Genomic DNA, 122,524 nt, shown 5'->3' on the forward strand with positions numbered 1-122,524 from the left:
TGTCATCCACTAACCTCGAGCAGACCACGAGTAAGCGTTATGTTTGCTCGAGGTTAGTGGATGACAATTGTATGTAAATCTTTAATTGTCCAACCTGAAACTTTTTCATAAGATGTTTCATGAGTTTTATAATTTAAAATATTTAAAAAATATTGAACATTTTTTTGATATTTTACCCATAATTACAAGAAATTTTTTACCGTGTAAATTTTTCCAGAAACTAAATTATTTTTCCCTCAACTTTGCCTCGCACGCCATTTTGATTGAAAGTGATGTTTCCGAGTTAAGATGTGTTGCAATATATCGACTGCACTTTTTTTTTGCTCAAAGTGAATTTTAACTATGCAATGTTTCATGGAAATAGAAGAAGGTCGAGTCTGAAATCCATTTGTTTTGCTGTTTGGTCTGCAACTGCTCTTTCTTTTTTCGATAATCACTTGAGGTTCACGGAACTTCTTTAATGTTCTTGAAATCGCTGTGGATCTTCCCTGACATTATCGTAATCGTGCTGAAGTTCTTGGAGCTGCCTCAAAAACATTAAACTTCACTGAAGTTATCTGAACTTCTGTTAATTAACTGAAACTTTTCCTGAAGTTTCAGGACTTCTCTGAAATTTCCAAAACTGCTCAAAGGTTCTCGATGTTTTTGTTTATGGAACTGCCTTGCATCTTTAAACTTCCCCGAATGATTTAATCTTAAATTCTTGAAAAATTCCTGTTGGAACTACTCTAGGCTCTAGCTCTGAGCTTCTCTGAAGTTCTCTAGACTTCCTTTAAGTTCTTAGATCTTTTCTAATGGTCTTTCTGGACTTCTGAATTGCTCAGAATTTAAATTGCGTTCAGTTGACAGCATCCAGAGTATGCTTCTGTAGAAGATTATTAAAGAAGCTTATTTTGAAAGCTTTTTTAGATGATCCTTTTGGAAGCTTCTCTTGGAAGCTTCTTTTGGAAGCTTCTTTTGGAAGCTTCTTTTAGATACTTCTTTTGGAGACTCCTTTTGGAAGTTTCTTGTGGAAGCTTCTTATGGAAGAAACTTTTGGAAGCTTCTTTGGAAGAAACTTTTTGAAGACCTATTGTGGAAGCTTCTTTTGCCGACTTCCTTGGTAAGCTTCTTTTTATGCTTCTTTTGGAGCCTCTTTTTTGCAGCTTTTTTCGAAGCTTCTTTCGGAAGCTTGTTTGAGAAACTGAGAAGTTTCTTTTGAAAGCTAAATCTAGACGAAGATTTTTAAACGATCTTCTAAAAGAGCTTGAAAAATAGATTCTTAAAGAAGCATCCAAAGCAACCTTTTTAAAAATATGAAAGTTGGAACCTTCTTTTGGAAGCATCGTTTTGGAGATTATTTTGGAAGCTTCTTTTGGAAGCTTTCTTTGGGGAATTCTTTTGGAAGCTTCTTTTTTTCAGACTTTTTTTTAAGCTTCTTTTGGAAGCATATTTTGGAAGCATCTTTAGGAAGTTTCTTTTGGAAGCTACTTTAGAAAACTTCTTTTGGAAGCTACTCTTAGAAGTTTTTATTAGAAACTTCTTTAAGACACTTCTTGTGGAAGCTTATGTTGGAAGCTTTTTTTCTAAGCTTATTTTAGAAAAATTTTTAGAAGCTTCTTTTATTTTTTTTAGCTTCTTTTTCTTTTGGAAGCTTTTATAAGAAGTTTCTTTTGGAAGCTTCTTTAGGAAGATTCTGTAGAACGTATCTTTTGAAAGCATCTTTTTAATACTTATTTTGGAAGCTTCTTATTAAAGCTTCACGAATAGTTCTAAAAGACTCTTGAGAACTTGATACGAATGATGTTTAAGAAGATTATTAAAGCATCTTTTAGAGAATTCTTTTTGAAGTTTATTTTGGAAGCTTTTTTCGGAGATTTCTTTTGAAAGCTTCTTTTATAAGTTTTTCTAGCATCTTTTGGAAATTTCTTTTGGAAGCTAGTTTTGGAGACTTCTTTTGGAAGCTACTCTTAGAAGCTTTTAATGAAAACTTCTTTTAGAGACATATGTTTGAAGCTTATTTTTGAAGCTTCTTTTGAATGCTTCTTTTGGAAGCTTCTTTTAAAAGTTTCTCTTGGAAGTTAATTCAAGACGAAGATTTATAAAATAGCTTGAAAAATAGATTCTAAAAGAAGTTTTCAAAAGATTAATCCAGAGTAAATTTATTTTGGAGGCTTTTTTGGCACCTTTTCTTGGAAGCTTCTTCTGAAAGCTTTTTATGGGTTCTTCTTTTGGAAGCTTCTTGTGCAAGATTCTTTTGAAGACTTCTTTTGAAACCTTTTTTTTTTTTGGGGGATTTCTTTTGGAAGCTTCCTTCGGAGACTTCTTTTGGAAGCTTCTTTTGGAAACATCTTTTTGAAGCTTCTTTTGGAAGCTCCATTTGTAAGCTTTTTTTGAAAGCATCTTTAGGAAGCATCTTTTGGAAGTTTCTTTTGGAAACTACGCTTAGAAGCTTTTATTGAAAATTACTTTTGGAGACTTCTTGTGGAAATTTATGTTGGAAGTTTATTTTAGATACTGTTTTCGGAAGCTTCTTTTATAGACTTCTTTTGGAAGCTTTTATAAGATGTTTTTTATGGAAGATTCTGTAGAATGTATCTTTTAAAAGCATATTGTTGATACTTATTTTGGAAGCATCTTTTGAAAGCTTCTTTTGGAGACTTATTTGGAGAGCTTCTTTTGGAGACTTCTTTTGGATGCTCCTTTTAAAACCTACCTTTGAAAGCTTTTTTGGAATCCTCTTTCGGAAGCTTCTTTGGTAATCCTTTTTTAAGCTTCTTTGGGAAGCTTATTTTGGAAAAAAAAAGTAAAAAGTTTCTTTTGGAAGCTAATTCTTCATGAATATTTCTAAAAGAAGCTTGAGAACTTGATAAAAAAAAATTATAAAATAAATATTCAAAGTAAGATGTTTAAGAAGGTTATTAAAGAAGCTGCTTTTGGAAGCCTCTTTTGGAATATTCTATTGAAAGCATCTTTTGAAGAATTCTTTTGAAAGTTTCTTTTGAAGCTTCTTTTGAAGAGTACTGTTGGCAGTTTCAGTTTTAAGCTTCTTTTGGAAGTTTCTTTTGTTTTTTTATTTTTCGAAGATTTCTTTTGAAAGCATCTCTTAGAATTTCCTATTGGAAACTTGTTTTGGAGATTTATTTTGGAAGCCTCTTTTGGAAGCTTCTTTTAGAAGTTTCTTTCAGATGCTGATTCTAGACGAAGATTTCTAAAATAAGCTTGAGAGCTTAATAAGACGATTCTTCTTCTTTCCTTTATTTAACGTCGGTCTCTGTTCCGCAATCTAGTGCCAATCACCGACGGACATCGATTGCCATCCATTGACGGCAATCGAATGTGCAGGAAGGCAGCTTCCACACCTGCGTAGGATATCGCACCCATTCAACATGGGTCGGGACCAACGGCTTTACTTCCCCTCCGAAGGAAGACGTCACCAGAGATTTTTATGCGTTAGAAAAATCCCACCGACCTCGGCTGGGAAAGACGATTCTAAAAGAGGTTTGTAACAGAAGTATTTAAAGCAAGCTTTTGAAGAAGATTATTATAGAAGCCACTCTTGGATTCTTCTTTTGGAAGCTTCTTTTAAAAGTTTCTTTTGGAAGCTAATTCAAGACGAAGATTTCTAAAAGAGCTTGAAAAGAAGATTCTTAAAGAAGGTTCAAAAAGATTAATCCAGAATAAGTTTCTTTTGGAAGCATTTTTTGGCACCTTTTGGTGGAAGCTTCTTTTGAAAGCTTTTTATGGATTCTTCTTTTGGAAGCTTCTCTTGGAGATTTCTTTTGGAAGTTTATTTTGGATACTTCTTTTGGAAGCTTTTTTTTTGGAAGCATCTTAAGGAAGCATCTTTTGAAAGCTTTTTTTTGGAAACTACTCTTAGAAGCTTTTATTGGAAATTTCTTTTGAAGACTTCTTGTGGAAGCTTATGTTGGGAGCTTCATTTGGAAGTTTATTTTAGATACATTTTTTTAAGCTTCTTTTATAGACTTCTATTGGAAGCTTTTATAAGATGCTTCTTTTGGAAGATTCTGTAGAACGCATCTTTTGAAAGCATATATTTGATACTTATTTTGGAAGCATCTTTTGAAAGCTTATTTTGGAGACTCCTTTTAAAACTTACCTTTCGAGGCATTTTTGGAAGCATTTTTCGGAAGCTTCTTTGGTAATCCTTTTTTAACCTTTTTTGGGAAGCTTATTTTGGAGAAAAAAGTAACAAGTTTCTTTTGAAAAAAAAGATAAAAAATTTCCTTAGGAAGCGACTATTTCTAAAAGAGCTTGAGAGCTTGCTTAGAAAATTATAAAATAAGTACTCAAAGCCAGATGTTTAAGAATATTATTATAAAAACTTCTCTTCTTCTTTTTTGGAACCTTCTTTTGGAATATTCTCTTGGAAGCATTTTTTGGAGAATTCTTTTGGAAGCTTTTGTTGGAGACTACTTTTGGCAGTTTCAGTTTTAAGCTTCTGTTAGAAGTTTCTTTTGGAAGCATTTTTCGGAGATTTCTTTTGAAAGCTTCTCTTAGAATCTTCTATTGGAAACTTCTTTTGGAAACATATTTTGGAAGCCTATTTTGGAAACTCCTTTTAGAAGTTTCTTTCGGAAGCTAATTCTAGACGAAGATTTCTAAAAGAAGCTTGAGAGCTTAATAAGAAGATTCTAAAAGAGATTTCTAAAAGATGTATTTAACGCAAGACTGAGACTTCTTTTGGAACCATCTTTTGGAAGCTTCTTTTGGAAGCATCTTTTGGAAGCATCTTTTGGAAATTTCTTTTGGAAGCTAGCTTTGGAGACTTCTTTTGGAAGCTACTCTTAGAAGCTTTTAATGGAAACTTCTTTTAGAGACATCTTTTTGAAGCTTCTTTTGAATGCTTATTTAAGTTAATTCAAGACGAAGATTTATAAAAGAGCTTGAAAAGAAGATTCTAAAAGAAGGTTCCAAAAGAAGTCTCAGTCTTGCGTTAAATACATTTGTGAGTGAGTGAATTTATTTTGGAGGCTTCTTTTGGCACCTTTTCTTGGAAGCTTCTTTTGAAAGCTATTTATGGATTCTTCTTTTGGAAGCTTCTTGTGCAAGCTTCTTTTCGAGACTTCTTTTGGAAGCTTTTTTATTTATTTATTTTGTGAGCTTCCTTCGGAGACTTCTTTTGGAAGTTTTTTTTGGAAACTTCTCTTAAAAGCTTTTATTAGAAATTTCTTTTGGAGACTTCTTGTGGAAGCTAATTTTAGATACTTTTTTTGGAAGCTTATTTTATAGACTTCTTTTGGTAGCTTTTATAAGATGCTTCTTTTGGAAGATTCTATAGAACGCATCTTTTGAAAGCATATATTTGATACTTATTTTTAAAGCATCTTTTGAAAGCTTATTTTGGAGACTCCTTTTAAAACTTACCTTTGGAAGCTTTTTTGGAAGCCTCTTTCGGAAGTTTCTTTGGTAATCCTTTTTTTAAACTTCTTTGGAAGCTTATTTTGGAGAAAAAAGTATCAAATTTCTTTTGGAAAAAAAGTAAAAAGTTTCTTTTGGGAGCTAATTCTTCACGAATATTTCTAAAAGAAACTTGAGAACTTGGTAAGAAAATTATAAAATAAGTATTCAAAGTAAGATGTTTAAGAAGATTATTATAGAAGCTTCTTTTGGAATATTCTTTTGGAAGCTTCTTTTGAAGAATTCTTTTGGGAGCTTCTGTTGGAGACTACTTTTGGCAGCTTCAGTTTTAAGTTTCTATTGGAAGTTTCTTTTGGAAGCATTTTTCGGAGATTTCTTTTGAAAGCTTCTCTTAGAATCTTCTATTGGAAACTTCTTTTGGAGACTTATTTGGGAAGCTTCTTTTAGAAGTTGCTTTAAGAAGCTAATTCTAGACGAAGATTTCTAAAAGAAGCTTGCGAGCTTAATAAGAAGATTCTAAAAGAGGTTTCTAAGAGAAGTATTCAAAGCAAGCTTTTTAAAAAGATTATCATAGAAGCTTCTCTTGGAAGCTTCTTTTGGAAGCTTCTTTTTGAAGCTTCTTTTGGAAGCTTCTTTTTGAAGCTTCTTTTGAAAGCTTCTTTTGGAAGCTAATTCAAGACGAAGATTTCTTAAAGAGCTTGATAAGAAGCTTCAAAAAGAAGATTCTAAAAGATTACTCCAGAGCAAGTATCTTTAGGAAGTTTCTTTTGGAAGCTAATTTTGGAACTTTCTTTTGTAAGCTTTTTATGGATTCTTCTTTTGGAAGCTTCTTTTGACGATTTCTTTTGGAAGTTTTTTTTTTTTTTTGAGAGTTATTTTGGAATCTTCTTTTGTAGGCATCTTTTGAAAGCTTTTGTGGAAGCTTATTCTAGTCGAAGATTTCTATAAAAAATCTTCTCAAAGAGCTTGATATTTATTGTAGATTTATCTTGGAAGCTTTTTTTAAGGTTTCATTTAGAAACTGCTTTTTGAAGCTTCTTGTGTAAGTATTTTGTATTTTGGAAGTCTGAACTTCGCAAAAGCTCCCGATATTTTCCTGAAGTTCATGGAATTGCATTTTTGGGAACTAACGATTTTCGGCTTTGATGGGCTAAATAGCAGCAAAAACGGGTCGCTTCTACATCCGCAGGTTTCGGCCATATATTTAACAATTCTCAAGGATTAGAGGCACCTTGAGAAAGATTAAATATGTAACCGAAACCGTCGCATGCAGAAGCGGCACCATTTTTGCTGTTATTTTTGACTGCCATAGCCGAAAAACGTTTCATTTAAATTCAAATGCAGTTCCCAAACAATCATCTTACGACTATCAATCTTCAAACTTCCCTGAATGTTTCAACCTAAAACTCTTGAAGCATCCCTGAAGTTATTGAAACTACTCAAACCCTTTCTGAGCCTCTCTGAAGTTCTTTTGATTTTCCAGAAGCTCTTATTTTTTTATGTTTTCACAATTTTCTTCTAGTTCCCAAGACTTATTTTTAATTTTCTTGACTTCTCTGCGGCAGTGTTGGAAAAGTTCGCGATATTTCACGAAGTTCTCCAAGGCAAAAGTTCGCGAGTCATAGTGATTTTTTGCGAACTTTATCATCACTGCTCTGCAGTTCTCTGGATATCCCTGAATTCCTAAGATTTTTTTAAAAGTTTGCATATCTTCTTCTGAAGCTTTCAGTCTGTAAGCACTTTCATGAAGTTTCTGAAATTTGTCTGACAATCTCGGAAGGTCCCTGAAGTTCCGTCAGGTTTTTCGTGAGTCTTTTCTGAAATTCGATGGAATTGAATTACATTCCTCGGAAGATCTTTAAAGTTCCGGAAATTTCCTTGAATTTATTGTAACTCTTGATGTTTCTGAAATTGTATTGGAGTTTTTCGATGTTTTTACCTCCCTCCCCTGTATTATAGACATACTGTCACAAATTTTAGAACCACCTCCCTCCTCAAGAATGGACGACATATTTGTATCACCCCTAAACTTCCCTGAAGTTTGCTCGAGTTTTTCAAAAAATTCTTAAAAGATCCCACTATTTCCACAACAACAATTCCCAGTTCTTTAAATTTACTTGCAGTTCTCAGAACTTCCCTTATGTTTCCACAAGTAACCTGATATTTCATAATTCCTGAAGATATTCAAACTTCCCTGTAGTTTTGGTAACTACTACAATTTTCCTGAGGTTAATGGTTTTGCCCTGACGGTATTTTTCTAGAGTTTCCGGGACTTCCATGAAATTTATTAGATTTTCTTTATATGTTCTTAAAGGTAATGGAACTGCCATGTATTTTTGGGAACTTATCCTTATCGATCTCTAAGCCTCCCTGAATGTTTTAACCTAAAGTCCTCGAAATATCATCGAGGTCATAAGGACTTCCCAACCTCTCTGAATCTCTGAAATTCTCTAGACTTCCCTGATGCTCTTATTTTTTTAAATTGTCCTCCTAATTCTCTGAAGTTCTTTGGAAATCACTGAATTGCTCAGATTTATAAAAGATCGGGAATATTTTCTGAAGCTTTCTGTCTTAAGCAACTTCCAAGAAGTTTCCAAAATTTTTCTGACAAGCTCGGAAGTTTCCTGATGTTCCCAATTTTATTTCAATCCTTGGAAGAAAATTTTCCTGACGTTAAAAGGACTGTCCTAAAGTTTTCTTTTCTTCCCTGAATTTCTCGAAACTCTTGGAACTGTACTTTTTTAAACTTCCCTGAAGTTCTTATTTTTTTATATTCCCACAATTTTCCTCTAGTTCTCTGGACTTCTTTTATATTTTCTTAACTTCTATGAAAGTCTCTGGATATCCCTGAATTTATGAGATTTTTAAAATAAGATTGTGTATATTTTCTGAAGCTTTCAGTCTGTAACCACTTCCATGAAGTTCTTTAAAGTTTTCTCATTTTCCTGAATTTTATGGAAATCTTGAAGTTGTCGAAAGTTTACTGACGTTCACTGAGCTTCTCTGAAGTTCTCTGTATTTCTCTAAAATTTTAGGAACTTCTTGAAAATTCCCGCTATTTTCTTTAAAATAATTGAACTGCCCTAAATATTTTTGTTAATTACTTGAAGTTCTCGAAACCACCCTTAAGTTCCCGCAATTTTCCAAATATTCATGACACTTCCCCGAAGTTCTCAAACTACCCAAAGTACACGTAACCTCCCTAAAGATTTTTAAACTTCTCTGAAGTTATTGAACCTCGTATGAAGTTTCTACCATTTTCCTGAAATTAATGCTGCTGCTCTGAAGCTTAATGAACTACACTGAAGTTCTTGAAATTATTCAGAAATCTATAGAAATGCCCTGATGCTTTCAGAACTGACACTTAAATATCTTTAAACTTCTCCGACGTTTTGAAGTTTTCGGAACATTCCTGAACCTCTTGGAAGGCTCTTAAAAGTTTTCTGAACTATATGGAGCTACCATAAAGTTTTCATTACTGTCCTGAATTTCTTAGAACTTAGAGCTACCCAGAAATTCACACAATTCTCATGAAGTTCATCACCTGAAAATTTTCATGGAACGGTCCTAAAGTTATCAGAACTTTCCTGAAGCGGTCTGACCTTTTTTGAAAATCTTTAAAACTACCTTGAAGTTCCTAAAGTGATCTCAAAGCTATTGGAACTGTCATGAAGTTCTCCTATCTTTATCAATTTCAAGATTTTTTTTTAAGTTTATGGAACTGCCCTGACGTTCTGAAATCGTACCCTTAAAGATCTTTTAAGTTCCCCAAAGTTCTGGACTTGCTGTAGTCATTGAAACTTTTCTGAATATTTTGAATGTTCCATAAAGTTCTTGGTACAGCATATATAAATATTTCTGCGCCTATAATTAAATAAGCAAACCACTTACAGACAACAGACAATTGAAAAATGTGATATTCCACCGAAAAACCGATCCACCACTCTCAATGTTAATAACAAAAATCCGTTTTATTCAATGAATCGCATATCCTCAAATTACATACACAATCTAATTACCTTTTCTACCGAATCCAACCCGTCACATTTAGTGCACGGCGTTGATCTCCTTCTCGTTCTTGTGGAAGATCATAGCATCGTAGTAGTACATGTTCGGGGTGAACCAGGTCTTCTCGTCGATCGGCCGGTCGAACGGATATCCGAACGGCAGCGAGTCAACGTAGCGAGCTCCGGATCCGACGCCACAGTTCAACGTGTAGTCGTATCCCTCGAATTGGGGTGTGCTCGGGGCGTGGTATGGCGAAACGATGAAGAACAGCTGGAATGGCATGCCTCCCTTCTTGCCCTTGGGCAGCATCAGACGGGCCGGGAATCCACAGTGCGCTTCGGTCATGTCCAGAGGGAACTTCTTCACTCCGTTGTAGGCATCCATAACCCACTTGTACAGCTCGTAGTACGGGGTACGGTCCTGGACGAACATCGAGAACTGGGTGGAATCGCGGGTGATGACGTTCTTGCCAACGACGAAGTCGTACGGGAAGGTATCCAGCAGGTAGAAGTTCTCACGATTCTCATCGACGCCGTAGACGTGTCCGAACTGGTCGTACTTTGGTGCCAGGTAGACGCGGACGACACCCTTGGTAGCCTTCTCGGACAGGAGGTTCAGCTTGAAGGTGAACGGCATATGGTTCAGACGCCACTGGCGGGCCTTGATGATGAAGTCTTCTCCCTGGTAGTGAGCAATTTTGCCGAATTTCTTGATGTCAGATCCCTTCATGGTGGCTTCGTCGAAGACCTCAACATCGACGGCGTTGGTAATGTCGGCATCGGAGCGATCGAAATAGGTGACCAGTTTGTCGACTTCAACGGATTCAACCTTGACTCCGGGGAAGTTCAGCTCGTCGTAGGTGTAGTGTGGCAGCTGGCCCTTGAATTCCCAGTACCAGTGGATGATGCGCTTGTACAGCTGGTAGAACATCGGATCGCGGAGCGAGGTTTCGTAGTGTTCCAGGACGCTTGGGATAACCTTGTGGTCATCGAAGTGCTCGACGGAAGCTCCCAACAGGATGCGGGCGATTTCTCCGACGTACTTGTAGTAACGAGTGTTGACACTATCCGGATTGCCCTGGATGACGTTTCCGAGGTATTCGATGGATTCGGGCTTGGTCAGATCGACATGGCTTCCGTCTGGGAGAATCAGATATCCCTGATCGATGACCTCGCGGATGCGGTGCTCGTAGTCAACCAGATCATCGATGTCGTAGTAGTTCTCCGGGGTGTACACGAAGTGGTTGTTGTCACGGGATGGGAAAGAAACTCCGTTGTAGTAGTGCATGTTCGGGTAGTATCCAGTGGGGAGGGGTTTGTACCAGGAGAACTCTGGGATGGTTCCGATATCGTTGGACAGACGTTCCATGTAGTAGCGAGCGAGCAGCTGTTGGTGCTTGAACAGGAACAGCTCACCACGGCGATCCTTGTACAGGCCAAATTCCTTACCGCCCATCCAGAATGGATAGTCAGCGTGGAAGTAGTAGTAGTAGGTGTTCAGGCCAATGTCTTCGGTGAAGTAGGACACCTTCTGGTCGACGTTGGTGTGCACATACCAGCCAGTGTAGTTGGTTGGGATGACGGCGGTGTAGACATCATCGACCTTCTTCATACCGTAGAATCCTTGCATCTTGAATTGGGCGGCCTTCTGGACGACTTCAGTGTTGAAGAAGTAGTACGGGTAGATTTCGTAAGGGGATGGCAGCTCAAGACCGGCCAGATCCTTGCGATGCAGCAGGGCAACGGTGACGGCATACACGAACATGCCTTCGTTCACGTGGAAGCGAGCCCAGACGACCGACTTGTAGAAGGTTTCCCAGTCCTTGGCGTAGTAGAACACGTGGAACAGAGCAATGGCCTGCTCGCGGTGGGTGTAGTGGAAGATGCTGAAGATCTCATCGAACGGCAGCATTCCGTGCTTGTAGAACTTCACAAACTCTTGGATGGCCTCAAGGTTGGTGTAGTGGTCATAGTTATCCTCGATCTTGTACTCCTTCGACACTTCCCACAGCTCGGTGTGAACTTCGTGCTGGTGGACATGCTGGAACACCTCCAGCAGTTGCTTCTGCTTCACCAGGAAATCCTTGTCTGCGTACTTGATTTTGTCTTCCGGGACTACGACGTAACCTGCAGCCAGAGCTACAAGGCCCGCCAACGCTACCAGTGTGATCGCCTTCATGTCGAAACAACGTCTGATACCTTTCCCCTGGCCAGCAGACTGCTTTTATAATCCTCACCAGGATTGCCCGGTTTGACCTCTATCGGCAAGCAGACTCGCAGATGCACTCGAAAATGATAATCGCGTTGCCGGGCGGTAACGGTTGACCTGCTGCACGGATGCAAACAAATTGCAATTCGGTTGCCCACCGACGAGAGCAAGCGCAAGAGAGTCGAAGATAATTATTTAACATTGGAAAACATAATTTATTTATAAATCGCCATTATCAGCTCCCGTGGGAATATTATCTTGCTGAATTGCCATCCGAAATCGGTGCACTTCGCCTCGGACTGTATCATATCAGTTTGCGCTGCTGCTGCTGGCTGGGGTGAATCCGTGCAAAAGCAATTGATTGCCATTTTTCCCCGCATAATTTCAGACCGACAGACCTCATTGATTGAAGTTCTCGACGAGCACACGATTCTGAAAGATAATCCCGGCTTTGATCGATAACTGATGCATAATTCAGCCCTGGAAGCATATTCACACTTTTCTCCCGCAAAACTCTTGGACTTGGAAAGGTGCGAAAGGCCACCGGTACTTCTGGGAACTCGTCGTCGTCCCATTATGAACCACATAACATACACGTATGCTGCTGCGGAACATATTTTATTATGCATTAAGGAATAAGCCGATATTTTATTGCCGGCTGTCAATGGGAATTTGTGTGCATGTTTAAGGCCATCGGCGGAAGGTCCTCAGCATGAATGTTCACTTTCTCGGGCATCCCACCGGTAATGTTTCCTCAGACTATAGATACATGCATACGGATTCAGAGGACACCACAATTGTATGTTTGCGTAATGGAGTTTTGAGCTCTCCGGTAGCCCGGGCAACAACGGCAGATGGTTTGTGTTCTTCCACTCCTAATGGGAATAGAGATAGTTGGAAAGAGAGACAGAGAGACACACAAGGTTCAGAAGCTGGCTGGCGAACGGTTCTCGGTATATCGATGAGTTGATAAGAGACAATCGTTCCCATTGACTGCAATTTGCTCGGATGGTGCCGTTCTGGGCTGGGGCGTTCAATGATACCAGGTTGATAGACGACGATGGTGGTGTTGGGAGCTGTTGTAGTCCTGTTTTGCTTGCAGTCAATGTGCATTATAGTCGGCTGAATATTCCGATCTGGTGGAGTGTGCTAGGGAGGATCAAATTGCGAAAAATGTGCTCCTGATTCCTAGCAGCTAAATTGAATAATTTAATTAAACAAGCACTGTCTTCCAAATAGCAAACCAATTCGTGGCGATGTATGGGTGCAAATTACTCCTATCCTCTCTTATCTATTGTTGGGCAAATTGTGTTGAAGACAAGCTGATTCAATATTTGAATATTTTTCGCCTAAAAAATTAGATTGGGTTAGTGATCGTATTCTCGGTCTATTTTGGGCCTAAAACTCAGTTTAAACCTACTTCTGCCTGATTTTTCTGATGGAATGGAGTATAGTGAATTGCATAATAGGGTAGAGCGCTGCTTTGTCGTAATCGTCCATTTTCCTTCTATCGTTTCTGCGCGATCAGTAAAATCAATGATTTCACCGTGCACTAATCAGTAATACGTTTGTACCGATGCGTTAGTTCACAAGCAACAACACAAAGCCTATTAGAGCGTATTGTGTGAATATTTACACTCATTGTTCTCAAAACAATGCGTTTGGATAGAATTGAAACTCGTAGGACGAGTTTGGAATCTAGAAGCAGTGTTAGATTTTTAACAATATCTCAACAATGTGTGGCTCTTTATCAAATTCAACGGTACTTATGGAAAAAGGAATAAATTTAGAAATCATCTTTGATAGAAAAATTTCCTTTTTTGTTAAAAGACGTTCAAGAAAGAAAGGTAAAGTGTGGGTTGCATTAAGTAGGAGAGGAATAAGATCAAAAGCCCTATGATTAGTAAATGAAAATTAGTGACATGTTGCTTCAATCCAGAGTTTTAGCGTTTGGCCCAAAATAGGAGCATAGGTCGATAATAGGTTCTGTTTCAGGCGGCTGGTTCGGACTCACGCCGACAGTTCGCTCACCTGAAGACGGAACGGAATCTTCTTCACACGCTTGGTCTTGAACTCTTGGACACAGTTTCTTATCAAACTGTGTAGAGGAATCAAACACACAGTCAAATTAACGGGGTAACAAATTTTTTATTGATCTTCAATTAACAATGGTTGTTAGGGGCATGAAAATTTTCTCCGATCTCGCTTCATGGCTTACTGATCTCCAACATCCTCCGGGCTAGCGACGGATCTGGCCTTTAGTAGAATAATCTTCGTAATCGGTCTGAGGTAGGTTGATCTTGAAGTGCGTATCTTCACAGTCCTAATTTTGCCGTCGGGTCCCTTGTAAGCCTTTTCGATAATACCTTTGGGCCAAAATCCACGATGCAGGTTCTCATCGATGATCATCACCAAATCACCTACTGCATACTCGTAATAGTTTCGATTGTCTTTCCATTTGTGTCGTTGGTTCAATTCTGGGCGATAAGCTGACACCCATTTACGCCAGAAACGATCAGCGTAAATTTGTGCATGTTTGTAGGCAGCCCTCGTCATCAAACTGCTCTCATCAAAATCGTGATCGTACTGCATATGGTTGTTCCGTCCAAGCAATAACATATTAGGCGTTAACGGCTCAGGATCATGAGGATCATCCGACACATGTGTTAAAGGGCGATTGTTGACGACGTTCATTACTTCACACAATGCTGTTCTCAGATCCAAATCGGTAGGGTGTCTCTCCTTCAGCATAGCGCGCAGTCCTGTCTTCACTGAACGCACTAAACGCTCCCAGCATCCTCCAAAGTGTGGCGCACCTGGAGGTATAAACGACCATTCCACGCCTCTTACACTCAGTGTTTCGTCTATCTGCTACTGGTTAAGGTCCTTTATCATCTTCTTCAGTTCTTGATTGGCTCCTGTGAAACTCGTCCCGTTGTCAGTCAGGATTTTCTGAGGAACACCACGAATTGCCATAAAACATCGAATGGCCATTATACAGCTGCTCGTATCCAGTGACGAAACCACTTCCAGGTGTACCGCTCGACTTGACATGCACGTGAAGAGTTCAACCCATCGCTTCTCGACACGTCGTCCAACCTTCACCATCAATGGCCCAAAATAGTCGATTCCTGTAGAAGTAAAAGGAAAAACAAAGGGGGTCGTCCGCTCTGGTGGTAGATTACCCATCTGTGCCACGCTTGGTTTGGCACGTAGCTCTCTGCATCTCACACATGCTTGTGCAAATTTCTTTACTTGGGAACGAATCTTCAAAATGCGGTACCGTTGTTTCAAGTTGTTGATAACTGTTTCTAATCCTTGATGAGCGTTAGCATTGTGGAACGTCTGGATCAGCAGGTTGGTGAAAGGATGGTTGTCCGGTAGTATTACGGGATTGTTCACATCGAACGGTTTACTTTCGTCTTGAATGCGACCTTTCATCCTTATAATTCCGTTAACCAGAACGGGTGAGTAAGCTAACAATCGACTTGACTTTTTCACAATGCCAGTCGTCCTTAAGCTGTTGATTTCATCATGGAACGCTTCTTTCTGTACTATTTTATACCACAGGTTTCTTGCTTCATCCATATCGTGCACGTTCATCGAAAATTTCTTCGGTTAGTTCCTTTTTGGAATGCCAAGAATTTTTCTCATCTTCAGATAATAGGCTGTTGATCTTATCAAACGGTTGTAATCCGAAAATCTGCTTTTGTCAGGCATATCCATAACATCTTCTTCACAAACATGATGACAGACCAATTCTTCTTCAGCTTCGATTTCCACATGATAGTTCACGGATTCGTTTGATGACATCGTGACACATTCTTGGTTTGGCCATTCATTTTGATTGTGCTTCAAAAACACTGGACCACTCAGCCATTCAGCGATGTTTGCGAACTTAGAGGACTTTGTAGCGAGGTCAGCAACGTTCAAATGCGATGGTATCCAATTCCACACTCTAGTGTTGTGTCCATTTTCTTTGATTTTTCCTACTCGGGATCCCACGTAAGCGTTCAGTTTTTCCTTCGTTCATAGCCAAGCCAGACAAATTTTGGAGTCAGTCCAGAAGAAAGTTGATAACACTTCTACTTCTAGTTCTTCTTGTACCACCTTCATCATCTGACTAGACAGAACGCATCCTTGCAACTCTAGCCTGGGAACAGTTTGCGATTTGAGAGGTGCCACTCGTGACTTGGCCACAACTAAAGCAACATGTTTTTTGTCCAAATATCGGTGCACCATGTATATCACGCTAGCAAAGGCTTTGTCACTTGCGTCCGAAAAGGCATGGAGTTCAACACTGTGAAATGACGGAACATCAGGAAAATAATACCTTGGCACTCGAACCTCCGTCAGCTTCGAAGTTTCTTCAAGCCATTCAGTCCATTTCGCAATCAGACCATCAGGTATTTTATCATCCCAATCAACTTGCAGGCGCCACAAATCTTGGAACAATATCTTCAAATGGATTGTGATTGGACTAAGTACATTTAATGGATCAAAGATACCCATCATGAATTGTAGTAACTGCCGCTTGGTAGGAATATCAACTGCGGAACGGAAAGCTATATCAAGCTTCGGAAAGTCCAAGGGGAAAACGAGTTCATCGGTACCAAGATGCCATTGGACACGAACATCCGCACTCGGTTCAGCTCTCATTGATGGATCAAGAGATTCCAGCACTGCATTGGAGACAAATTTTACCACATTCAAAGTGTTTTTTTTTATGTTACTTCATACGCGAAGTTAACGATTTTCAGAGTTGGTTGGAAATGCTAACATGAAGCTTTAGTGTGATGATTTATTAGCTAGAGAATGATCTTTAGAAGAGGGAAGGTGGATAGTTCCGTTAGAGTACGGCAGTATGAAAATTGAATAGAAGTTGAAAATGAGCGAAGGGCCATTAAAGCGACAGTTTTCAAGATAGAGGCACATTTTTGCCTAGCCCGTACTATGTACGCGGGGACTTGAAGTATGTCTCCAAGTCCACAGGCAAAAATGTGCGTCCCTCTTGTTGCTCATAAGAAGAACTGCATTATAACACACCATCGACTGGAAATGCTCTCGCAGCGTGGGGCTTTAGGTAGTGATGAAAACGTCGCTAGAACTATTCCACAGCCGCAGTCAGTTTATGAGCAACAAGAGGGACGCACATTTTTGCCTGTGGACTTGGAGACATACTTCAAGTCCCCGCGTACATAGTACGGGCTAACACGAACGTTCACATCATTCGCTGCCAGACTGTTGAGCAGTTCAGTCGATTTGAATTCTCTCTAGTTTCGTTCGTTCGTTCGCAAGTCGAATTAGCTCCGCGTTGTATAGTGACGCTCTCGCTGACCCAGCCATGGGTAAGAAATCGCGCGGTAACGCGAGTGCCGGCTTACCGGGAAAACAGACTCTCCCAGGAGACGGCGCGACCACCGAGCCAGCTCAGAAGAAGCAGAAGAAAACCCCATTGCCCGTCCCGACAGGCGTTGCGGACCCGCAGCCGGGGCCTCCCGGAACTAAACGACCCAGACCTGAAGACATCAGCGCCACCGCATCGGCAGCAAAAAAGCTGCTGAGCAACAATCCGTTCTCCGCCCTGCAGAACGGAGCCCAGCCGCAGTCGGACCCTGAGACGGGGCCGAAAAAAGTTAAGTTGCCACCCTTCTATGTGAAGGGCTTCCCTCCCGGGCTATGGGAGCAGCTGGATTTCTACATTAAGCAGGGCCTTCGCTGCACCATTCAACGGTGCACGGAAGGCTACAAACTGATGGTCTCGGCCGAAAATCACTACAACGCAGTCCAGGCCCTCTTGGACAGGATGAAGCTGGAGTACTTCTCCCACGACGTCGAGGCCACCAAGCCGCTGAAAGTGGTGCTGCGCGGGCTCCACGACATGGACACCACCACCTTAATGGACGAGATTAAGGCGAACGGCCTCAAGCCGGTCGAAATCCACAAGATGACCCGCAGCAAGGCCATCAAGTATCGTGACCAGCTCTACTTGGTCCATCTGCAGAAGAACTCCACAACCGTGAAGGATCTCCATACGACACGCACACTGTTCCACATCGTAGTGAAGTGGGAGCGGTATAAGCCAACCCACCGTGGCGTCACTCAGTGCTCGAACTGCCTATTGTTCGGGCACGGCACCAGGAACTGCCGCATGGCCAGCCGCTGCATCAAATGCGGCAAAAACCACAAGATCGACGACTGCGACAGCATCGAGGAAGCCGCTCCCACATGCGCCAACTGCGGTGCTGCCCACAAGGCCACGAGTAAGGCCTGTCCGAAGCGGGCCGAATACGCCGAGATCCGGAAGAAGGCCTCGTCCAACAACCAGCCCGGTCGCAAGAAGGTCCCGGAAAACAACGCGCAGAACTTTCCTCCGTTATCACCGGTCCAACCACGGCCAATTCCAGTGTTGGCGCCGCTCCCGCTCAACCAACAGTTGGCTGCTGCCCAGTCGGCTGCCGCTGCAGTACCCAGTCAAGCCTCCGGCCCATCGACGGATCCCCCTGCTCCGGGATTGGCCGGTACAACCGGTGAAGCTACAGACGATTCTCCGCTGTCAACGGATGAGATCGTCACACTGTTGGCCCAGGCCATCATCATCAAGCGCACCTGCGCAACAAGAACACAACAGCTCCAAGCTATCATCTCCTTCGTCGCTAATTATGGACCGTGAACCCATAAAGATCGCCAACTGGAACGCTCGCTCCGTAGGGGCGAAAAACATTGAGCTGGCAGACTTCCTCCGCAAGCACGACATCGACGTGGGCCTTCTCACCGAGACCCACCTCAAGACCGGTGACAGCTTCTGGCTGCCCGACCACAGCATTGTCCGGCTTGATCGCACCAGCTCCAGGGGGGGCGGTGTCGCGGTCATCATCAAGAAAGGCATCAAGTACTGCACCCTACCCCACTACCGCACTTCCATCATCGAGGCCGTCGGCGTTGAGGTGGAAACATCGACCGGAAACGTCCGGTTCATCGTTGTCTACTGCCCCCGGCAATGTACCGTTAGCAATGGTACAGCACAGCAGTTCAAGAACGACCTTGCCATCATAACCCGCACCAATGCCCGCTTCGTAATCGGAGGGGACCTGAACGCCCGGCACGAGGCCTGGCGGAACTACCAGCAGAACCAAAACGGCCGCCTGCTATTCGACCATTCCCAGCATGGTCTCTATTCCGTCTGGTTTCCGGACGAACCAACCTTCACATCACCGGCGGGCAACCCATCGACGCTGGACCTGTTCTTGGCAAACACCAGATTAGCCAAGCCGGTTGCCGTCAACGACCTGAGTTCGGACCACCAACCGGTGCTGACCGAGCTGGGCTACAACGTGGCCCCTGCACCGTGCCAGCGGAAGGACTACCATCGAGTCAACTGGGTCCAGTTTCGACGCGTGGTCGACCGCCACATCGACGACAACCCACCACTCGACACAGTGGAGGACATCGACCGGGCTCTGGAGGGTCTCCATCAAGCCATATCCGTGGCTGACGAAGAGTGCGTTCGACGAGTTCCTGTGAGGGGTAAGTTTCAAGCAATTGATTCCCACACCAAACTCTTGATTCGGCTCAGAAATGTTCGTAGACGCCAGTTTCAGCGGACTGGGGATCTGCAGCGTAAATACGAAATGGTCGATCTGAATCGGCAGATCGCTTCCAGAATGGTCTCAATCCGGAACGAGAGTTTCGGGCGGCTCGTTCAGAACCTGGACGACCGTTCCAGACCATTCTGGAAGGTTGCCAAGGTGCTGAAGTCTCACCCCAAGCCCATTCCACCACTTAGAGTCAATGACGAACGGCTTATCACCAACGAAGAGAAGGCCAATGCAATTGGGGAGCACATTGCCCAATCGCATTTGCTTGGCTCTACAATCCCAAGTCCACTCGAGAACCAGGTTGTGCAGTGCGTCCAGACGTTAGATACCTCCCCTTGTGCCGTCCCTCCAGAAGAACGGATTACAGAGGAACAAATTTGCTCAGCGCTGAAATATAGTAAAAACATGAAGGCTCCCGGGTTTGACGGAATATTCAACCTAGCGTTGAAAAATCTCAGCCCGAGGGTCCACTCGCTGCTGGCTGCCATCCTCAACAGATGCTTGGAGCTGCACTACTTTCCAAGCATCTGGAAGATGGCAAAAATCATCCCGATCCGCAAACCTGGGAAAGACCCTTCACTACCGTCAAGCTACAGACCGATTAGCCTGCTCTCAGCGCTGAGCAAGCTGTTCGAAAAATTGATCCTCAGCCGACTAAACAAGTTTGTGGAGGAACATGACATTCTTCTTCCGGAACAGTTCGGGTTCCGCAAGGGGCATTCCACCAATCATCAGCTAGTGCGGGTGATGAATAACATCCGAAGTAACAAAGCTGTATCCAAGTCCACAGCCATGGCCTTGTTAGACGTCGAAAAGGCGTTTGACAATGTCTGGCACGACGGACTTATATACAAGCTTTGTAACTCCAACTTTCCACCATACCTTGTGAAAATCACCCGTAACTATCTCCAGCAAAGGTCGTTCAGGGTGTCGTTGAATAGTTCCCTTTCGGGACAATTTCCGATCCCAGCAGGTGTTCCGCAAGGGAGTCTGCTGGGACCACTGCTTTACAGCATCTACACGTCGGACATCCCTCCTCTAGGAGACGGTTGCGTGTTCTTTCTATTTGCAGATGACACCGCGATAGCCGTCAAGGGTAGGATGCCTCGTGAAATTACGAACAAGCTCCAACGATGCCTTGACACCTTTACTGATTATGCCACCACGTGGAAAATCAAAATCAACGCCTCGAAAACCCAAGCGATCATGTTCCTTCACAGACAATCACCAAAACTTAAACCGTCTCCCTCCTGTACCGTAATAATGGATGGTACAAGGGTCGAGTGGTCCACTGATGTTACTTATCTCGGGATGTTGTTCGATGAGAAGCTTCTGTTCCGCTCGCACATAGAGAAAACCCTAGTTAAGTGCTCCGCCTTGGTTAGGTGTTTGTATCCGCTCATTTGCCGCAGATCCCGCCTCTCAAGGCAAAACAAACTGGCTGTTTACAAACAGATCATAGCCCCCGCGATCTTCTATGCCGCCCCGGTGTGGGAATCGTGCGCTCAGACCCACAGGAACAAAATCCAGGTTGCACAGAATAGAGTGTTGAGGATGATCCTAGATCGTCCATTCGACACAAGAATAGCAGACCTCCATCAAGAGGCAGAAATTCCCAAAGTAGATTCCAAAATTGATGATATGACAACTAAATTTATTCAAAAATGCAATCTTTCTGAACATGCTTTAATAAGCAATTTGTACATAGTAGGTTAAGTGTATATAGTAGAGTAGGTTAGTTTTAAGCTGTAAATAGTAGTATTAAGTAGTTTCTCTTCAAATTCTAAAAACAAAACAAACCAATCCCACCAAGGTGGTCGACCGTGTACTAAGTCTAGGACTAATCCTGTAAAACAAATTTTAAATTTTGCCCATACCTAAAGATGAAGAAAGCAATTAAATCACTTAGTAAAAATTTATATGGTAATCGTCCAAGTTAAACTAAAATAAAGATCATTTAAACTAAAAACTAACTAACTAGTACGGGCTAGGCAAAAATGTGCCTCTATCTTGAAAACTGTCGCTTTAATGGCCCTTCGCTCATTTTCAACTTCTATTCAATTTTCATACTGCCGTACTCTAACGGAACTATCCACCTTCCCTCTTCTAAAGATCATTCTCTAGCTAATAAATCATCACACTAAAGCTTCATGTTAGCATTTCCAACCAACTCTGAAATTTTACCAGTTTGAATCCGCCTTGTTTGTGTGCCTCGATAACATTCTTTGCTAGTTCAATTGCTTCTTTTTCGGTGTCAGTTGAATCAAAATAGTCATCAACATAGTGCTGTCTGACTATTGCACGTTCTACTCCAGGAAAACGCTCTTCTAGTTCCTTCGCGTTGAAATTCTTTATAAACTGTGCAATCGAAGGAGATGACACAGCACCGAAAATCATAGCCACCATCACGTATACTGCGGGAGCTGCAGTACGGTCCATGCCACGCCAGAAGAAACGCTGAGAGTTTTGATCCAGCCATCGAATAAGCACTTGGTGAAACATTTCTTTGATGTCTGCCATGAAAGCGACCTTTTTCTGCCTACCTCTCATCAGTACTCCAGTCAAAGATGGAACGAAAGCTGGTCCTTTCAGCAACAAATCATTCAAGGAGAAACCATGAGTCTTGGCTTTGGCGTCCATTACCAATCGAAATTTGTTAGCACTCACAATGCTAAAATGCGGTAGATACCAAGTATTGGGTGTTTCAGCTAGCTCTTCAGGTTTCAGCTTCCTTGCATAGCCCTTTGCAACGTAATCATCGATCTTCTGACAATACTGCTAGGCAAACTTCGGGTCAGCGTCCATCTTCTTTTCCATAATAGCCAGACGACGAAGTGCTTGAGGCTTGCTGTCTGGGAACGTGAAGTTGTTGTATTTATACACTTGACCAACCTCAAACCGATCTCCACAACGTTTCAGTGTCCGGTTCATGATATCCAAAGCTCTCTCGTCTTCTTCAGACATCTTTGGACCCTGCTGTTTGATGCCAAAATCTTCAACCTTGTAAATCTCCTTTATCAGCTTTGTCAGTTCCAGGTCCTGATCGTTGCTGCAGAGGAAAACGTGAAATTGATCAGCAATATTCACTGTTGCAGGTTCGATTTCACCATGGATTGTCCAACCAAGATGACAGCGCGTCAATTGCAAACCTCTTGTTGAATACTGCACAGTTTTCAAAGGGGCTATTAGACCAGCGTTGTTGGAACCGATCAGTATTTTCGGAGCAGCATTCTGTATGGCGATCAGTTTGTCTTCATCCAGAAGTGGATACAATCTTTTAATCCTTTCAATATCGATGCTTACTCGTGGTAGGTTGATGTTGCTGATAGTCCGTACGTTGTCCATTTCATACCACTTAGCTTGTTCGTTTGGTCCAGCAATATGGAGAGACAGTAGCATTGACTCATCATCCTTATGCGAAATTCCATTCGTCCAGCGGTACGTTACAGGAGATATTGGACCGCGTAGTTCCATTTGTTCAGCAAGTTCCGCATCGATCATGGACAGAGAAGATCCTTCGTCGAACAGAGCAAATACGTCCTGGACTGCACCGTTGCTACGAATCCTAACTTTTCCGACACGAAGAAGAGTGTTCACGCTTCTACCGTTTACATGGCAAAGATCTTCGGTAGTTTTCTTCTCGAACTTGCGAACTGGTTTCTTGTATTCCTTATCCGAATGTACCAATTCATGGTGATTCTTGTCACACACCGAACAGGTTCTATCAGATCGGCAGTCACGACGGGAATGGTTTTGCTTCCAACCAGGGTTGCCAGGTCATTTTCAGAAAAATCTGGACCAGTTAAAATATAAAATCTGGAAAAATCTGGAATGCTCCAAAATATCCTGTTTTTAACATAATGCTAATGAAATCAAAGTGATGTGCCAATCTCCCGTGAAAATTGGTCAGTATGATCATCTGGAGTGAGCATGAGCATGAGCATGGTCAGTATGATCATCTGGAGTTTATTTAAAGTACTAAGTCCTGTACTCGAAAATAATGCAACAGACAAAAGTGTTCGCCAAAATTTATTTGAGTCGGAATTTCTTGAAACTTTCAAGGAATGAACTAATACATATGGATTATGTTTCGGCATAATTACTTTATTCAATTTCCTTTCCATCGCTGAAAGCCCGCACCTTTCCCTTAAGACCCCTCATTACATTTTGTGCAATAGTGGAGCCGACCTTTTTGGTCACTTTCATCCATTCTTTCTTCAACTCCAGCTCGTTCTTAAACACCTTGGACGATTTTCGGACTTTGGCCTTCATTATGGCCCAAAATCTTTCCACCGGACGAATCTCTGGTGAATTTGGGGGGTTGCCGGTTTTTGGTACAAAAACAACGTTATTGTCTCTGTACCAATCCAACGTCGATCGCGCGTAATGGCATGATGCCAGCTCCAGCCAAAATAATGTCTCGCCTCCGTGAGACCACAAGAAGGGCAACAGACGCTTCTGGAGGCACTCGGTGCGGTAAATTTCGCTGTTGATGATACTCATTGTGATGTACGGTTTACTCAGTTTACCGCATTGGAATATGGCCTGTCAGAGCTATTATTTTTTGGCGAATTTGTCCACTTTCTTCTTCCTTATGTCTTCCGGAACATCAAACCGTGATTTGACAATGTAGAACTCCAGCCCCGGTATCTGCTTTGCGTCTGCCTTGATGTAGATTTCGATCACACACATCGGTTTCGTTAACCATTCTCGATACAGCTTCCTTGCGCGAGATTTGGCCGCCGTGTTTTGTTGATCATGCCGGTTCGGTGCCTTCTGGACCTTGAATACACGAAGCCCAGCTCGTTTCATGGTTTGCTGAACGAACCAGGCGGAACACTTTGCCTTCAGAGCCGCGTCGCGAATCGAAAGGTTCGGATTAGGCTTGAAATAATCCAACACCTTCCGAGCCTTCACAGGGTCAGCTGTCTTCGATTTTCTTCCACTTCCAGCCCACCGCTCGGTCGTCTGGGACTCCTTAAACGATTTTACCACCCGAGACACAGTTGTATGGGTGATTCCCAGTTGTCTTCCGATCCATCTCATGGCCGCAGTCGGATTTTCCATGTTGGCGCGCAAAATTCTCCGGCGATTTTCTTCTTGTTTCGATGACATCTCAATAACCACTAAACCGATTGTTGTGAAATTTTGCACATGTAAACAATTCACTCCAAACTAGTTAAACCCAGATTTTCATCAATTTTTACCCACGGATAAAAAAGTTACACACGGATAAAAATGGTGCATTTTTCTCGAGTACAAGCCTTAGAATGATTATGATAATTAGTTGAAATAAATTATATGAAGCAAATAACTTGTTACCATTGCTAAATCATCCAAAAGTTGAAAAGTATTGACCCAGTGTGCCCAAAAAGTTTAAATATTCATTACGCAGCAGTTCAAAACTTGAATTAAATATGGGTAAAATACTGTAAAAATATTTTTAGAATTCTTTTTTTTTAAGATATAGCTTTTTTGAAAAGAATTAGAAGCAAATAATTTGATGGGATGAATTTTTTAAGACTTATAGTCGATGTAGTCCTTACTATTTGATGCAGTACCAGAATATAAAGATTTTATTAGTTCTAAATATTTCAAATATTACCCTGAGATTGATCAGATTTACAATTGATGTAGACCAGTAGGCAATTTTATTTTGAAGCAAAATTCACCTGGCTGAAGTGAGAATCAAAGCCAAGCATCGTGGTACTCACACAAAGTTTACCTAAACTACGGGTAATTGCACTATTTGCGCATGACCATTACGAATAATTTTATGCAAAAGAATAATTTTATTATATTACTAAAATGAAAGTCTGATAGCGTCATTTTTGAAAACTAAGGATTTTGAAATGATTATAAATTCCGGAATTTCTATTTTCCTTGGTCCCAGATCATGACAATTTTTGTTAATCTGAATTTACTTGGAACTCTTAACAGGATATCTTCGCCCTATTTTTTTAGTTCAATTTGAATGATCCTAAAATTTTTGTTAGTCTGAATTTACTTGGAACTCTTCACAGGATATCTTCGCCCTTTTTTCAAGTAACATTCATAGCAGAATTCATAGCATTACCTCTTTTAATCTCTTATACTCCCTGTGTCCAGTTTTCTCTATGAAATTCTTAAAATAGTCTTAATAATTTCCTTGATGCACTCTTCAGAATGACCGTCACACTCTTCTCAGACCCATCCGATAATTCCCTTTGAACTGCTTTCGTCAGAATTATTTTGATATCAGTATTCAGTATTTCCTAAGTACTCAAGTACTTTGCCAAAATGGCCTTGAAAATTTCCCAGAAATTGCGCATAATTCCGTTAAAATGTCTTAAAATTTTATTAAAATTAATCTTCATAGAAACATTGGACAGAATTCCATTGAAATTATTCTTACGATTCGTATCAGCATGCTCCTTAAGTTTCATCATAAGAATTTTCTATGATTTCTCTTCCGGATTGTATTTCCTATATTCACAAAATCTCCACGCAATTTTCATCAGAGTTGACAAGCCAATTGACACCGTCTTCAACCAGAGGTTGCACAGACTGAGTATTTAACACTAAACAACGGACAACACACCACACCCAGTAGATCAGTAGGGAAATGTTCAGGTTGTAAAATTTTGCACCGGCTGGAGCGGGAATCGAACCCTTACTTTGTGGCACTCACAATACACCTGAACGACGGGTGACACCGCACGAACACGAAGGCCAAAAAGATGGATGGAACTCTACTCAGAATCAGCTTGAAGTTCTCCTTTGATTACACAAGGAATTCGGCTCACACTTCACTGTGAACTATTTTCAGAATTACCTTAAAATTCCAATAATGTCCAACGTTGATGGCCTTTAATAATTAAAGTAGTTAATTTGGATTTTTATTTTTATTTTATTAGAGGGCAAATCAATTGCAGGGATATTTTTAAAGCAACACGTTTTAAAAATCTGGGAAAATCTGGAACATATATTAAAAATCTGGAAACATACGTGGTCTGTCTGTGTATCTGGCAAGAAGACTAAACATCTGGAAAATCCAGATAAATCTGGAACACTGGCAACGCTGCTTCCAACACACATAACATACGTTGCAGGATCTCGCAGCAGATCGACGTTGCTCTACGGAAAGTTTAGCAAACTGCTCACACTTTGCCAGGCTGAAATGATCGTTCGAGTTGCATAAAGGACAATTTCCTTTCTGGTTTGTTTCACGAGTGTTGACGTTCAGAACCAGTGTTCGGAAAAACTGAAAAACTCAAATCTCATGCATGAGTTTATGCGCTTATGAGTGAGTATAGCCTTCCAAAATTTAACGTCGCAAAAATCACCGATGAGTTTTCAGGTTCAAAAATTCATTTCTGTATATGTTGGCGCTTATAATTGTTATTACTATTGTTTGTGCATCAGGGGTTGGAAAACTAACACAACATGCATAAACATGCTATCAATTGACTTTTGAGAGGATTTTATGAGCATAAAGCTGGAATGATTTTTCGGCGTTGTGAGTGTGAGTGCGTGAATATGCATGAGAATCTCAAGCGTGAATTTTGTTTGCCGCATTGGCACGCGAGTTTACTCTCGCAAGGAGGCTCAATGAAAGAGATTTGAGAATGATTTTCCGAACACTGTTCAGAACAGGTGGCTTTGATCTTGTAACCGGCACGAATTGCTGATCCTTGCGATCCTTTTTTCCAAAGAAATGAGGATTGATACTTGCCAATTGGTTTTCCATTTCATCCTCCAACCAACGCGAAAATGCTCGAAATCGGCCATCTTGTCCTCTTTTAGCAACAAAGCCTTGTGCCGCACACACATTTGCTTGCTAAAAACAGGTAGCTTGTCGGCCAAATGGGAGATTAGTTCAGGGTTCATCAGATACATTTCGGCCTTGACATTTTTCAGCGCTACCGCAGTTCCGATAACAGTGTTGAAGAATGAACAGAAAGATTCAATATTACCGTCCTTGACAGAATCCAGGTTTCTGAGCAGTTCCATTCTGTTAGCCACCACCCACTCTGTGCGTCCAAAATTCGATTTCAGCATCTTCATTATCAGGCCAACGTTTTCTGGAGCAGACAGCAGAGACTCCACAGTTCTACGAGCATTACCTTACAATGCGATGTTCAATCTCCTGAGATTCTGTCTGTCCGTCAGCTTGCACTCACTGGTGGACGTCTTGAACTCGTTTTCAAAAATTGGCCAGTCCATAATGTTTCCAGAAAACGGCGGTAAATCTCTTACATGTCGACTTTGAAGAGCCTTGAATGCTTGACTGAGAACTTCGTTCATACCGTTATCTGCTACTTCAGGCTGCATATTTTCAGTACGGTGCTCGGAATCTTGCACTGGATACTCGTTTGCATTTACCCAGTCCTGTACACGTTGCACAGAATTACAACTTGAGGCTCCCGAACGGGAACGCAGCTCATTGATTTGAATTGCTCGTTCGCGTTTTTTCTTGATGAATTCTGCCTTTTTCTGTTCTCTATTGAGCTCCAACTCTTTCTGGATGTTGAGAACCTCCAAACGCTGTTCAGCCAGAATTTTATCTTGCTCTTAAGAGGCACGCAGTTCCTCTTCTTCAAGTTCCAATGCTCTAATTTGACTTAGCGCTTTGCTAGCTGCTGACATCCTGCTTCTATGCGATCGTTCGCTAGCGCCACTAACCGAAACGCAACTTCTTAATGATTATGGGGCCGAATTAACATTACCGGCTTCGTTTTGCTCGTTCCTAACAGAATCAGTGACACGACGAGACTCCTCAGATAACACATTTTGTCTGACCGGAGTACGTTGCATTGTGTCTTTTCGTTCTAGGTTTGGAATTTGGTAATAGTAGTTTTCGAGGTTTTTTGGGACTGTACCTGCGTTACAACGTTTAGGCCGATGCAGGCGTTCTTCCATATAAACTGGAAGTTGGTTTTCCAAGGACCAATGTTTCAGGCGGCTGGTTCGGACTCACGCCGACAGTTCGCTCACCTGAAGACGGAACGGAATCTTCTTCACACGCTTGGTCTTGAACTCTTGGACACAGTTTCTTATCAAACTGTGTAGAGGAATCAAACACACAGTCAAATTAACGGGGTAACAAATTTTTTATTGATCTTCAATTAACAGTGGTTGTTAGGGGAATGAAAATTTTCTCCGATGTCGCTTCATGGCTTATTGATCTCCAACAGGTTCCGTTCCCCTGTTGCTCCAATCTCGTCATTTCATGATTGAATTAAATCTTTATTTTTTTGCGTTGACTACACTCAAATCTGTATTCAGGCAAATTTGTTTATCGTCCGTATTGTTGACCGTGTGATTTCAAATTGCATACTTCAAAAATCAGAAAAAAAAGTAGAAGGGTCTGTGCCTAGGGGCACGAACGGAAGCTTGACGCAGGACCGCTAGAGGACGGAATAAATGTAAAGAGCATTTAAGTTCTTTTAATTGATCAATTATCTATTATCTCAACTCTTTCCGTTTTTGAATTGTAGGCGTACCAAATTTGTAGTAATCTTTTTCAAAGAGCAAGTTGATAACGAGAATCAATCAAAATCACTTGCACCCCTGCTTCCAAGTTTGTGTGGTCGTTGGCAGCTTTGCGTTTCTGAATATGGACAGATAAATTCTATTCCTACTCTTTACTGATGTAAGCTTGATGGCCCCAACGGCGCCGGTGGTGTAGTGGTAAGCGTGATTACTTCTCACCCCAGCAGGCCTGGGTTCAATCCCAGTCGGCGCCGCCGGGATGTTCTGAGGCATAACATCTCTGATCACGCCTTCCTTCGGATGGGAAGTAAAGCCGTTGGTCCCCAGTTCATGAGTTGATGGGTCGATAGGTAGGGTCCAGGTGTGGGAACTGCCTTCCTGGCACGTCAGTAGCATTGGTGCTCAGCACGGAAAACAAGATCGACAGAAAAAAACAAACCAAAGAAGCTTGATGGCCCTGAAAAGGGCCGTTTTATTGAAGAGGACATCCATGGCCACTTACGCTTGGCGTGTTTAAGTGTAGGTGACAGCATCACGGACCTCATTTTCCAGGAACACCTTCAGCACACCTCGTAGATCAGACCGGAGATACGTCAGACACCGCCACGGCGAGCCAGGCGACGGATGGTGGTTATCTGGAAGAATTTGCGATGACGATTGGCACCTCCTTTGCCACGACCAGTCAATTGTTGCTTGATGGGTTATAGAAAAGTTGACTAACCACCTTCCTACTGCTGCTATTACTGACCACGACGTCCGAAGTGAAAATGAGCTGATACCAGCCATTAAAAATTATGTTTATTTCTGTTGATTATGGTAGTGCATTGATTTATCATTTTAATTGATTAGCCTACTTGGCTCTTCATCTTTGTTTAATTTGATATTCTAATTTAATATTTGCGTTTTTCAACTAGTTTACAGAATATCCTTTTGAGGATGTGTTTTATTTGAATTGAAAAAAGTGATAACCTACCTAGCTACGAGTATAACTTAACCTAACGTGCTAGATCACGTATAATCTGATGATTTGATCTCAGACAGGTGTCTCTGAACCTTTCCAGGATGAATACTCTCCGTTCTTCTAATGTCTGAATTCCAGCCAGGAGGTGGATCTCAGAATTTCTAGTCCGCGGGGGACTGTTTAGGACCATCCTAACGATCTTGTTCTGGATCCTTTGGAGTTTAAGGTGATGGCATTTTGCGCAACTCTCCCAGATTGGTATACCGTACTCGATTACAGGAAGGATGATTTGTTTGTAGACAGCAAGCTTATTTTTCAGGGACAGGGTTGACTTCCTGTTGATAAGTGGATACAACGATCTTATCAAGATGTTGCACTTGATTTTTTTTTTTGTCAACGTGCTCCCTGAAAAGAAGCTTGCTGCCTAGTGTTAGCCCGAGGTACACGACCTCTTTGGACCATTCCACCACTGTGCCGTTCAGGCAGATCTTGTTATTCTCCGACGGAACAAGTCTAGGAGATTTAGAGTGTGGAAAGATAATGACCCGGGTCTTTGCCGCGTTGATACGGATCTTCAGACAGGTCGTCCAGGCCTCTCTGAAGTTTGGCAGTCAGAGCTCCGATGACCCACCCTTGTAGACGATGGATGTGTCATCTGCAAACAGAGACAACGATCCACCATCAGGGAGAGCCGGCATATTGGAGGTGAACAGGTTGAATAGGAGGGGGCCAAGGATGCTTCCTTGTGGAACCCCGGAACCGATGTTGAAAGCATCCGATGTGATGCCATTCAGAGAGACTCGGAACGTCCTGTCTGATAGATAGTTGTTTATTATCTTCACTAGAAAGATTGGAAGACCGTACTGCTGCAATTTGAACACCAGGCCATCATGCCAGACATTGTCGAACGCTTTTTCAACGTCCAACAACGCCATGGCAGATGTTTTCGAAACAGACTTGTTCCGTCTGAGAATGTTTGTCACTCGAGTCAGCTGGTGGACGGTCGAACGACCTTTCCGAAAACCAAACTGTTCCTCGAGTAACAAGTTGTTTTCATCGACAGATGTTAGAAGCCGGTGGTACAGTGCTCTTTCGAACAGTTTTGATAACCCTGAGAGAAGGCTGATTGGTCGATAACTTGAAGGAGAGGACGGATCCTTTCCAGGTTTCCGGATGGGTACGACTTTAGCTGACTTCCAACACGAGGGAAAGTAGCCAAGTCAGTGCCAGATGGTTGTAGAATCTGGAACTCAAGTGTTTGAGTTCCAGATTCAGGATGTTGTCGAAACCTGGGGCCTTAATGTTTTTAGATGATTTGATATAGGCCAACAGTTCGTCAGCCGTAATCTCGGATTCCTCTGGAAAAATGTTAGGAATCTGAAGAAGATTGGTTGCATTTTCAGCAACCTCAGATTCATGAGGGCTGACGATGTTTTTTCCGAGATTACGGGAGCTGACGAAGTGTTTACCTATCGCGGCAGCCTTCTCTTCAGGAGTTATCAGATGAACCACTGGGTCACCGGGACGATCCAGTGGGGTCAGTGGGGAAATGGGCCTAGGCTTGTTTTTAAGAATTTCTTCGGATCTTTCTAGCAAAATCGTTATTTCTGAGATCCACCATCCTGGCCTGAATGATCTTCGTTAATCGATTACAATTGGTCTTCAAGTTAGGCAGGCCAGTACGCTGGTACTGCCTACGAATGGTGCTACGGAGTCTAATGAGATCTTTGGTAGGGCTGTCAAGGTTCAGAGTGTTACTCACCTGTCTGGATACTGGCCCGGGAAATCGCCTCCTCGATAGTTTGTAGACACCGGTCAACATCTTCCGACGTCCCCGGTTGGACATCGTAGTCGATGGTTGTGTCGACGCAGTGTTGATATTGCGCCCAGTTGACTCGATAGTAGTTGCGCTGGGAAGCTTCGAATCGGTTTACCGAGAATCCAAGTTCGGCCACCACCGGGTAGTGGTCCGAGCTCAGCTCCTGGAATGCCACAGGTTGCGAGACGTTGTGTCCCAAGTTGCTTACGAATACGTCGATGGTCGCATGGACCCCAGACCGACTCAACCGGGTGGGAGAGTCCGGGGCCAAGATGGTATAGTGACCCTCTTGCAGGTCTTCATTGAGGATGATGCCGTTTCTATTGCTCCGACCGTTGCCCCAAGCTTGGTGTTTTGCATTCAGATCGCCAGCGATGATGAAGTTCCCGCTCCTCCGGATGAGTTTGATGATGTCTTTGCGGAGGGCCACTGACGATCCGTTCCTGATGTTGGTTTGCTTGGGGCAGTAGGCCGCGATGATGGTGATTGGGCCAAGTGATGTGCTCACCTCCACTCCGATGGCTTCAATTGTTTTCAGCTGGAAGTTTGGTAGCAGTCGGCAACTGATGATCCGTCTTGCAGCGATGGCCACTCCTCTACCTCCAGAGCAGGTGCGATCAAGTCTGACGAGCCGGAAGTCGGGAAGGAATACGTTCAGTTCGGGCTTCAGATGCGTCTCGGTGATGATAGCAATGTCGACCTCCTTGGTGTTGAGGAAATCGAGTAGCTCTCTATGCTTGTTCGTCAGTGAGCAAGCGTTCCCATTTGCAATTTTTATAGCTTCACGGTCCATACTTGGTGACGAGTGACAAGGCAGCATGAAGCTGTTCAGATCGAGTCTTGCAGGTGCGCATGATGATGATTACTAGATCCTCTGATGTTAACGGAGATTCGTCAACTGAGTCACCTGAGGCAACACGGGCATACGATAGTCCAGGTGCCGAGGCAGAAGCTTGATTTGGCAGAGCTGCAGCAGCAGTGAGGCGATGCTGAGCTGAGGGGGCGGCTCGTTGACTGTTGTTGAGAGGTAGCGGTGGAAGATTTGGGACCAGACGACGAGGATGGATTGCCGGGTATTGTTCGTCCGTGATGGCTGGTGGTGCACGTTTATTTCGATGCCGGCCTGGCTGGTTGCTAGTAGCCACCTTCTTCCTCATGGTGATGAATTCCGTTCGCTTGGGACAGTCCCGAGTAGTGGCACGGTGAGTTCCGCCGCAATTCACGCACTTCGGGTCGGTGTCATCAGATTGAGCACAGGTCGCCGTCGAGTGGGCCATAGCTCATTTGTCGCAGCGTGGTTTCATATGACAGTTCTTCGTGCCATGGCCGAAGGAGAGGCAACTTGTGCATTGGGTCACATCACGGTGTTGCGGCTTGTAGTATTTCCAGTCGATAATGACCTGAAACAGGTCACGTATGTTGCTCTTGAGCGCAACAAGGGTGGTGGAGCCCTTCGTGAGGTGGATCAGAAACAGTTGGTCACGATAATTGGTATTGGGCATAGGCCGTCGATTCATTGGGTTGACTGCCTCTGGTTTCAATCCGAGCCTCACCAGCTCATATTTTACTGTAGCCGCTTCGTACGACGGCAGACCTCGTAGAACAACGTTCAATGGTTTCATCGAAGGCAAATCATGAGTGTAAAACTCCACTGTGCTGTTCTTCAGCAGGTCACCGACCGACTTGTACTGCTTTAGGCTGGAGCACATGATCTTTGTTCCAACGCTACAGATTTTGAATCGCGGGAACAATTTGCGTTTTGCCAGCTCATCCCTAAGCTGGGTGACGTCCTTCATCGGAGTAAACAGCGGGGGAATCCGCTCCTTTTTCGTAATTTCAGCGGCGTCACCACCGCCATTTTCTACTCCGAGCACCAAGAATTGGTTGCTCTGTAGCAGCCGATTTGCTGCGTCATCCGAAGCAGCGCTGGGATCCGTTTGGGCCTTCTTGCTAGGGCCCTCCGATGCAGGAGCAGTAGTACGCTTGCGTACCATGCTTTTTTTATTGGCAAGTGCAATTAGATAGCAGCGCTGCTTTATATCTTTTTAGGTTAAAGCAGAATGATGTGCAACCAAGTGGTAGAAAAGCTACAAAGACTCCTCCCATTATGAGTAGTTTGCTATCAAGTAGCGACACTGGCTCTTTTCTTTTTGCGTACACGGCGAATGAGAACGACCCAAATTTGAGATTAGTTCACCCATAATCGCCAAAAGTGTAGGAACTCAACGATGAGTATATTTGTCTCATGGTTTCCTGTGGAACACCTCAAAAATCTGCAAGAAAATGAGGAAATTGACGAAAATTTTATTCAGTCGCTGAGTACCAAAAGACTGAGTGAATCCAATTTTTACTTTTCTCAAATTCGGGAATTTTTTCCTGGAAAACATGTGGCACATTTACTCATCGCTGCGTTCCTGCACTTTATTTCTTATTTCTGAGATAACTAAACTCAAATTTGGGTCGTTCTCATTCGCCGTGATAGATATCGGCGCCGGTGGTTAGCGTGATTACCTCTCACCCCAGCAGGCCTGGGTCCAATCTCAGTCGGCGCCACCGGCATGTTCTAAGGCATAACATCTCTGGGAGCTCAGTACGGAAAACAAATCTCCCGTCACTTTTCAATAGGTCCTATCTACATTGATCGATTCTCTTCATCGACACTCTCTTTCGTAAATAACTCGGCTTCACAAATGTTTCCTGCCGTCTTCGTCGAATTAGATGCTAGATTGTTGCTTCTTCCATCGAAAATATCCGGCCGTGGTGATTCAAAGTTGATCAAGGTTGATCAAAATAATGTGTATCCCTGCTTCCAGTTTTATTACATGAGCATTTTGAGTGGTCGTTGGTTCTGAATACGGACAAACAGACAGATGAATTCTATTCCTACTCTTTACTGTAATAAGCTTGGTGGCCCTGAAAAGAGCCGTTTTGTTGCCAAAGTTGGTGATGATTTAACCCCCGAAACCAAACAGAGTGCGTCTCTGTCACTTCAAAACGTAGTTGACATCCATGGCCGCTTACGCTTGTCATGTTTAGTGTAGGTGACAGCATCACGGATCTCATTTTTTCAGGAACACCTTCAGCACACCTCGTAAATCAGACCGGAGATACGTCAGACACCACCACGGCGCGCCAGATGACGGATGGTGGTTATCTTGAAGAATTTGCGTTTGGTTCTGAGTATGGCGATGAGTGTGCAAAATATTACGCAATTCCATCCTCCCTATTCGCACGCGTCCGAGGATCGGAGGCGAATGCCACTTTGACTTGTTTTGTCTACTTACTACTCTCTGACGACTGTGCTGGGGAAGCAGCATATCACAGAACAGAAGGGGAACTTAGTACATTTTTTTTTATCAAGATCAGGCACCTAGCAACTTTCTCGCGGTCTCCGAATATAGCACACGTTTCAATCATTTTCAAATTTGAGTGTGTCAGATGACGATAAACTCGTCTAAAAAAGTACGTAAACTCGTCTAACCGTTGCTGTCAAATTGGTACAGGTATACTCTAGTATTTTGAAAGAACCGTTTAGCGGTGAGTTTTTTTTTAATTTTATTAAACCAATTTGTGCCGAAGAATCTCTTGCTTGGAAGATGATACAAGCATCGTAGAAAAAACGTTGTATTTTGAACGTAAACGTATAGATTCACCAACATAATGCAAAAATTCCAGATTTTGAGCACCCTGCCCCCTATGTTATAATAAGTAACACTTTACAGGACCCCTCTAAAATTACGTTAAGGTATCGCCCTCCCCCTCCCTTTTTAAAGATTGAAAAAACCCACTAACTAATGGAGAATAATTTGCACATATTTTATCAATAATTTATTTGCACATTACCGGGTTTCAACTGTATCGTATGTATGTTTTCTGCGCCATCGATCGGCGAATTTTATTTGTGTGTTTATAAACACTGATTTGGGTGTATGGTGGTAATAAAATCACTAAAAAATATATGAAAACTTACTCTCGATAAGGAAACATTGATAAAATCCACAGAATCAAATTGATCAGAGCAAACAAAACAAGCTCCCTCCTTCTCATCAATGGTTTTGTTTGGGTCGCAAAATTTTAACCAATACGGCTTGTTTGCACTGACCTTGAAATAAATATACATGTGAGTACAATCTATTTAAATACATTCGATATAATTACCTTTTTCCGGCATCGTAAAACGTGTATCAGATGAATTGTTGCCACTTAACACCGCACAAACTTTTTTTCCCAACACGGTTTTGTTTCTGTTTACTACTGAGTTAGACCAGTTCAGCCAGCTGAGCGCATTCAAGGGCACAATGGGTGTAATCAATTATATACGGTTATAATTTCAAAACTTTCAATATTTGTTTTAAAAAAATTAGGAATACATTGAAGTGTTGTAAATATGGATAAGTCTCCTAATAAAGCATTGTCAAAATAAATTTAAAAAATCTTTAAAACGCTCATTTTGACGAAAATTTAAAAGTAGGAAACATAGCAGCTGAATGAATTGATTTCACCACTGTGCGACGCGTCAACACCACCTTTGAGAACGAATAAAAGGTCCGGTGTTGCAAAATTGCTGTCTTTTCGTTCCTTCTCTTTTCAATAAAACTTCAAACTTGACGTCATTCTCGCTATAACATAAACGGTAAAAGAAAAAAGGAGATGACAAATTCATGCTGCCGAGCTGTGTTTGTGCTTGTTTTGCTTGATGTTTTAGACGAGTAAGCAGGAATGCCAGATTTGATTTCATGCAGCTTCAAGGCATTTTAGTCGCTTATTTAAAAGTTTCGAAAATTCAAAATTATTATAGGATTCCGTAAATTTGAAATACCGCGCTGAATTTGCATTTTTCTCAAACGCGTTTTACACGTGGTGTTTCGCTGTGAGATTTTTATTCTAGTAACCACTTCGAAACTTTAAGTGCACACATATCAGCTTCTAGGACACGTAAACTAATAAACAAAATTTCAATAATTATTTTTATGTGTCCCACACATGATTTTTTGCAATGTGATAAACAAATGATATTTATGTGTTGGACACATGCTTCTTCCCAACAAACATTGGAAGCAGGATAACAGCTTCTTCAGGTAAAAATATGCTTCTTCAGCTAAAAAATACCTTCTTCAGCTTTTAATTAGCACAAATTGTTTGTTGGGTTATTTGTACATCTAACATTCATGTGTAACCACACATACTATTCATTTGACTCATAAATTTCATGTGTACTTCTGAGTGGATTCTGTTTATGTGTGGACACATGAAAATCATGTGGAATTCTACATGGAAATTCACCAATAAAAATGTGTCGAATTTTATGAGCGTAACACAATGAAACTGTTAAACACTGAAAAAATGTCAGTTTTGCCTCGACCCCTTCCGTTTTGAATGTAACATTACCCACATGTTTGCTTCAACCAATGGTTGAGTTTTTCATCTAAAATAAATATTATTTTTTCTCAATAGTAGCTTTTGAAAATGGCGTGTTAAAAAATAAATTATATTTTAGCAAAAAATCATAACATGAAAGGGATTGATTAGATCAATATAATTTCTGAGAATAAGTAATAGGTAATTAATGGCGGTAAGCTTAAACTCGGAATATCTTTCAATTCCGTCCCTACTTGAATGATCTTCAAAATGTTTGCTTAGCGTCGTGTTGATTAAATCTGATGTCAACATCAATGCAACCGGACATTCTTGATCAGGATTAAATCCGACGATAATACCGATTGGATCTTACCACTATAAGTATTTTCACTTTCGCTGCCTTTAGATAGAAACGTGCAAGTCTGACAGCCACCATATCTGAGAATTAATTGTATGTTATTTAATATAAAATCATGGAAAACACGACGCCGCGACTTACGTTTGAAAATGGTCAAAAATGTTGAAAGTTCACAATTATTATTATTTAATTTCGCATTAACTTGAGAACGGCCGGACTAAGGAAAAAATGTAAATTCAAATGTATCAAAAATTATGCCCGAGATCCAAATAAATTATTATTTTTATTATTATCAACAGCAAAAAAGGGGGGTTGTTAAGCATCTTGACAATAAAAAAAAAACTGTTTTTTCTCGAACAAATTTGATCTCGTCACACTAATTTTCATGGTTTGAGCTTTGTGTCGTTAAAAATCGAAAATAACGTTTTCTTCCGTACAGCAATTTAACAATACATTTTAGTGTACTCGAAATTAAACAGTAAAAACACAGACAAACAGACATAACTCATTGAATATTTCTCCCTGCAAAACATCGTCGCTAAAACATTACCGCCATCTGTTGAGTACACTGTGGTGGACACTACACTGAACAGATGGCGGTAGTGTGTAAACGTCAAACACAAGGGAATTGACTATGCGCGCCACAGGTAGCGGTACTACCAACTACGATACTTTTAAATTGTCCGTTAAATGCTTGTTCGATGAAAAACTTGCGAGTGTTATGTCTGTTTGTCTGTGGTAAAAATCTTTGTAATTTCGATGTTTTATTATATTTTTCTTTGGTACCACGTGGGAAACAATAACGAATTTCGGCGGAGCTCACATCAATGTGATGAATATAGTGGGTGAGTATGACTGCATTAGTTTGCTCTTTCTAGCATTTCGCACTGCGATGCAAGTGTGAAAGAGTAAGCTGTTCTGTACTGTCATACCTCCGTCAGTTTTACCACTGTCAGTTTTCGCAAAAATGGCAAGTTCATGTGAGCTTTAGTGCATCTATATGTGGTTGATAGGGATAGAGTCCCCCTGGTACTTACATTTCAGAAAGGAAATTCATATGAGAGTAGTTTCAAGCAGAAGATCAATTTTTAGCGACTTTCGCAACACTACTTTTTTTCAATTAGACGAGATGACTTGTCTAAAGCTATCAGATATTATTTAAATTTTCCGTGTAAAAAGCTTGCCCGCTACCGCCAGGTGTCGCCAATGTTTGTGCAAGTTGGTGGAGCCAGTTTTCTGGATCTAGATCCACCTATGTGAGCATATGCATGTAGGTAATTGGTGGATTTGTTAGTTAATTCGACGCTTTTGGACAATGCTGGAAATTTACCAGTTTTTCAATAGTTTTTTATTGAAAATCAACATTCGGAAGCATTTTTATCGATTTGTAGCCATATTTCTGATCGATTGGTGATAAAATTGTTGAAATTGGACCAGGGGCAGCTGAGTTATTAACGTTCAAAATCTTTCTTAATTTGTTACATGTTCCATTTTCGGTTTTCACAAAGTGTACCCCCATATAGAAATCAAAGACGTAGTCCTACTTCAATAAAGCTTCTCGTAAGTGATTTTGAGTGATTTTGAGTTAGATTATTGGTTGTATATGACGTTTCGATTGACTCGCTCACAGATTGCACTGCTTTCGATCTCCGGTAAGGGGTGGCGCATAAGTCGTTTGCAGGTTTGATAAGAAACTGACTATTTCCAGTATTTCGGGGCTGAGCAATGTAACGATTGGTCGTTCGTTCGTTGAGAAAAGTAACGCGTTACAAATTAAGGCTGGTAAGTTACTGTAGTAGCTGGAGCACCTAGGTTAAAATCAAATGTAATTCTTTTTGAATTTAGAACAAATAAGGAGTTTAAAAAAATAGTTAATACTCATGTCTCATCCGTCAGAGGAAAATGGAGCATCAATTAACCTTTCTAGTTTAGATGCTTACAACGACCAACCAATCATATAATAACCAAAATCAGAACGTACGGTACGAGATGTCCTCTTTTAATCTATTTATGTGAGAAGCATCGAGTTTAAACTTTCGATTTAAATAGGCCCGGTGTTTTGTGCACAGTAGGCCTGCCCGTTCTGGTATATGTGATGGATCTTCGATGAGAATAGACATGGTGTTAGATTAGATTAGAGGTATACTCGGTTTCTTGAAATAATTGAAATCGGACTGACAATCCTCTCCCGAATGCCCGTTAATACTTTGCCGGCAGCGAAAGAAATTCTCAAAGTACTGGTTCACCGGATTTGGTCATTAGTGCTCATGCTCACATTGCTTGCTCGTCGGTGGGTTTGAATCATCAACTCGGTCATAAGTTGTGTGTTGCGGTATGAGGGGCTCGGCTGCCTTACACAACCATTTTTGCCTACTGAGCGGAAAACCATGCGGCATCATTTTGAAGAATTTTTATAGCCAAATTATTTTAGTATTATGTAAAACTTGTAGTCGTTGTCGTCGGTGCCGGGTTTGAATGGTAACAACAAAAAATCGAACATAAGTGGTGTGATGTGATATGATGGGCTCGGTGGCATTAGAGCGATCGTTTTTGCTTACTGAGCAGAACATCATGGGTTTTAGTTTCAGGCCCCTTCACAATCAAGATTCGTCAGCAACTTTATCTGTTAATATGATACCTGCTATAAATCTTTTTTCGTGAAAGCGCAGAGGATTTCTCGGCTTCCATCAAAGCCAGTATCACGTCAACACATTCCTATCCATTACCTAATTGACCTGCGTTTGGACGTGACCGGCTCTGGTATGGCCTATTATAAAGTTTGAGATCACCCATTTTTACAGGTTTTCAGGAACGTCATCTATAGGTTCTCTGTGTAATTACAGCTGATCTGGCAATAACGCAGAAGCAACTTTCTTCTATCAGCAAAGCGATGATGATGCGGCACACCTCGGTGTACGAGAAAAGCAAAAAGAACTTCGATTGAATTTTAACTTTCCCTAAGTTATCAGTATTTCAGAAGCTAACATATTAAAAATGTTACATAGAAATTCCAAAAACCAGTGAAAATTCAGGCCGCTACCAAATAGGTTTAATATCGGCTGCACTCCAAAGAGAAAGTTTGACATTGGCATTATGAACCTGCCGGATAGGAATGATCCCGCTCAGCAACGATTACTGATTATGTGTCCACCTTGGACTGATCTTCAATGGAAAAATTCTACTAGGTACTAGCTTATCTGCAACTGTAAACACCTCCGAAAACAAGTGACACATCATCATCGACTAGCTGCCATAATCAATAAAGTTCTAGGTTCGCCGCTCATTGCATGATACCTGCAATAAATCCTCCTCAAATAAACATAAACAAATTTTTAGCTGATAACTCTCCAGCTCCCACATTCAATCTCAGTCATTCCTGTCCGTTCAGCTCATCGCCCGCAACAACCAGCTGATAGCACGTTTATGATGAAACATTAAGCATTATCTCTCGTCACTCAGAACATCGAAATGAGCCGTTCCTTGTCGTCTCTGCTTTTCTTTTCTTCCACAATCTGAGACAAGATGACTACCGTCCGGGTATAAAATTTAGTTTTTTTTTTTTACTGGGAGGAAATCTAAACAGTACATATAAGGCTTCATTTCCCATTAGCTTCAATGACATAATGACAAAGTTCGTTTAATTTCTACGAACCAATCACTTGCCCACCGCCAAATTAGCATCCCCGACGAGGGCAATGACTGTCTCCTGTTCCACTTGTTTCTTACATATTTTTTTTTGCATCCATTCACCACCACCGTCGTCGTCCGTTTGTCTATTGAAGTGCTTCTCTCATCGTCTTAGTCATGCCGTGCTGCCATTTGCGTAAACACTGGCAGATTTCACGCCCAGCAGCCAAACCCATTGAACCGAGAAGTTTTCCCTCCCCTGAATGGTTCTGCCATGGATTCAGGTCCAAGGGAGCGAGCAATTTCCTTCCAACGACGAGCGATTCGACCCACAATCGGTCGCTTGAATAACACAAAAGCACCAAATTCTGCCAGACGAGCGACGACGACGACGCTGCGCTGGTTTATTGAAATAAATGAAATATATTATTTGCCCCGAAGCAGAACGGTAAATTTCATTTTGAATCGGATATTAATCATCCTGGGAAAGTGTCACACTTACCCTGGGCCGGGGGGAAAATTGAAAATTGTGGCATTGTTGTGGGCGGGGGGGGGGTGCGAAGTGTTTCATTTCATCCATCCGCATCAGGAGGCACACAGAGCAAGTGTTGCAAAAACCAAATGCAATTTCATATTCGCCATAATTCAACCTTTTGCCGCACTCGGGAAAATGCCTGCCTGATATCGGCAGCAGCAATGGGGAACCTAAAAACCGGAAAAGCTTCGTTCGGTTGCTGTTGACAGTTCAGTCATTGTCGTCGTCGGCTGGAAGAGCCGGCTATGAAGAATGGCACCAACTGCGTGTGCAGCTTCGGTTAGGAAGACGACGGCGTCTTTTCCAATTGAACCATCTCGGATGGAATCATTGAATCCATCCACTCCCCCTGCATCCCACGTTTCGAACTGAATGGACATATATCAATTTCACCTGACGGTGGCAGAAGGCTGAGCGGTTTGCTGAAAGAGCCTTCCTAAGCCCGGAGGCTGTGAGCAGGTGGATGCAGTTCTCCTCTGGTGGTGGCAGAGTCGGGACGGGACTGACGCCTTGTGGTAAACATTCATCGTCTTATCGTCGTGTGATGAAAAGGAAATACGATCTTTTAGCTCGCTATTGCAGAGATTGCCAACTCCAGCAGAGTGTCATCAAGCCCAACCAGACGTAGAAATATCAATGCATTGATAGAATCTGAAATTGCCGCACATTGAGTCAAAATTCAGACAAATTCTACTGATACTAGGCTTGCTTTAAGTAGTTTTAAATCAGCAGATGCAGAGTATAAGCAGGGCACAGATGAGGGATTTCCGGCAATGAGGATCGCGTAATCCATCAGCAATTTTAAATATGTACCCGAGCTGCTTGTTTAATGTTCCTAACACAGCTTCGCAATGCTGCTGGAAATTGAGTTTGCGGTTCAATATCACACCAAGATCCATTTATGACTGTAGTATTAAATTTAGGAGAAAGCAAATCCTTCGGTGCTATTTTCAACAATCATCATATCCCCTCGTTCATCGACACCAATCGAGACCCAAAAAAGGAGAAAGAGGAGAACTACTATGGCGATGTACCTTCTTCCGGCCCTCCTTGGTATACATATAAGAAACTTCATTGACATGTGGCAACATTGGAAAGTCCATCATGCAGAAGAATACGTAGAAAGTGGAAATCGTATTGAACTAAAGTTGATGTTTTTGAATTGGTTTGAAGTGAAATAAAGTGAACTTTTTTACACCGTTGCTACTCTCTGTGCTACTCGACAAATGGTCCTATGAACCGGATACGTCCATACTCCGTATTCCCGGTAGTCCTGTGCTAGTGAGACGCCATCATTCAACCACCATTGAATTACGCCAGAAAGTTCAAGAAGGTTTTACGAAGTCCGCCGTATACTTACGGCCCAGAATTAACACATATCAACAGATTTGAACTATTCAAGGCATTTGCATTGCCTCGAGCAGGTAATTAGCATTTCAACCAACATAACTAACTGCCTGTGTGTGCTCCGCTTGTCGAATCGTCCACAGATCCACTTCTATCATCGCAATATGTCCAGCGATCGCCGTGTAAAAACGCTCAAGATGCGGCTGAAGAGCTTGATGGCATCACTCAACCTCATCAAAACCTTCGTCAATGACTTCGATGAGGGTACGCAAGCTGACGAGATTCCCGTTCGACTAGAGAGTCCAACCAAACTTTGGTCGGACTATAAAACCGTGCAGAGCGAGCTGGAGACACTCGATGAGAGCACCATCGACGCATACCTGAAAGACCGTATGAGCCTCGAATCGTCCTACTATTGAGTCAAAGGTTTTTTGTTAGCCCACAATAAATCCCCGTTAAACCAAACCATCCCGAACAGCAGCACAACTGCCTCCGTCGACATCGCAGGTGCGATTGGTGGAAGACTCGATAATTGGCTCGTCTTCCATGATGTGTACGCCTCGCTGGTCCACTCTTCGGCTGCTCTGTCTAATATTCAGAAATATTATTATATGCGGTCCTATGCCTATCAAATACGGCCCCTCAGCTTATTCAGTCGATTCCGATAAGTGCCAATAACTGCCCGGTGGCATGGAATTTACTCCTGAAGCATTTCCAGAGCACGGCATGACTGAAGCAGTCATACGTGGACGCACTATTTGACTTCTCTGCACTAAAACGTGAGTCAGCTACGGAACTACACATCTTAGTTGAGAAATTCAGACATTGGGGGAACAGACACAATACTGGGACATACTGCTCATCCGAATGCTTAGCATCCGCTTAGATTCAACAACAAGGAAGCCGTCGAATTTAACGACTTGACGGAATTTGTCCAGCGACGTGTATCAGTTCTGTAATCTCTTCACTTACACTCCGCCGTGTAATCAGATGAAGAAGACATCTCAGCGTTCCGTGTCAAGCCACGGTGCCAATCAGATCAGTCCTAGAAAGTGCCTCGTTTGTTCTGATCATCATCCCCTATACTCGTGTGGGAGTTTTGCGAAGATGTCGACCGAAGACAAGGACGAGGAAGTACGTCGTCATCAGCTTTGCCGAAATTGCCTGAGAAAAGGTCACCATTCTAAGGATTGCTCATCGTCTTCAAACTGCCGCAAGTGTCGTGGTCGTCACCACACGCTACTTTGTCACGAATCATCCTCTCCATCAACTTCGAAGTCTGTCAGCCAACAACAATCAAAACTGATAGAAGCGTCTCAGGTAAGTGATTCTCCCACTACTTCTGCGTCTGCAAAAATAGTCGAATCGGTCAGCTACTCCTCTTCTGGCGACCAACAGCGAACAGATCTTCTGGCTACAGCGGTCATAAGACGACAACGGCGTCGAACACATGGGACGTGCTCTGCACAACGCATGAAGGCTCAGCGAAGAAAGATCTACCTTCCAACCAGTGGCATCGGCCAATCATCTACACAAGCCAAACAGAAGTTCACTTCCATCGTTCGTTCACGAGTTGGTGAATATAACACCAGCGTAGAATTTCTTGTTCTTGCCAGCGTCACCATAGACCTACCATCGACGTCCGTCGACACTTCGACGTGGGACTTTCCACCTGGCACCAACCCGATCGGCATCATAATCGGAGCCGAGATATTTTTCGAGCTGTTCCGAGTTCCGGGCCGAATTCCTCTCGATGACCATCTTCCGGTGCTGGTAAACCCAGTATTTGGCTGGATAGTGTCAGGAAAATCCACCGTTAGCACATCCAATCCTCATCACCACCGTCACAGACGTTCATCACCTCATGGAAAGGTTTTGGAAAATCAAGGAGGACAGTTCACCTTCCACCTACTCCGTTGAAGAGCAAGCCTGCGAGCAGCATTTTTGTCAAACCGTGTCGCGTACCACGGAGGGCCGATATGTAGTTCGTTTACCTTTCGAGGAAGTCGTTCTTGAGCAACTTACCGATAACCGTCGGACTGCTGTCCGTAGGCTTCATCTGCTACAAAGTCGTCTAATCCGGGGTCCTGATCTACCCCAGCAGTACAAGGCGTTTAAAGACGAGTACCTCGACCTTGATCATATGGAGCGGATACACGACTATGAAGAGCCAAACGTCAAACGCTTTTATCTGCCTCATAGTGCTTTGCGAAGACAGCACAATCACGAAACTACGGGTCGTCTTCGACGCCTCGTGTAAGACTCCTACAGGGCCATCATTAAACGATGCACTAATGGTTGGGCCAACCGTTCAAGAAGACATACGGTCAACCACAATGCGTTCCCGGAAGCACCACGTCATGATAGTCGCAGACACGTCAATCCAGCTCATCGTATGGAAGCCATCTCCAGACCAGCCGATGGAAACACTTACAGGTTAAAGACCGTCACGTATGGCACTGCTAGTGCACCATTTCTCGGAACACGGGTATTAATTCAGTTGGCCAATGACGAAGGCTCTAATTTCCCTTTAGCAGCTCCAGTTCTGAAGAAAGACTTCTACGTGGACGATCTCTTTCCGGAGGCAAAACCGTAGTGGAAGTAATCGAGCTGCGAAACCAGCTAGAAGGAATCCTAAAGGGTGTCCACGATGAAATTGCCACACTATGAAATTGCTCTAACTTTTTAACCGTTGGGTAGAATTTAATGAAAATTTGAGTGGATTTAGTTCATAGTGCATTATTTACATCCTGCAAGTTTTAAAGTCCTGTGATCAAAACTCGCGGAAATGGAGTCGAAAGAACAGCTCGTGCGTGATAAAATCTTGCGCATTCATCACGAGAACAAGGATCTCTCGCATCGTTCCATCGCTAAAACGTTGGGAATCGCGAATTCCACGGTGTCGCGAGTGATTAAGCGGTTCGAGGAACGGTTGACCACCGATCGGAAGCCCAGAAGTGAAGAAAAAAGTATTCCGTACAACACCAAAAATCACAACCGCGTAGTTGGGGCCTTCAACCGAAATCCGAACGCCTCCGTTAGGGATGTGGCTAAGAAGCTGCACCTAAGCCGAAGTTTTGTACAGAAGGCCAAAACTAAGGCTGGGCTTCGAACGTTCAAGGTACAAAAGGCCCCTAATCGCGACGAGAAGCAGAACAAGTCCGCCAAAACCCGTGCCAGGAAGTTGTACCTCAACATGCTGACGAAAGTTGAATGCTGCATCATGGACGACGAAACATATGTGAAGGCCGACTTCAAACAGATCCCCGGCAACCTGTTTTTCACGGCCAAGGATTAGTTCAGCGTTCCGGAGCATGTCCGCACTCAGAAGATGTCCAAATTTGCGAAGAAATTCCTGGTTTGGCAAGCCATCTGCACGTGCGGGAAGCGGAGTGCACCTTTCGTGACCCAGGACACGATGAACGGACAGGTGTACATAAAAGAGTGCCTCCAGAAGCGGCTGCTTCCTCTCCTGAAGGCCCACAACGTCCCAACAATCTTCTGGCCGGATTTGGCCTCATGCCACTACTCCAAGGACGTGCTGAAGTGGTATGCGGACAATAAGGTTAATTTCGTGCCGAAAATGTTCAACCCTCCCAACACTCCGGAGCTCCGCCCCATCGAGAAGTACTTGGCGATTATGAAGCAGCACCTTCTTAAACGACCTAAGGTAGTGAAGACAGTCGAGGAACTGAAGAAAGTATGGGTTTACATGCAAAAAACGGTTGATTCACAAGTTGTGCAGAATCTTATGGCCGGGGTTAAGGCCAAGGTGCGGGCATTTGCGTATGGACTGTAAATAAAATACGAGTAAAATGGTAAAATGAAGTTTCATAGTTATTTCTCAATCCCTGAAAATTTGATGGCAATCGGATGAAAACTCGAATTTTGCGAATCAATTTTGTGTGTGGCAATTTCATCGTGGACACCCTAGCAAATGGTGGTTTCCAGCTACGTAAGTGGGCCTCAAATGATGAAATGATGTTTTTGACGGAATTCCACCTGAAAACCGTGCCGTGCAGACATCAGTAGACCGTGACCAGGTAATCAAAACACTCGGCCTCTACTGGGAGATATTAATGGGATTTGTTGGCAGTGATACCGAATTAAAAACGCGGAGATTAAAGGAAACACTATTTACTTTAATAAAACAAACTCGACCACACTTTACATGTTAATGGTCAAAACTCAAGTATAAAGAAAACCACGCTCGCACAGTCATCGCTCGCACAGTTTGACAGCTAGATCGCTGGGTGGGTTCCATCCGGCTGGCCGAAACAACAGGGATAGGATATTGCTAATCCTAACACCCCCGCTCAATATCCGGAATCCGCCAACCTAATGTAGGCTCGATGCTTCCGGAACAAACTTACCGGCAAGCCCTTTGTCATTATATCAGCCATTTGCTCACGAGTCGGGATGTAACGAACAGGACTACGCCCCCATTGAATCTGCTCACGTACGAATCGATGCTTAACATCGACATGCTTTAGGCGGCCAGTATCCCGCTCATCCTCAACCACACTTATCGTCGAAATGTTGTCCTCAAAATACGCAACTGGACTCTCCGATTCCCTTGAAAAGTCCTTCAGTAAGCGAACCAGCCAAACTCCGTGACACGCAGCTGTGCAAAGTGCCACCAGCTCAGCTTCCGTTGACGACAAGAAGATCGTCGACTGTTTTCTCGTCAGCCAGCTCACAGTACTGCCGCACACACGAAAGACGTATCCTGTTAGTGATCGCCTGTCCACAGGATCGTTCGCTCAATCTGCGTCGGCAAACGCTTCTATCAACGATGTACCATCCTTCGTCTAAAACACCAGCCCCAGGTCTAGCGTTCCCTTTATGTAGCGTAGCACTCTCTTAGCGTGAACCCAGTGCTGTTCCGTTGGACAACTTTTAAATTGGCTTAGGTAGCTGACCGCCGATGAGCTCCCAATACGGTTTGTCGGTACGTTCCGCTTCTTCTCCTTTCCACAAACGCAAACAGCACACGGATTTGCTGTCGGACATACCAAATCGACGAAGCAAACTCTCGAGAATTTCCTCTGGCTGATCCGAAGAATCCTTTCATCCACGTCCCGATCAATACTCATGCCGAGAAAGCTTCGCACCTCTCCGACGTCCGTCATCTGGAACTCGTTCGTCAGGGAATGCTTCACTGTCTCCACAGCCCTTAGGTTGCGACCGACTACAAGTAGGTCGTCGACGTACAGCACCAGAATCACCGGATCTTCTCCGGTATCCTTCACGTAGTGACACGAATCGCTGGAACACCTGCTGAAACCGATCCTCTCAACGAACGAATGGAATCTCGCATTTCAGGCTCTCGAGGCCTGCTTTAGGCCATACAGAGATCGGTTGAGTCGGCACACCAAATCCTTCCCTTCTTCAAATCCCTCAGGTTGGGTCATGTATACTACTTCCTCCAATCGACCGTTCAGAAAAGCAGTCTTCACGTCCATCTGATTTACTACCATTTTCTGCTCGTTCGCCACCGCAAGCACAACTCGTACAGTGTCCAGTCGCGCAACTGGGGAATACGTCTTGGTGTAGTCGAATCCTTCTTTCTGACTGAACCCGCGAGCTACGAGTCTTGCCTTGTAGCGATCTCGTCGGCTTAGTTCTGCTTCACCTTGAAGATCCACTTGCACGTTATCGGGACACGACCTGTGGGAAGCTTGACGAACGTCCACGTATCGTTCCGCTTAAGAGAATTGATCTCCTCACGAACGGTTACCTCCCACTTCTCCCAATCTGGCCTCTTTTTCATTTCGGCCAACGAAGTCGGCAAATTTTCCACGAAGCTAGTGGCATTCAACGCATATCCTGTGTAGTTCATGTCGCACTCCTGATGCCACTGCTCACTGCCCGATCCATTCGGCTCTTCGTCGGAAACGTCCTCATCTTCAGCGTCACTCTCGTCTTCGTACCCATTCCGAATTGCACGAACTGGAAACACATCGCTGCCAAGCCTCGCTTTCGATTCCACTTCCGCATCCGTTCTTCTTTTATTCTCGGCAAACACAACATCTTGCACTACGACGATCTCCTTGCGCTTGAGATCCCATACTCGGTAGCCACTGTGTGAATATCCCAGAAACACTCCCTTCCAGGATTTCGCATCAAGCTTCTTCCTGCGTTCCTTGGGAATATGGACATACACATCCACACCGAAAGCTCGTAGATTCTGGACATTCGGTCTGCGGCCCTCCCAAACCTCATACGGAGTCTTCCATGTGGAAATCGCACTAGCGGGGCTTCGATTTGCCAAGAACGCCGCGGTCTGAATCGCAGGACCCGAGAACTGCTTGCTGGCACCGCTATCCTCCTGCATGGAACGAGCTTTCTCCACGATCGTCCTGTTCATGCACTCGCTGACGCCGTTCTGCTCAGGGGTATAGGGGACATCCCACTCGATTTGGATCCCTTTTTGCTTGCAAAACCCTTGAAACTCGTGACTCTTATATTCCCCGCCATTGTCACACCGAAACCGAGATATACGCTTCCCGAACTTTGCGCAAACTAAAGCTTCATACTCTTTGAATACTTCCAACACTTCGCCCTTCGAGTTTATTAGGCACACGACCGAAAAACGACTCAAGTCGTCAATGAAAGTGATGAAATATCTTTCACCGCCGATGCCCACCGGTGTCACTGAGCATGAGCATGATTGACCGCCCACGGTAGCTACTCTGTTATTGCCAGACCAGCTGCAATTACACAGAGAAGCAATAGACGATGCTTGGGACTAGCAATCATCCTCAATGTGTAAAAACTGGTGATCTCAAACTAGGCAATACCAGCGCCGGCCGCGCCCGAACACAGGTCAAGAAAGGAAGGGGTAGGAATGTGTTGACGTGACACTCGCTTTGATGGAAGCCGAGAACACCTCTGCACTTTCACGAGGAATCACTGGGATATTGGGTTCGTTTTGGTAAACGATAAGCTGAATTGATGTCCTAACAATAATATAACGCGAAGGAGATTGGGATTGAACCCACGGCCTTCTGCTCAGTAAGCAAAAACGTTTGACACTAGGCAGACGAGCTTATTTTTAATCATCGAGTTGCTGTTATGTTATGCTGTTGTAGTCATGTTAACAAATAAAACGATTGACGAATCTTGAATGTGAATGGGCTTGAGATTAGACTCATGATGTTCTGCTCAGTAAGCAAAACCGGTTGCTCTAAGGCCACCGAGCCCCTTATATCACATTAAGGTTCAATTTACTTTGATGCTTTTTGGAAAATTTCAAAAGCAGTTTTTTCCGACGCATTATTTCAGATTGCAAAAAGCTCGCACTATTCGATTCCTTTTGATATTTTACAACAAATGACGCGAGCTTTTTGCAATCTAAAATAATGCGTCGAAAAAAACTGCTTTTGAATTTTTAAAAAATGCATCAAAGTAAATTGAAACTCAAGTTTTCATAACTATTCAAACCCGGTACCGACGACAACCAAACGTTTTACAAAATACACGATAAACAAGCGATCTTACCATACATTTTTAATATGAAAGGACCTGGGACCGCGTTTTTCTGCTCAGTTAGCAAGCCACTGCAACCGACGATCTTTGAAATCTTAAAACTAAAAGCGACGAAAGAGTACTTAGGCCTTCATTAAGATCCACTTTCAAGCGACGTTCTATGTTTCGATTTTCTCTTTACGCATGGTTCAGGCAATCATAACAAGCTATGACCGAATGAAATTCAAATGAAATTACGTTCTCGAATTTTACTTGGCATGTAATGAACAACAGAAATACGCGATAATTCATATTTTCAGCGGTTGATGGACTACGACGGCGATTACGACAGCGACTACGACGGCGCCTACGATAATGACAACAGCGAATTTGTAACTCACCTTTGCCCGGCAGATCCACTAGTTCTTCATGTCCGCTATCTGTCACTGTTTGCAAAATATCTAATAGCAATTATCTTTGTTAGATTTGCAAACAGCTCCCTATTGTTCGTCAGATGCTCCGACGACCCGTTTTCGGGAATCCATCACTCTCACAACTTACAAAGCTGACACCCTTTTTACCTTTTCCAAGGTGCGCACTTCTTCTTATTGTACTTTTCCGGACAGTCAGCAATCTTGTGCCCTTCACGATTGCACCCGAAACACTTCCACTTTACGTTCTTCTTCTTCTTCTTCTGGTGCTTTGCACCACTGAATTCACTGAATGCAGCCGCTTCCACCTTCTCACCGCTCGATCGAACATCTTCACCCTTTCGTTTAATTTCCTCGTCAAGCAAGCGACCCTTGACGAACTCCTAAGAAAGGTTTTCTTCCGGCATCGTTTCAGGGGCAGTCACAACCGTTGCAAAGCTAGTAACACACAATGTCGATGTCTTCCAATTTTGCTCCGGTCGACTTGTACTCGCGAACGATCCGTTCAAACGAGAGGAAATGATCTTGTAAACTACCACCATGGTGTCGCAATGTTAGTAGTTTCTTCTGTAAGTGTAGCCTGCTAGCGATGCTCTTCCGTTGGAACACCCGTTCCAGAGCCAACCAAACTTCCCGGGGAGTCTCTATATCTTGGATGTACTCCAAACATGTTGTCGCTTATCCGAAAAATAATCAGCGACTTGCATCGTCGATCCTTTTTTACATGCTTCTCCATCGCCTTGGTCTTCGTCTCCCGAACAGCAGCAGCATCTTCCTCTTTCACCACCAGTTCATCGACTGCGTTGCTGTACTGCGTTGTCTGCGTCTGCGTTGAATACGGTGACGAAAGGTTTCCGCTGCACAGTTAAAGTCGAAAAACTCGTAAAACTCGTTGAAACGCCCAGACTTGAACCGTATTGGGTCATGCAAGCTGTAGTTCGCAGCACGAGGTCCAAGATGCAGGAAGCTCCTCGACCGAAGAACTCGTTCGGGTGCGTAGATTTCGAATTCAGCCAAGATTCCTGGAGAGTCGATATCACCAATAAGTACTTTCCGCTGCAAACACGGCCTGACTAATCGTCCGCCTATGTTCTAGTGTTTCAAGACCCAGGAGTTGACAACGATCTTCGTACGGCGGAAGGTTCACAGAGTCATTCCAAGGAAGGTGACGAAAGGCATACCGAACAAATTTCCTTTGAACAGATTCAATCCTCGCTATCCAAACTGCTTGATACGGGCACCATACTACCGAGCTGAATTCCAAGATCGATCGCACTAGAGGGCGCTTTTAGACAGGCAGGATCGCGAAACTCGTCAGCGATCTTGAAAATGAACCCGAGTTGCCTGTTAGCTTTCGCAACGATGAACGAGTAATGAAGCTTGAATGTTAAGGCGCAGTCCAGCGTGATTCCTAGGTCACGAACATTGTCTACATAATACCTCTCACCCCAGCAGGCCTGGGTTCAATCCCAGTCGGCGCCGCCGGGATGTTCTGAGACATAACATCTCTGATCACGCCTTCCTTCGGATGGGAAGTAAAGCCGTTGGTCCCGGTTCATGAGCTGATGGTTTGATAGGTAGGGTCCAGGTGTAGGAGCTGCCTTCCTGGCACGTCGGTAGCATTGGTGCTCAGCACGGAAAACAAGATCGACGGAAAAAAACAAACCAAAGGAAAAAAAAAAAAACAATGTCCACACGTTGCAGAAGTTGTTGATTTATCGTATAGTTGAATGCCACTGGTTTCAGCTTGCGATGAAATGAGATACTATTACATTTTTGTACATTCAACGTGAGATAGTTTCTTGAGCACCACTCTTCGAAAGTATCGATTAGATGCTGAAGCCGCAAGCAATCGGCGAAGCTACGAACAATCACATAGATCTTCACATCATCCGCGTAGAACGATCGGCAACCAGTTGGGAGAATCAGACCGGCCTCATTCACAAAAATCGAGAATAGCAATGGTCCCAAGTTGCTACCTTGAGGAACACCGGAGCTGTTTGTAAAATAGTCTGATTGCTCTGATCCGATTCTAACACAAAATTCCCGATTGGTCAGATAGGACTTGAACCAACGAGTTAAACTCGAGGATACACCGAGTTTTTCAAGTTTAGCTAGCAGTATGGGGTGGTCAACCCTGTCGAATGCAGCCTTGACATCTGTATATACAATGTCCACCTGCGGTCCAGCTTCCATACTCCGAAGACATAAAGAAATGAACGGAGCTAGATTTGTTGAAACTGATCTCTTGGGATAAAAACCGTGTTGGTCAGAAGAAATGTAATTTCTGCAGGTAGAGAATAATGCGTCGTTGATGATGATTACGAAAACTTTAGAGCAGGCACTGAGTGATGTGATCCCTCGGTAATTTTCGACGTTTCTCTTGTCTCCTTTCTTGTAGATCGGGAACATGAATGACGATTTCCAACGCATAAGGAACTCCCCCTGCTGTAATGAAATATTGAACAGCTTCGAAAGCGCTGATCACGTCAGGGCCAGCAGCATTAGAAAATTTCAGCTACTTGATGGCGGATTCGACGAGGTCTACTGTAACCGAGGTAATCGAAAAATTGAAAGCATCACTGGGAGTGTCCCTCACCGCTTCAGCAACTTGGGACAACGAAGCCGTAGTGTCATTGAAAATGCTTTTGAAATGTTCTGCCAGAAGATTACATTTCTCAAGGGAATTGCTGGCGATTCTATCACCCAGGTGAATTTCGGCTGGTAGCCCCTCCTCGTTTCGTTTGGTATTCACGAATGATCAGAACTGCTTTGGATTAAGCCGTAAGTTAGCCTGCACACGCCTTGTGTAGCTCTAGTAAAGAATGCAGTTATATGTGTGATATTCGTTGCTCGCAGTTGAAAATAATCGTTTGGTGAATGGCCTACGAGTACGACAGTATTTACGGAGGGCCTTCGATCTCAGACGCTTCAATTTCCGTAGTCGAGCATTGGACCATACGGGTTTGGGAGAGGGTCTCCTCAATGGGACAGAATCAGTTATTGCCCGGCCGACGACCTCAGCGAAGTAGTTGACGGCTTCATCAATAGATGAACACGTGTCAAGGAACTGCCAATCTGCCTGGGCAAGCGAGTGACTCAGCGCGACGAAATCTGCTCTACGAAAGTCGAGCTCATGTACATCAACAGGGGGGTTATCGTAGCGAACAGGAACAGATACACACTTTAAAAAATTCATGTAAATTTAGGTGCTCTGAGACTGTCATATACGAGCGTCATTTTTGACATAAAATTGAGTCGTAATAAAGGGTGATACGGTCAAAATTTGGTCAATATCAACTTGACGTATTTCTTTCAATTTTGCATTTAAAAAACCTGAACACCCCTCATTTTGAAGGTGTGTGTGCGTGTGTAGAATGTTGCTCCTATTTTGATTTTGGAATTCACTCTTCAGTTGTCAAAATGCCGTCCAAGCAAGAAGAGCAGCGTATCAAAATTTTGCTCGCGCATCGCGAAAATCCGAGCTACTCGCACGCAAAGTTGGCAAAATCGCTAAAAGTTGCCAAATCAACCGTTACAAATGTAATTAAAGTGTTTGGGGAACGTTTGTCGACAGCCAGGAAGTCTGGATCGGGGGGAAATCGAAAACCGGAAGCCGCTGAGACGACAAAGAGAGTTGCCGGTAGTTTCAAGCGAAACCCTAACCTCTCTCTCCGAGATGCCGCAAATAAGTTGGGTGTATCGTCTACAACCGTGCATCGAGCCAAAAAACGAGCCGGACTATCGACTTACAAGAAGGTAGTGACTCCAAATCGCGATGATAAACAAAATACGACGGCCAAAGCGCGATCCCGGAGGCTGTACACGACGATGCTGACGAAGTTTGACTGCGTGGTAATGGACGACGAAACCTACGTCAAAGCCGACTACAAGCAGCTTCCGGGACAGGAGTTTTATACGGCAAAAGGAAGGGGAAAGGTAGCAGATGTTTTCAAGCACATGAAACTGTCAAAGTTCGCAAAGAAATATCTGGTTTGGCAAGCCATCTGTACCTGTGGCTTGAAAAGCAGCATTTTCATAGCTTCCGGGACTGTCAACCAAGAAATTTACGTGAAAGAGTGTTTGAATAAACGTCTGCTGCCTTTCCTGAAGAAACACGGTTGTTCCGTACTGTTTTGGCCGGATTTGGCATCTTGCCATTACGGTAAAAAGGCTATGGAGTGGTACGCCGCCAACAACGTGCAGGTGGTTCCCAAGGACAAGAACCCTCCCAACACGCCAGAGCTCCGCCCAATTGAGAAATACTGGGCTATTGTCAAGCGGAACCTAAAGAAGACCAAAAAAACTGCTAAGGGCGAGCAGCAGTTCAAGGCAAACTGGCTTTCTGCGGCGAAGAAGGTGGACAAGGTGGCTGTACAAAATCTGATGGCAGGGGTCAAGCGTAAGGCCCGGCAATTCGGATTTGGAAAAGCGGAAGCCTAACTGAATATTTTTCCTGAATTTTATAGTAATTGAACTTGAAAAAGAAATTTAATTTGATTTTTTAAATAAACGATTTCACCGATTTACACGCGTTTTCCCTTGACCAAATTTTGACCGTATCACCCTTTAGACGCAAAACTCAGTTCAATCAAACGTACTTTTCGTCGAGTACCGAACTTTTCAGTCTCGGAGCACTTAATTTTATATGACATGTTTGTTTACGTCTCATCCTTTATGTCAAAGATGGATTCCGTCACGTGTAAAATTAGGTATTTCTAAGTGTGTAGGTTGATGGAAACTTCCAACGCAGGATGATTGGTGTCGATGCCAATCAAAGGCTCTGGTGCTTCTAGAATAGAACATTCCAGTCCTGCAGCTTCGTTCGCCAGAACGAGATCAAGCAGCCGAGAGTTGCTATTCTGTATCGAGTTGATTTGCGTTAAGCCATGCAGGTTGAAACCATCAAAGAGAGCACAGCAAGATGCGGGCATGTTCGAGGGAAGAACATCAATGCTAGGAAGATCGTTTGCAGGAACGTTCCATGAGAGCCCAGACTGATTGTAGTCACCAAATACCAGAGCTAGGTCGTTTTGTTCTAGTCGAGGGAACATGGTACCAATCAAACTGATGTGGTAGATACATAGCGCCAATACTTATTGCTCTACGAGGCGTCGTTATCCCATAGCTACAAAATTGAATTGCCGTCGGACTCAGCAAACCTACTCACCAAACGGCTCGCCTTCTCGCTTATTGCACGTCTCTTTGACCCACTCGGCTTAGTGGGTCCAGTTGTTACGACCGCTAAAGTTTTCATGCAAAACCTTTGGCCCTTTAAAGATGAAAAGGGAGCACTTTGGAGTTGGGATCGTGAGCTACCAAATGAGTACCATACGCGATGGATCAATTATCAATCACTTCTGCCAAAAACCGTCCACGTCCACATTTTTGCTGACGCCTCACAACTCGCCTACGGTGCCTGTGCTTATGTCAGGTCCACTAATACCGCTGGGTTAGTTAAAGTAGCTCTACTCTCCGCCAAATCACGGGTTGCACCTCTCAAACAACTCAGCATTCCGCGACTTGAACTGTGTGGCGCTTTACTGGCAGCAGAATTATACGAGAAAGTAAAATCATCGCTACAACTCGACGCAGATTATAATTTTTGGCTCGACAGCACCGCCGTACTGTGCTGGCTCAAAGGTTCACCTTCTGAATGGAACACCTTCGTCGTAAACCATACTTCCAAGTTCCAAATTACCACCCAGAACTGTACGTGGAATCACATTGCCGGCCTGGAGAATCCAGCTCGTGGGATGACTGCACATGCGATACTCAATTTCGATCTCTGGTGCCATGGACCACAATGGTTACACCTTCATCAACGTCACTGGCCGGTAGGAGCTAGTGAATTTGATCAACCATCTGCGGCAGTTCACGCAGCACGTCGCGTATCAGTAGCAGCACCATCAACTCCAAGCGAACCATCTTTCGTCGACCTGCTTGTCGAAAAAATTTCCAACTTCCTGTCCCTTAGCCGGATAGTTGCTTACTGTCATCGCTTTATTCGAAACTGCCGAACTGCACCAAGCGAACGACCGAAAACCTCACTCCTCAACGTCGATGATTTAAATGAAGCTGAAAGTATTATCATCCGATTAGTTCAACAACAATCGTTCAGCGAAGAATGGAACAATCAACAGGTGTCATCGAAGTCCCACCTCAAATGGTTTCATCCCTTCGTATCTTTGGAGCAGGTGATTCGAATCGGTGGAAGGTTAGGAAACGCACTGCAACCTTATTCTCTTGATCCGTAACTACTACGAAATGCATCTTCATGCCACTACCCAATTACTTCTAAACCTACTACGGCAGCGCTACTGGGTCATCGGAGCCAAGCGAGTGATCCATAACTGTGTTGTTTGCTTTCGAGCACGTCCAAAATTGTTGGAGCAATTTATGGCAGACTTGCCAGCATCACCAAGCACTGCGAATCGACCCTTTTCCATCACAGAAGTGGACTACTGGGTACCCATCTTCCTCAAACCCACTCATCGACGACCTGCACCAAGTACCATACATTGTGAGTCGGAGTCGGAGTCGAAGTCGATCGATTTTCATCCGACTTCACAGCCCTGATAGGAAATACAAAAACTGAGATGAGTGAGGTCTAACACAATCGCCATGCTGAGCAGTTCCACCATAGAAGCTAGTTCAAAACTGGTGCCATTAGCTTATCGCATTTTTAACAGCTGGGTATAAAATCCATATCCTACCACAGGTACGTACCAAACATCCCCAGGTGATTTCGGTTACCTAGTGGAAGCACAGCCGAAACTGAATTTATGGTTTGCCATGTTAGTTATCAACGAGAGCTAACTTCAGGGCAACCCACCTGCCTCGTTCTTCTGCTTCTTCTCCATCTCCATGCAATATAGCTGTTCGGTGGGTTTTAGGACCATTTGTGAGGAAATACATTTCCTCGCCCACCGTGAGACCTCTCAAGTCTTAACCCGTGTTAAATGACAAAATCAATAACCGTTGAGAGCTTTACAAACTGGAGCACGTCATTAACTGCAATATAATGGGTTGGAATTTTACGACTCATTCCGTTTAGCCATTTGAGCTCTGCGGAGGAGTTTGGATCATAATTTTAAAAGCTGGCAATTTCCGACGCAAATTCCACTCCAAGGCATTAGGAAAATTCCTTAATCAAAACATTCTGATCCCTCATGGAAAACGATTCCCTTACTAACAGTTCTTCTTCTCCTTCTTTCGTTTCAGTGCTCAGCCTTAAGGATTTGAAAATCTTCGTTCCGGATGCAGTCATCATGGGAAATGCAGCCACATTGTCGTGCCAATTCGAGCTGGAAAAGGTAACTCACTCCGAACAAGCGGACGAATCCCAACGGCGAAACTTTATCCTTCTTCCTGATTCACTTTGTTTCAGGCAACACTATACTCCGTTCGGTGGTACTTTGAGGCCGAGGAATTCTACCGGTTCGTGCCGAAGGAATCACCTCCGGCAAGGACTTTTCCCGTTTCCGGCATCACAGTCGACGTGAGTATATCAATGCAAACTTTCTCTCGTATTTCCAACAGGGCGGCATTACTCAAACTGGCAAATTGAAATGATACACAATCAAGAGTTGGATCGTTTCCGTTCGTACAAAACTGGTTCCCGTTCCCTTCATCTCGCTCATTAGCCACTGGTCCTCCTGTCCCGCTCCTCGAGCAAGTAGCAGAAGAGCAATAACAATAAACATAATGGCACTCATATCTCATAAATATAATTTTAATTATCACCCCCCTTCCCGCCGCCCTTCGTCCGGCGGAACGATCTCAAGCAGGATTTGCTTCGAGGAGGCAATTACTGCTGGGATGAATCGTCGTTGGCCCCCCTCCCGGGAGCAATAATCAACCTTGCTGAAGAGAGAAAGCTTTACACACAATTACTTCCAACCATCCATCGCCACTCAAACGACGACGACGACGAGTGCACTTTTGCTCCTTTGCTCTATAAAATGGCCTTTTAATTCCAAAGTGGGACCACGAGAAGCAAGACTCCAACTATAAAAGAAGGACTCTTTGAAATTGCACTTACTTGCCGCGAAAAGGAACGCCGCTGCAGGGCTTATTAAATCGTGGAAATGGCCTCCGGAGACCACTCGACTTCAGGTGAAAGTTAATGATTTAGAAGTTGGTTTTGATTTTATTTTTGTATTCTTCATTGCCTACCTGGGGTGACTTTATGATTCATTCGCGACAGGTCCAGGACCGTCCGTAGTTGCTTGACATTTAGACTGCTTTATTTCAAAATAACTTAACGAGTTTAGGGATTAGTCAAGTTCTAACGAATAATCTGATCTATTTTCTGTCAAACACTAGATCGGTTAAAGACATTCTCGTTCCAGGCGATTTCAAGGATCAGTGTTGGCAAAATCATCAATCAAATGATATTTTTCCGCTCTCATACGCTCTCAATATCACGCATGATATTGGATCAAAATGTCATGCTTGATATTGATTTTACAAGCTCCTTTGATATTGCGAGACTATTCACAACGTGCAAAAATCAAGCTGAGAGTTGGTTCGACACAAAAATGATTCCGTTGCACCTCGTTTTCTTAGAAAGAGAATGTATAGTGTGCCTTCTCTTTTTACTCTTCACCGATGGCAGATACGAAGTAACTGCTGCCAGCCGTTATGGAAGTTTCGGTTACGTTCGGGTGTAAAGCAAAAATCATGAAACTCAATCTCACCACAGTTTGGTGAGATTTGCAGCTGGTGAGTATTGTTAGCTTGATATCCAGAGCTGCGACATTACAGCTTGCAATTATCAACCGCAGCTGTTTACTTGTTGAATTTTGTCTACATAAATCAAGCGTGATTTTGGGCATTGGTGAGATTTGATTTTTTGATATTTTCCCAACACTGTCAAGGATGATTTCCGACTTTCCCAAAGTAGATTTCAAACGTTCCCAAAGACAATTCCTGACGTTTTCGACGAAGATTCTGGACGTTTCCAAATTAATATTCCACCCGTTTTTGTCGGAGATTCCATCCTTTGCAGAAGATGACCCAAGACATTCCAGGCGTGAGGTTCCAAACGATCCCGAAGACAATTTCTGACGTTTTTGACATAGGTTCCGGAAGTTCCCAAAGATGACTGCCGAAGATGATTCCAGACGCTACAGACGGAGACTCCACACATTTCCAATAGAGATTCCATCCGTTGCTGAATATGATTCCAGGCCAAGTTCCAGACGCAAGATTCGAAATGTTCCCAAAGGAAGGTTCAAACGTCGCAGAAGCCGATTCCAGACGTTCTGGACGGATATTCTAAATGTTGTCGAAGATGATATCAGACGGAGATTCCAGCCGTTGCCAAGGATGTGTCCAAACATTCTTGACGCGAGATTTCCGACTTACTCCACGAATGTTCCAGGCGTTCTCAAAAATGATTCTAGATGTTCTCGGGGATGATTTCAGACACTCCAGTCGGAGAATATTGACATTCCTGACGTGGAATTCCACACGTTTTCAACAAAGATTACAACCATTGCCGAAGATGATTTTAAACATTCCAGATGAGAGATCCCAGATGTTCCCAACGAAGATTCCAAACGTTCCAGAAGACGATTCCTGAAGTTCTCGATGGAAGTTCCAGAGGTTCAAAGGATTCTTGATGTTCTTCGACGGAGATTCCTACTGTTGCCGAAGATGATTCTAGCGGTTCCAGATGTGAGATTCCAAACGATTCCAGACGGTCAAAATGGAGATTCCAGACGTTCCCGAAGATAATTCCAGACGCTGCAAATTCGGCGTCAGACGTTTCTAACAAAGATTCAAGCCTTTGCCTAAGATGAGTCCAGACGTTCTTAATGCGAGATTCCAGACTTTCTCGACGGAGGCTCCAGGCGTTTTCAAACATGATTCAAGACGACGCCGGAGGTGATTTCATATGCGCCAGTCACTCTTGATGTTCCTGTTGCGAAATTCCAGAAACATTTCTGGCGTGAGATTCCAGATATTTCCTGACGTACTTGACGAAGGTTGCAGAAGACAATTCCTGAAGTTCTTGATGGAGGATCTGGATGTCCTCGTAAAAGATTCCACACGTTTTCGACGGAAATTCCAGCCGTTACCAAAGATGAGCCCATACTTTCCTAACGCAAGATTCCAGACTTTCTCGACAGAGGCTCCAGGCGTTCTCAAAAATGATTCAGGACCTTGCCGAAGGTGATTCCAGATGCTCCAGTCGGAGACTCATGACATTCCTGACGTGAAATTCCACACGTTTTCAACAAAGATTACTACCCAAGCAACATTGCTAGTTTTATCGAGGTTTTAAAGCATTCACAAGTCTAAATCATTGTCTACAGAACCCTCATAAAACCAGAAATGTTACTTGGGTACCGTTGCCGAAGATGATTCTGGGTGGTTCCATAAGAGATTCCTTACGTTTTGGACGAAGATCCCTACCGTTACCGAAAATGATTCATACAGAGGTTTCAGGCATTTCAAAGTGATTCCAATTGATGCCGGAGATGATTCCAGACGTTCCACGCGTTTCCGACGCAAGTCTCAACCGAAAATGATTACAGATGTTCCTGACGCAAAATTCCAGTTATTGCTGAAGACGATTCCAAACGTTCTCGATGGTGGTTTAAGGCGTTCCCGAAGATGATTTCAGACACTCTAGCCAGAGACGTTTCCAACGAAGATTGCATATGTTTTCGATGGAGATTCCAGCCGTTACTGATGATGGTTTCAAGCGTTCCAGGCGCAAGAATCCAGACGTCCCAACGGAGGCTCATGAATCCAGATGTTTCCGAAGATACTTTTGGACTAGACAGAAAACCAATCTCTAAAAGTTTCAGCTCATTTGGCTGTACCACGATTTGATGCTTTTGGTTCAACTTCTAAGTTGTCATTTTTTCACACATTTTGACCAAAAACCCATGTAAACTTTGAACTAAAAGCGCTAGCTCGTGGTACAACCAAATATGCTAAAACTTGCAGCAAGAAGTTTTTTCACCTTCAGGCACAATTCTGAAGATGGCCCCCTTTGAAAAAGTTCAATCTCCGACATAAATTTAGGCCAGTCTATTCCAGACGTTCCTGACGCTGAATTCCACACGTTTTCGACGGAGGTCCCTGCCCTTGTCAAATATGATACCAAATTCTGCCCCAAGACTCCAGAAGTTTCCAAATTGATGGTGTATCCAGGCGTTTCCGAAGTTGCTGCTTCAGGCGTTCTTGACGTGAAATTCCACACTTTTTCGACGGAGATCCCTGCCGTGGCCAAAGATGATTTCAGACGTTCCTGACTCGAAATTTCAGACGATCCTCCGGAGCCTTGAATTGGTCCCAACCGTGATTCCGGATGGAGCTTCCATGCGTTCCCGAATGTGATTCCAGACGTTACAGACAAAGACTCTAGACGGAGATTCCAAGCATTTTAAACAGAGATTTCAGACGATCCAAAAGACGATTCCCGAGCTGTAAATTGAGATTCCAGCCATTGACGAATACGATTTCAGATTATCTCGAAGAAGTTAACAGCCGTTGAAATCTTCTTACTTTTATGTTGCAGTTTGCAGGAATTTCCGTTGAAATCGTCTGGATTTTTCGATGAAATCATCTGGAATGTCGAAATCGTCTGGAATCTCTGTCAAAACTCTGTCTAGAACGACATCCGTTGGAAATGTCAGGAAACTCTGTCGAAATCATCTGGAATTTCCGTTGCAACCATCTGGAATCTCTACAAAACTCTGTTTGTAACGACCTCTGTCGGAACTGCCAGGAAAATCCATTGAAATCGCTTCGAATTTCCGCTAATCTCGTCAGGCACCTCAATCGAAATGGTCTGCGATTTACGATGAAATTTTCAATCATGTTCGTCGGGATATTCTAGAATTTCCGTTGAAATTGTCTGCAATGTCCGCCGAAATCGATTGGAATCGCTGTCAAAATTCTGTCTGGAACGACCTCCGTTGGAAATGTCGGGAAACTCTGTCGAAATCATCTGTAATTTCCGATAATCTCGTTTTGAATATTCATCGAAATTCACGTTGCGTCGAAATCGTTTGGAATCTCCGTCGAAATCGTCTGGAATTTTCGTCAAAATCGTCTGGAATGACCTCCGTCGGAAGTGTCAGGAACATCGGTCGAAATTGTCCGGAGTTTCAGTTAATATTTTGTGAAATATCCGTCAAATTCGTCTGGAATGTACGCTGCAATTTTCAAGACTTTCCGTCGAAATAGTTTGGATTTTTCTTTTAAATTATCTGGAATGTCCGCCAAAGTAATTTTGATTCTCTAACAAAATTCTGATTGGAACGAATTCCGGTGAAAATGTCAGGAAACTCTGTCGAAATCGTGTAGAAATTCCGTTAATCCCGATTGCCCAAGTAACAATTTTGGGTTCATGAGGGTTCTGTAGACCATGATTTAAATTTGTGGCATGCTGTAAAACCACTATAAAACTTGAAATGTTACTTGGGTGGAATCTGCGTCAAAATCGTCTAGAATTTACGATGCAATTTTCAGTAATTTCCGTCGAAATAGTCTGGAATTTCCGTCGAAATCGTCTGCAATCTGTCAAAACTCTGCCTGGAGTGACCTCCATCGGAAGTGTCACGAAACTCCGAAGAAATCATCTGGAAATTCCATTAATCTTGTCAGGAATCTACATCGAAATTGTTAGAAATTTCCGTTTCAACTTTCAGTAATTGCCGGCGAAATCGTTTGAAATTTCTGTCCAAACTATGTCTGGAACTACTTCCGTTAGAAATGTCAGGAAACTGTGTCGAAATCGTCTGGAATTTTAAGGAATTTTTATCGAAATCGGCTGGAATTAGTGTTGTAATCGTTTGGAATGTCTGCCGAAATCGCCTGGAATCTCTGTCAAAACTCTGTCTGAATGACCTCCGTCGGAAGTGTCAGGAATCTTCGCCGAAACTACCTAGAATATCCGCCGAGATCGTCTGGAATTTCAGTTAATCTCGTCAGGAATTTTCGTCAAAATCATCTGAATGTACGTTAAAGTTTTCTGGAATTTCCGTTAATCTCATCTGGAATCAAATTTGTCTGGAATTTACATTGAAATTTTTAGGAATTTCCGTTGAAGTATTATGGAATTTCTATTTAAATCGTCTGAAATGTCCGTCAAAATCGTCTGGAATCTCTGTCAAAACTTTGTCTGGAACGACCTCCGCTGGAAATGTCAGGAAACTCTGTCGAATCATCTGAAATGTACGTTAATCTGGTCTGAAATCTCCGTCGAAATCGTCTGAAAATGTCTTTGTCCGAAGTTTCCATCAAAATAGTCTGGAATTTCAGATGAAATCATCTGGAATGTCCATCAAAATCATCTGGAATCATTGTCAAAATTTTGTATGGAACAACCTCCGTTGGAAGTTGCTGGAAACTACTTTGAAATTGTCTGCAAATTTCGTTTATCTAAGTGGAACCTCTGTTGAAATCGTCTGGAATTAACGTTGAAATTTTTAGGAATTTCCGTCGAAATAGTCTGGACTTTGCGTTGAAATCGTCTGGAATGCCCATTGAAATAAACTGGAATCTCTGTCAAAACTCTGGTCAGAACGAACTCCGTTGGAAGTGTCAAGAAACTCCATCAAAATCGTCTGGAATTTCCGTAATTCTCGTCTTGATTCATCGTCAAAATCGTCTGGAATTTACGATGCAATTTTCAGGAATTTCCGTTGAAATAGTTTGGAATCTCTGCCAAAACTCTGTCTGGATTGTCCTCCATTGGAAATGTCTGAAAACTTTGCCGAAATCATCAGAAATTTCCGATAATCTCACCTGGAATCTCCATCGAAATCGTCTGGAATCCCTGTCAAAACTCTGTCTGGAATGACGTCCGTTGGAAGAGTCAGCAATTCCCGTCAAAATCATCTGGAATCTTTGTTGAAATCGTCTGGAATTTTAGTTAATCTCGTCTGGAATCTCCATCAAAATCGCATGAAATGTACGATGCAATTTTCAGGAGTTTCCGTTGAAATCGATTGGAATCTCTGCCAAAACTCTGTCTGGAATGTCCTCCATTGGAAATGTCTGAAAACTCTGCTGAAATAGTCAGAAATTTCCGATAATCTCACCTGGAATCTCCATCGAAATCGTTTGGAATCCCTGTTAAAACTCTGTCTGGAATAACGTTTGTTGGAAGAGTCAGGAATTCTCGTCAAAATCGTCTGGAATCTTCGTTGAAGTCGTCTGAAATTTTAGTTGATCTCGTCTGGAATCTCCGTCAAAATCGCATGGAATTTACGATGCAATTTTCAGGAATTTCCGTCGAAATAGTTTGGAATCGCTGCCAAAACTCTGTCTGGAATTTCCTCCATTGGAAATGTCAGAAAACTCTGCCAAAATTGTCAGAAATTTCCGAAAATCTTACCTGGAATCTCCATTGAAATCGTCTGGAATCCCTGTCAAAACTCTGTCTGGAATGACGTTTGTTGGAAGAGTCCGCAATCCCCGTCAAAATCGTCTGGAATCTTCGTTGAAATCGTCTGGAATTTTAGTTAAACTCGTCTGGAATCTCCGTCAAAATTGCATAGAATTTATGATGCAATTTTCAGGAATTTGCGTTGAAATCGTTTGAAATCCTTGCCAAAACTCTGTCTGAAATGTCCTCGATTGAAAATGTCAGGAAACTCTGCCAAAATTGTCAGAAATTTCCAATAATCTCACCTGGAATCTCCGTCGAAATCGTCTGGAATCCTTGTCAAAACTCTGTCTGGAATGACGTCCTTTGGAAGAGTCAGGAATCTCCATCAAAATTCTCGTCTGCAATCTTCGTTGAAATCGTCTGGAATTTTAGTTAATATCGCCTGGAATCTCCATTAAAACCGCATGGAATGTACGATGCAATTTTCAGGAATTTCCGTCGAAACTGTCTGGAATTTCGATTGAAATAATCTGACATGTCCGTCGCAGTAATCTGGAATTTCTGTCAAAATTCTATGTAGAACGAATTCCGTCAGAAATGTCAGGAAACTCTGCCGAAATCGTCAGAAATTTCCGATAATCTCACCTGGAATCTCCATCGAAATCAGCTGGATTTAACTATGTCAAAACTCTGTCTGGAATGACCTCCACTGGGAATGTCAGAAAACTCTGTCGAAATCCGATAATCTCGTCTGGAATGGCGTCCGTTGAAAGAGTCAGGAGTCCCCATCAAAATCGTCTGGAATCTTTGTTGAAATCGTCTGGAATTTTTAGTTGATCTCCGTCAAAATCGCATGGTACGTTCGATGCAATTTTCAGGAATTTCCGTCGAAATTGTCTGAAATTTCCATTGAAATCATCTGAAATGTCCATCGAAGTAATCTGGAATTGCTGTCAAAATTCTGTTTAGAACGACCACCGTCAGAAATTTTACGAAACTTTGCCGACTGGAATCTCCATCGAAATCAGCTGTAATTCACGTTAAAATTTTTAGGAATTTGCGTTGAAATCGTCTGGAATCTATTTCAAAACTCTGCCTGGAACAACCTTTTTCGGAAGTGTCAGGAATCTCCACCGAAATCACTTGGAATCGTCTGAAATTTCGGTTAATCTCGTCTTCAATCTTCGTCGAAATCGTCTAGAATGTGCGTTGCATTTTCCAGGAATTTCCAGTTGAAATTATCTGAAATTTCCGAAGACGTAATCTGGATTCTCTGTCCAAATTTTGTTCAGAACGACCTCCGTCGGAAGTGTCAGGAAACTCCATCTGGAATTTTAATTAATCTTGTCAGGAATCTCCATCGTAATTGACTGCAATTTACGTTGCAATTTTCAGTCATTTCCGTCGAAATAGTGCAGAAATTCCATTGAAATCGTTTGCAATCTTCGTCAAAATCGTTTGAAACATCTGTCAAAACTCAGTCTGAAACGACCTCCTTTAGAAATGTTAGGAAACTTTGCCGAAATCATCTGGAGTTTCCGTTACAATTTTCAGGATCGAAATCGTCTGGAATTTCCGTTAACCTCGTCTGGAATCTCCGGCGCAATCTCTTGGATATTTTGTAGCAATTTTCTGGAATTTCCCGTTGAAACAGTCTGGAATTTCCATTGAAATTGTCTGGAATGTCCGTTGAAGTCGTCTGGAGCGTCTGTCAAATCTTTTTCTGGAACGACTTCCGTCGGTCGTGTCAGGAAACACCGTCGAAATCGTCTGGAATCTTCGTCGAAATAGTCTGGATTTTCCGTTGAAATCGTCTGAAATTTCCATCGAAATCGTTTGGAATTTCCGTTGAAGACGTCTGGAGCCTCTGTAAAAAACTATTTTTGGAGCGACCTCAGTCGGTCGTGGCAGGAAACACCGTCGAAATCGTCTGGAATCTCCGTCGAAATAGTCTGGATTTTCCGTTGAAATCGTCTGAAATCTCCCTCGAAATCGTCTGGAATTTCCGTTGAAGTCGTCTGGAGCCTCTGTCAAAACTATTTCTGGAGCGACCTCAGTCGGTCGTGGCAGGAAACACAGTCGGAATCGTCTGGAATCTACGTCGAAATGGTCTGAATTTTCCGATGAAATCGTCTGAAATTTCCATCGAAATCGTCTGGAATTTCCGTTGAAGTCATCTGGAGCCACTGTAAAAACTATTTCTGGAGCGACCTCAGTCGGTCGTGGCAGAAAACACCGTCGAAATCGTCTGGAATCTCTGTCGAAATAGTCTGGATTTTCCGTTGAAATTGTCTGAAATTTCCATCGAAATCGTCTGGAATTTCCATCAGTCGGTCGTGGCAGAAAACACCGTCGAAATCGTCTGGAATCTCCGTCGAAATAGTCTGGATTTTCCGTTGAAATTGTCTGAAATTTCCATCGAAATCGTCTGGAATTTCCATCATCTGGAGCCTCTGTAAAAACTATTTCTGGAGCGACCCCAGTCGGTTGCGGCAGGAAACACCGTCGGAATCGTCTGGAATCTCCGTCGAAATAGTCTGGATTTTCCGTTGAAATCGTCTGAAATTTCCATCGAAATCGTTTGGAATTTCCGTTGAAGTCGTCTGGAGCCTCTGTCAAAACTAATTTTCGAACGACATCAGTGAGTCATGTCAGGAAACACCGTCGAAATCGTCTGGAATCTCCGTCGAAATAGTCTGGATTTTCCGTTGAAATCGTCTGAAATTTCTGTCGAAATCGTCTGGAATTTCCGTTGAAGTCGTCTGGAGCCTCTGTCAAAATTATTTCTGGAACGACCTCCGTCAGTCGTGTCAGGAAACACCGTCAAAAAAGTCTGGAATCTCCGTCGAAATAGTCTGGATTTTTCGTTTAAATCGTCTGAAATTTCCATCGAAATCGCATGGAATTTCCGTTGAAGTCGTCTGGAGCCTCTGTAAAAACTATTTCTGGAACGACCTCCGTCGGTCGTTTCAGGAAACACCATCGAAATCGTCTGGAATCTCCGTCGAAATAGTCTGGATTTTCCGTTGAAATCGTCTGGAATTTCCGTTGAAGTCGTCTGGAGCATCTGTAAAAACTATTTCTGGAACGACCTCCGTCGGTCGTTTCAGGAAACACCGTCAAAATCGTCTGGAATATCCGTCAAAATAGTCTGGATTTTCCGTTGATATCGTCTGAAATTTCCACCGAAATTGCCTAGAATTTCCGTTGAAGTCGTCTGGTGCCTCTGTAAAACTATTTCTAGAACGACCTCCGTCGGTCGTGTCAGGAAACACCGTCGAAATCGTCTGAAATCTCCGTCGAAATAGTCTGGATTTTCCGTTGAAATCGTCTGAAATCTCCCTCGAAATAGTCTGGAATTTCCGTTGAAGTCATCTGGAGCATCTGTAAAAACTATTTCTGGAACGACCTCCGTCGGTCGTTTCAGGAAACACCGTCAAAATCGTCTGGAATATCCGTCAAAATAGTCTGGATTTTCCGTTGATATCGTCTGAAATTTCCACCGAAATTGCCTAGAATTTCCGTTGAAGTCGTCTGGTGCCTCTGTAAAACTATTTCTAGAACGACCTCCGTCGGTCGTGTCAGGAAACACCGTCGAAATCGTCTGAAATCTCCGTCGAAATAGTCTGGATTTTCCGTTGAAATCGTCTGAAATCTCCCTCGAAATAGTCTGGAATTTCCGTTGAAGTCATCTGGAGCATCTGTAAAAACTATTTCTGGAACGACCTCCGTCGGTCGTTTCAGGAAACACCGTCAAAATCGTCTGGAATATCCGTCAAAATAGTCTGGATTTTCCGTTGATATCGTCTGAAATTTCCACCGAAATTGCCTAGAATTTCCGTTGAAGTCGTCTGGTGCCTCTGTAAAACTATTTCTAGAACGACCTCCGTCGGTCGTGTCAGGAAACACCGTCGAAATCGTCTGAAATCTCCGTCGAAATAGTCTGGATTTTCCGTTGAAATCGTCTGAAATCTCCCTCGAAATAGTCTGGAATTTCCGTTGAAGTCATCTGGAGCCTCTGTCAAAACTATTTCTGGAGCGACCTCAGTCGGTTGTAGCAGAAAACATCGTCGGAATCATCTACAATTTTGTCGCAAACGTCATTTCGAACAGAAACTCCGTTTCCGTGCTATAATTTTTTGAGACACCATTTTGAAAATTTTACAAGATCCAAAATGGTCGAATTTTAGCAAAATTGTGAATCATTGTCCATAAGAAACAATTATGAAAAGATTCATACAAATCTGAGAAGGTTGGCTTTTGGCTTTATCCGATTCATCATTTGGTGTAGAACTGCTCTTTGGATCAGCTTCTTAGGAAGATCCAAACATTTGAATCAGAAACTTTGAACGCTTAGCACATATCTAAACATTTGAATCTATTACAAGTTTCAATAAAATACACTGGAGTCGCTTTTTACGCGGTTTTTTCTTACACGGTTTTTTTTTACGCGGTTTTTTTTACGCGGATTTCGGAATTTACGTGGTTTTTTTTACGCGGATTCCGGAATTTACGCGGTTTTTTTTACGCGGTTTTTTTTTACGCGGGACATATCACCCGCGTAAAAAGCGACTCCAGTGTACCAATTAAAATAAGTAACTCTAACTAGACTTGTACTAATTCAAACCAAATGATCCAAACACGGATCACTACAATGTATGCTGAAATACAACTTCTATTCCAGTTTCAATAATTTCCCCCCTTGAGGCCCGATGGAAGATTGCCGTCGTCCAACATCCGAAGCTGCGCTGATTGCAAGCAACAATTTCCCCAGCCGAATGTAGAACGTTCACAATTTCACCCCGGTTGTTACTTCCGTTTCTGGCACAATTTCCAGCGAAGCCACATCTTCGCAACTGGGAACATGTGTTTCCTCTGCAGTGTTGCTATTTTGCGCTGAAAAGCAGCGGTTGCAAATCTTGCCCCAAGGTCTCCGAGGGGGAAAGGATTACCGATTTCATGACATGTTGTTGACACAGAGCTGAGTTGCAGCGTTCAGAATTTCCTGCCGCCGAATTCAACCGGAACAAGCCCCCGAGGGACCAACCAAGTTGGCATGCAAATACAAGCAAGCAACCAACAGGGCAGGGTTGAATTGAATTTAAGCGTTCCACTGAAATTTATTCCACCAGATGGTTTGCTATTTTTGGAAATTGTAAAATGTCTGAAATTCAATCAATTTTCCGGGGAAATCTGGATTTCTACACTGGGAATCATTCCGCGGTGATGTGCACCGTTGCGGCCTGGTTTCCCAAAAACCTCAATCTGCCACATTATGGGTGATGAATGGGATTCCCTTCGGGCAATTCCTGCCTGGATGTCGTCGGTTGAAGCAGAACGAGCATTTGGGGGAAACTAAAACATCCGATGGTGCGATGCTAATGACAACCAGACCGAGCTGAGGCGCCCACAGCCACGCATTTAAATTCCGAACACATGTGTTCTAAAATAAATTTGAGGCATTCTCCATCCTCAAACGGCGGGTATTGTTTAACAGGAAAAGGTTTGAACTGGCCTGATTCTTGTGGTCTGTTTGATGGAATGTAGAACTAGGACCTGAAATTAGTTGAAAATTTTGTACCAGCCAAGTGGAAGCGGGACAGTTAGTCAGTCATCCGGTCGGTGTAGGGATAAAAAAAAGAGATTGGAAAAGTTTTGTGCCATCGCAGTTTTAACTGAGTCCCAATGGAGTTAATTACATCTGGTTGAACACGAGTTTCCTGCTTTTGGGACGGCGATGGTCTGCGGAGATAGTTTTTAAACTTTTGATATTGTGAGCTCCCTGCTGGGGAAATAAAAATTTGTTGAAATTTAAATCCGCCTCAGTGCCATCTTTAAATGGATGATGTGGTTTTGGTTGTCTGTAAATGGGAAAGAAATTTCGCCTGGAAGTGGAAGTTTTAGCGCCTGGGACAACTCATGAATGAAGCTGAATCCAGTTTTCCGGGAAATACCGAGGCAAAGAAAGACTTCTGAAATGTAAAATAGGAGGAACATTCTAATTTTATCCAATAGTTGAGTAAACGACTGATTCTAGTCTGGGAAGACACTGAAAAACATGCAAATGACGTAAGAAGATGTCAAAATCCAAAGTGTAATACATTTTTGCGCACTGATACCATAGAGGTAACTCTAAAACCAGAAGGTACCGAAGAAACTTTCTCAACTTTTTGGCTAACTTATCGATGCACCCCTCGAAACATAGGATAATCAACAAACCCTGTCAAACTTTCAAAGCGAAGCAAAACAAACCTAGTGTAGTACAAGAAATTCAACTAGAATGGGGTACGTTAATCGATTTGCTTGGGACCAATAGGCTAGTCAAGTAGTGAAGCAATTTAAAATCGTTAGTTTTCACCGGTTGCTGATACTGTAGGGGAACCGGATAATTGACTCCTTCGATGGGATGGTAATCCATAACATTTGGTGGGGAATTCTTGCTTAACAATCACTTTTAATTAAAATGCTCTATTTAACAAAAAAAAAACACGAACTACACAAACTACATTTATTGCTTTAAACTAAAAATGAACACTTAATCTAAACGATACAAAACTACAAACCATGTGTGACCCTTAATCGGTGCTAACGAACGGAGGAAAGTCAAGATGCAAACTATTTCTAAAATATCACATCCACAGGCCGACGATCGATGATTTTTGGGGCCTGCTTGCACCTGAGTACTGCGGAGTAAATCGATTCCATTTTGCAAGCCAATGGAAAACTGCTTGAAAATTTGTTCAAGTTTAAAATTGTTTTGTTCTTTCTGAGTTGATTCCCGCCAAAAGCTCTGAGCCAGGAGTGCTCGAGGCCCCATGACTCTATCAAAGTTTGTTTACAACCATGTTTCGCCAAAGTATGTTTTACTGCAATTGAAAACTCAGCTGAATCATAAAAACTATGCTGGTTTTTATACTTTCATCATTGAGCCTGTTGGTTTTTGTCTTTGAGCTTACAATTAAGAATGTGTTATGAAAAAGTATGAATCATTTTTATGAGATTGCAATGCTTGACGAGAGGTAAGAACAGTAACTGAGTTTGTTGCTTCTGAATGTTTGGCTCCCGTTTGACAGTTCTGACTGGCTCCCAAGTGACAAGCACATTGAGTGAGTCCGCAGTACCCAGGCCTGCACTATTTGTTTAGTCCTGTGACCAAACATCATTATGTTGATTTGGGGTTACTTTGATAATGCTCGATAAATGTAGAACAACTTGAGTGAAACCCCCTTCGTTCAGTACAAAAAACTTAGGATATGAAACTAAAACTAGCCCTTATGAAGATCTCTCGAAACGTTGGCGATGATAAAACTGTATTCAGCACTTTTACTTGAGACGAAACCAAATAACTAATTCACTAATAAACTTCACCGAAAGCATGCACTTTCTGAAATTTTCAGAGCAAAAGTTATTAGTACTGCCTCTAAGATCTCTGAACTTCAATACACTTCTCTAGACTTTACTGAACTTCGCAGAACATTTTAAAAGTTCCCTAAATTTACTTGAAGTTAATTGAATTGCTTTGAAGTTCTTTGACTTGGCCCTTCCCGTTCCCGTTATTTCCCTGAAGATTTTGAATCTTCCTCGAAGCTCATGGAATTTTCATTAATTTCTCTTAACTTTTTTGAATTTATTTCGACGTACGTGAAGAATATCCAAAAAGTTCTCGAACGATCCAGCATTTTTTTTTTATATTCATAGAAGTTCCCCGAGAGCTCGTAATTTTGCTGGAATTATTGGAACATTCTTGAAATTCTAGCAACATTATATAATTCCATAATAGTTTCTTAAAAATTCCTGCAATTATTGAACGAAACTGGTCATAACATCCGATTATTCATAACAATGATACTAAGAAAGGTCCTTTTCTTGAAGTTAATTGAACTGCCTTGAGCTTCTTTGGTCTTCTATGATGTTCTTGCTGTTGGTCTAATTCACCTTATGTTCTTGGTAGTGCTCTTAAATAAATGGAACTGTCCTAAAGATCTTTAAACTTTTTCAGAAAATCTTTGGACTTCTACAAAATTCTCAAAATATTTCAGAAATTTCTAAACTTTTCAGATGTTTTCTGGGCTTTACTGAAATTTCCAGAGTTTATTTTTTTGTTTCTGATGTTTGTTTTTTTTTCCAAAAGCTACCCTAAATTTTCGGCAACTAACATTTACAGATCTTTAAACCTCCCAAAAATGCTGGGCCTCCCGGAACCTATTAGCTCAGCCCAAAAGATCTCTAGGTTTCCCTGAAGACCTTTATGTAGTATATATGATAAGGTAATAATGAAATAAACATAAATTTACCGTTAATTAGTTTGATGTCAGCAAAATGCATTTGGCAGCACTAAAAGTCGATGTTCATGAAATAACAAAATGACAGATATTCGTAAGAGTGATCGAACATGATTTCGGAATGCTCCGAATACACGAATGCGGTTCGTGTTATGAAAATCCAAGTACAGCTATCCCCCGAAGAACGCGTTACCCACTGAGTTGCACCCACCGCTTTTTTTTCCAACCAGTTGGTCTGATTTTTGCATGTGAATAGTGCCAATGGAGAACTATAGTCACTCGCAGAAAATCAGAGCGCTTGGTTGAAAACCCACCGAGATAAAGCGGTGGGTAGAACTCAGTCGGAAACGCATTCTAGAACTCAGTCGTACGCGGGGAAAGCTGTACATCTACGAAACGACCAAAGCACAGGACGCGAAGTAAGGGAGATAGGACGTATGATTAAAATGACGCTATAGGATAGAAGAGTGCGGAATGATATGTATGAACGCATTGGAGTTGACGGCGACTCTGTAACTCTTTACTCCTGTGCGCACCACCGAGCACTATCGATACACCTTGCGACGTGCGGAACCTGCGAAATGCATGTGACCTTGATTCCAAATGTCAGTGAGGGACCGAGCCAGGCCAGTGACAAGGTCTATATCAACAGCAGCGTTTGACAGTAGACAGCATGTCTCGGGCTCAAATCGTTTATTTTGCTGTGCTGGGCCCGCTGTCACGGTATAACGGGTATAACATGTAGCCTACGCGCCTGCCACAGGGCTGGACCGAGCAGAAAGGAATCGAAGGTGAGTGAGTGTGTGAGAATGGATATAGTAGGAAAACCAAAAGATAAACAAACTGAGGAAAATAGTCATTGTCGCGCTTATGTTAAATTCTCATTTGGTGACGGTCAAAACGCGCCGCTCATAAGTGCGATGCTATCCCGCCCATAAGAATTATACACAGGTGTGTAACTTAGATAGTATTTTATGACAGCGGCTTGAGGAGCGAATCCTGGATAAATAGCCGCCGTGTGTTAAATCAATGGGCGCAGTCGTACGGCCATAAACAGAAAGCAGATGGTATAATCCCATTTTGAGAAATTATCCTGCCACACACAATATCAATAACTTTGTTGCAACGCGCTTTTGCCATACAAATTTATTGATAACTATTTTCCTCAGTTTGTTTATGTTTTGGATATCGTACTCCGTCCATTCTCACACACTCATTCACCCGAGGGGGACGACACATCTAAATTTCAATTCTAGGTGCTCAACAAATCTCACACTAGCTAATCAATCTTCGAAAAATCTTCTTTAATTTCTCGCATATATTTGCATCGTACTTCATCTTTTTGCAAGAAATTTTCAGAATCGTCATAAATCTTCTCACTATCTACTCAGCCAGCGCGCAGCTAACCACAGCAAAAAACAATTTTTCCTTCATCGTAGATAGAGTCGCCCCCCTCGCACTCACCTTCGATTCCTTTCTGCTCGGTCCCTCACTGACATTTGGATTCAAGGTTACATGCGTTTCGCAGGTTGCGCACGTCGCAAGGTGTATCGATAGTGCTCCGCGGTGCGCGCTACCCCCTCCCCGTAATTCTGGTGAGGGTTCCTCCACGGAACCAGATTTACGCTCCTGAACTTCCGGCACCGCCAACTTAGTTAAGGCAACCGGTGGAAACTAACGATTTGACTAGCCTATTGGTCCCAAGCAAATCGATTAACGTTTCCCATTCTAGTCGAAATTCTAGTACTACTCTATGTTTGTTTTGATTCGCTATGAAAGCTTGACAGATAAAATGAGGGGTTCATGGATTTTACTATGTTTCGAGGGGTAGTACCAGAGCTGAGCCAAAAATTTGAACACGTTTCTTCGGGACCTTTTGGTCTTAGAGTTACCTCTATGGTTAAGAGACATCTGAACTCTCCTTTCGCCGTCTTCACTAACGCCTGCCTGATCCTGCCGTCTGCTCCAGGGTAGACTTCAATTACCACGCCACGAGTCCAAGTCCAGCGTGTGGTTTCGTCCACGATGTAGACCAGGTCTCCACGACTGACTGGTTGCGCCTCCGAATGTCACTTCGATCGCTTGTTGATCGTGGGTAGATATTCCGTAAGCCATCTCTTCCACAGCTGGTCTGCCAAAGATTGTGACCGCAAAGCGGGAATTAGTTCTGCTTTACCGCGGTTCCCGAAACCCTTGACAAAGTGATTTGGTGTGAGGGCTTCGTTTGCATCCGATTCAAGACCACAGTACGTTAACGGGCGGCAATTGATCAGGTCTTCTGCCTCTGTCAATCGTCTTCCGTCGTTGAAAACCACCAATGCTGCTTTAACCGAACGGACCAGTCTCTCCCAAATTCCACCCATGTGTGGCGCTCGCTTCAGTGGAACCACCACCGCTTGTACAGACCACTTCACCAATTGTTGCACCCTTGCTGGTGTCGACACCGTTTCAATCGCCAAGCCTTCCCGTTTTCTGATGCAGTTGGACGTGAACCGGTACATGTACGCTACCGTTCTGACCGCATCTACCACAGACTCCGCTATCGAGACATCATGAATCAGATGACATGATCGGACTTCTTCTGGGGTATTCGGCTCCACGCTGTCTTGCTGCGACCATTCTTCTTCCGGCTGATACAGGAATCGCAGGCCTTGGAACCACGGACCATTCGAATCCAAACTGCTTCCCTTCTTCCACTTCGTTAGATCATCGGCAATATTGCTCTTCGTAGAGATCCACCGCCACTCGCTGTGTTTCGTGAGACTCAGAATTTCACCAATCCGAAAGGCTTAGAGCTGCTCCGACTCAAGCCACAAAATCACCATCCTTGAATCGGACCAGATGAACCTTTTCTTAACGTCCAACGAATGAGCCTCGATCACGGAATTCATTAGCCTGGATCCTACGACTGCTGCTTGCAGCTCAAGACGTGGAATCGACAGCATCTTCAACGGTGCGACCTTCGACCTCGCCATCACCAGGCCACAACGGCCCTTCGTCCGTCAAAGCGCAAAAATACGCAATACGCGTCTTGACTGGCATCGACAAGAACGTGGAGTTGGAGGGAGTTGTAGTCGACGGAACTGCATCTTCACGTTCTCAACCTCTGGAAGTCGACTGATCCACCGATTCCACTTATCGCAGCAATCGTCGTCGATCGGTTGATCCCAATCGCTGCCACTACGCCACAAATCCTGGATAAGCATTTTTCCGTGAATGGTGAACGTTGCCAGCATTCCAAGTGGATCAAACAAGCTCATGACGCAGCTCATGATTACTCGTTTAGTGAGTCTTCGTTCTCCTGACATGTACGGCATCAACCTGTCCCGTAGCTTCGCTATAAAAACTGAACTCGTCGTCATTCGGACACCAAGCTATGCCCAAGACTCACTCTAGGCTCGTTCTTTTATCTTCCGTGAACTGCACACATTTGGCAGCCTTTGGTTCCCCCATTCTCTGGAGAGCTTCGTTGGAGTTGGCCACCCAGTTCCGGATTTTGAAACCGGCTTTCGAGTGTACGTAACTCACATCCGGCGCTCGTTTAACTGCCTGCTCTACTGTGTCCGTGCTGTCGAAGTTATCGTCTGCATAGTGGTTCTCCACGATCGCCTTTGCCGCTTCCGGAAACTGCACTGCATACTCTCTCGCGTTGAGGTTCTTAACGAATTGGGCGGAGCATGGCGAGCTCGTCGCACCAAACATCGTCACGACGTATGTAGACCTCGTATTCCTCCGCTGAACTTCCTCGGAAGACGAATCGTGACCGCTTATAGGCTTTACGGACCATCATTTGAAGATACATCTCCCTGATGTCTCCTCCGAAGCCCACTTATCGCTCACGGAAATTCGATAATACGCTTGGGAGTGGAGTCAGCATGTCCGGACCATTCAAAAGCTTCGAGTTCAGCGACACCTCACACTAACGGGTCTTTCCCTAGCTTCTTCGAATGTATTACTACACTCAGTGGCAAATACCACACCTCATCCGGTTGGAACTCAGCTAGCTTACCCTGTGCTCTTGGCCCTTGCCCTCCCCGGAATCGCCCGAAAGCATCACACTAGTGGTGTGTCACAGAAGTGACACTCGCTACTGCACAGTGAGCAGCTGTGTAGGGCCTTCCTCTTATTGTTCGCTGTTAATTGTTCGCCTGACTTCTAGAGCAGACGTCAAAGCCAGCCAACTGTTCACGGCAGAACAGGACAGCTGCGTGTGCTGCGACTTGGTTAGAGTCGTCTACACTCTAAGAGCCCGGTGTCACTTCTGCCTTTTCACAACGATACACTTCGTGAGTGCAAGCTATGCCGTAGTTGCCTGGGCAACCATCGCGGTCCATGCAGGTCCGGGAAACCGTGTGGTAAGAACGACTGTCAGTACAAACATCATCGGCTTCTGCATAACGATGCGAATGATAAGCAAGAGGCGTCGTCATCCAGTTCAAACAACCGCACCAAAGGTCCTCCGCAAGGTTCCAATAGTTCACAAGAAGGCGAATCGTGCCACACGCATCGAGGTGGAAACAAAGCTGTGTTGTTCCAGTACATTCCAGTTATTTTGTACCACAATGGAACTGAGCTGCGTACATACGCATTCCTGGACAGTGGATCGTCCTTAACATTGATGGAGGAAAGTTTAGCGAATGAATTGGATCTGCACGGTGAGAAACATCCACTATGCCTGCGTTGGACTGCTGATACTTGCCGGTATGAAAAGGATGCCACGATTGTCTCTGTGAATATCTCCGGTACTCATAGCTGTAGCAGCCAGCACAGCCTGTCGGAAGTGTACACTGTTAAGGAACTGAAGCTTCCGTCGCAATCTCTGCCTGCACGCAAGCTGTCGGAAAAATACGCTCAACTAAAAGGGCTGCCGATAGAACCCTACAACAACGTTCGACCAAAGCTATTGATTGAAATGAGCAACGTTAGGGTGCTGCATCCCCTAGAAACCCGCGATTCCCACGATTCGGGCGAAAGTCTACACGAAGCTGTCAAGAACTACTTCGCACTCGACAGTTTGGGCATCAGTGCGCAACGGAATAAGCTACTTTCTAAGGAAGATGAACGAGCTCTGACGAAGTTGCAAGAAATTACAACCTTCCAGGACGGGCGATACGAGGTGGGCCTACTCTGGAAATATGACGACGTGCGTTTGCCCAACAACCGATCCATGGCGTTAAGACGCCATCGCTGTTTGACTAAGAGGATGGAACGTCAGCCCAAGTTATCAGCGACAGTGCGAGCGAAGATGGTGGACTACGAGCGAAAAGGGTATATTCGTAAGCTCACACCCGAAGAGAGCCGAAGTACCGGAGATCGAACATGGTACCTGCCGATCTTTCCGGTGTTCAATCCCGACAAACCAGGGAAAGTTCGGATTGTCTTCGATGCGGCTGCATCTTTCGGAGGTGTCTCCCTGAATTCCGTGTTGATGAAGGGCCCGGATCAGCTGAATAGTCTACCACGTGTGCTATACAAGTTTCGAGAGCGGTTAATAGGACTGGGAGGCGATGTAGCAGAAATGTTTCATCAGATGCGGATGAACTCTGAAGATGCAGATAGCCAGAGGATCGTGTGGTGTGCTAACGAAGACACAACGGAACCATGCGACTATGTGATGAAGGTTGTGACATTCGGTGCTACTTGTTCACCCAGCACGGCGCTCTACGTCCTGAATGAGAATGCAGCCCAGTTTGCAGGCGACTATCCAGCTGCCGTTGATGCTATCCACCATCGGCACTACGTTGACGATATGTTAACAAGCGTAGAAACCGAGGAGGAAGCGATCAAATTGGCCAACGAGGTTCGATACGTTCATCAGCAGGGGGGATCCTGCATGAGGAACTGGGTTTCAAACTCGCCAGCTGTGTTGGAAGCACTAGGTGAGAAGCCGAAGCCAGAGAAGTCCATGGAGATGAACGCTGAGATGAGCATGGAGAAGTCCTAGGAATGTGGTGGAGTACTACGTCCGATGTCTTTCGGTACAAACTCTGCACAAATCGCAATAAGGAGCTTCTCACCGGACGAAAGCATCCTACCAAACGGGATGTGCTCCGTACGTTAATGGCTATCTATAACCCCCTTGGGGTCATTGCACATTACCTCATGTATCTGAAAGTACTGCTGCAGGAGATCTGGAGAGCGAAAACAGGATGGGACGAAGAGATTGGGGAGAATCAGCTGGAGAAGTGGTTAACCTGGCTGCGTATATTGCCGGAATTGGAATCGGTGACGATACCACGCTGCTATTATCGCTGCGAAACGAGAATCGATCAGGCTACGGCCGAACTGCATACGTTTGTGGACGCTAGCGAAAGTGGCTACGCTGCCGTGTCCTACTTTCGTTTCGAGGTGGACGGACACGTAGATTGCGCTCTCATCGGAAGCTAGACAAGAGTAGCGCCCATCAAGTTTGTATCTATCCCTCGGCTAGAACTCCAAGCAGCCGTCATTGGTACGCGTTTGGCTCACAGCATCGCAGAAGGGCACTCCATCAAAATCCATCGCCGGTACTTCTGGACGGACGCGCGGGACGTTATGTGTTGGCTGCAGTCGGATCATCGGCACTATTCCCAATTCGTGGCCTTCCGTGTTGGTGAAATACTAGAAGCGACAAACATCACGGAGTGGAGGTGGTTGGTCACGAAGTACAACGTAGCCGACGACGGCACAAAATGGAAGTTCAAACCTGACCTCAAACCAACAAGCCGTTGGTTCACCGGACCGTCGTTCCTGTGGAGACCGAAGAATGAATGGCCAGAATCGTCACTGATCGGTGAAGAAACCTGCACGGAGATCCTACCGAGTGTGCTGCACCATTCTGAAGGAAAAATCCGTACCGTTTTGCTACCGGAAAACTTCTCGTCGTGGCAACGGCTGCAGCGCGTAACGGCCTATGTTCAACGTTTCTTCGCCAACCTCAGGCGGAAATCAAAGGGGCAACCAGCGATCGGTGGACCGCTTACACAGCAAGAGCTTTTGGCTGCGGAGACGTTCCAAATCAAGCGATCACAGGAAGAGGCCTACGTCGAAGAACTAGCGGTAATAGCTGCAAGCAATCGTCTCCATAAGAAGAACCGCTTATACAAACTGAACCCGTTCATCGACGATGTTGGTGTGATGGGGATTCAAAGCCGTCTGGGAGAATGCGACTTCGTGGATGATAGCAACAAGTACCCTATTGTGCTTCCTCGAGTTCATCCAGCAACGCATCTCATCGTCGCTAACGTACATCAACGGTATCATCATCAGTACCACGAAACATGCGTGAACCTGGTGCGCAAAAGATTCTACATCCCAAGGGTGCGCACAGTCTGCGATCAGGTGCTCCGTAACTGCCAGTTGTGCAAGATTCGCGGTGCAACACCTGCACCACCAGCAATGGGACCTCTTCCAAAATCACGAGGGGCAGTTTTCGTACGCCCGTTCTCGTATGTCGGTGTGGATTTCTTCGGACCGTTCCTAGTCCTCGTCGGTCGGTATCACGAGAAGCGCGGGGGTGTAATTGTCACATGTTTGACAATGCGGGCGATACACCTGGAACTCGCCGCCTCGTTGGACACTAGTTCTTGTATCATGGCCCTAAGGAACTGCTTCGCACGTCGCGGTACTCCCACAGAAATCAGAAGTGACCGCGGGACAAATTTCGTGGGTGCCGATAAAGAATTGAAAGCAGCGGTAGCAGAGCTGGACCAAGACAAGTTATTAACTGAATTCACCACTCCAACAACATCATGACGGTTCAACCCTCCCGCGTCACCACATATGGGTGGATGCTGGGAGCGTCTCATCCAGTCGGTGAAAAAGGTCTTGGCCAACGTTAAACCACAGCGGGTACCCACAGAAGAGGTGCTAAGAAGCTGTTTGATTCAGGTTGAGAATGTCGTCAATAGTCGACCGCTAACACACGTGCCCGTGGACGATTACGCCTCGCCGGCGGCTACCCCCAACCACTTCTTGGTGGGGTCACCGGACGGATCGAAACCGCTTGTTCCGTACAATGACTGTCCATTAGCACTTCAGCGATCGTGCCCACAATCACTCGTCGTACCAAGTGGTTTTACCCGGAGAAGCCAATTGCGATAGGCGACATAGTCGTAGTAGCGGATCCCAGCCTTCCAAGGAACTGTTGGCCCAAAGGACGTGTGGCGTCAGTGAAAGTGTCCAAGGATGGACAAGTTCGTTCTGCAGTAGTTCAGACAGCTTCAGGGCTTTACGAAAGGCCTGCCGTCAAGCTGGCAGTATTAGACGTAGGTGAAGATGGAAGTGGGTTGGACCAGGGTCCAGCCACTGGGGGGGACTGTTGCGCACGCCCCTTGCGTGACGCCGCACCTACCAGTGGGCCTCATTGAACGCAGACCTGTTGGGCGACTATCTTGCGACCAACGGTGTGAAGCTGACTGCGGTAAAGATTGGATCGGAGAAACGTCATTAATGCAGCCGACGATGACGATGGAAAATTGAAGGAGAAGTTTAATGAATAGGGTGGAAATCTATTGTGAGAAAGTGAATCTGCAAATTAATTTGTAAAATTATATTAGTTTCAAAGTTTTCCGTGAATATCCGTGAATTAGATAAACCATTTGAGATTGAGATTACTAATCAGGTACGAATTTATTTGATTAAAAGTGAATTTGATAATTAACGATATGCCAAAATCTAGGATATCTGGGATAGGTTCATGAGGTCGTCCAGGCACGATCATCGACGTTTTCAAGAACCTGAAACGGTAAAAATAATTAATTAATGTAGCGAAAAGATAGATTACAACCATATGTTCCATGCAGGCTCGTTACATTTGAAGATTAGCATCACATTTATGATCCGGGTACAAATTACGAGAAACCACGAAACGTAAGCTATCTGTTCTCTGTCAATTTCTAGTTGTATTAAGTTCCTAATGAACAACGAGGGACAATTTGGCTGAAACAGTCATAGTGACAAATGGTTGATGCTTGAAACATCACCCAGGCCACGACACTTTAGATCTACTTTTCCTGAGGTTCTTGGAACTACTTTACAGTTTTTACGATTTTCCTGAAGTTCCCTGGATTTCTTTGAAGTTTTGTTGATTTCCCTGAAGTTCTCAGAACCTCTTAAAAGTTTCCGCAGTTACCCTGAAGCAGAACTAACCACCTTGAAAATTTCGAAGCTTCCCTGAAGTGCCCGAAATTTTACCCAATTTCTCGGAACTTCCTTTGTTATCTGTTCATAAAACTTCCACGATATCCTTGGAATTTTTTTTTCTCCTCGGAATTTCTTTCAAGTTTTTACAACTCTTATGGACTGCCCTAAAGTTTTCGCTGCTCTTCTTTATTATAGAAACTTTCATGTGTTCGCCCTTAAATTAATGAAACTGTTCTAAAGATCTCTTAGCTTCACGAAGTTTTCTGCACTTCCATGAACTTCTCGGAATCTTTGTGAAATTTCCGAATATTTTGTTAAGGTCTCTTAACTGCCCTGAAAGCTTATTTAATGTTCTTGATATTTTCCTAGATTTAATAAAACTAGCCTAAGGTTTTCGAAATTTACCAATAGCTCTCGAAACTTCCCAGAAGTTTCCGAAATTTTCTTGATATTCATGCAACTGCCGTTAAGTAGTCAGAACCGTTCTGAAGTTCCCGTACCTTCACTTAAGCACATTAAACTAAACTGAAGTTTTTGGAAGGTTCTGTGAAGCTCCTGCCATTTGCCTTTGATCTTCAGCAAAGTTTTCGAAATTATTAAGAAATCTATAGAACTGCCACGAAGCTATTGCAACCAACGGTGCTTTGTAAACCGAGCAACTTTGTAGAGCTGTAGCAAATATGTCCACGGCTCAAACTGCCCAAATGATCTTCTTTTTTTTTCAAGAATTTTTATCTATTTCGCAATAATCCATACAAAACTTTTCTGAACAATTAAAGATGCCATTTTGGACTTCTTTTCCCAAATGGCACTGGACAAATGTCAAAAGTTTGAGCCGCTAAGTAGGACTTGCTCGGAATAAAACCTGCGTGCTGTTTCTAGCAATTCGGCTCTGACTCGCTAATATTTGTTCGGATGAACACTTGTGAAAGCAATCCGGGATCTGCTGAATGAACGTCCGCCCTAAAAAAAAAAACTAAAACGGACAGCCCTATGGGGCTGTACGCAATGGTGACGGAGGACTACGTGGTCTTGTATAATAAATCTTATTTGTTAACTGCAGCAGAAGCTTGTGTTTTGTGTAGGAATAGGAATTTGAGCGGGGTTCTCTCTGTTTATACTCTTAGGCATGACGCGCTTGACATAGATGGTCCACAGCGACTCACGAAGAGCTACTGATTTCGATCAATAGCGGTGCGGCTTCTTCTTCGTTCTATGGATGCTCATGTGGGCTGCAGCTCGCTGCTTGCAGGCAGCCTTTCGTTGTGTACTGGAGAACACCACCATAAACCACGCGGTGATTGAATAAACATCGTTTGGTGAGACCGGATTGGATTCATGTTGAAATCTGTATTCGGGAAATCGCTTTTCGCAGGCAATCGGTGATAATTTTAATTATCAAAGCAACAGTTGAACATTCGTGCGATTTTCAATAGTGACATTTTGAAAAAAAAAAAAATCATGAAGTTTTAATTTTAACAGACGCGTAGGAATATTTCTAATCGATTGTTGATAAAATCATTGAATTTGACCCAGGGGCAGCTGAGTTATTAACATTCAAAATCTTTCATAATTTTGTTACATGTTCCATTTTCGGTTTCCACAAAGTGTACCCCCATATAGAAATCAATGCAAGTGGTTTCAATATGTTTTTCATTGAACATACCTAACATGGAGCCACCAAAAACCGACAAACCATTCGCAACCCACCCAACGACCTTCCGAGTTGAAAAAGTCTGCGCCCCTTCCGGCACGATTAGCCCAACATCGGCTACATCCTTTTCTCCGCTCTTAATTGGGTCCTAATTTGCCACCCGCCAGCTTGCAGAAAAACCAAACTCCTCTACATCATAATCATTCCGGCTCTCTTTCTCTTTCTCGTTATCCAATTGGTTTAATTGCAGTTATAAAATTACTTCATTTGCGACGACTTCGAGGGGCGAACGCGATGAGATCTGACTCTTCGAAACTTTGGGGGCGTTATTCATAATGTCGTCTGGCGGGCGGGCGAGCATTAGGATTTAATCGGATCTTTTCCCCCGTTTGTATAATCCGTTAATCTCCCGGAGAATGGTCACTAATTTGATTACTCCTGTCGGATGTTGTTGGGACTAGAGTAGAAGCCAGTTAATTGACTTCCCCCCCCCCCCCCCCCCCGAAAACTATTCATTTCACGGGCAATACCGGTGAATCGAACCGGAAATGATTTACGCTGGAATCCTTTCGTAGAATCCGAAAAAAAATTCTAAAACAAAGCAAAAATGCACCTCCACTCGGTTACATATCGATTCCGAAGCCTACGGGCGATGCGCGCTGTAGTGGCCAGTGGCACCTAGTGATAAGTCATGGATACGGTTCGATTCTCTCCAACTGCAACGTGGTAACGATGGAAGGTGGAAGGCTTCATCTGTTATTACTTTTTCAGAAGAAAAGGACTGCTGAAAAAAAGCGATTCATCATACGATGGTCTTTTTTTTCTGTTTCGGCAGAATGGTCGCCTTTTCCAAAGCCGGGGGAACGTGTGTTATCGGACTGTTGGTACTGCACAGCACAGTAGTCGGTCCAAGGTGTGAACGAACCAAAGGAAATTTGCGCAATTCGGTAAGACTCGAATAATTCACAGTCGAGTCGGGCAGCCACAATAGCCTTTCTCTGAAAAGACAATAGTCGGGCACCAACCTCGCTGAGGTAGTGCAGAAGTCCTGGGGCCTGCGCCGTGTGTTTAGCTAACGGTATATCGAAGCCATGCATGAGGTGGCTTCACCGTGGAAACGATTGTGTCTTTTGTTTCAGTGCATTGCACGCATCACACACTCACACACGGAAGCTGCACATTTTAGTGCTAAAATATTACAAAGTGTTTTTTAATTAACATCCGCCATCGTTTCACGTGCGGGGACGAACAATGCGCATTTGTCTGCCCGAGGAAAGAATGCTTGCAAGGGGGGAATGAACTTTTGCCGCCGTCGGTTGCTCGTTGCCAGGCAATAACGTCGTAGTCGTCGTCGTTAGCGGCGATGGTGACAACACTGCAATCGGACTACTGCCATCGTTCGTTCGTTCGTTGACTGTAAGTACGGGAGCGTGAAATGGGCTTAGAGGTTATGATTCACCAACACGAGTTAGGAGATGAGTGCCTAACAAAGGCTACGAACCGTTTCAAAATTGGAACAATTCTGGATCAACAATAGAAAAGGGCCCATCAGCATTTGTAAACAAACCGTTCTAAAGCCCTTTCCTCACAAAGCAAACTAACATCACCATCGGGAAAGTTTCCCCTACGGCCTTCGCTTTGTGAAGGAAGGGCTTTAGAACAGTTTGTTTACAAATGCTGGTGGGCTCTTTTCTTTCGTTAATGTAGAATCGTAACGCAGTGTGCCAAAAAGTGCGGAAACGCCAATAAAAGAGCGCTTTTAGCAAGAGGTAATCAACTCTGCACACTGTGCCAAAACACAGTATGACACACTGTTCGGCACGTTAAGGCACACGGTGATAAGTATGTCACGAAACATATTATATAATGTTAGAATGTAGACCATATGTATGCTAACAAATATGTACAGGCAGTAGACCATGCATTTTGAATATTCCTATATATACTGACTATGTAACTGAACTCTTTCTATTTCTGCATTTAACCAGTAACCAGTTAACAACTTGTTTCTGTATCAGCTAATGGGCCCTTCGCGTTACCATAGCTACCGCGAATAAATACGTTCGGCGAAGAAAATTTTCTAACGCATCGAGTAAGTTTTTTCGGTGGCGTGACGTGACGGCGTGCTTAAGGAAAATTGAGGAAGATCGGACGCAGCACCTGTTCGACGGGACAAATTTTTCGATAAAGAGTTTCCGGATGGAGTCGCACCTGGAAGAATTGGGTCTACTCCATTGCATCCAGAAGACTCTGGAAGAAGAAGTTTTTTTCCGGTGGTTGAAGTGGACACGGCTGCGGTGAAGAAGGAAAAGGAGGAAAAGCGAAGCAAATCGATCCTGATGCACAAAATTGCCGATTCTCAGTTGGAGTACATTCGTGAAAAACTGTCTCCCCGTGCGATTTGGACCACAATCGAGACTCCACAGTGAGGACTAAAGGTGGGCAAAATAGCTCACCTGGCTGAGCGGATCAGACCCGTCCAGCTCATTAAAGGGAGTCGATTCTTTTGAACAGCTCTTTAGCTCACCATGAAATTATAGAAATTTTGAAACAAATGTCACACGCGATGATATGATCGACATTGTGTTACACGATGTTACGCCTTTTCTCAAGCTATGCAATCCGGTCTACATACAGATTATATTTCTGATGTTAATTCTTCAGCAGATTTTCTCTCACTATTCTCGGCTTCAGCTCCAGATCATCACCTCAGATCTGGAGATGGGCTCTCGAGCTGTTCTATAGACCCGACTCACTAAAGTCAGCCATGGTTCATTTTTAGGAACCGCAGCTCGTCAGGTCACTGCCATCATATGTCTAATGGTGTATTCAGATCTGAGCGTGCATTAGCGGAGCGGAGCAGAATTTGGGTTGGAATCAGAGAGACAACTAGTACTTCTTTCCCTCTCGTACATTCGCAAAATCTCGCCCTGCGCATGAAATATCGCTCAGGACAGAATCCACCTTGATTCTCCAGCACAATTGCTCTCACTATTCTCGGCTTCAGCTCCAGATCATCAGCTCAGATCCGGATCCAGAAGAGCTGGACGGGTCCGAGAGCTGTTATGTCAGTGAATCATTCGAGCCGATGATTCGGATCCAGAGCTGAGCTGATATGCTGGAGAGAATGATGGGAGGAGAGGTAGGGGCCCTTTTACTGGAGGAATAACAGCAGCAATAAGAGCCGGGTACGTAAATGCATTTAAGATCGTCTAATCGTAGGCACATGTTAAATTACGGGCGCATCTTGAATTACGCGGTGGCTGTTCAATGCGTAAAGGAGCAATGTGTACTTTTTTGAAAAATTCCGCTATGAGTGACGGATTGAATGGTTTAGATTTGTGATAACAGTGTGCTGATGAGCTGTGGTTCCTAAAAAAAAATGAACCACGGATCATCAGCTCACTTCAGTGAATCGGGTCTTTAGAACAGCTCGGGAGCGGATCGCCCATCTCTAGTGAGGACGCGAAACGACAGCACACCGCGGACAGACTGGAATCAAGCACAGCCTTTGTTAGGAATAGCGGCAAGTTCGTGTTGGAAAGCCCGGACATAAGCGTGTAAATTGTCCGGAAAATGCGAAGCAGGAACGGTCACCAACAAATCCGGAAAAGAACAAGAAGAAGAGTTATGTGGCCTTCATGATGAGTGATGGAAAATCGGACAGTGCCAAATTTCGTTGGATATTGGATAGCGGCGCATCGGAGCACACTATCGTGATCAACGTCGTCAAGTCTGGAGTATCGTTGACTAGCCGTACTGCTGGCGAAATAAAGATGATTGCCAACGTGGAAGGTAGGAAGCTGACCTGCACAGAGTTCAATGTCCAGTATGTACCTGGACTGTATGCCAATTTGTTCTCTGTTAAGCGAATCGCAGAACGTGAAATGGAGGTAACGTTCGGAAAGGATGGTGAGTCAACGTTGGTGTGTACTGCAAGTCGGAATGGCCGGCTATACGAACTGGATGTAGAAGTTCCGAACGTTGAAACTGCGATGGCTGCTGATCAAGGCAACAAAATGACGTTGTGGCATCGCCGCTACGGTCAACATCGGAAACACTGGATTAGTGAAGCTCATCCGAAGCGAAATGGTCGAAGGTATCGAGACTGGTGGAAGTTTGAAGTCGGACACAGGTATTTGTGAATCATGTATAATGGGGAAACAATCGAGGCTCACGTTTGAAAATGCGATCTTGCCTCGTCATCCCGTCCGTTGGAGTTGATTCACACCGACGTCTGCGGTCCATTCACACCAGCTAAGAAGTCCAGCCAAGTTTGGTTTTTACAGCAACTGGTTCGTACTCTTTGCTATCCTTTTTTTAACCGTAACGATCAACCCTCTTTTTAACCGTAACGATCATACGCTGATGAGAATACGGGGAACTGCATTCGTATAGCTTGCCACAGAAAGTCCCCATAGATACGTGAACCTTTGTGCAATCTGCTCAAACTGCAACGTTTGCGGTGGTAGATAGAGGTTGTCGACTGTTCGCACGTCGTCAAGGGCACCATCAACTCCTGAAATGCCGATACGAATTAGTTGAAATTCTGCTTCCGTTCTTCTAATGCTACAAGTCCATTGTAGACACAGCGGTTCTACCTTGCCTTTAACTCCGAGCTCCTCCGCTAGCTAATTCTCGACCAACGTGAATGACGAACCATCATCGAGAAACGCCAGGGTCTCCACTGACGCTTGCTTTCCGTGAATAATAATGTCCACCATTGGCAGCTGACGCTGGTACAAAGCCCAATCCAATTATACTCCCGCTGGAAGCTTATCGACCAACTCTTGCAACAAGTATGGATTTTAAAAGTGAGCCTGCATACCTAGTGACTGCAAATGACTGCATAGACTCTGTACCACCAGACCAAAGTTGATCAAACTTTCCAGCCTATCTGCCCTCGGTGCTGGGGCTGAGTGCACCTTGCTAAGCAAACATTTCACTATTAACTCCGGCCGAACGAAAAGTGTCTGCAATATTTCTAGAATCTGTGGAACGGAAGACGGGTGAAGGAGATGACATCGGCCAGCTTCCCTAGCATTTCCCTTTAAGCAGCGCTGAAGCTTCATAAGGTTTTCTGCATCAGTATAACCACACATGCTAGTAGAGTTATCGTAACTACTAGCGAACAAAGGCCAATCAGCGGGGTCACCTGAGAACTCTGGTAATTCTCTTGGAACGACGTGTCTAGCGGCGATTTGTTGAGCAGTTGGTCCAGCTGTCAATACTGGCTGTGCTGTACCTTGCGAAACCATCGGAGTAACTATCGGTTGAGAATAGCTTGGGACAGTTTGAACAAACGGATGTGGAGGGAACCCAGGAACCACTGGGGCAGTGACCGGACGATCTTTACCGATGCAGAAACAGGATTTGATATACCAGCTGCAGCAGTTTACGAGCAATAGCTCGTTGAAGAACCGCTTAGACTGAAGGTAACCACAGGGACATTGTGTTGAGACCTACCTTGGAACGGTATTATACTTCCAAGAGCAGTTACCGTGGGACCACACACGCCCGGGCCGGAGTAGTTAGTAGTAGCATGGGTAGGTTCCATTCCTCGTTTAGACTCATCTTGATGAAGCAAACGGTACAGTTGTTGCTGAAGATCATGTACCTGCCGATGAAGCATATCCGTTTCGGTAGTAGTAGTCGTTGCAACATATTAACACCTGTCAAATTAAGCATCTCTTGTTGTCTGTTGGTAAGCGGAGAAATATTCAGAGCTGCCGTCGTTGAAACCGGAGCGCTTATTCTATGAATTGATTGTTGCTTGAACGGATCTGGAACAGACAGAATTGGATATTGCGTGAGTTGCCCTTGCTGAGTTGTTTGCGGAGTTGGGTAAAGGTTGTGCCCTGAACGAAATTAATGGATTCCAAGGTACCAAAGCTACTGTGGTTGGCATTATTCCTTCGAGATCTTTGATAACACTGACTGGCGTAGATTTGACACTAGAAACCTGCTTATTCGCAGTTTGTCCAATTGGGAAACTTTACATTGTTCGACGTGGAATCGATGGAGAGATTGCTTGTCCCATTACTGGTGGCGAATCGTGGTGTTTCCTAACCCAACCCTGGACTGTGCTCCTAACGCTATGGATACTTCTGTGACTCTATACACATCCGTCGTCGTCCTCTCCTCTGTCATACTTCTTCTTTATGTACTGCATCTGTAACTCCTGCATCCTGAGCCGTGCCTGTTGCTTCCTTTCTTTCTCCTGTTCCATCGCTTTCTTCTGTAATGCTGCTTCTTCATCCTGCTGTTGCGGCAGTAGCTGCTCCTCCAGAGCTTTTTCCTCGGCAAGCCTTCGTGATTCAAGCTCTTGACGAGCAAGTCGTGCACTCGAAGAAGTAGATCTGCTGGATTTCGAACTTAATGGAGCTGGTCGGGGTGCACACTTAGTACAAGAATCGCACTGTACCATCCATCTGCCACATCCGGCTGATTACATGCGGACATTGAACGAACACTTTACTTTCCTCTTCCGACAACATGTTGCAACTTCTTGTGTTTATCTTCGATTATTGTCTATTGATTTATTACAATATTTAGTTCCATGTATGTAACTCAATGCCTTATACTTACAATTGTGTGTAGTTCAAATGTTAGATAGTTTGATGTAATTTGTTCTTTAAATAAACTGTAACCATTGTTCAACTATTAATCACTGACTACAAAGTTTCCAAATAAGATACTTCCTTTTCATCTTCTTTTTACCCTACCATCTACCAATGACACTCCAACGCTGTCAACTTGACGTTCACAGTATTCACTCGGCTGTCGACAAAAGCAGGCCACTCTCGATGTGTGCCACGCGATCGTCTGTTTTCTCGGCAGCAACCATTGTGTTGTCCACCTCATTGTTCTTCATCAGCAATTCTTTCGGTCGATGCGTCGTCAACTTGGGAAAGCAACCGTTTCGTGATGAGTGTGTGAGTGTTGACCACGTTTTGCGTCCATTGCTGCAATGGAAGCGCTTTGCCCCACGATGGCGTAACTGCCATACAATGAAACCACTGGAAGCGGCTCCATTTCTGATGGAGGAGGCTTAAAGATAAAGTGTTTATTGTGTTTATTGTGTAAAGGTGTATTGTATAGTGACCAAGAATCCTCGGCTCTGTAAAGTTAATTCGGTTGAGCCTTATCAAATAAATAAATGAACAAAAACAAAAACTATACGTTCAATAGCTTCCCCATGGAAACTGTAGTGGACGTTTGCAGACAGTTCAGACGGACAGCTTGCCAAGGTTGTTATTTTTTTTTTTTTTTTTTTTTATATTAATTTATTTGTACAGGCTCAATCGAATAAACTTTACAGAGCCGAGTTATCATTTTCATTATACATGATTATTGTCTTAAATCTAGAGTTAAAGGAATTGAACCGATTACTCGCGGTCGTCTCGAGGTTAGTGGGATTTACAATTTTTTGGGTGGTGAAAAGGAGAAGGAGGTTTGAAATATGATTTATTATACAAATATTTAATTAATCCTAAAACATGAACTTATTTCTATTCATCTTGAAAACAAACATTAAAAAAAACTACCCGCACAATACACAAACTAAACACAAGGTTAATCAAACTTACAATCTAAGGTTAGTATTCTTAAAGTAAACATATATGAGTTTCATAAACTCCAGGTCACGTCTAGCCAAAATATCCCGAACTGGAACATTAGGTTGTCTACCTCGAGCCCGAAGGGAATCGCACAGCTCAGATCTGACTCCACGATGCTCAGCACAAGACCAAAGGATGTGATCGGCGTCTTGGTAACCTTGCCCACATTCACAGAGATTGCTGTCTCCCAGCCCAACACGAAACAAGTGATGTAACGTTTTACGTTTTTTGTTTATAGTTTTTCGATTAAATCTAATTTAATTAACAATTAAATCATTTTTTATTTCAAGTTTGCTTAGAAATGAAATATTTCAACCGTGGAAATAAAATCAGACCATTGCTGTGTCGATTTTACAACTTTGCTATATTTACTGTGTCTAGGCTACAACTTCGCCATAAAAGCTCAACTTATAGTGAGCTGTATTATATTGTGCATGCTTTCTGGAGGCGCCATGAAGTCCGTCGCCATTCGAAAGATTTGGCGCAACTCTCGAATAAAGAGGGAGTTTTTAAAAGATGACCTATTTGAATAGGAAAAGGTCGTTAGGAATTTTCCTGCTCGCAAAATTATTCTGACTCGTGCATTTCGTTTTCGAATCGGCTGGTGAACAGAAGTGCGCGAATTACTTTACGTTCTCGAGTTAAATTTAATCAAATTGATTTTGTGCGTTAAGTTTCTAAAAAGTGGACATAAGTCCGAATTAAGTTCCGCGTAGTCTGTTCAGTGCGTTTATTAGTGAAATTGTACAAAAAAGCGCGTTGCGCTTTTTTTGTACGGGCTGGAAACACGTTACGTTCCGTTCGGCTATCGTCAACGCCGGATCGGGGGTTCCATCTGTGGCATCGCCATCATCGTTCGTAGAAGACGGACGTTTCCTCCGACTCGTACGCCCTGCTAAGGCCCGCCTTTTCGAAGGTAGCTAAACGGAGGTGGGTGAAGTTCGCTAACCTTCGAAGCGAAATATCTTCCGACGGTCGCCAATCATCCGTCGACGAGGTCCCTTCCACTACAACCCCTGTGGACCATTGTTGCGAGAGCTCGGACCGTGTGAGTGCGTCGCCAAAAGCGTGCCGCGGTCCGGATTCAAACCAACGGGAGAGGGGGTTCATTCCATCGCGGGCGGTCATAGCGGAAACAAAGTACGCGAAGCCGTCCGAAGGTACGTTGGCCTCTTATCTCTGCGGAGCGAATCTCCCGGGACAGCACGACTTCTCGTCGTAGCTCAGCTCTCGATTTCCAAATCGGAAGTCTTCCGTCCAGCCGCCACTCCCTCCGCAACTCTAATTCGGCCATACCGCGTACGAGTCACCCTCCGTTGCTGCGCGCCATACTGCAGCACGTGAGCGGCACCATCACGTTTTCGCCGCCATCGCCACACCGTCTGGAAGGTCGTCTATCGCCGCCATCTTCGAGTCGTCGAGCCCTCATCGGTCAGCAGTCATCGTTTCATCGCTTCGTCCAGTAAAACCTGCGCAGGTATGTCAGAGCATGTTTAATTCATGGCCATGATTTGCTCTTTTCCGTACACCCCTCTCAGAAATCCAATGCGAATGAATGCTAAAATATAGTTTAAAGAAAAAGTTGAAGATTAGTTTTAGAACGTTTTGAATGCTACTCCCTGAATAAAACACACTTACTACGTTACGTTCTGTTTTCTTTCGTTTCCGCTCAGTTGAGTAAGCATTCCTTCGTTCTCTTTCCGTTTCGTTTCGTGGGTGAGTCAGAGTAATATCTTTGGTTTATTTATTTGGTCCATGCGCTCCATTCCCGTACTACTGAAGGACTTGGCATTTCCAGAAAGTTAGTAGTTTTTTACCGTTAGTAACCAACGACCGTTCAAGAGGTCCTCTGAGAGAAAAGTCTCAATTGTCGGGCAAAGTTTCAACACGACCAGTGGTCTCTCCTAATCGAGAGTGGCGCTTAAGCCACTGAGTTTGAACAAACCTCAGCGAAATTTCTCGAACGGTTACAGTGAGCGTTTAACGAATAGTGATTGGACATGAGGCGAGACATCAGACGAATGAAGTCTCGACCCACATCCAACCCCTTGAACCAAGGACTCTTCGACACCTTAGGGATGATCGAATATAGCCATCGTCCCAAACTCCCTTCACTCCACTTATTCTGCCAGCTGACGAGTGACTGTTGACGATAAATGAAGAAAAAATCATCGTAGGCGATTTGTCGATCGTAAATATCGCCTTCCATAGCGCCCACCTTAGCAAGTGAGTCAGCCATCTCATTGCCCGGAATCGAGCAATGAGATGGGACCCATGCAAAGGTGATGACAAAAGATCTTAAAGATAAAGCACTTAAAAGCTCTCGTATTTTCATGAGAAAATACGAGGAGTGCTTTACCGGCCTCATAGAGCGAATAGCCTCGACAGAACTGAGACTATCCGTAAAAATAAAATAATGATCTGGTGCAAGTGAGGCGATCGTTTCTAGCGTATAATGTATTGCCGCCAGCTCAGCAACATATACGGAACAAGGAGCTTGAAGCATTCGAGAGGCGCTATGAAATTCGTTAAAAATACCAAAACCAGCGGACGACTCTATTAGTGATCCATCTGTGAAGAACGATCTTGCGGAATCAACTTGGCCAAACTTTGCAGCGTAAATTGACGGAACAATCATGGAACGATGATGTTCTGGGATTCCACGAATCTCCCGCGTCATAGATAAATCAAAACTAACTGAATTGCCGAAGTCGGAGAAGCATACACGATGGGGATTATGCTGTGAAGGGCTGACATCCTGAGTTATGTACACGTAGTACAATGACATAAAACGAGTTTGAGGGTTTAGCTCAAGAAGCTTCTCAAAGTTTTCGATTACCAGTGGGTTCATAATTTCACAACGGGTGAGGAGCCTGAGGGACAATTCCGAAAACCGATCCGATAGTGGCAACATGCCCGCCAACACTTCGAGACTCATCGTATGAGTCGAGTGCATGCATCCTAACGCGATACGAAGACAACGATACTGGATACGTTCCAGTTTGATGATGTGAGTTTTAGCCGCCGACTGGAAGCAAAAACTACCGTACTCCAAAACCGATAAAATCGTTGTCCGGTACAACGTTAGAAGATCTTGCGGATGAGCTCCCCACCACGTTCCGGTAATTGTTCGGAGAAAATTGATCCTTTGTTGGCATTTTCGTCTCAGATACTCAATGTGGGATCTCCAGGTGCATTTGGAATCGAACCAGACCCCAAGATATTTGAAAGACATGGACTGAGTGATCGGTTTACCCAAAAGTTGAAGCTTCGGTTGTGCTGGGCTATGCTTCCTAGAAAAAACGACCAACTCAGTTTTCTCCGAGGAGAATTCGATACCTAGCTCGATAGCCCAAGTAGACAAATTATCTAAGGTATCCTGTAAGGGTCCTTCCAGGTCGACCTCTTTGAGCCCTGTCATTGACACTACTCCGTCATCTGCAAGTTGTCTCAACGTGCAGTTGTCACTTAGACAATTGTCAATTTCTCTGACGTAGAAATTATACAAAAGGGGGCTTAAACATGAGCCCTGGGGGAGACCCATGTAACTAAATCGAGAAGCTGTAGAGTTTCCATGAGAAAAGCTCATATGTTTCTCTGACAGCAAATTGTACAAAAAGTTATTAATTAATGGGGAAAGGCCACAAGCGTGGAGTTTGTCTGAAAGGACTTCAACCGATACTGAATCAAAAGCCCCCTTAATATCCAAGAACACAGAAGCCATTTGCTCTTTTTTAGCAAAAGCCAACTGGATTTCTGTGGAAAGCAACGCGAGACAGTCGTTCGTTCCCTTACCCCTACGGAAACCAAATTGAGTATCTGAGAGTAGGTGGTTCGTCTCAACCCATTTGTCGAGGCGAAAAAGGATCATTTTCTCCAACAATTCAGTACCAACATTTCAAAGGGGCGTAATTGCATTTGTAAACAATGGCTTTAGCCGTCGATTTCTCGCAAATAAAAGCTCACTCATGAAAATTAATCACACCAACAGGAAGAGGAATGTTTCCTCTACAAGCTAGCATTGTTAATTTGGAGGAGTGTGCTTTAATTTGCGAGAAATCAACGGCTAAAGCCATTGTTTACAAAAGCAATTACGCCCCTTTGAAATGTTGGCACTGAATTTTCGAATGCACGATAACATCGCGATGGGACGATACGAGTTATGATCTGACGCGGGTTTTCCAGGCTTTTTAATGGCTATAACTCTCACTCGCCTCTTATCATCTGGAACAATATTGAACTCCAGGAACTGACAAAACAAGTTCAACATGCGCCTCTTAGCGACGTCTGGGAGGTTCTTCAACAAGTCGAACTTGATCCTATCAGCCCCCGGAGCCGAATTGCGACACGAAAGGAGCGCGAGTGAGAGCTCCAGCATTGAAAAAGGCTGGCTGATCTCGTCTACCGAATTCGTCGTTTCGCGAGGAATCATCTGTGCCGGCACGGAATCAGGACATACTTTTCGCGCGAACTTGAGAATCCACCGATCCGAGTACTCCTCGCTCTCGTTGTTTGAAGACCGGTTACGCATCCTTCGCGCCGTGTTCCAAAGCGTATTCATCGACGTTTCGCGCGATAAACCGCCACGAATTGCCGCCAGTATCCGCGTTTCTTGGCTTTGATGAGGCTCTTGAGTTCGTGTTCAAGAGTCGAGTACGCTTCGAAATACTCGGGTGTTCCACGTTTCCGGAAAAGCTTAAACGCGTCGGACTTTTTACGATAAACCTCAGTGCATTGCTGGTCCCACCAAGGGGTAGGAGGTTTCCTACGAAAAGACGTTCCTGGAACCAGCCGAGTTTGAGCTCGAAGCGCGCTGTCCAAGATCAGATTGGAGAGGAAGTTATATTCCTCCAACGGTGGAAGCTCTTCTACCGACGACACGGCTTCATCTATCGCGGTCTTGAACGTTGTCCAATCGATATTACGGGTGAGGTCGTACGCGACGTTAACGGATTCCGACGAATTGAACCCACTGGCAATCGAAATTTTGATCGGCAAGTGATCACTACCGTGGGGATCCTGGATCACATTCCACGTGCAATCCAACGATAATGAATTAGAGCAAAGTGTGAGGTCTAATCTACTTCCATTTGAGGATGGACCAGCCAGACGTGTTACTTCTCCATTGTTAAGAATTGTCATATTGAAGTTATCACAGAGGTCATATATCAAAGTAGAACGGTTGTCATCATACAGTTCCCCCCAGCCTGTACCGTGGGAATTAAAATCTCCCATAATCAACCGTGGAGTAGGAAGAACTGAACAGATATCTGAAAGTTGTTTTTGACTAATCGAAACTCGGGGAGGAATATACACAGAAGCAATACAAAGGCTCTTGCCTTTAACAAAAGCCTGACATGCGACAACTTCAATACCTGGAAATTGTGGAAGATTCACTCTATAGAAGGAATGGCACTTTTTGATCCCCAAAAGTACTCCTCCTCCACGCGAATCCTCACGATCCAGTCGAATAATGTTAAAATCATGAAAAGGAAGATCGATATCTGAAGAGAGCCAAGTTTCACACAGAGCAAATGCATCACAATCATTATTGTGAACCAAAAACTTAAACGATTCTATCTTAGGAATAAGACTTCGACAATTCCACTGTAGAACAGTGATCAAATCCCCGACCTCGTTTGGAAAATTATCCATCGAAGGAGATGATTGCTGCAAGGAGGGGCCACTTCAATGTCAACTGCTTCAAGAGGGTTTTCACAGTAGGAAGCATTGCCAGAACAATGCTTTTCAGAGGATCAGAAATATCGAGGTAATTGAGGATACTGTCCACAATGTTATCAAATGAGAACAACCCAGATGAAGAAGGGGCTTGTGTTCTGAAAATTGGGGCATCGAGGGTTTTGGATGTCCCCGGGAGAGGTGGAAAATCCTGGGTATAATCAGTTCTGCGGAATCCAGGAGGAGTAGAAGTCTCCTTTTTTCCACCACTCCTTGATTTGGGCAAGCTGATTTGGGGTTCTTGATCTGCAACTTTCCGCGAACGGATGCGTTTTCGTTTCCGGGCAGAACCTTCCGGAAAACTGAAAGAAACTCCCTCCTCAGCCAAGTCAGAGCCAGACTCGTCATCTGACAAAAGAGCGAAGGGATTTGTTTCGTTGGTCGATGGCTTGGCTGTCTTAAGCATTTCTGCAAAAGACCGCCTGGAACGTTCTTTAAGAGAGCGCTCTAGTTTTTCCCCGCGTTGTTTATACACCGGACACGACGAGAGACCATGAGGAGGAGATCCTTTGCAGTACACGCATTTTGGTGCCGTGACTGTGCAGGCGCCATCCTCGTGCTTCTCCCCGCATTTGGAACAGCGTGCCTTGCTGCCACAGTGAGAGGCCGTATGTCCCAACTGTTTGCAGTTTTGGCAGATCATGACCCGAGGAACAAACAAGCGCACAGGTAGCCGAAGTTTTCCCAACTCGATGTACTGAGGAAGGGCTGAACCAGAAAAGGTCACGCGAAACGAGTCTGTGGGGGTAAAACTCTTTTTACCCTCGCTGACAGATACTGAGCCCAGTTTTTGGACATCCAGTATCTTCACCGGGGGGAGCAAGGGGTTCTTGAAACGGCCAACCGCCTGCTTCTCCAAGATCTCGGGGGTCAGACTCGCTTCGGTGACCACACCTTCGATCTCCACATCACGAGCTGGTATGTAAACCCTGTACTCAATCGTAAAGAGCTGGGAGGCAGCAATCTCGTTAGCCTGCTTCAGGTTAGAAACGACAACACGAAGTTTATTATGCCTAACCTTCGTGATTTCGGTCACGGCCGAGTATCGCTTCGTCAGATCAGTGGAAATTTGCATCAAGTTCAAAGGTTTGTTTTTGGGCTGAAAGTAGACAACCCATGGCCCAGTCGAGTCATCTGGATAGGCTCGCGATCGGGGGCTTTTCTGAGACGAACCATGAATGACAGGACGTTTTCGTCTTTTCTTGCCATCGAGTGGCAAACTGGTTTCATCTTCCGACAAAATGTCCATATCGTCTTCTGACGAGACGTCCATTTTGCCGTACTAGTGGGAGCGGTAAACGCTCTACCACTGAAACGATGCTTAAAACCACACAGACACAATAAACAGAAAAAAACTACAAACACAGAAACACAAAATTAAATTTAACTGATGGGCGAGAGAAAGAAACAGGAAAAAAAAACTTATCTGCTATACTACTACCACCGAGTGATTACACAGCAGCAGCGGAGCGACGCGCAGCGTGGGTGACCTTCGATGCGCGTGTGCGGGCGATCTTTGTAGTGGTGTGCTTGTATTAGGCTCGGCACTCAGCTGGACACACGATGATGGATGACCGGTATAAATGCGGAGGCAGATGCTGACACTCGATGACGATGATCTGTGTGCAGGTATGCGTGATCACGCACCGATGAAGCGCAAATTGGTTTGCGAATATGCAATTGCAAGTGAACAATTTTCTTTCCGATGGCGCCGAAAACCACTTTCTTCTCAGAAAAAAACTCACTTTCAGATAATTGTTTAGCCGGGTACTATGCCAGTAATCACTAAGCGAGAAAAAACTGATAATTTAAACCAACCGAATACCGAGAAAACTTCCGAAATACCGGAGCGCGAAACAAGTCGACTGTACTTCTTGCTAGGTCGCAGTGGGATGTCAGCCAAGGTTGTTATGATTCGCGAGGTGTTCACTTTCGCCAACACTGAGTTTCTAGCCCATCGCTGCCTGAAACTGATCGAAATGTCTATCGAAAACATAGACAAAGTTTCATGCAAATCAGAAACACTCATTTCGCGTGGAACTGCTCTTTATGTAATCGTAAATACGGAAAGGATACTAAAAAAAAGTCGCAGTGTTCAATCAAAACCAGCCTTTTTATAGATTGGTATAATTTTTGATTTCTTGCAAGCATCCGAAAAAAAGTATAAGGGTCTGTGCCTAGGGGCCCGAACGGAATCTTGACGTAGGATCACTACTGAACGGAACAAATATGTTGGCCTTTAGTTCTTTTAATTAATCGATACTCAATGACCCAAAGCTGTTAGTGATTTTCCGAACACTGCTATTGGCACTGATTGATGATTCTTTGCTGTTATTTCTCTCTATGGTTCAAAAATATTTAAATTTTGTAAACCTGTTTTACCCACCATCTAGAGATCTTAAAAGAAATTTTATAACGTAGAAGTATAGTGGCCCTGGAAAAGGCCATTTGGGATCCAAGAGATTTATATTCTGGTTGAAATGTTGCAGGTGATCAATGTTGTAGTCAGCCTAACGGAACGACTGCAGTGGAACGTCCGAAAGATTGTGAAGCTACTCAGAGAGCCTCCGATGCCCGCGTCCTTCAGGGTCCTACCAAATTTGTGGTGACAGTCTCCGTCGCAAATGAAACTGCCATTTTGGATCGAAGTGAACAAACTGGTGTACTTGGGTATCTCCAGAGACAGCGTGCTCTGTTGACTTCCCTGGCAGCAGCATTGCGCAGGTGATCATTTTAGTCAAACTCAGCTGTGTAACGTTCAAAGCATGTCGTTGCCGTTGGTAATGCTTCTCATTCCGATGTCCGCGTCCACTTTCTGGGTCTTTTAAAATTAGTTGTGACTTCTGTCCCCAGAGCTAATGGAATTGCAACTGATCACGTTCACTGAATTACAGTCTGTTTTATACTTGCCGAATAGCTAATTAGACCCCTCCCTTTTGGAGTATTTTTTGTCAGAGCGTTCCTAGTTGCAAGTAGGGGAAATGTCTCTAATGTTGGCCTATGGATCTAGGACTGGGCCCATCGCTAAAAATCTGCTATTTATCAATTTTATCTAGATGAACGTTACTAATGGATATTTTTGGTGGCTATTGAAAATTTAGTCGATTGCTGAATTTATGTATGGGCCCAAATTAGGGACACTTAGGCCGACATTACTTGCATTTCCCCTATATGGCAGCATTCACACCAGACCAAGACGTGCTCCGACCAGCATTTAATTGAATTGTTGTGAAAGAACAACTAGCGCTACTTGACTCTTTCACACCAGTGCAAGTCGATGCCGACCGGATGACGGCCGGATGTGGGTGCATTCGTCGTCGTCTTCGTATTGGTGCGATGCGTGCTGTTCCACTCATACGTCGTGTCCGACGCTTATACGTCCGTTGCTCGAAAGTATATGACGAAGAAAACGATGTGGCAAGCGATTTTATTGCCGCTGCTTTTCTCCTCCCTTCTATTCATTGGTGAAATGGTGAGCGGTCAACCAAGCGGTGAGCTCGCTTATGTGAGCATGCGCATTAGACTGATGCAAAATTTGAAATATCCGCTCCACAGTGCTCAAACGGTTCCAAATTGGGCCCTGATTAACCTCCCAAAATTTGACCTCATTTAGTGAGAAACTGACTTGGCACAAACCATTTGAAGTTTACATGGGAATTACTATGAATAAACTATAATTTCGGTTCATATCGATCTCAAAATTTACCAGTTCACTCTACTTTAGCAAATGATAGCTTGACATGTTGTAAATTTTCTCAGCTACAACTTTGTCCAAGATCATTTTTCGCTCAAATGCAAGGAACAAAAATTATTAATGATTCAAGTCACTGATGTCTTATAATTATGCTCATTCAACTGTTCAGCAGGCAATATTGGTGTTTATGGCGCGTAGAATAGAGGACAAAAATCATGGCTACTATGTCACACTGCAGAATACAGTGTTGCCCACAATACAGTTGCCTTATCTTGCCATAACATTATCAATCTCTTAAACAATTAATAACTATTTTATTTGACGTTTGGCTGAAAAACGATTTTCTGTAAAGTTGTAGCTGATAAAAATTCCCATAAGAATAACAATAGCATTTGTTACCAGTACAATATGTAAAGAGGCTAGAAGACAATGAACAAAAAGTTTTGCTCTCCCATACTAATTTCCATATAAACTTCAAATGGTGTGTGCCTAGTCAGTTTCTTATCAAATGAGTTTAAACTTTCGGAGGCTAATCAGGACCCGATTTGAAACCGTTTGAACACTGTGGAGCGAAAATTTCAAATTTTGCATCAGTCTAAGGGTACGGCCAGGGTAGACGCGATTCGCGACGCGACGCGACCAATTCAAAAGAATCTTATTATTTATTATTATTCCTTGCGTGAGTCGCATCGCGTCGCGTCGCGTGTCGCGTCTACCCTGGCCGCGGCCTAATGCGCATAGTGTCGTGTGTTCGGTTTGCGCTCTATCGCTACGTCCGTGTTTTTGATTTTCCGTTACATATATGAATTTTGATTTTTTTTAATGTGACCCCCAGTATAGAAATTAAAGACGTAGTCCTACGTCAAAAATACTTGTAGTTGCAATGAAGTTAAATAAGTGCGTTAAGGTTCAATTAATAGAAAACAAATAGCCTTTAAGAATTTCATTGGTAACGTATCGACTCCTAGAGCGTTTGATTTGAAGCGGAGTACATGGCATTTATGACATCTACTTGGTTTATTCTATCAACATAAAAAGCATCATGGTTAAATCTAGTTGAATCCTTGAGGTCCATGGGATTGTGACATTTTCGGAGAAGTTACGGTTGATTTCATCGGCCGTAAAATAATTCGATGTTTGTTTATTTGTTTAACCAATTCCAAGGATCCTAAGACTTTTTCATTGTTCCGTAGATGGAATCTTACGATCGAGACAAGAATCAAAATAATTCTGATTTGCTGTGCGTATGAGCTTATTTACAAAGCTTCGTGCTCTTTGAAACGCACGATGATCGATCAAGTCGTTAGAAACGCAACAAGAAAAAATCTGACCTATTAGAAGAACGGTGTTGAACCAAATTTTCTATTCCTTCATATTCCACGCAGCTTTCACCCATCCCAACTAATATCGATTCGGATTTTGAAAACAAACTCACCCGTTTTGCTTTCCCTTCCAAAGGACAGTCCATCCCTTCCACTTCCGAATTATCATCTGATCCGAACCCCGAACCGGAGAGTGATAACTTCAAAGATTATCAGACCGCTTAGCAGGTTCGAGAGCTCGTAAAAAATAATTTCTCTCATTATGGAATTTATGACCGCTACTGGCTTGGCTCCGTTGGCGGAGAACAAAGACTACTACTCAAAAAAAGAAAAGACGAAGAAGAAGCTATGCAGTAAAATTTTATCGTCCTCTGCCAGACGGGGTTTCCTCGTATTTTTCTTCTAATCACAGGACACGACACGATGAGAACTTGTGTAATGGCTACCTTACTAACAAGTTTCGACGGAAGTGTTAGATCTGTGTGTGTGTGTGCGGCAGGAAGAATCGATTAAAAACTCATATTTCGAACCGAATGGGACCCAGTTATTGCCAGATCCTAATCAAACGTTTGCCAGAGCCAATATTGAACAAATAAACCGACAACCGAACGGTCCAACTTCAACATTCGATGAAAAAGTATCATTCCAATTAAACCAAACGGTACGATTGAGTCAATATCAATTTTGATGAAAGTGGCAAAGACTTTCACGCCCTTACTCTGACTTTGTGACATGAGCAGTTCCAGGCAAAATAGTTGGAAAAAATTTAATATTTGAATCGAACTTCTTCGATTTGTATGAAATTTCATGTAATTGTTTGTTAAGGTCAATGATTCACATTTTCGCTAAAAAATTGAATCATTGCCCACTAACAAACAATTATGCAAAATTTAATGCAAATCAGAGAAGGCCGACTATTTCCGATGCGCCATTTGGCGTGGAACTGCTCACATGTTTCGGTCTCACACGGTTGACCGCATGCAAATCAAAGCCGACATTTCAACATTCCACCATTTTCGATTTTCATTTTCTACTCAGGAAACCCAATCGGACGCCACGTCGGTAACGTTACGCGGTGTAACGCGGGATCTGTCGGGCCACTTTCAGTGCGAAGTTTCCGAGGACGCTCCGCTGTTCCACACCGACATCCGGCACGCCAAGATGCAGGTCGTCGAACTGCCCAAGGAGGATCCGATGATGCAGCTGGAGAAGACCCACATCACCACGATGGAAAACTTCCGGGCCGTGTGCACGGTGGGAACGTCCTTCCCGCCGGCCAACATCACCTGGTACATCAACTCGAAGAAGGTGAGTTCAAATGACACATTGGAATGAGACGGGCGGGGCTTTAAACGGGAGGGTTTATTGCTGTGGGGCGTGACTTTCCCGAGGATGGCCATAAAGTGTGACTCTCGATGGGGGGGAAATATTGCGCTTTCGTCAGCGGAAAGAACGGTGGGCTTATTTTGGTTCGGTGGCAAAATATTTTGCTGGAACAGGTAGAAAATGGGACAGCTTGTGGGAAAGGGTTTTCAATCAAGTGCCGATTTACATTTAAATATGACCGTATGCAGGATTTTTCATAGGTATGATTTTCAACGCGTAGACGATTTCAAGGATTGAGCGCATAAGTTAAACAAAATAACGGTTGTTCAAAATAATAAAACAATAAGGGGTAATAGGGCACTCCGATACGAAAGATACGAACGGTTCAGTTTGAAGTGGAATCGTTACTTTCAAGTGGACCCTACACGATTGCTTATATAGACAATAATCGTATTGTCAATACATTCGATATGGACGTCAATACATCGGTATTGACAATATTTCTTTATTCACATCATCAATATTATTGTCAATAAATCCCCTTCGCGTCAATAAATTGATACATGTGAGATTTACTTTAGAAAGGGTGCCTTTCGGTGTCCGACCGAATGGCGCTTGGCTGAACGCCATTTGATCGAATTTTGTTTTTTCGTTGATTTGTTTTCCGTCGATCTTGTTTTCCGTGCTGAGCACCAATGCTACCGACGTCAGGGAGGCAGCTCCCACATCTGGATCTTACCTATCGACCCAACGGCTTTACTTCCCTTCCGAAGGAAGGCTTGATCAAAGATGTTATGCCTCAGAACATCCCGGCGGCGCCAACTGGGATGGAACCTGCCCAGTGGCATGCGCGTAAACAACATGTTATACAGTGACAGCAGGCCCAGCACAGAAAAATAAATGATTTGAGCCCGGGACATGCTGCCTACTGTCAAACGCTGCTGTTGGTATAGGCCTTGTCACTGGCCTGGATTGAACCCAGGCCTGCTGGGGTGAGCATTTGATCGAATATCATTTGGCCGAATGGGTCATTTGGCCGAATACGATCAATTATTAGTTTAATGGAACTCAAATTTAGTTTCAAGAACTACTTTGACCACATCCGGACATATTCCGGGCGCCCCAGGGGAAGAAGCCAACATCTGATTAGGATCAAACCCATCATACGACATATCAAATTACATGATAATTCAAAGACTAGTTCAATGGAACTCGAATCTAATTCTAAGAACCACTTTGGCCACATCCGGACATATTCCGGGTGTTCCGGGGGAAGAAGACAACTTCTAATTAGGATCAAACCCATCAAGCGACACATAAAATTACATGATAATTCAAAGACTAGCTCAATGGAACTCAAATCTCGTTTCAAGAACCACTTTGGCCACATCCGGACATATTCCGGATGTCCCGGGAGCAGAAGCCAACATCTGATTAAGATCAAACCCATCAAACGACACATCAAATTACATGAGAATTCAATGAATAGTTCAATGGACCTTAAATTTAGTTCCAAGAACCACTTTTGCCACATCCTGACATATTCCGGGTGTTCCAGGGGAATCAGCTGGTATTTGATTTGTCCCAAACCCATCATGCGACACATTAAATTACATTATAGTTCAAATACTAGTTCAATGGAGCTCAAATTTAGTTCCAAGAACCACTTTGGCCACATCCGGACACATTCCGGGTGTCCCGGGGGAAGAAACCAACAACTGATTAGGGTCAAACCCATCATTCGACACATCAAATTACATGAGAATTCAATTACTCGTGCGATCGAACTCAAATTTAGTTCCCAGAACCGCTTTGGCCACATCTGGACATATTCCGGGTGTCCCGGGAGCAGAAGCCAACATCTGATTAAGATCAAACCCATCAAGCGACACATTAAATTACATTAGAGTTCAAATACTAGTTCAATAGAGCTAAAATTTAGTTCCAAGCACCACTTTGACCACATCCGGACACATTCCGGGTGTCCCGGGGGAAGAAACCAACATCTGATTAGGGTCAAACCCATCATTCGACACATCAAATTATATGAGAACTCAATTACTGGTTCAATGAAACTCAAATTTAGTTTCAAGAACCATTTTGGCCACATCCGGACATATTCCAGGTGTCCCGGGGGAAGAAGACAACTTCTAATTAGGTTCAAACCCATCATGTGATACATCAAATTACATTACAAGTTCCAAGAACCACTTTGGCCACATCCGGACATATTCCGGGTGTCCAGGGGAAGAAGCCAACATCTGATTAGGATCAAACCCATCATGCGACACATAAATCTACATGGAAATTTGAAGACTAGTTTAATGGAACTCAAATCTAATTCTAATGACCACTTTGGCCACATCCGGACATATTCCGGATGTTCCGGAGGAATCAGCTGGTGTTTGATTTGGTCCAAACCCATCATGCGACACATCAAATTACATGAGATTTTAATGACTGGTTCAATGGTAGTCAAATTTAGTTCCAAGAACCATTTTGGCCACATCCGGACATATTCCAGGTGTCCCGGGAAAGAAGCCAACATCTGATTAGGATCAAACCCATCATGCGACAAATCAAATTACATTGTCAAATACCCATCAATATAGGTATATTTGGAATCGGGGTAACAACTAGAGGCCAAAATTCGATACCTGACGCCATTTAGAAATCAAAGATGGCAGCTTCCGGTGTCTGAAAAAAATATGAAATACTTTTTTTTTTTTTTGTTTATTAATTTATTTGATAAGGCTCAACCGAATTAACTTTACAGAGCCGAGGATTCTTTACAATACATCTTAAAACTATAGTCAAAAGGTACAACACAATAAACACTTTATCTTCCGCTATCCAAAAAGCCTCCTCCATCAGAACTGGAGCCGCTTCCAGTAGTCTCATTGTATGGCAAATTGTTGTACGCCAACGAGGGTCAGAGCGCGTCCATTGCAACAATGGCCGCAAAACGTGGTCAGCACTCACACACTCATCACGAAACGGTTGCTTTCCAAAGTCGACGACGCATCGACCGAAAGAACTACTGATGAAGAACAATGAGGAGGACCACACAATGGTTGCTGCCGAGAAAACAGACGATCGCGTAGCACACATCGAGAGTGGCCTGCTTTTGTCGACAGCCGAGTGAACACTGAAATATGAAATACTGTCAAATACCCATCAATATGGGTATTTTGGAATCGAGGTGACGTCTAGAGATCTGGAATCAATAACTGACGCCACTTTAAAATCAAAGATGGTGGCTTCCGGTTTAAGAAAAATAGGGAAATACCCAACAAACAATTTAAGCTGCAGACTAGCTTATACAGGCAAAAATTTTCTGTATAAGCCAATTTTCATCTGTATAAGCTAATCTGCAGCTAAAATTGTTAGTTGGGTACTGTCAAATATCCATCAATATGGGTAATTTTGGACGTCTAGAGGCTGAACATAGATATCCGGCACCATTTTGAATTCCAAGATGGCGGATTCCGGTTTAAGAAAAATAGGGAAATACTGTCAAATATCCATCAATATGGATATTACTATATTCAGGGTGATTTCTATAGGTCGGAAATTGATATTCGACGCCGTTTTGAAATCAAAGATGGTGGCTTCTGGTATCAGAAAAGTGGGAAATACTGTCAAATACCCATCAGTATGGGTATTTTTGGATCAGGGTGACGACTAGAGGCCAAAATTCGATACCGGACGCCATTTTGAAATCAAACATGGCCGCTTCCGGTGTCAGAAAAAATGGGAAATACTGTCAAATACCCATCAATATGGGTATTTTTGGAATCGAGGTGACGTCTAGAGATCTGAAATCAATATCTGACGCCATTTTGGAATCAAAGATGGCGGTTTCTGGTTATGGAAATACTGTTAAATATTCATCAATATGGGTTTTTTTGGACGTCTAGACGCTGAAAATCGATGTCCGGCGGCATTTTTAAATCCAAGATGGCGGCTTTTGGTTTAAAAAAAATAGGGAATTACTGTCAAATATCCATCAATAAGGATATAACTAAAATCAGGGAGACTTCTTTAGTTCAGAAATTGATATTCGATGCCATGTACCATGGCCGTTTTTAGCCATATGGCTAGTTCATCTCTTCATAATTGATATCCTGCGTCACTTTGAAATTAAAGATGGCCGCTTCCGGTTTCAGAAAAATAGGGAAATGCTGTGCTTTCCCGATTTTGTCAGTTTTTTTCCCGATTTTGCCAGCCTGAAGATTTTGCTGAACTTTTTGGGTTTTAAGCATGAATTCTCAAGCATTTCGCTCCAAATGACACTTCATTGTTTTGTTGCAACAATAACAGAGGTAACTCAAATAAACCTGAATTATTGCGACACTGCACAGCTGTATCTAGTCCTTCCCGATAAAGGTAACTAGGTGGCGGATAGAGCTGGGATGGCTGCATTACAAGTTATGGGCAGATACCCCATTCAAGAAGAAGGTTTCGTGATCGCCAAAATTAATGGAATATTCATATGCAGTTGCTACGCACCCGATGGACGATGGAGCAGTTCCACGAGACACTGGTTGGACTTACCGAAGAGCTGATCGGACGAAGACCGGTAGTCATCGGAGAAGACTTCAATGCTTAGGCAGTAGAGTGGGGGAAACAGATGTACCAACGCAAGAGGGCACATTCTGCTGGAAGCTCTGGCGAAGTTGGAAATTAGGCTGTTCAATAAAGGCACCACCAGCACTTTTCGCAGAGATGGCCGGGAATCCATTATCGAAGTCACTTTATGCGGACTGCAGTCCGTCGCTGGTGGAAACAGGAATTGGAGAGTGTGTGAAGGATATACCCATAGTGACCATCAGGCAATCCGATATGGCATCGGCCAATGGAATCCTGTGGCAGTACAGAGGACTAAAACTTGCGACCTGAAGTGGAAGACGAGTTGACAGAATCGTTAGGGAGAGCATGTGATACGACCATGCCGAGGAAACTGGAGCTAAATAACAGACGGTCTCCAGCTTACTGCTGTAGCGAGGCAATTAGCATCCTCCGCGCTAGTTGTGTCAGAGCCAGAAGACGTGTTCAGATAGCAAGCACATAAGCAGACAGAGAGGAACGTAGAGGAATGTTCCGAGCACATAAACAAGAGATAAAGCAGAGCAAGTCAAACTGTCAACAGGAGCTGGATCGAGACGCTGCTGCCAACGACGCACACCGTGTCGTGATGACGAAGATCAGATGTCAAGTCATGCCCGCTGAAATGTGCTTAAAGAACCTGAAAGTCATCGTGGAAGGACTTTTCTCGAAGCACAATCCAACTACCTGGCCACCTGCATCGTACGGAGACGGAGAGGAAGGTAACGACGATGTCACCAACGAGCAACTCGTTGCAGTACCTGCTGGATACACTCGGAAAACTCTTGGAGAGGATCATCCTAAACAGGCTGACGAAATGCACGGTGAGTGAGCAAGGCTTGTCGGAGAGGCAGTTCAGATTTCGAAAAGGAAGAGCAAAAGTAGATGCGATTCTCTTCGTCGAATTTCTCTTTGCATTGCTAAAGCTAAGCGAAACAATTTTCTAGAATTTGTTCAATGCAGAGTTGTAACAGGTTGTATTGGCTATCAAAAGCAACAGCAAACGTATCGAGTAACGTTAATTCTAGCGAGTTATTAACTAAAGAGAAAATCGACGAAGAGAATCGATCATCGCGTTTACGTCCTTATGCATGCTCACTGTCGAGTTGTCCAGAAAGCCGAGAAGGTGTCGAAACAGAAGTGGAGAGGAGATCGATATTACGCCGTGATAACGATCGACGTCAAGAATGCGTTCAACAGCTCCAGCTGGGAGGCCGACGCTACTTCCAGAACCGGGTTCTGATCTACGAGCCAAATATGGGACAGAGATCGATTTGGATCAGGGTGGGAATTCCACAAGGCTCCATCCTTGGTCCAACGCTCTGGAACGTGATTTAAAACGGCGGTCTAACACCAAACGAGTGAAAGATCGTAGGCTTTGCGGACGACGTCGTCTTACGGTAACAGGCAAGACGCTGGAAATGTTGGCGACTGAGGCTGTCGACATGATTGGAAACCTAATGCATGGAGCGAAGCTGCAGATAGCCCACAACAAAAGCGAGGTGGTATTTGATCATTAACTTTAAAGCGCTGCAGCGGTCAGAAATTACCGTTGGGGAGCACGCAATAAACTAGAAGTGCCTGGGAGTGATGGTCGACGACCGTTTGGCTACAATAGCCACGGAGAATACGCCTACGAGAAGGTAGCGAAGGCTATCAACGCGGTAGCAAGAATCATACCGAACATCTCCGGACCAAGCCGTAGAAAAAGACAGCTCCTGGCTAGTGTATTTTCGGTGATACTGAGATGGTTGCAGCGCTGAAAACCAAGCGGAATTTAAGGAAACCGAACAGTACGTACCGGGTCAACAAACCGTACGCAAACTTTTCGAGACGTTTGGTGTACCCCTTTGTTGTAAGAATAGTAAACATTTATTAGTAATTCCATTAATAGTGGGTAAATAGTGGTTAAACTTGATTTCAAAATCATTTTGATGGTTAAAATATTAAAAAACAAAATTTCCCGATTTTGTCAGCCTAAAATTTCAGATGGGGCTGGCAAAAACGGGAAAGTACTGTACTGTCAAATACTCATCAATGTGGATATTTTTGGAATCGGGATGATATCTAGAGATTGGATATTGATATCCGACGCCATTTTTAAATCAAAGATGGTGGCTTCTGGTTTCAGAAAAATAGGGAAATACTGTTAAATATCCATCAATATTGGATATTTAACTATCAATTTAACACGATTTAAAATATTTCAATGAAGCATTAATTTTTTGACATGCAATTACATAAGCACAACGTTTTAACATAATTTTTTTAACGATTTTTACGAATTTTAAGTGTTTATAATTTTAAACAGTTTGCATTATTCATGAGCTTCTCTTTACTTGGAATTACTTTAAATAAATGTGTTTGAATATTTTTCCCTGAATAACATTACTTGTCTCGTTAACTTTATCTCAGACGTTATTTCGATCAGAAGTGTCGTTGCCGTGCTACATTTTTTTTTTAATGTAAAAGATACCATCTGATTTTTTTTTGTACGAGATCCATCATGGCCGAATTTTAGCCCGTAACAAACAATTATGCAAAATTTCATGGAAATCGGAGAAGATCGATACAAGAATTCAGGTTTTTTTCCCACTATTCTGCCTGGAACTACTCAATGGCAACGCTGATTGTCTGCACATTTGAAGTTTGTTCAATGGTTGAATCGATGTTTGTGTTAGTGTTTTGGCATATGCTATTGAAGTCCGTGTTAGGGATGGGAAATCGGTTAATTCTGTCGACATTCCATAATAATGTTCAAATTTAAGTAGTTCAGTAGTAAAAGCCTTTCACAAAGGACTTTAGAAGAGACTTCACTCAACAATTTCACCGTGGAATAAAACAAAAAATAGTATCGAGGCGGGTGGCGAGCGATGGAAGGTAGATAAAAAAATATACAATGCGCAACTGAAATTCTATCACAGCGATCCAAAAAATAAATAAATTTGAATGGGGAGCTCTCCGTCTGTAACTTCGTTTGCGGTAGTAGGACAATCGATGTGACAGACGACGAACTATGATTCTCTGGCCTTTGGAGGCCTCAACTCCATTTTGTAAACAAACCTTGTAAGGCTATTTTCTCGCGAACCGAAGTCCAGCAAGGCAAAACAACAGAATGAACAGATAGGGGATTACCCGATTGTGGTTTCGGTTCACGAGAAAATGGCCTTACAACGTTTGTTTTGTGTGTTTTGTGTGTTTTGTGTGTGTGAGAAGAGAATACAATTTTGTCAAATTTGTTAATGCGTTCCTGTCTTTACGACTAGAGCGAAAGAGATAGAACAGAAGCATCCTGGTTTCATCTCATACATATTTGAAGAAAATGCTAGTACAATCCAGTAGTAGTGTTGTCATGTGGGGTACTGATGTGTGGGCTATTTGACAGTTTTCACTGAAACCTCCGTTTACGAAGTATTTTTTTACGCAGTATTCAATTTACGTCCCTCTTTTTACGAAGTAAATCCCAAATAACGAGGTTTCGTTTTACGAAGTAAATCCCAAATAACGAGGTTTCGTTTTACGAAGTAAATCCCAAATAACGAGTTTTCTTTTTACGAAGTAAATTCCAAATAACGAGTTTTTTTTGCGATAATGGGAATCTGGGAAAAACTATGAAATATCCCACAATATGGGTATCTTTGGAATCGGAGTCAGATGTAGAAACCGGAAACCCATGTCTGACGCCATTTTGAAATCCAAGATGGCGGCATCCGGTTCATGAAAAACTGAAAGATACTTTCAATACCCCACAATATGGGTATTTTTGGAATCAGGGTGACGTGTAGGAACTGGAAATCTATGTTTGACGTCATCTTGAAATCCAAGATGGCGGCTTCCGGTTACAGAAAAACTTGGACATTCTGCCATATACAACACAAAATGGGTATTTTTGGAATCGGAGTGACGTGAAGGGACCGGAAATCAATATCTGACGCCATTTTGAAATCCAAGATGGTGACTTCCGGTTACAGAAAAACTTCGAAATTCTGTCAAATAGCCCACAATATGGGTATTTTTGGAATCGGAGTGACGTATAGGGAACGCAAATCAATGTCTGACGCCATTTTGAAATCCAAGATGGCGACTTCTGGTTACATAAAAACTTGAAAATTCTGCCAAATACCCCACAATATGGGTATTTTTGAAATCGGAGTGACGTTTCGGGACCGGAAATTGATGTCTGATGCCATGTTGAAATCAGAGATGGTGGCTTCCGGTTACAGAAAAACTTGGAAATTCTGTTATATACGCCACAATATGTGTATTTTTGGAATTGGAGTGACGTGTAAGAACCGAAAATTTATGTCTGACGTCATTTGGCGAGATGGCGGCTTTCGGTTACAGAAAAATTGGCAAATACCCGTATTGTAGGTTATTTAACATTATTTTTATGTAACCGGAAGTCACCATATTGAATTTCAAAATGGCTTCATACAAGGGTTTTCAGTCCTAATAAGTCACCCCGATTCCAAAAAACCCATATTGTGGGGGTATTTGACAGTATTTTCCAGTGTTTCTGTATCCGGATGTCACCATCTTGGATTTCGAAATGGCGTCAGACATGGATTCTCGGTTCTCACAGATTACTCCGATTCCAAAAATATCCATATTGTTGTGTATTTAACGGTATTTTTCTGTTTTCCTGTAACCGGAATCCGCTATCTTGGATTAAAAAATGGCGTCACACATCGATTTCCGGTCCCTACACGTCACTTCGATTCCAAAAATACCCATATTGTGGGGTATTTGGCAGAATTTCCAAGTTGTTCTGTAGCCGGAAGTTGCCATCTTGGATTTCAAAATGGCGTCAGACATCGATATCCGGTCCCTACACGTCACTCCGATTCCAAAAATACTCATATTGTGGGGTATTTGGCAGAATTTCCAAATTTTTCTGTACCGGAAGCCGCCATCTTGGATTTCAAAATGGCGTCAGACATCGATTTCCGGTCCCTACACGTCATCCTGATTCCAAAAATACCCATATTGTGGGGTATTTGACAATATTTTTAAAAACCTCTTTTTACGAAGTAAATCCCAAATAACGAGTTTTCTTTTTACGAAGTAAATCCCAAATAACGAGGTTTTTTTTACGCACTAATTCGATTTACGAACCCCCGCTTTGGTTCGTAAATGGAGGTTCCAGTGTATTTTCCAATTTTTTGGTTTTCAAAATGGCGTCAGACATCGATTTCTGGTTCCTAGATATCACCCCGATTGCAAAAATACCCATACTGTGGGCTATTTGACAGTATTTCCCAGTTTCCCAGAATCGCAAAAACAAACTCGTTATTTGGAATTTGCTTCGAAAAAAGAGAGACGACAACTGAATGCTACATAAAAAAAGACTTCGGAGGTTCTAAAGGGTGATACGGTCAAAATTTGGTCAATATCAACTTGACGTATTTCTTTCAATTTTGCATTAAAAAAACCTGAACACCCCTCATTTTGAAGGTGTGTGTGTGTGTAGAATGTTGCTCCTATTTTGATTTTGGAATTCACTCTTCAGTTGTCAAAATGCCGTCCAAGCAAGAAAAGCAGCGTATCAAAATTTTGCTCGCGCATCGCGAAAATCCGAGCTACTCGCACGCAAAGTTGGCAAAATCGCTAAAAGTTGCCAAATCAACCGTTACAAATGTAATTAAAGTGTTTGGGGAACTTTGTCGACAGCCAGGAAGTCTGGATTGGGGGGAAATCGAAAACCGGAAGCCGCTGAGATGACAAAGAGAGTTGCCGGTAGTTTCAAGCGAACCCCTAACCTCTCTCTCCGAGATGCCGCAAATAAGCTGGGTGTATCGTCTACAACCGTGCATCGAGCCAAAAAACGAGCCGGACTATCGACTTACAAGAAGGTAGTGACTCCAAATCGCGATGATAAACAAAATACGACGGCCAAAGCGCGATCTCGGAGGCTGTACACGACGATGCTGACGAAGTTTGACTGCGTGGTAATGGACGACGAAACCTACGTCAAAGCCGACTACAAGCAGCTTCCGGGACAGGAGTTTTATACGGCAAAAGGAAGGGGAAAGGTAGCAGATGTTTTCAAGCACATGAAACTGTCAAAGTTCGCAAAGAAATATCTGGTTTGGCAAGCCATCTGTACCTGTGGCTTAAAAAGCAGCATTTTCATAGCTTCCGGGACTGTCAACCAAGAGATTTACGTGAAAGTGTGTTTGAATAAACGTCTGCTGCCTTTCCTGAAAAAACACGGTTGTTCCGTACTGTTTTGGCCGGATTTGGCATCTTGCCATTACGGTAAAAAGGCCATGGAGTGGTACGCCGCCAACAACGTGCAGGTGGTTCCCAAGGACAAGAACCCTCCCAACACGCCAGAGCTCCGCCCAATTGAGAAATACTGGGCTATTGTCAAGCGGAACCTAAAGAAGACCAAAAAAAAACTGCTAAGGGCGAGCAGCAGTTCAAGGCAAACTGGCTTTCTGCGGCGAAGAAGGTGGACAAGGTGGCTGTACAAAATCTGATGGCAGGGGTCAAGCGTAAGGCTCGGCAATTCGGATTTGGAAAAGCGGAAGCCTAACTGAATATTTTTCCTGAATTTTATACTAATTGAACTTGAAAAAGAAATTTAATTTGATTTTTTAAATAAACAATTTCACCGATTTACACGCGTTTTCCCTTGACCAAATTTTGACCGTATCACCCTTTAGTGTAGTAGTGTTGCCATGTAGTACACTGAACAATTTCAACAACAGGTTCGTCATCAAAGTTTTCGGGTAGCTCCGTCTGTCACTTCGTTTGTGTTGAAATGGTCTTTAGAATTCCCTAGGATATCTTCTTTGTGTTCTCTAGAGATGATTACAGGAACAAACTTGAAATTCTCCATAAGATTGCTTTGAAATTAAATTCAAAACTTCGTTGAAAATTACCTTGAAATTTTCCTCAAATCTTCTTTGAAATACTCCATACACTTAAAAAAAATATCATGTAAATTTAGGTGCTCTGAGACTGAGAAAAATGAGTCATCATAACATACCCGAAATACCGCTCAATCAAACGTACTTTTTTGTCAAGTAACGAACTTTCCAATCTCAGAGCGCCTAAATTTACGTACAATGTTTGTTTACGTCTCATCCGGGGAGAGGTAGCTCATCGATTCTTCCGGTTCGCCTCCTAGCATCGTGCTATAAGGTACCAGGCGATAACCAGGGTAGTTGATCGATAGCTCGATGACGTCATTTCGTTGGCGTCTGCCATGGGAAATTCTCATAGCATGCGTTGACGATGGGACGTTGTCGAGTTGTTGAATAGCAACTATCGTGGTAACTCACCGATTACCTGTCGATCTGCCAAATTTGGAAAGACGTCTGCATTGAATTGTCTCATATAATAATATTCCGCCCACTATATCACAAGAAATTGCGAGTAGCTGAGCGGAATGGAGATAAGTTAAGCATTAGGTACAGGACCAAGTCTCCCCTGGGTGGTGCCAAAAGATGAGCGCAATAGAATCATCAAGATGCCATAAGGCACGGAATGAGACTATTGCATGGCTGGGTAGTCAAAGTCTTCCATTCGTTAGTCATTTCAGGTGGATTAGAACAGGTTTACTGCCGCTATTCGCATAACAGTCCTATGTCCTATGGATTTCATATCTACATGGGACTGTTATGCGAATAGCGTTAGTTTAGGTGGGCGTTGGCCAGATTTGGATTTTTCAGATGTAATCCTGGATAGGACCCTGTCATTAAACGTCGCGTGAAAGTGGAACTTAATCAAGGCCTAAGTACTTTTTCGTAGTTTTTAGTTTTCGGATTTGAAAGATCGTCGGTTACAGTGGCCTGCTTACTGAGCAGAAAAACGCGGTCCCAGGTCCTTACATATCAAAGTGATTTATGGTAAAATCGCTTGTGTATCGTGTATTTTGCGAAACTCGTTGTTGTCGTTGGTTCCGGGTTTGAATGGATACACAAATTTGAGCAACGGTATTATGTGATATGAGGGGCTCGGTGGCCTTAGAGCAACCGTTTTTGCTTACTGAGCAGAACATCATGAGTCTAATCTCAGGCCCATCCACATTCAAGATTCGTCAATCGTTTTATTTGTTAATATGACTACATGGTAATAACAGCAACTCGGTGATTAAAAAGGTGCTCGTCTGCCTAGTGGCAAACGTTTTTGCTTACTGAGCAGAAGACCGTGGGTTTAGTCCCAAGCTCCTTCGCGTTATATGATCGTTATGACATCAATTCAGCTTATCGTTTACCAAAACGAACCCTGCTGCAAACCCAACCCTCTTATCCAACATCCCAGTGATTCCTCGTGGAAGTGCAGAGGTGTTCTCGGCTTCCATCAAAGCGAGTGTCATGTCAACACAATCCTTCCCATTCCTTTCTTGACCTGTGTTCGGGCGCGGCCGGCGCTGGTATTGCCTAATTTAAGATCACCAGTTTTTACACATTGAGGATGATTGCTAGTCCCAATCTTATTCAAATGTCGTAATAATATCTCTGACCAAGGAAAAATGATTTATATAGTTTTCATAAAAGTTGACGATACAAATACTAATGAGGAAAGGAATTCCGCATTTCCTTTTCCCAAGTCCTTTTCCTCTCCTTCCCTTCCCTTCTTCTCTTTTCAGAAAGCGAGTAATGGCGCTATAACCATATGCCATATAGGGCTAGGACAAGAGTTAGTGCTCAGGTCCCAACCGCTAGAAGAAAATGGTAGCGAGCAAGGGCGCTATAACCTAGGCGAATACAGCATTCCCTCCGTATAGGTTACGTCCGCACACCGCTCTCTGTTGTCCTTCGACTGAGGTCGGCTGGATCGATTGAGGGATGGCAGTGGGTTGGTGGTGCCGTCCACGCTTGTACGGAGGGAGGACTGTACGCTCGAACACATGTTCCATCCCAGGAGATCGGACAACCAAGGAGTGTACATTAACTTTCTTAGCTCTGTCACTCCCAACGATTTATATAGCCTATTTTCAAATCCTGCATACGGAGCGGTTGGTACGGTATGTCCTCGCTCTTTGATTACCTGTGGATTAAATGTTAACCACTGTCTATACTTATTAAGTAGACATGGTAAACATTCACTTCCACAAAAATTAACTAAACGCTACACAGTAGGCCTGACCGCTTTATTGTTTGTTTCACATCCTTGATGTGCAGCAGGCATTAATAATGACAAGAAAAATGATAGATGTATCATTTTCCAGGATTCTTTCAAGTACTGGCTGTGTATGTGTAGACTAGACTAATGTTTGTTTACGTCTCATCCACTATGTCAAAGATGTTGTGACGGAGTAAAATTAGTTATTTTTGAGTGTGTTCTGTTCCAATCATCCACAGAATGTTCTTAAAATTTGTTTTCAGAATTGTCTTTGGGTTATCCTTCTTTTCAAATAATTCTACTTATAAGTACCTTGAAGCTCTTCTTACAAATCACTTAGAAAGACTCCTCAAAATTACTTTGTAGTTTTAGTCAGAACTCTCTTTGAATTCTCTTCGAAATTGCCTTAGAATGATCCACAGAATTCGCTTTAAAATTTACTTTCAATGCTACTCAGGATTAGGATTTCCTTGGAATTCTCCTTGCGTTTGACCTTTTTTTTTTCTTTAGAATTTTTTGCTTTAGAAATTTTCAACGAATTCATTTATTAAAGTTCATAAGCTTTGAAACTTATTTTAAATCTGGGCTTTTGAAATTTAGTCTATGTCCGTAGTATTAATATATTTATTTTCGTTCCAGAATCTTGAAAGTTTCTCCAAGTTTGATTTCATTATGACCAGTGTTGGCAAAATCATCAATCAAATAATAATTTTCATGCTTTATATTGATTTTACAAGCTCCTTCGTTATTGCGAGACTATTCACAACGCGCAAAAATCAAGCTGAGAGCTGACTCGACACAAAAATGATTCCGTTCCACATCGTTTTCTTAGAAAGAGAAAGTATAGTTTGCTATCTTTTTTTAATCTTCACCGAAGGCGGACACGATCACTGCTGCCAGCCATTATGGAAGATTCGGTTGCATTGGGGTGTAAAGCAAAAATCATTAAACTCAATCTCAACACAGTTTGGTGAGATTTGCAGCTGGCGAGTTTTGTTAGCTTGATATTTTGAGCTGCAATATCACAGCTTGCAAAATCAACCGCAGATGTTTGCTTGATGATTTTTGTCTACGAAAATCAAGCGTTATCTTGGACATTAGTGAGATTGGGTTTTTTTTTATATATTTTTTCAACACTCATTAGGACCAAGATTAAAGTCAGTAGAAATTTTCCATGCTCAAGAATCTTAAAAAACACAATTGAAGGATCAGAATTTATGTTGTTATTAATGATAAATCCACTCCGGAATTATTTCGTTAAAACAGTAACTAACGAGGAAGATAAAGTTGGTTGTATTAGGTTCTCTACCGTACTTCAATATGTTAGATTCTTAAAAAATTTGCTTGTTAAAGGAATTTGAAAATTCCCAGGTTTTTTAGGTAGTAGATACCCTGAATGTGTGCGAGGTCTACCCCATTGCCGCCAACCTCGTCCGGGTTCTCACTGAATATAATTATTTTCAAAACGATCCTTTCTCTTAACCCTTCAATCATTCTTCTTCCCTAGATCCACCGCTTACCCTACCAGCTCATCACGTACCGCTCGTTCAAGGGCACCCCGACCTACTCGTCGCTGGACATGAACCCGCACAGTCAGGTCCTGCAGGACATCTATCGGACGATGCCCCCGTTTCAGACGAGCCTATCGATAATGTGCGAGATTTCCATTCTTCACATCTACACCAAAAGCGTCCACAAGATGATTATCGTGAGCGACCTGGTGACGACGGTTTCTCCAGCACTGCTCGGTCTGGATGGATCGCACAACCTACGGAACGGTGATCCGGACAATTCGGCCCTAACGGTAAGTGGTGCCCGATCGGTTGTCGGGGGCAGCAGCAGTAGCACCATCTGGTGGCTACTGGCGGTAGCAGTGGCAGTAGTGTACCATTCCGACAACAGAGTGCGACGCTTGTGACCGACTTCGGTGGCAGTGTAAATAGATGTATGAATGTTGAGCTCCCATGTAAGGTGGGGAGCGGCAAATATGGAAATTGGGAATACACAGTCACACAACAACACACACACACATACACACACAAACATTCACTCTCTGAGCGAGCACGGCTCTTACAATGAGCGGCAGAAACTAAACATTATATTTATACAGAATCCATATAGGAAAGGATGGGACAACCGAAACTGTTGTTAAGATGTAAAATATATGTATTTGAGCTTTTTACTAAACGTAACCACTTAGGCATACCATTCCGATTGCTTCACTCGACGATTGTGCATATTGTGAGGTGGAGATGAATTGGTTGAAATTAGTTTTCGTTGAAACAGCGTTTCGGTCGTTTTTGCAGACTAATGCAATCCCTGAGGAAGGCTTCGGATTCGATCGAAACGGTGATGAACCTTTGTCACAAATTATTCAAATCTTCAACCTGATTTCACTTGAATGCAAAGCAAACTCTCCACAATCAGAAAATAGAAACAGAGCAACCCTCACATAACGTGTAAGTCAAGCAAATCAATTAAACAAACAATAATGTAATCCAAAAGTGAGAGAGAAAAGGCAACAAAAGCAACCGATAAGCAGAAGTCACAAACCATAATATGTAAGCAACGTGTTTCGTTACGCAAACATACAAACCACACTTATTCGATAGAAGTACCATGAACGAAGGAAAAGGAAAACGCTGATTGATTGAAACAAAATACAAACATTTAGGCAAAAACCCGAGAACAATATGATGTTAGTTTGACATAACCCAAAAACACATAACTAGGTTGATATGGGGATAGTAATGATACTAGCGAAAAGTGGCATGCCATCAAGAACGGTCAATAAAAACTGGATACATTCATTTTTATATAAATGTATAATAATAGCGAAACGAAAATAAAACCAGCTGATTGTAAAAAAAAAAGAAATAGAAAATAACAAACTAATAAATCAAATAAAATTCAAAACCAAAAAAAAAACCAGTTGAAACCTGAGTTGTGGCCGGGGCTCTCATTCGTGCCAAACGCCGCGCAGAATGTAATATAAAGTAAAACAAAACAAACGGTTGATGATAACGCAATCTTGTGCAACTTGTGGGAAAAAAGAAAACTCAGAACTGTAGCAAAATACACTAATCTTCCGCGAAGGTAGAGACAAAGAGCGATGTTTTGTGAAACACTCTGTGCAAACCTAATCTAGAATCCCGCGCAGCAAACGGTGGGATGCTTGTTAAGTGCATATATTAAGGAAAGCAAACAAAAAAAAACAAACAAACAAAAACAATGATGAATAATCTGGACAGTCTGGGAATGGGAATAACCGGGACGTGTTAGACATTTTTAGATTAGGTTGTTTTTTTCAATGACAAACCAAAATCATAAAAATCCGTGAGAAATATTTCCGTTGCCTTGTAGATATTCTTTTGTCAACTGATGTATTGTTCAATTAGCAAAAGATCTCAAATTTGAATTATCAAAAAAAAAAAAGACAATTAAGTTTGAGAAAGAGCATTGATTTCTGCAAAAGAGGGAAGGATAAGAAAACGAAAAGATAATAACATTAAATAGTAGTGAAATTAAAACAAAACTAAGAGAACACGCATGTTATGTTTCTTTTTATACATAAATATTCAACAAGAATGAAAACAAAAAAATAAATCGGTACAACAACAACAACTTAGAATCAAACAGAGAAATTGAATTCTGCAGAAGAATTTCGCGCGGAACATGGTATAGCAAAATGGATGCAAAATTCACGCTAAATTGAAATCCGCCAACAAAGGGGAAAATGTTTTGTTCATTGAAAAGTGAAATGGAATAATAAAAATTATTATTAAGAACGTTTGACTCAAATTGACTGCGATGACAGCTTCCCTTACTCGTTAACATGCATAATGGCCCACTGTGGTTTTAAACGGCCAAAATCGTAAACGTTGCTTATGATAAATAGTGATTTATGTTTCAGGTTGGAAACTGTTCTAGCAAAACACACTAGAATCAGTTTAATAGCACACCAATAGTCTCTTTCTTCACTGGCGAACTGTACTCTTCGACACGTTACAGACTTCTGTATGACACGAGAAATGAACACAAATGAACACTCAAAAATATAACTAATCGAAAATAGAATAAAATTTAGGCATTATTCGATTATACTGTATTGCCATTATTCAAAAGTAATCAGTTTCAGATTTATATTTATACATGACACCGAATATCATGTCATAATTCAAGAGCAAATTTCCATTATGTCGTTAGTAACATTCGCACCAATCCGAGAAAAATAAAGTTTTGTTTTGATGACCGAAAAGTTATTCCTATTTCAAATTAAACACATATAATCTCATAGTGATAGCAATGTTTAACATATTTAGCAGGGTTTTAATCATACAAATGCAAATCGCTAGGTTTCATGCTAAGAAATACTGGTTTTTGAGTCAAAAGTTATTGTACGTCGTTAAGTCAAAGTGTATTTACCAGGATACCCAACAAACATTGAATGTTTAATGAGAGCTTATTCAGGCAAAATTAAGCTTCTTTAGTTAAAAAATTGCTTATTCAGCTGTTAAGGTGATACTCTAAGGAAGCCTTAGCGTGAAACTTTAAAGGCACAAATGTCAGCTTCCACAAAACATACAAATTTGAAATTGCTATTCTCTGTTTGCTGTGCTACTACAAACAGAGAGTAGCAATTTCAAATTTGTATGTTTTGTGGAAGCTGACATTTGTGCCTTTGAAGTTTCACGCTAAGGCTTGCTTAGAGTATCACCTTAATCAACTCAAATTGTTTGTTGGGTATTCGGGAGAATTATCAATTACGTCTCCTAACGTGCAGCCCATTCATCATTTTAGGACCACCGAAATCATCTTAGCAACAAACAGTTCGATTTATTCACTTTAATAATGAGAAAGCGAAACGACGAACGTACACTTTTTACGGGTTTCTCAGCGCTGTTACTTAAGACAAACGGCATCTCCATAGAAATCGCCCAAGTAACATTGCAAGTTTTATTGAGGTTTTAAAGCATGCTACAAGCCTAAATCATGGTCTACAGAACCCTCATAAAACCGAAATTGTTACTTGGGCGGGTGACTTAAGTAACGTCGAAAACTATTTTGATCGGAAGGTGCTTACGTCAAAAAGCAATTTGACTGGTAAATAAATTTAAAAATGGGATGTGATTCTATATTCGGGCAGTATATAGACCTTTGATGTTTAA

At 43.1% G+C, this 122,524-nt stretch overlaps 3 protein-coding genes across 3 annotated transcripts; 1 reads left to right on the top strand and 2 right to left on the bottom strand.

Moving 5' to 3' along the window:
• Positions 1-9,383: 9,383 nt before the first annotated feature.
• Positions 9,384-11,570, bottom strand: LOC135713936 (hexamerin-1.1-like). The gene has a single exon (XM_065237153.1). It carries the CDS (start codon positions 11,545-11,547, stop codon positions 9,409-9,411), a length of 2,139 nt encoding a protein of 712 aa, XP_065093225.1. The 5' UTR covers positions 11,548-11,570; the 3' UTR covers positions 9,384-9,408.
• A 21,139-nt stretch (positions 11,571-32,709) lies between these two features.
• Positions 32,710-33,423, bottom strand: LOC135713938 (uncharacterized). The gene has a single exon (XM_065237155.1). The coding sequence runs from the start codon at positions 33,421-33,423 to the stop codon at positions 32,710-32,712; it is 714 nt and encodes a 237-aa protein (XP_065093227.1).
• A 24,352-nt stretch (positions 33,424-57,775) lies between these two features.
• Positions 57,776-120,003, top strand: LOC135713942 (uncharacterized). The gene is made up of 4 exons (XM_065237160.1): positions 57,776-57,871; positions 57,946-58,056; positions 103,386-103,655; positions 118,864-120,003. The coding sequence occupies exons 1-4, from the start codon at positions 57,827-57,829 to the stop codon at positions 119,272-119,274; spliced, it is 837 nt and encodes a 278-aa protein (XP_065093232.1). The 5' UTR covers positions 57,776-57,826; the 3' UTR covers positions 119,275-120,003.
• The last annotated feature ends 2,521 nt before the right edge of the window (positions 120,004-122,524 follow it).

The sequence above is a fragment of the Ochlerotatus camptorhynchus genome, unplaced genomic scaffold (genome assembly GCF_037179485.1).
Source record: "Ochlerotatus camptorhynchus isolate MF236.1 unplaced genomic scaffold, CSIRO-AGI_Acam_v1.1 ptg000596l, whole genome shotgun sequence".
In the NCBI taxonomy this organism is placed as follows: domain Eukaryota; kingdom Metazoa; phylum Arthropoda; class Insecta; order Diptera; family Culicidae; genus Ochlerotatus; species Ochlerotatus camptorhynchus.

What these genes read in the sequence shown, in the direction of transcription:
- LOC135713938 (XM_065237155.1), bottom strand. Translation starts at nt 33,423, where the DNA reads ATGGTACGCAAGCGTACTACTGCTCCTGCATCGGAGGGCCCTAGCAAG.
- LOC135713942 (XM_065237160.1), top strand. Translation starts at nt 57,827, where the DNA reads ATGGGAAATGCAGCCACATTGTCGTGCCAATTCGAGCTGGAAAAG. An exon ending in GCCAATTCGAGCTGGAAAAG is followed by an intron (nt 57,872 to 57,945) that starts GTAACTCACTCC and finishes ACTTTGTTTCAG; the next exon opens with GCAACACTATACTCCGTTCG. An exon ending in GGTACATCAACTCGAAGAAG is followed by an intron (nt 103,656 to 118,863) that starts GTGAGTTCAAAT and finishes CTTCTTCCCTAG; the next exon opens with ATCCACCGCTTACCCTACCA.
- LOC135713936 (XM_065237153.1), bottom strand. Translation starts at nt 11,547, where the DNA reads ATGAAGGCGATCACACTGGTAGCGTTGGCGGGCCTTGTAGCTCTGGCT.